Below are 144,179 nucleotides of genomic sequence, written 5' to 3'. Positions count from 1 at the left end.
AAAGTTTGGGGGGGATTCGTCAAGTGGGGGCCGAGATAAAAGGGGGGTCCCAAAACGCGTTTTCCCCATGTTAATTTCCATAGGGCGGTCGATTTCACTTTAAGCCCAAACGGCTGAATGGATTTCAACCAAATTTGGCAAAATTGTAGGGACTGGTAGCCCGATGTGCCTTTGCTATGTCTCAAGATATGTGCTCCAGTGGATTTTGAGCAATTTAAGTTCTAAAAAATAAATATATCTGTAAGCGCGCCCCGGTACGCGCTCCGGGGAGCGCCCCGGGCGCGACACGCGAGGTGCGCACGGAAATCTGATTGGCTCTTGGGTGTCTGTAAACATTCGAAACAGTCTGGAGCGGCCGCCATCTTGTGTCTCGGTAGTATCGAGACACAAGAGGTGGCCAAAACAAAGGGGGAAATGACCATAAGGGGGCAGGGTAGATCCCCCCTGACCAACCAGGTTTGATGTGGGGGCTTAAAAAGGGCCCCGCAGAGCAAAACATTTTCTTTTTTTGTTTGGCGCGGGGGGCGTGCCTGGTACGCACACCGGGGAGCGGACCGGGGAGCGTACCATGAGGAAAAATTAATGATAGAGTTTTTAAAAAATGTAGCCTTTTTTTAGAAATTGGTGGTAGTTCTAAAAAGAACTCTTTTTTTTCTTCTTTTTGTTGTTTTATATTTTCTATATTGTTTTTTTGAACATTTTGTACTTTTTTTGGATTTTCTGAACAGTTTTAGATTTTTTTTGTATTTTTCATGGGGAAAAACGAAAAAACAGGGAATTGAAAATGGCTCAACTGGAGCAAAAAACTAAAAGAAAAGAAAAAATTAGGGTTGATTGGGACATTTATGGTTGTCCCCAGCAAGGACGATGAGCTTTACGCTCTGTTCTCCGTAGGAGATGGTCTTCCCACAATATTTACAGATAAATCTGAAATCTGCAAATCGTGGCTGAATGCACAGCATCGTCTCACTTTCCTCTGGTGCAGACGCAGTGGGTTGTTTCCTTTTTGAGCTGGTTCTTGTTGATCGGGGAGGGTTACTGGCCAGTTCCCTCATTTCTGCAGCAGAATAGTTTATAGGATGTTTGCGCTGCATGTGGCGTATCATTGTGTAGTTCCCAAATGAATATTTTTTATTTGGGTTTCCCCTGGAAAGTTCCATGCCACAAATTTTGCAACTGACCTTGGGTGCATTTACTGTTTTTTCCCCCTCTGGGAGAGTAAAAAACTCCCAAATAATGTGTGGTCTTGGCTCGTATGGGGTATTGTGTTCTTCCAGCCATCTTGAACTCCCCTCCTCCTCCTTCTCCTCTTCCTCTTCCTCTTCTTGAAGACCACCAATGATATCTTGAGGAGGTCCTTTTGGTGGTTGTGGTGGTGGTGCAGATGCACCAGCTGCTGCTACTACTGAAGCCATTATTTTGAGCAAAAAAGTAGAGAGAGCTACAAACAGGTCTTCCTAAGTCAAAGGACAAAGTCAGAATAAGGAAAAAAGGTGGGGTCTTTCATCCTTTTGAAAAAGAAAATTTATTGAACCAATGAAAAGTGTTATTTTCAGATCACATGACCAGGGGCTTCATCATTATGAAACCAAAACTGTTATGAACCAATAAAAATTGTTATTTTCAGGTCACATGACCCGACGCGCTTACGCTACGCGCCCCAGGTCGCGTCACGTAAGCGCGTCGGATGTTTACGTTGTGCGATCGTATTCGCTCGAGTGCTTCCGGGTGCGCTTACGCCGTGCGTATCACGCGGATGCGGCTACGCGATACGTCACGATCATGTTTTCGTTCGCGATATTGGCGCTTACGGCACGCTCCCCGGAGCGCACCCCGGGGCGCTTTTTAAAAGTACGCTTTTCGGGGCGCTCCCCGGGGCGCGCATCGGGAGCGCTCCAAAGCAAAAAATTTTAAAAAATTTAAAAAATAAAAAATTGGGAAAAATTGTAGCGATTGGTAGCCCTATTCTCAAGTGGTTTTTACGAAAATTAACTTTGAAAAAAATATATATTGTGCTACATTGGGCTATATATATGTTAGAGCCAAAATGTAGCCCAAATGTAGCCCAATGTAGCCTAATGTAGCCCAAAGATGGCCACCAGAGACAAATAAAAATGTAGCCCAAATATCAGCCAGATGTAGCCCAACTGTAGCCCAATGACAGAATGTACCAGAGTGTTCTAAACAACTAGAGCGCTAACAGTCTTACTTATAAAGTGAGACTTATAGTTAGGAATTAGCATTAAAAAAAACCTATGAAATTCACTGAAAAAACCATAGTTTTCAGACCAGTTATAGTTAGGAATTAGCATTTAAAAAACCTATGAAATTCACTGAAAAAACCATAGGTTTCACACCAGTTATAGTTAGGAATTAGCATTTAAAAAACCTATGAAATTCACTGAAAAAACCATAGGTTTCACACCAGTTATAGTTAGGAATTAGCATTTAAAAAACCTATTAAATTCACTGAAAAAACCATAGGTTTCACACCAGTTATAGTTAGCTGGAAATTTTACTGACATACAACCATTGAAATTCCATGTTATAGTTAGTTGGACTCACTATAACTTGCGCGTGTAATGCACTACTGATGACGTCACATATTACATCACTCATGACATGGTCAGTGACATCACTCATGACATATATGAAGCCGAAATGCATACGCCCATCTGTGAATAAAGTGGCCTCCATATGTTCCCCTGCTGTGGTCCTTTTCTTTTCGTTGGAGGAGAAGCTTGTGTTATACATTGTGCGCGGATGCCAGATACGCGCTGCTTGGACCCCCGCAACACAAAGTGGATTCAGCCCTGCTGGTTTGTTTGCTCCCGTGAACACTTTTGACTGTCCAGGTGTCTGGAATGGCTGTTTCTCACCACCTCCCAGCCAGGAAGAAAGCAGCGGTGTAGGTGCCATTCGGCTCCTCATTGGGCGAGGTGAATTTCACTGCGCCCCCGTAATTTGGACTCCTGTGTTTCGGCGGTGGTTGTTGCGGTTTTGGGGGCTTGAGGAGGTGACATTCACAGGCAGAGAGCGGCAAATATTCAATCCTGCGGAGCCTGCTTGTCGGAAATCCATCCCCGCCGAACCTGAACTTACCTGGAATCCACACTGCATTCTGGGCAAGGTAGTTCGACTGTGCCTCTACCACGTGCATAGGGGCGGAACCGGCAACAATCACCCAATGGGGTAAAGGCAGGACACTTTCAAACCTCCAGTGTACCGCAGACTTGCTTCATTGCTCCTTCTGTTCACCTGGCGCTGACGAGGCTTACCTGAAGCCGAAATGCATACGCCCATCTGTGAATAAAGTGGCCTCCATATGTTCCCCTGCTGTGGTCCTTTTCTTTTCGTTGGAGGAGAAGCTTGTGTTATACATTGTGCGCGGATGCCAGATACGCGCTGCTTGGACCCCCGCAACACAAAGTGGATTCAGCCCTGCTGGTTTGTTTGCTCCCGTGAACACTTTTGACTGTCCAGGTGTCTGGAATGGCTGTTTCTCACCACCTCCCAGCCAGGAAGAAAGCAGCGGTGTAGGTGCCATTCGGCTCCTCATTGGGCGAGGTGAATTTCACTGCGCCCCCGTAATTTGGACTCCTGTGTTTCGGCGGTGGTTGTTGCGGTTTTGGGGGCTTGAGGAGGTGACATTCACAGGCAGAGAGCGGCAAATATTCAATCCTGCGGAGCCTGCTTGTCGGAAATCCATCCCCGCCGAACCTGAACTTACCTGGAATCCACACTGCATTCTGGGCAAGGTAGTTCGACTGTGCCTCTACCACGTGCATAGGGGCGGAACCGGCAACAATCACCCAATGGGGTAAAGGCAGGACACTTTCAAACCTCCAGTGTACCGCAGACTTGCTTCATTGCTCCTTCTGTTCACCTGGCGCTGACGAGGCTACCTGAAGCCGAAATGCATACGCCCATCTGTGAATAAAGTGGCCTCCATATGTTCCCCTGCTGTGGTCCTTTTCTTTTCGTTGGAGGAGAAGCTTGTGTTATATATATATATATATATATATACATATATATACTAGCATCCCATCCCGACGTTGTCCGGGAGCAATTAGGCTTCAGGGCCCCCGCCCGCCCCGAGGTTGTCCGTGGGTCCCCCGGAGTCTTCCTCCATATATTGCAGTATTATGCCTCTATGTTTACTTTGTATGCTTTTGTAACCTGCACACGTAACTTTTTCCTCCTGTAATGCACCGTTTGGCAAACTTTTGTAATGCTCTGTTTGCTTCCTCTTGCTCACGATGTACGCTTTTGTAACCTGCACACGTAACTTTTTCCTCCTGTGAAGGAACCATTTGGCTCACTTTTGTAATGCTTCGTTTGCTTCCTCTTGCTCACGATTTTCATTTTTGCTTCATTTTTCCGCCGCTCACCGCTCCTAAATAAATAAATAAATAACCTACCTCATCTGCCGCTCACCGCTCCTCTCCGCTGTCCGCAACTCCTCACCGCCTGTCCACCGCTCCTCACCGCCTGTCCAACGCTCCTCCCCGCGCCATGTCCGCCGGTCCTCCACGCGCTCCTGGACGCCGCTCCTCCCCGCGCTCCTCCTTCTTCCAAGGGACTACTTTTTTTTCGGTAAATTTTTTAAACAACGTATATTTATTACGTTTATATAGCCTATGTCCATCTGCACACCCTGACGATTACAACGATGTATTGGGTGTGTGGATTGGCGCTGTGGTTCCCGAGTTTACCCGCCTCAAAGGTTCAAAGTTCTTCCTTTATAATAGTAGTATAGATATATATATATATATATATATATATATATATATATATATATATATATATATATATATATATATATTTATATATATATATATATATATATATATATATTTCTGTAGAAAGAAGCCCTTGAGCTTGAGAGGGCACACGACTCTCACTCACACCTTCCGGCGCTGTATATATATATATACAGTAATCATCATCGCCAGCTCAAGGCAGGAAGTAAGAGTTCATCAGCATATCAAAAGAGACGACATTTTAAGAGGTTCAGGATTCTAAAATTAAAACCTCTTCTCAGTTTTAAGAGAAGAGGACAGTCTGGAATAAAAAACGAATATGGGCAAAATGATCAGGAAGCATGCCCTTTCGAGCTTTACCAATTACTACACCTGTTTCTTAGAAGCCATTATAGGTCCCACTTTAACCTCATTCCCCATTTATCTGTCCACACTGGATGGCCCCTTTAAATATATATGTGAAGAGCATACATTCGTAAGGGTGGTGCATGAGTACTACGCATGAATGATGTATGCAGTTAGTGTGAGTGCATGTTAATGTGTAAGTGAAGCTTGTGGGTAAATACGGTGTGAGTGTGCATGTCTGTGCACTGGTAGGGGCACATGGTTCAGATGTGGCTGTTTCCCATGCTTGAGTTTAACTTTAGTCTGTGGTTGCATGGGAGGGTGGAGTAAGTGTAGCGTGAACTGACTGTGTGAGGGAGTGCCTGTGAGCCATTAGGTGGGCTCGTTGAATGTGTGTATTGTGAGAATGGGAAGTAAATGGGTGGCATGAGCAGGCATGAGCATCATTTATGAGGTGAGACTGTGTGCAAGCAAATTGTGGCTTTGCGGGGGTGTTGATGAGTGAAGCGTGAGTAGGTGAGCAGAGTACACAATCATGTGAAGTGTGTTTTTTCTGTGTGTGTGACAGAGAGAAAGAAAGCAAGATTTGTTTTGGCAAGCCAAGTGTGCGTGTATTTTAACTGAGAGTATATAAGCTGATAGATTTATTATAAGTATTATTATTAATAATATTAGTAGTAGAAGTAGTAGTAGTGGTAATGGTGGTAGTAGTGGCGGTAGTAGTAGTAGCAATATTGATTAGTTTTGAAGGTTGCTAAACGAGGCAAAATGGAACACAAGCTACTTGTGGCCTAAGCAAGGATGGAAAAGCAAACACATGACTCACCTTAGTGAAGGTGTGGAGCCTGAAGAATGTGATGACGCAGCTAATCTTGCATTAAACTTTATCCCATGATTATAGCTCGGTCTTCTCAAAGGAAAGTAGTTATTGACATTTTCCAAGAATCTATTTGCTCTTAAAACAGTTGACCAATAAACTATATGCATGCTAATTCATATGGTGGGGATCTATGGAAGTTATTCTTCGCAGGAAGAAGTATGGTTTAACTATGCACAAGTTGTTATTTCATTCTAAGTGTTTCCATGTTTTAAAGCTTTTTAATTGCATAGAAATTGTTTTTCATTTTTTAATTGACATTCGAGGAAATTTTCGTCAATTTTATATGCAACTAATAGGTTCTACTTGTCACTGTTATAGAAAATGCTGTGTAAATTTTAAAAGACAGGATTCTTTTTTTTAAAAGAGACATCAACTTTATATAACATCAATCTATTCACCTTTTTCCACTTTCTTGGTGAACGTAAGGTAAAAGTATTCTGCCCGCACACCTGACTTCTGCTATCTGATATGGCCGCGGTGCCACGTGGTAGTGAACAGATCACTGTAACAACACACCTGACCCCGCGAAACATAATGAAACCAAACAATACATAATTGCATGTGATGCTGTCCACCTGAAATGGAAAAATCCTAACTAACAAAACGATAAACGGTGCAGTGGAAAACGTGCAATTTGCGAATGACGAGTGGAAAAAACAATATGCATTGTGCCTAAGGCATGGAAACAACGCGTGTATTAATAGGTGAGAGGTGGGAGTTAACGGCCTTGATGCGGTCAGTCATGGGTTTGTGAGAACAAATTCTGGGCGGACAACTCGTCTAACCAATGTGGGTGATCAGGCTTGAAAGGGTCTGCGGAAATAGCTCGGGATAATCTGTGTAGCCCCCCCCCCCCCCCCCCCCCCCATCGACAGAGTGAGCAGGATTGATGTGCGAAGGACACCAAGAGGTTTAAAGTTTGTTAAGGATTTCAAAAAATGCACAGTACCACACTACTGTGCATTTCCCTCACCCAGGAGAATGTGTGTTCGAGGTCTGTGCCAACAGCCGGGAAAGAGGTAGGTCACCCTTAGGCACCACTGAAATGACGCTCCTTGGATGGCAGGTGCCCAGGTGCTCTATCCAGATCTTTGGTTCCAGTAAGGATCAGGACTGGGTCACATCCCCTCTACAAGGAGCTATGGGGTCGTTGGCTAACTGCGCTTAAAGGCCAACCTAGAACTCGATTACATCCATAGCTACCACCTTCCCACCTTTGAAAACGCTTTTGGAAAGAGTGGCTGTGGAACAGCTTTCTGAAATTTTAGATGGTTCTGATTTCTTAGACTTTTGGCAATCTAGTGCATTCACAGCAGCTCTTGTCATACTGAAGAACAAAACAGGAGTCATTTTGGATGAGGGAGATGCTCGTTGGGTTATCCTCTCAGACCTCTCCACAGCTTCTGACATCCCGGACCATACAATCTTGATCCAGAAATTGGAGGAAGTTTGGATCATGGGCATCCTATCAAACTGGTCCACCTCGTTCTTTAAAAATCATTTACATTGTTCTTCTTCGCCCTGATACCTTTCCATTGACAGAACATCAAACCCAAGCGTAGGCTTCCACAAGGTTCATCCCTGTCCTCCATGCTTTCCAAAGTCTATGCAAGACTTCTGACTAAACTGATGGGGTATTTCAGATATTTTGTTCTGCTTTATGCTGATGACACACAGTCTCTCATTTGTCTAGACAATCAAGGCCTAGCCATGACTCGTAAATGAGGTATTGTTTACCCACCATGCAACAGTGACTAACCCATTTCTCCAAATGAATGCCAGCGAGGAAGAGCTAATGGTTGTGGGGTAGCCAGCACAATATGGGACCACATTGGTTTAGCAAAGACAACCTGTGGAATCCAGTGAATACAATAAAATCCGCTGAGTTCCTTTTGGACCAGGAGCTCTCCCTGAAGGCTCAGACAGTCTCACCAGGTCAATTTATGTTTTCACATGCTACAAGTCTTGTAAAATAATATCCTTTTTCCAGGGCCAGTTCTAGGATTTTTGAGGCCCCGGGTAAAGGGAAATGTGAGAGGCCCCTCTAATTTACATAATTGACACCTTCAAAGCTCCGTAAGCTGCTTTGTGCAGACTCTTTCTGGGCCGCAGCTCCCCTCTCTGACACCTACAAGCACCTCTTTCACAGCTCATATCAGGCTGAAGGTGTGAGAATAGCTTGGGGCCTAAGATTTAAAACAGTGCAGACTGTAAAGTTCTGACAATAGGTGTCTCGCAGTGTCCCTCAATAGGCATCCAGGCAGAAGGCCTAAGTGCAGGACAGACCTGCAAAATGTGTCTCCTTTTAACTGGCATAAGATGAAGTTTCCCCCTCCCCTAGGCCTTCCCACACCATCCTGATGAAACAAATATGTTTTTACTATTTCGTTTGTGCATTGTTCTTATGTTAAGTTAGTATTCACTGCACCATTTTATATTTATCCGTCATTTTGAATCATGTTGTCAATTGTGTATTCCCTCCTAGAGAAGCAGGCTGTGGAAAGTTCGATTTCTCCTAGTTTAGGCCTTGCTCTGCTAATGAATACACTGTTTTAATTAACGCACACCTTTCCCATAGATAGAGGCCTTCTCCCACTAGTCTAGCGGTAGGCACAGACAGAACGGCCTTGGCATAGATATAATGTGTGCCCAGCCTCAGAGTCAAAACTCATCCTACTGTATTTCTTTGTTTTAGCTGCACTTGCTAGTAAAATTCCATCATGGGAGGACTTCCTGGGTCAGAAATGTACATAATGTATCTCTATGTTTGCTGAAGCCAGTCGCTCTGCAGCAATCTCAGAAGGGTGGTCAGACTGCTCGAGTGCACCTGAATAAATATACTTGGTTTTTATTCTCTAATGTCTGACCAGCTCTTCATTTTGTATGGAAGGCTGATAGGTGGTCGCAAGTGACCTTGTTGGCCCTAATCGGGTCACTTCCTTCAAAACCTGGGCAGCCCAGGAAGGGGCCCCCCTTCTGTATGCCCAATTGCAAACAGACACCTTACTTAAATGGGATCGGCAGGGGCACAATAGGTTTGGTTATGTGTTACACTGGTGCGGGACCCCTTGCTGGTGGTTTGAGAGCGAGGCCCTGGGCAGCTGCCCATACTGCCCATGCCTACCGCCGTCCCTGCCTTTTTTAAGTCTCGCCTGAGCCAGCGCATGCGCTGCCCTGGTGAGACATTTCATGAGTGGGATTTTAAAAGTCCAAGCACAGCTTTTTCAGTGGCACGAGCGGAGGTATATGACTTTCCTCTCGCTCGACCAAGCGCGCGCCTCACTTCAATGCCCCTCCCCACCACAGAGCGCATCTCGCAGTTTGTTGTAAACTTTCTCTTTACCCATCTTCCTCTTGTTTCTCTTCTTTTTAGCACTCTTGTTTCTGACTTCTCTCTGGTGTATCAGACAGTATGTTTACACTTCTGCGACATGACTAACTGAACATATCACGTTCTTCATAACACCCACACACAGGATGCTTTGTGCAAGGCACAAAGATCCCGAATCAACGTAGCTTTCTGCAAATCTGTCATATCGCGTGACACCTCAAGACCGTTGTTGATTTTTTATTATTTCCACAAAGATTCTTGATTTCCCCAGCTTGCTTTCGATTTTATCGGACTTTGATGCGGTAGTGACTCGTTCCCATTACAATGTCCTTAGCAACGACGCAACATCACGTGACCAGCATCATGCGGTGTTGCGTCCTATTTCTGTGCATAGTAATTTAAACGCCAGTCGCCAGGTCGAAAAGCTGATGGAGATTTGCGGCAGGCAGGCAGACTTTTCGCTTACGAGAGGAATTGCTAAATAATTTAGGCTGCAGTAGCTGAGTTGTATAAGCAGGCGTATCTGTAGTGAGTGGCATTGCTAATCGAGGCCTGGTATGTCGAGCTTTATATATGGGGTTGTACATTATTCTGTGACACAGGTGGGTCTGTGAATCCACGACAATCAAATCAGTACACCGAACCGTAAACTATTTAATTTAAAATCTATGCTATTATTGATTTTGCGTGTGTTGGTGCAGCGAAGGAGTCCACACAACGTGTTTTGGCAACCTCTTTATTCCAAAGGTGCAGAGGCACAGGCATACAGCCTTGCTTCAATTCCCCTCCCCTCCATACCACAGAGCGCGTCTCACAGCTTGTTTTAAACTTTCAGCGCACACGCGTCTTTCTCTTTACCCATCTCCCTTTTGTTTCCCTTCTTTTAGCACTCTTGTTTCTCTTTCTTCTACAGCATGTGTTTTTCGTAGCTGTGCTTCTTTGCCTCACTGTATTTATGCTTTAATGCCACTTTTTGTCATCTGTGCTTCTTTGACTTTTTATGATCTCTGCCTGTCTTATGGACTTTTTGTTCCGAAAACTAATGTTTATGTTGTATTGCCAATTGTTTTGTTGGTTCTGCTTTCTATTGGAGGTGGTGTTTGCAGGCTACAGATAGGGTTGTGCTGCTTAGCTGTGATAGAGAGCTCTTGGTTGCTTCTCTGCTCCCTCCGCACCATAATTCCACATCCCAGCTGGCCTCTCCCAGCCTCTCCTCCCGCATTGCTGAACCTCTGTGCTGTGCTTGTCCTATCCTGCGATCATTCTTCCCTAGAGACAACATAACGCCCCAGACTCGAGAGCCCGGCGCTGCACAGCTCACACCCAAACATGGTGAAGAAAGGACGTGCCGCAGTGATTGCCGGCCTGCTCTTTCTCTGCCTCCTTTGCGCCATAAAGTCCACCAAACGGGAACACAAGGTAATAGAGGGCTGATCACGGGACAACACCGCTCGAGACTGATCCTCCGGTGTCTTATCCATTTGCAGCCTGTATTCATATCCAGCTGCTTCATGCATGCTTCTACCCAGGGTAAGATCCTGAGCTCCAATAACTTCTGCATGCTGCCGCTTTCCCCCTGTATATACCTGCAGCCTCCCGCATGTGGTGCTGTCCCTGTGCACGCTACCTCTTTCAGCCTTCCCAGCAGGCTTATGTTGGCTCCCGGTGCCCATTCATCTCCCACCACGTGTGCCCTATGCATGCTCCACCTGCCATGTGCACCTTTTATTATTATTATTTGCTATGATAATGCACATTGGCAAGAAAAAGCCGAAAGCTGTAGAGCATGGCCAAAAGGCATTGGCAATAGCTCCAGTGGGGAAACCTATTGGCTTTGCCAATGCTTGTTCTTTCACTACACTGGTTGCAAATCACCTAATAATCTTCGTGTGCCGAAATACATGTGTGACGCCTGGTTCTTTGTAAAGAGCTCTAATGCCCTCGGGCCTGGCTCTCGCTATAAAACAAATACTAAAAAAGAAACATTACTGTAATAGGAATTGCCCACAGTAATGCGTTTACCGCCATTGCTAATGTTATTGCTGTTACTGTACTCTGGAATGACTTTTACGACGGGTCATAATATTTTTCCTTCAAAAAAAAACCTGACAAACACCATCATTGTCATTCCAAGCGCTTTTTACGTACAGGGGCTTTTTTTTGTTAGTGCGCTAGGGTATATGGCCCTCTGTTTTCAGGTTAGCCACCATTTCCATTCCATTCTAACTCATCCATCAAAGATGGTGACCCCGCCTTCACTTTCCTTGTTTACTTTCATTTAAGTGCATTTACCACATGTGCTGCTTTTAACCATATAAAAAAGCACTACTGGGTTTGGGCTCCCAACAGTAAGGCCAAGCCACTGACCAATCCAAAACTAAACAATTGCCAATACTGTTCTACTGAACCCTTACTTTTTTCTAATACACATTTGATTTGAAATGAATGTGAATGTGAGATTTATACTTCACTCTGAATTAATCACTTATTTTATTAGTAATTTGCATACATTTGTTGGTTAAATTTCACCAAGTTTGCATCATCAACATCTACAATACAAAAAACACCACATTTAATAAAACATCACACACATTCATATATCCCAATCATTCACACAAACACTTCAACCATTTGAAATCCACATACGCCCAAATATTCCTATATACATTTGAATATACATTTCAATTTGATACAAAAACCATAGCATAAAGTTATTCTTATTTTCCTATATTTGGAGCAAAATTGCTGTTATCAGAAAATCTTATGGCTCAACAAAACACTGGTCTACGCATTTCGAACTCCTATCTGGTGGGGAGTTCTCATCAGGACCCAGAGCTTAAGTAGAGAAAGCCTTGCTCATTTCTAGCCGACGCTCAGCAAGTCCAAAAGCATTCACCCATACTCATATGACTTGTGCTTCTTTCCGAAATCTTATTTGCCGGTCACCGATATTGGCGCTCGGGAGAACCTCCGAGTGCAGTTCGAAATCCTCAATTGATGGGGTCCGCATATGCATTCAAATGGCGCAGTCATTTGAATAGCCCTATTGCATAAACAACGTAATATACTCCCGCGACGAGCGATGAGGTTGGAAATAGCCCCCAATGTCACTTGCCCCCCTCTGGTCTGAGTTCCCACTACCTGGAACCCCGCTCTTTGCAGGTATTATTACTGAACATACCCATGCCCCTTATCGTTTTCCTGCTACACATACCCTTCTAGTTGGTGAACCTTACTTTTGCAAACCACAAATTGCTCAAATTTCCTTTTTTATTTTACAGGAATACGTAACTGGACCAGAACTCATAACACAGTGTGCATTCCTTACTTGCTTTTATTTCTTCAATTTGGCAAGTTCATTATGTAATGGCTTTCGTTTGTACTGTTTAGTAAGTTAGCTGAATAACCAATAAAGAAATATATATATATATTTTAATAAGGTTTTTATGTGGCATGCGTCAGTGGTGTAACGCAAAATGATGGTCCCACCCTTCAGAATTTGACGAGGGGCTGTTGTGTCTCGGAAAATTAACAGATTTTCACAGGCCTCGGCTGAATGGGGCCCTGAAGAGTTGGGGCCCCTTGAATGGTTGCTACACCCCTCTTTCTCTGCAGGGGCTGAGAGGGCCTCCATTACGCCCCTGGCCGGTGTAGGTTGCAGAGTGAAGACGGGAGCCATTGATGTGTGTCTTTGTTTATCAAAGTCGCAAATTGGACTGATCTCGAAGTGACCACTGCAGTACTTCATAAAAAAAGAGCAGCGAGGGAAATGTTGAATGAGGCTTTTTGATTTTCACTCTTCTTGCTTTTCTGAAAAATGTAGGGAAATTGCTCTAATACTAAACAGCTGTAAAGGATTTTGGTGATGTGTATTATGTTTATAAAAAAAATATTTCTGTGCTAGAGGATAGGTGATAATTGGACCGGGGCCGTTCACTGACACCTTGCAGATCATTGCGAGGATTTGTTGAGCATTGGGAAGGCAGTTACAGGTATAAGCTGAAGTTGTCAGACAGACCCCACTAGGAGAAAATGTTAACAGGAGCTCAGCCCAGATCTAACTGCAAGGTGACCGCTCTGTGGAACTCCATAGTAACAGTGTTCCACAATATTGAGGGAAACTGCTTGGCAAGACACAGCACATCTCCTCCTTTGACAAGAAAAACCCAACAACAAAAACAAACGGGAAAAATGAACACCCTTGGAAAGACCTAGAGAAATGTACCACGAAGAAGGCTCCCACATGCACATCGAAGCAGAGCAACAAAGTAACAAAAAGATCTTTCAAAAGAAAACTCTTAACACTCTGGATAGAACCAGGCCATAACACGTTTGCCATCAACAAACAAATGAACATCAGCCGCTAAAAGACAAACATACATACCCAACAACTACCAAGCAGGTTGGGCATACTGACCTGAGACAGAAACAAGATAATACTCAAAAAGTAAAAGCGTTGGAAAAGCCAATAAGTATCGCCTATGCAAGAGCTATTGGCTTTGCCAATGTGTTTTAGTCATGTTGGACACCAGCGTGGCTGCTGTTTAGCATGGCTGAAAGTTAGTGGCGTAGAGGAGATTGGCGTGGCATGCCGTAGAGTAGAATGGCGAAGAGTGGAGTAGAGTTTCGTAGAGTGGAGTGCCATTGGGTGTTGTGTATTGGAGTGTCATAGAGGGAGTTGCGCAGAACAGCATAGAGTGGACTGGTGTACAGTAGAGTGGACTGGTGTAGAGTGCAGTGGCATAGAGTGCTATAGAGTGCAATGGCGTAGAGCACAGCAGCATAGAATTCAGCAACAGACAATGCAGCGTTGTAGAATGCAGTGGTGTAGATTAGAGTGTTGCATAGTAGAATGCAGTGGCGTAGAGTGCATTGTGCAGAGTACAGTGGTACAGAGTAGAGTGGCACAGAGTATAGTGGCCTAGAGTACAGTGGTGAAGAGTAGAGTAGCATGGAGTGCAGTGGCATAGAGTAGTGCAGGGTAGAGTGGCGTAGAGTGGTGTAGATTAGAGTGGCAAAGATTAATGCAAAGTAGAACATAGTGCCACAGAGTGCAGTAGCATGCAGTGGCGTAGAGTGGAGTTCTGCAGAGTGCAGTGGGGTAGAGTGGAGTGATGCAGAGTAGAGTGGCATAGAATGCAGTAGTGCAGAGTAAAGTAGGTTTAGAGTTCAGTGGCGTAGAGTGCAGTGTTGCAGAGTAGAGTGTCATAGAGTGCAGTGGTGTAGAGTAGAGTAGTGTAGAGTACAATGGTGAGGTGGTATAGAGAGCCGTGGCGTAGAGTGAAGTGGCACAGAGTGGAGTGCAGTGATGCAGAATAGAGAGGAGGACGGTTGCGTAGAGCAGAGTGGTGCAGAGTACAGTAGAGTGCAGTGGACTAGAGTGATGTACAGTGGAGTGGCGTTGAGTGGACTGGTATAGAGTGCATGAGCATAGAGTGTTGCAGGGTATAGTGACTTAAAATGTAGTGGCATAGAGTGCAGGTGAATAGAATTCAGCAGCATACAATACAGCATCATAGAATGCAGTGGCACAGATAAGAGTGACGCACAGTAGAGTGCAGAGGGGGGAGAGAGGAGTGGTGCAGAGCAGAATGGCATAAAGTACAGTGGCATAGAGTGCTGTGGCATGGAGTGAAGTGGTGCAGAGTAGAGTAGAGGGGTTTGCAGTATAGTGGCAGAGTGCAGTGGGGTAGAGTGGGGCAGAGTAAAGTGGTGTAGGGTGCAGTGGCGTAGAGTGATGCAGAGTAGAGTAGAGTGGTGAAGAGCAGAGTTGAGTGGCGTAGAGAATAGTGACACAGAGTACAGTGCTGTAGAGTGCATTGGGATAGAGTGCATTAGCATACAGTGCAACATTGCAGAGCAGCGCTGCATAGAGTTCAGTGGCGGGGAGAGCAGTGCTGCAGAGTAAAGTGGCGGGGAGAGCAGTGCTGCAGAGTAAAGTGGCATAGAGGGCAGTGCTATAGAGTGGCGTAGAGTGCAGTGGCATAGACTACAGTGGTGCTGAGTAGAGTGCATTGTGTAGAGTTCAGTGATGTAGAGTGCAGTGGTTTAGAATTGAGTGACCTAGAGTGCGGCGGTATAGAGTGGAGGTGCACAGAGTAGAGTGGCATAGAGTGAAGTGGTGTAGAATAGATTGTTTCACAGTAGAGTGAAGTTGCATTGAGTGATGCTGAGTAGAGTGCAGTGGAGTGGAATGTTGCAGAGTGTAGTGGCATAGAGTGGAGTATGCATGGTGTGATAGCACACTGCCATTACAGACAACATATTTTTGATTGAAATGACGATTACATTTGCACAGACATGCAGTTTTACTGATAAACCCATACCACACACAAACGATAACATGTGTGTTGTGTTGATCTTGCCCAAGGAATACACAGGACGCGATGGCTGTTTGTAAGTACGCTTTATTCTATCATCACTCTGCATGCATGATTACTGACCTCTTGCCCCGAGGTCCTTCCCTGGAATGTTCCTGTCCCTTCCTGTCCCCTCCCCTAACCGGAAGCGGTGTCCGGTGTCCTCTGGCCTCTGCCCTTTTCCTCAGGGTCCTAGTGTCCCTGGCATAGGCATGACATCTCCCCCCTTGTTGCAAACAAAACATTTCGCCGGATGCTGCCTGTGGTCATAGAGAGAGAGAAAGAGAGAGAGAGAGAGAGAGAGAGAGAGAGAGAGAGGAGAGAGAAATAGATGGTGAGAAAAGTCTCCACAGGCCTCCGTCTCTTTACATCTCCTCAATCAGTCTTTTGGTCTTCTTGCTTTCTCTTCTTGGTCGTTGTTCTCTGGTGTCGTCTTGTGCTGCCTCCTCTTGTGTGTCTTCCTTCAGCCCATGTGTCGGCAACTCTTCTTCTTTTGTTTTCAGTTCTCTGAAATGTGAACTATTTCTGGTGATGTGGTATTGTCCTCCTGACACGGTTATCATTGTCCCCTTCACTTCTGTCACTGTCAGTGGGTCTCTTGAGAATGCACTATCTGATTTCCGCAATTGTCTTTGCCGTACTACCACGGTGTCCCCTTCTTTTATTTTTGCGTTTGTCGCGTGCCTTCTCCGATCAGCATATGCCTTCGTTTTTGTTTTCGCTTCTGTGTCTCTCGCAGCTATGTCTCTTTGCTCCACGCTTTCTACCTCTTTCACTTGTGGTAACCTCGTTCTTCTTGATCACCCCAGCACCAGTTCAGCGGGGCACCTTCCTGTGGAGCTGTGAGGAGTGTTTCGATAGTCTCTCAGTACCTTGCATAGTGCTTGTCCAATCGAGATCTGCGTTAACTTGGCTCTCTGTATTGCCTTTTTGATTTTCCCCATGAACCGTTCGGCCATTACATTTGCTTGTAGCCACAGAGGGGTTATTTTTCGATGGTGAATCCCGAGGTATTCCATAAACCTTTTGAATTCCTCGCAAGAAAATGGTGGGCCATTGTCTGTCTTCAGTGTCTGTGGTGAGCCCCATGCTGCGAATATGTCATCCAGGACTGGCAGCGTTGCGTTTGCCGAAGTTGATGCTACTTGTCTCACTATTGGAAACCTGGAGAATTCATCTATTATTACCAACAGGTAATTTCCTGTCTCCAGAGGCCCATAGAAGTCAGCCGCCAGTTCTGTCCACACTGCCTTTGGAAGTGTGGACATTTGCAGTGGCTCCGGCTTTGATGGGGGCCCTGTTACTTGGCAGATGTGGCAGTGCATCACAGTTTCTTCAATCATGTTGTCTAGTCCCGAGATCCACACTTTTTCTCGTAGCATTTTCTTGTTTGCTACTACCCCTCGATGTGACTCATGTGCTAGTTCTACCGTCCTTCTCCTCAATGTTCGGGGCATTACTATTCAGGTGCCTCTCACCACTATTCCATTCTCGCTTTCTGAGAGCTCTTCACTGCTCTTTTTGAACGCCAGCAGTTCTTCTTTTATCACTCCTTCTTCCTAGCTGCTGTTGTTGTTTATGTGCCTCCACCTTTGCTGTTTTGTCACTTTCATCATGGCTTGCATGGTGAGGTCTTGCTTGGTCTCCCGTTCTAGCTCTTCCATAGTTATGGTTGCCGGTGTGTTGTGTTTGAGTGCAAAATGTAAGTATTCCTCTGCCATGGTGGTCGCTTGCGATGCTTGTGGCAGGGGGTGCCTTGATACGTAGTCAGCCGGATTATGTTCCTTACCTGGTTTGTGTATTATTTTGAAATTGTAGTCCATTAGCCGTATCCCCCACCTCTCTATTCTGGGTGGTAATTTTGCATTTGGATTTCCGTATATTGTTATCAGTGCTTGGTGATCTGTTATTATTGTGAATGGTTTTCCGTAGATGAACATGTGATAGTGTTCACATGCCCATACTACCACCAAGCTCTCTTTTTCCGGCTGGGAGTATCCTTTTTCTACGTCCGATGGGCTTTTGCTTCCGTATGCTACTACGTGTCTCGGGGAATCTTATCCTGGTTGGTGTTGTGCCAATATTGCCCATAATCCCACTGAGCTGGCATCTACAGTCAGTTCAGTGCACAGCCTCTGATCATCAAAATACGCTAGGTGATCTATTGCCGTCACAGCGTGTCTGATCTCTTCCAAGGCTTTGCTGCATTCTTCAGTCCATGTGAAACTTTGGCCTTGTTTTGTCAATTCTCTCAAAGGTGTGCTTACAGTGGCAAAGTCTTGAATATATCTTGTACAGTAACTGGAAAGGCAGAGGAATGACGTCACTTCTGCCACATCACTTGGTTTTTTCGCTCTTTCCAGTGTGTTTACTTTGCTGCGATCCGGCCGCATTCCTTTCTTGGAGAAGATGTGGCCAAAGAATACTAATTTGTTCCGCTCCAGCTCACATTTGTCTTCATTCAGTGTCAGACCCGCCTGCTCTAGGTGAGAGCATACCTCTCTCAATTCTTTGTCGTGCTCCTCGTTCGACTTTCCAAACACCAAAATGTCATCGCTGTAGTTTAGGCTATTTTTCACTGGCCTTATTACCTGTCGTATCATCTCCTGAAATATCTCCACAGCAGTTGAGATTCCAAAGCTCAAACGTTTATACCTGAAGAGACCTAGGTGTGTGGAAAACGTTGTGATGCATCGAGACTGAGGATCTAGTTCTAACTGGTGGTATCCCTTGCACAAGTCTAGTTTAGAGAACCTCCTTGTGCCTGTTAGGCAGCTGATCATATCATCAAGATGAGGTCCGGGATGTCTCTCACGTTAAATTGCTTTGTTTGGTATTCTTATGTCGACACAGATTCTTATTTTTGACGTGTCTGTGTTTGGTACTGCCACGATCGATGACACTCAAGGCGGTGGTCCTTCTGCTGGTTCTATTGTGTCTTGCTTGAGCAGTGCTTCAAGCTCCTCTTCTACTTGCGGCGGCAGGTGTACTGGCACTCTCCGATGGTGTTGTGCTATTGGCCTCTCTGTTTCATCAATGTGTAGCGTTATTTGCCGCCCTTTTAACTTCCCTAGTCCTTGCAGTTGCTTTGGGTATTCCTTCAGGATGCTTCTTTTCTCTGACATATTGTATGTCATTTCAAGGAGACCCATCATCTGAGCCGTGATGTTGCTCAGTAGATATGGTGCTGGGATGTCACCCTTCAAATGTGAATTTCTTCTTTTGTCTTTTGATCTTTGCATGTTAGTTCTTCCGTAAATTTTCCCATGTTTGTTACTGGTGTCCGGTACCCCCAGGTGAAAACTTCAACTCGGGACGGCCTCAATGTTGGTTTTATTTTCATTTTTTCGTATTCCGAAACACACATGATGTTACATGTTGCACCGCTGTCCAGGACAAACTTTGCTTTTTGTGATCCTACGCCTATAGTCACAGACTCTGTCTTTTTCATTTGTTTTTGTCTACAAGACAGATTCTTTCTCCTTTATCACCCTCATCAGCTGATTCGGTAGTAACATCCGACATGAGATAGAGTTGTTCGGTCTTTTCCTCATCTTCTTCTTCACCTGACTCTATTGAGGAGCTCCTTGTTCCTGTTTCAACATGTCTGACATGCCTGCTTGTCGACATTCGTGGTCTTCCCGCTCTTCCTCTGTCATTCCTGAAATGCATTCCCTGACACACACTGGCATAGTGGTTTCTCCTATTGCATTTGCTACACGTCTGGCCAAATGCCGAGCACGGGCCTCGATGTGAAAATTCAAGTCGGCACCTGTAGCATGTTACTTCTGGTTGTTTCTTTGGTGTCTGTTAATTTCTTTCTCTTTTCCAGCCGCTCGTGCGGTTGTTGTTTGTCATGCGGTGTGCTTGTTCCACTCATCGTTCTTTTCCTCGCTCCATTTCCTTTGCGTGTGCTGTCTCTCTTGCCTCCGCTCTTGCTAGTGACAGGATATTTTCTAGTGAGGTTGGTTCCTTCAGAATTCTCGCACGGAACTCCTTGTCACGGTAACCCTCAATGATATGCAGTCTGATTCTTGCTCAATATCAAACTTGTCAAATTCACAGTGAGTTACGAGCTTTCGGAGTCTCGTTGTAAAATCATCCAGTGTTTCATCCGGCTGTTGAAAAGCAATCGTGAAGGTGTATCGCTCAAAGTCGACATTTCTCTGTGGGTCAAATTTGCCTGTTAGGCACTTTTTTAGTTTGTCATAGGTGGCAGTCTCCTCTTTTGGCAGTGTCACTAATAGATCTTCACCTCATCACCTACTAAGTTTAGGAATAAGCCTAGTTGTTTGGCTTCAGTCACATCCGCTGCTTACATGTATCTCTCGAAGCACCTGACCCATTTCTCCCATCGAATTCCTACTTGTGGCTCAGATAAGTTGAATGGTAGTAGTCTTCGATATTGTGCACTTTGTCTTTCTGTTTTTGTGCCTGCCATCCTTTCCTTTTATTGGTGCCTCTTTTCCTTGCCTTCTGCTTGTTTATTTCCTCTGTTCTCTTCCTGGCACTCTTTTATTGTCTCCCATTTATTTATGTCTTTCTATCACTTTATTTCTTTATTTGGTCTTTTATTGGCAATTTCCTTGTGTTTCTTCACTTTATTTGCCTTTGCTGGTGCTTGGTTTTTTTTGGTGCTCTTTTTGGCACTTTTCTCGTTTTTTCGTCGTTTCCTGGTTTGAAAATGGTTGCTGCGCTGTTCTCTCTTCCTTTTGGTCAGTTTGCCTGACTTCAAAATGGCCGCCGGTAGTCTCGCGAAACTTCTCGACCAATCGGAGCGCTGCCTGACTTCAAAATGGCCGCCCGATTTTCCTTCGCATTGATTGGCCCTGGCCTCCTGACTTCAAAATGGCCGCAGCCCTTCTTGCAAGATCTCGCGCTTTAATCTGCTCAATGCGCGCGCTCACTTCACTTTTCAGCCTGCTTACCGAAGAGTTGCAGACGCCTCTTTCATTGCTCAACGACGGTCGGGGTGGGCTCCCGCGCCGTTTCTTCATGCACACACGAGACAGGGTGGGCTCCTGGTCTTGATGATGTCGTCGCTCGTCCCTCAACGCGATGCACAGTGGCTCCTCTTTTCTTCAGTCCTGTTGGGCACACGATCGCACGCCTCGTCGCCAGTTGTCTTGGTGCTCTTGCCCAAGGAATACACAGGACGCGATGGCTCTTTGTAAGTACACTTTTTTCTGTTGTCACTCTGCATGCATGATCCCTGACCTCTTGCCCCGAGGTCCTTCCCTGGAATGTTCCTGTCCCTTCCTGTTCCCTCCCCTAACCCGAAGCGGTGTCCGGTGTCCTCTGGCCTCTGCCCTTTTCCTCAGGGTCCTAGTGTCCCTGGCCTGGGCATGACATCTCCCCCCTTGTTGCAACCAAAACATTTCGCCGGATGCTGCCTGTGGTCATAGAGAGAGAGAAAGAGAGAGGGAGAGAGAGAGAGCCAGAGAGAGAGAGAGAGAGAGGGAAAGAGAGAAATAGATGGTGAGAAAAGTCTCCACAGGCCTCCGACTCTTTACATCTCCTCAATCAGTCTTTTGGTCTTCTTGCTTTCTCTTCTTGGTCGTTGTTCTCTGGTGTCGTCTTGTGCTGCCTCCTCTTGTGTGTCTTCCTTCAGCCCATGTGTCGGCAACTCTTCTTCTTTTGTTTTCAGTTCTCTGAAATGCGAACTATTTCTGGTGATGTGGTATTGTCCTGCCGACACGGTTATCATTGTCCCCTTCACTTCTGTCACTGTCAGTGGGTCTCTTGAGAATTCACTATCTGATTTCCGCAATTGTCTTTGCCGTACTACCATGGTGTCCCCTTCTTTTATTTTTGCGTTTGTCGCGTGCCTTCTCCGATCAGCATATGCCTTCATTTTTGTTTTCACTTCTGTGTCTCTCGCAGCTATGTCTCTTTGCTCCACGCTTTCCACCTCTTTCACTTGTGGCAACCTCGTTCTTCTTGATCGCCCCAGCACCAGTTCAGTGGGGCACCTTCCTGTGGAGCTGTGAGGAGTGTTTCGATAGTCTCTCAGTACCTTGCATAGTGCTTGTCCAATCGAGATCTGCGTTAACTTGGCTCTCTGTATTGCCTTTTTTATTGTCCCCATGAACCGTTCGGCCATTACATTTGCTTGTAGCCACAGAGGGGTTATTCTTCGATGGTGAATCCCGAGGTATTCCATAAACCTTTTGAATTCCTCACCAGAAAATGGTGGGCCATTGTCTGTCTTCAGTGTCTGTGGTGAGCCCCATGCTGCGAATATGTCATCCAGGACTGGCAACGTTGCATTTGCCGAAGTTGATGCTACTTGTCTTACTACTGGAAACCTGGAGAATACATCTATTATTACCAACAGGTAATTTCCTGTCTCCAGAGGCCCTAGAAGTCAGACGCCAGTTCTGTCCACACTGCCTTTGGAAGTTTGGACATTTGCAGTGGCTCTGGCTTTGATGGGGGCCCTGTTACTTGGCAGATGTGGCAGTGCATCACAGTTTCTTCGACCATGTTGTCTAGTCCCGAGAACCACACTTTTTCTCGTACCATTTTCTTGTGTGCTACTACCCCTCAATGTGACTCATGTGTTAGTTCTACCGTCCTTCTCCTCAATGTTCGGGGCATTACTATTCTGGTGCCTCTCATCACTATTCCATTCTCGCTTTCTGAGAGCTCTTCACTGATCTTTTTGAACGCCAGCAGTTCTTCTTTTATCACTCCTTCTTCCTAGCTGTTGTTGTTGTTTACGTGCCTCCACCTTTGCTGTTTTGTCACTTTCATTACGGCTTGCATGGTGAGGTCTTGCTTGGTCTCCCGTTCTAGCTCTTCCATAGTTATGGTTGCCGGTGTGTTGTGTTTGAGTGCAAAATGTAAGTATTCCTCTGCCATGGTGGTCGCTTGCGATGCTTGTGGCAGGGGGTGCCTCGATACGTAGTCAGCCGGATTATGTTCCTTACCTGGTTTGTGTATTATTTTGAAATTGTAGTCCATTAGCCGTATCCTCCACCTCTCTATCCTGGGTGGTAATTTTGCATTTGGATTTCCGTATATTGTTATCAGTGCTTGGTGATCTGTTATTATTGTGAATGGTTTTCCGTAGTTGAACATGTGATAGTGTTCACATGCCCATACTACCACCAAGCTCTCTTTTTCCGGCTGGGAGTATCCTTTTCCTACGTCCGATGGGCTTTTGCTTCCGTATGCTACTACGTGTCTTGGGGAGTCTTTTCCTGGTTGGTGTTGTGCCAACATTGCCCATAATCCCACTGAGCTGGCATCTACAATCAGTTCAGTGCACAGCCTCTGATCAAAATACGCTAGGTGATCTACTGCCGTCACAGCGTGTCTGATCTCTTCCAAGGCTTTGCTGCATTCTTCAGTCCATGTGAAACTTTGGCCTTGTTTTGTCAATTCTCTCAAAGGTGTGCCTACAGTGGCAAAGTCTTGAATATATCTTGCACAGTAACTGGAAAGGCAGAGGAAGGACCTCACTTCTGCCACATCACTTGGTTGTTTCGCTCTTTCCAGCGTGCTTACTTTGCTTCGATCCGGCCGTATTCCTTTCTTGGAGAAGATGTGGCCAAAGAATACTAATTTGTTCCGCTCCAGCTCACATTTGTCTTCATTCAGTGTCAGACCCGCCTGCTCTAGGTGAGAGCATACCTCTCTCAATTCTTTGTCGTGCTCCTCGTTCGACTTTCCAAACACCAAAATGTCATTGCTGTAGTTTAGACTATTTTTCACTGGCCTTATTACCTGTCGTATCATCTCCTGAAATATCTCCGCAGCAGACGAGATTCCAAAGCTCAAACGTTTATACCTGAAGAGACGTAGGTGTGTCGAAAACGTTGTGATGCATCGACACTGAGGATCTAGTTCTAACTGGTGGTATCCCTTGCACAAGTCTAGTTTAGAGAACCGCCTTGTGCCTGTTAGGCAGCTGATCATATCATCAAGATGAGGTCCGGGATGTCTCTCACGTTAAATTGCTTTGTTTGGTATTCTTATGTCGACACAGATTCTTATTTTTGACGTGTCTGTGTTTGGTACTGCCACGATCGATGACACTCAAGGCGGTGGTCCTTCTGCTGGTTCTATTGTGTCTTGCTTGAGCAGTGCTTCAAGCTCCTCTTCTACTTGCGGCTGCAGGTGTATTGGCACTCTCCGATGGTGTTGCGCTATTGGCCTCTCTGTTTCATCAATGTGTAGCGTTATTTGCCGCCCTTTTAACTTCCCTAGTCCTTGCAGTTGCTTTGGGTATTCCTTCAGGATGCTTCTTTTCTCTGACGTATTGTCTGTCATTTCAAGGAGAGTGGAGACCCATCATCTGAGCCGTGATGTTGCTCAGTAGATATGGTGCTGGGATGTCACCCTTCAACACGTGAATTTCTTCTTTTGTCTTTTGATCTTTGTATGTTAGTTCTTCCGTAAATTTTCCCATGTTTGTTACTGGTGTCCGGGACCCCCAGGTGAATACTTCAACTCGGGACGGCCTCAATGTTGGTTTTATTTTCATTTTTTCGTATTCCGAAACACACATGATATTACATGTTGCACCGCTGTCCAGGACAAACTTTGCTTTGTGTGATCCTACGCCTATAGTCACAGACTCTGACTTTTTCATTTTGTTTTTGTCTACAAGACAGATTCTTTCTCCTTTTTCACCCTCATCAGCTGATTCGGTAGTAACATCTGACATGAGATAGAGTTGTTCGGTCTTTTCCTCGTCTTCTTCCTCACCTGACTCTATTGAGGAGCTCCTTGTTCCTGTTTCAACATGTCTGACATGCCTGCTTGTCGACATTCTTGGTCTTCCTGCTCTTCCTCTGTCATTCCTGAAATGCATTCCCTGACACACACTGGCATAGTGGTTTCTCCTATTGCATTTCCTACACGTCTGGCCAAATGCCGGGCACGGGCCTCGATGTGGAAATTCAAGTCTGCACCTGTAGCATGTTACTTCTGGTTGTTTCTTTGGTGTCTGTTAATTTCTTTCTCTTTTCCAGCCGCTCGTGCGGTTGTTGTTTGTCATGCGGTGTGCTTGTTCCACTCATCGTTTTTTTCTCGCTCCATTTCCTTTGCGTGTGCTGTCGCTCTTGCCTCCGCTCTTGCTAGTGACAGGATATTTTCTAGTGAGATTGGTTCCTTCAGAATTCTCGCACGGAACTCCGTGTCATGGTAACCCTCAATGATATGCAGTCTGATTCTTGCTCATTATCAAACTTGTCGAATTCACAGTGAGTTACGAGCTTTCGCAGTCTCGTTGCAAAATCATCCAGTGTTTCATCCTGCTGTTGAAAAGCAATTGTGAAGGTGTATCGCTCAAAGTCGACATTTCTCTGCGGGTCAAATTTGTCTGTTAGGCACTTTTTTAGTTTGTCATAGGTGGCAGTCTACTCTTTTGGCAGTGTCACTAATAGATCTTCACCTCATCACCTACTAAGTTTAGGAATAAGCCTAGTTGTTTGGCTTCAGTCACATCCGTTGCTTACATTTATCTCTCGAAGCACCTGACCCATTTCTCCTATCGAATTCCTACTTGTGGCTCAGATAAGTTGAATGGTAGTGGTCTTCGATATTGTGCACTTTGTCTTTCTGTTTTTGTGCCTGCCATCCTTTCCTTTTATTGGTGCCTCTTTGCCTTGCCTTGTGCTTGTTTATTTCCTCTGTGCTCTTTCTGGCACTCTTTTATTGTCTCCTATTTATTTCTGTCTTTCTATCACTAGTTGTCTTTATTTGGTCCTTTATTGGCAAGTTCCTGGTGTTTCTTCACTTTATTTGCCTTTGCTGGTGCTTGTTTTTTTTGGTGCTCTTTTTGGCACTTTTCTCGTTTTTCGTCGTTTCCTGGTTTCAAAATAGCCGCTGCGCTGTTCTCTCTTCCTATTGGTCAGTTTGCCTGACTTCAAAATGGCCACCGGTAGTCTCACGAAACTTCTCGACTAATCGGAGCGCTGCCTGACTTCAAAATGGCCGCCTGATTTTCCTCCGCATTGATTGGCCCTGGCCTCCTGACTTCAAAATGGCCGCCGCCCTTCTCGCGAGATCTTGCGCTTTAATCTGCTCAATGCGCTTGCTCACTCCGCTTTTCAGTCTGCTTACCGAAGAGTTGCAGACGCTTCTTTCATTGCTCAACGACGGTCAGGGTGGGCTCCCGCGCCGTTTCTTCATGCACACACGAGACATGGTGGGCTCCTGGTCTTGATGATGTCGTTGCTCGTCCCTCAACGCGATGCACAGCGGCTCCTCTTTTCTTCAGTCCTGCTGGGCACACGATCGCACGCCTCGTCGCCAGTTGTCTTGGTGCTCTTGCCCAAGGAATACACAGGACGCGATGGCATGACATCGTGATAATGACATCACCTAGTTTTTATGATTTGTTTTGATCATATTAATGTATTTCTTTCCAACATACTTCAGGGTTCACAAAACATGTGTTTCGTTCGTGCTTTCCTAATTCTGATATATTCTGAAATACTTGCACAGTTCCGTTAAATGTTGTTTTGTGCTAGAAAAAAAACCTATCCTACCCTAATTTCCATCAAAAGTGTCACATAAATCTACTCACTTTGAAGTCACAAAAAGAAAAAGAAACACCAAGCTCCCTCAGAAGACTCAGTTTGACATTTGACCTCTGTCTTAGAATGCACTGCAAATGTGACAAGATAAGAACAATATTTACAGGCCTGTTTACTGAAAGGAGCACTGGTGAAAGATGTAAGGATAGGTAGTATGAAACGTCTTTGCTCCCTTGGAGGGACAAATTGAAGCTATTAAGCCTTAAACAAATAAAGCCAGCAAACGGAAAGCCAGATTATGTGGGTTACAAACCATGAAGCCAGTGGTAAGCAACATGTGGAAGGCATTCCCAGTGATTTTTCTGAATATCCTCAAAATATCTTTAGCATACCAGACAGCTGGGCTGTCTGGTAGGCTTCAACCTAAAAATGGAAAAAAAATACAATTAGACTAAATAGAGGAGAAAGGTTCACCCGAGAACCAAACAGATAAGATAAACAATTATTCACAAACAAAATATCAGCCACCATTCGCTCTTGACTCCTCATCCACACAGGGCATAACTCACAATCCTTGACCACTGCAGTGGGTATATAACACCAATTACACAACCAAGTAGGATAGCTTTCAACCATACAATCTTCAAAAATTGAATCAATAGTGTGTTTCCACCTCCCCCACCCCATGCATTGAAATGGAAAGTAGGGTGCCATTCAACCCTCGAGTATATTTCAACTCGGTACACTTTAAAATTGAGAAATATGGTATCTTGTAAACATAATAGCTCAGAAAAAGGTAAACGTCTAATCCTAGTCAAACTGAATACAGGTTGCACATGAACCCTGCAACATTGCAAGCTAAATTTCTCAAATACTTGAAGGAGAAAAGAATAATGTATGATTCTACCCTTGAAACACAAATGTAGGCAGTACCTCGCATATAAAAACATGGGTGGGACCCTTGAAATAGAAAGAAATGGGGTAAAGTGTTTGTCAAATCTGAGGATATGCTGCAAAAGGCTGCTTCCAACTGTGAACTGAAGGGGACCCTTACAACTAGAAACAAGGTAGAATCCACAAAAAATTGAGAAAGTGGCATATTTATTCCCTTGCTACTTGTTCTTGGAACAGAATACATGCAATGACTATGGAAACCATGAGCAGGATAACTTTCAAATCGGAAACAGGATAAACACATTGAAACTGGAAAACAGAATTAATATAAACAATAAACACATAGGAATATTTCACCCCAGGAAGTCAGAAGAACATGAACATCCAGCCTGCGATGCATGAGACTAGAGAAAACTTGTAAAAGACACATCCATCAATGCTAACATACAGCAAATATGGTTTAAATAGGGGTAGGTGGAACTCGTGGGGTTTTACTCTGCAGGGTTCCGTGGAGTTACCCAAACATCCTGCGAACTCCACGGAGTCCCTCGAGTGGCAGAGTTGTGGCATGTCGCAATGTTTGAGCTTACTTTTAGCACCAGGAGCTTGTCCCGTGCTGTAAAATCATTCTGTGTGCCAAAGGGCATTGCTCCTTTTGGCCATGCGAGTAGGTTTTCTACTTGAGCGGCAACTTTCTCACCGTGAGCGGCAATTTTCTCAACCCGAGCGGTAGCGACCTGCTATGACTGCCCACTTTGAGAAATCTCGCTGAGAGGCATTCTAGCGCTTGCTTTTCTAGCTTGTGCTCACTTACTTACTGTTGGGGAGCCATGCGTGCGAAAAATGTCTGCCATATGCATTAGGCAGAGTTTTTCCGAAACTTCGCAGGCAAAACTTCACCAGAGGAGCAGAGTTTACCAGCCACTCCTGGTTGTAACCAGTAAGAAAAAGACATATAACAGCTTGTCAGACTCAGTTCAGAGGGCCATAGGTCAGGTAGGGGTTATTGGGCCTCAACCAAGGTGGTTGAGGTTGTTTGCATCTGATGTCGCGTGGTCCATGCTAATTGGCCAAGTACAACCCTATCTGCACTGGAATTTTAGGGTTGTGAGCACGAGCAGTCACAATTTCTAAGTGAGGTAGTGTAGATGTGTTCATGCTCAGAAATCTGCCAACTGACCCAACAAAGGGAATGTCTAGGCCATTGCAAGAATGTACTCCTATCACATTTGCACTCATTACTACATACTGCAGTCAGTTTTTTCTGAGTGCTGTAGTTGGCAGGCATTGCTCTTACCTCCCTTCTTCTCTGCCTCCCTTTTCAAGGGCTGTCTCTCATGCTTCTGACCTGTGAGGTAACTGGGCCTCATGTAAAGAGGTTCAATGACTGTAGGCGTGTTCGTGCTATACAAAATTGCAAAAAAATACCTTTGCCACTCACACAAACTCCAAGTTAATAGTGAGTTTACTAATGTGGAGACTCCGGGGGTGGAAAACTGCTCACACAAAAACGATAGGCCCATCTTTTTATGTGCGGAGTTCTCCTCTCTGACTTCGGAGTCCCCGCAGTTGTAAACTTACTATTAATTCGGCGAGTGTGAATCGGAAAAAATAGTAAACTTACACATAAGTGTAAATTTACTTTTGGAGTTAGAAGTCAGATAAGCAGAGGGTAAAGTCCAAAACATCTAACTTATCCACAAACCCCTAGCCAGCCACATTCCTAACTACAGGTGGAACTGTAACTCCAACGTTAAACTTCCTGATGTCAAAGATTACCCTCGAGAAACTACAGCCTCTCAGTCTTTTAGAGCTGAGGGAACTGCTTTGTTGGAAACCTGCAGCCTGCAGACCATACACCTCGGGACCACCTGCCTCTGTGCATGGGTAGGTTCACTCTGTTTAGGACAAGCATTACAATGCTCTTCCTTAATGTTTTTGCAGCCTTTTACCTTCGCAGCCTGTTTTATTGCCCGCTTTCTGTATGTACACATGCACTTTAAAAAAAAAAAAATGTATTGCACAAAATTAAAACATAGCACGCGATGTCAATTCACATGTAGTACATTGCAACATGCTATACATTCCGGCACAGAGGTGATAGATAGTGTCCATTGTGATCAAACACATAACTCTTAAATGCACCTTTTTTGAGTCAGCGCACTGTGTGATCACACAGAAATGAGCACTGCACAATTGTTTGTTAAGTTAACAAAGCAAATGTATTGAATTTGAAAGTTTTAAAGCAAAAATTGATACTAGTATAGCGCACTACTCACCCGCAAGGGTCTCAAGGCGCTTGTACGAATACCGCTGTGGATCCCGTCCTGGCTTTCCCTGTGAGGCGTCCACTCCTGGGCACCCACAGGGTGGAGGCCAGGCATCCTTAGCGTTGTGGGGGCCGTTGTGGAGATTAAGCAAGCTATTGCCCAGAGTTGCAGAGTGGGACTCCATGATTCGAGTAGGCACCGAGGCGAGAATTATCAGGTCCGTGGAATTTTGAGGCCAAGACCCGCCGAGGCGGGGAATTGAACCCTGGTCCCGGGCTAGACCTCTGCATCAGGGTCTGGCGCTCTAATCATTGAGCCACATTAGACAAGAGAGCACTAAGAACGAAGAGCATCACGTATAAAAGGCATACATCACAGTGCCTTACAGCATTTACAACCAATGCAGCTATTACACCAATCACTAGTAATTCCACTCAATCAATCAATCAATCAGTGACACTTATAAAGCGCGCTACATACCCGTAGGGTCTCAAGGCGCTGGGGGGGGGTGGGGGGAGCCGCTACTGCTCGAACAGCCAGGTCTTCAGCTTCTTCCTGAAGGAGAGGTGGTCTTGGGTCAGGCGCAGGTCGGTCGGGAGGGAGTTCCAGGTCTTGGCGGCCAGGTAGGAGAAGGACCTTCCTCCTGTAGTCGCTCTTCGGATGCGGGGGACGGCGGCGAGGGCGTGGTTGGCTGATCGGAGGTGGCGTTTGGGAGCGTAGAAGTTGACTCGGCTGTTGAGGTAGCTCGGGCCTTGGTCGTGTAGGGCTTTGTGTGCGTGGGTGAGGAGGCGGAAGGTGATTCTTTTGTTGACGGGGAGCCAGTGAAGGTCTCTCAGATGTCCGGAGATGTGGCTGGTTCGTGGGATGTCGAGGATGAGTCTGGCTGAGGCGTTCTGGATCCGCTGGAGTCTCTTCTGGAGCTTGGCGGTGGTACCGGCGTAGAGGGCGTTGCCGTAGTCCAGTCGGCTGGTGACGAGGGCCTGGGTGACGGTCTTCCTGGTCTCGGTGGGGATCCACCAGAAGATCTTCCGTAGCATGCGTAGGATGTTGAAGCATGCCGAGGAGACGTTGTTGACTTGCCTGGTCATGGAGAGGGAGGAGTCCAGGATGAAGCCCAGGTTGCGTGCATGGTCTGTCGGTTTGGGTGCGGTGCCCAGGGCGGGAGGCCACCAGGAGTCGTCCCAGGCGGAGGGAGAGGAGCCCAGGATGAGGACCTCCGTCTTGTCCGAGTTCAGTTTCAGGCGGCTGGTCGTCATCCACTCGGCTACCTCTTTCATCCCTTCGTGTAGGTTGGCTCTGGCGGCGGCGGGGTCGTTGGTCAGGGAGAGGATCAGCTGGGTGTCGTCGGCGTAGGAGATTATGCTGAGGTTGTGTTTGCGTACGATGGCCGCGAGGGGGCTCATGTAGACGTTGAAGAGGGTGGGGCTCAGAGATGATCCTTGGGGGACGCCGCAGATGACTTCGGTGGCCTCTGACTTGTACGGTGGTAGGCGGACTCTCTGTGTTCTTCCGTCGAGGAAGGAGATGATCCATTCCAGCGCCTTGTCCTGGATTCCGACGTTGCTGAGGCGCCGTACTAGGGTGCGGTGGCAGACCGTGTCGAATGCCGCGGAGAGGTCTAGGAGGATGAGGGCCGCTGTTTCTCCGTTGTCCACCATTTGCCCCAGATCATCTTATGCTTTTGGGGCATCTTCTTGCTTTATAGCAGACTCTTCCTGTTTCGCCCACCAGTCTGTGGACGCGTGCCATGGCACCAGAGAGAGCAGGTCAGCAGAGTTCAAATTGTGCACTATAACCCTCTTTGCTATCATGGTTCCCAAATCAATCAGTGTTCGGTCTCTCCCTATAGCCCTCAACATCTTCCAGGAGCCCCAACAGTTCCACACAATGTGTGGGTTCAATGGTTCTCCAAGCTGCTTGAGAGGGTGGAAAAGATAGTAGGTCGCAGTCACTGGACTATTCCAAACTAGAAAAAACAGGGGGCGGCCAGCAAGGCTCACGGGTGGGGAGTATGGCCACTGGTCAAAAAAAACCCAAAAAGTACCTTGCTGCCGCAGCTGGGTCCTGCGTTTTCTCTCCTGCTCGCCTGTGTTTGACTCCAGGTTGGAAAAGGCAGCAGGCAGCCAGGCTACTGTGACACAGCGCTCAGTCAAGGGCTGGGGGGGGCATATTCTCCATGCGAGAAGAGGGGAGTGTGCATGACTGGTTTGGGCAGCCCAAGAGTGCCGACCAAACAGTCATTGCGCACTCAGGAGTGGGCGAACCACTCCTGCCCTTCTCCGAATGCAGAGCAGCCCCGCACACCCGCAAAAAAAAAAACATAAAATGGTAATAACTAAAAGTTATTACCATTTTATGTTTTTGCTTCTCACACTGACAGAAAGCAGTAGGGCGATGCTCCTCTGCCATAGTGGAGGAGCCGCCACTGAGATGAAAGACATCTCCCTCTTCTGGGCCTCTGAAGCATGTAGGCTTTTTATGAGGATTTTTCAATAAATAGATATGCACACTTGGACTCAGGTGTTTGGTGTCTATATTCTTGCCTTTAGAATAATGAGAGTAATCTGAGGTAAATATGTTCCTTGTGAACCACTGTATCTACATAGAGGTATCATCCATCATAAAGAATGGTGGATCACAATTAAATCTATATAAGCCATCATGAGGGGACTCCCTTCAGGAAAGACAGCCTTTCTGTAAAAGTTGCTTATGTCACCCTGCACTTTACCCAGAATAGCATGATGTTTGATCCCACGCAGGGACTCGAACCTGGTTCCTGAGCTCCAAAGTAGCCAGCTTTGTGCAGGTCGTGACCCCTGCGAAGACAAAGACAGCAGCTATTAGTGAGTTTGTGGCAAAGAGCAGGTTCTGCTCAAGCGGTGGAGTGAGTGTAACACATATTTGGTGACACTATTAATGAACCCCGGGTATGAATCCTACAGTAGAACAAGTGCTCCTGGATTTTTACTGAAACCAGAAATCTTGCTTCCCGGTTCTGTTGAACCCAAATCACTATATGGCGAGTGACTCACAGCAGGCTGGGGCTGTGAGTCACTCGCCATATAGTGATTTGGGTTCAACAGAACCGGGAAGCAAGATTTCTGGTTTCAGTAAAAAAGAGGCAGTCCCTGCCAGCTCCAGGTTTTGTAGATACTTGAACAAAATTATAGTTTGCCCTTCGGGCGCTCCCCCCGCCAGCCCCCTGAGAAACCATTTTGTGGCAATTTGAAGACACCTGGCGCCCTTTTGTGATGGTACCAGTTGCTATAATGTAGCATCTAGGTCGGAGACAGTGAAGCCCATCAAGTGACAGCCGATGTCGTATCTACCTAAAACAAGAGAAACGGAAACGAAAGTCAAGCTGTCTTTTTTGTTTTTGATTGTTTATGTCACTTATAATCCTGTCCTTTCGAAATGTTGGAACACTGGAAATTCTTTCTTCCCACATGAATTTTCACCTGCAATGAAGACATGCCTAGCTTATTTCCTATTTATGTACGTTAAAAAATATTTTTCAATTGACAAATGCTTTTTTCGAAAGAGCTTTTAATTAATGTCAGAAGCCGCAAAAGAAACCACGTGACAATAACAGCACCGACTATTTCCGGCTGTAATTATAATTAGATTAGGGGACGGTTAATGATGTAAAAATAAAACTTGAGCTGCTCGCTGTGCCGCTTTAGAAAAATGACTGCCGAGCATGAATGAAAAAATAGACGGCTCGAATGAAAGAAAGGCCAAAAGAATCAATGAACTATGAGTGCTTGGCACGAGGCGGTGCACAGCAGGGGCTGCGAGCACGAGGCAGGGCAGGAGGGGGGCGGCGGGCGCTGCTGTTCCGAGGAAGAGTAAGTACGGCCTGGGTGAACTGTATTGATGGCCAGATACGGTCAGCGCATTGCCCTAGGGTATGCGTTGTGCCTGGCCGTTGAAAATAGCATCTTTGCTGACTACGGCTGAAGCCTCACTTCTTGTAAATGACTTTTATCATAACAGGATTAAGCGTGACCGCAGCGCTGCTGTCGGCTAAAGTTGCTTTTGTCACTCAATTTCTATTGAGCTTCGGAGCGCGGTAGAGCCCAGTCACCTCGGATCCGCGAATAATTGCATAACGTCGGACAGTTTTTTGCTTCTCATTTGCATATTAATGCGCTTATCTTTCCAATTCACGTTACGGGAATGACTGTTCGATGTGAAATCGCTGGTGTTTTCCCCTGGAGTTAGGGAGATTCTATTTATGCCGAAACCTCCGCATTCCTGGATAACGTGGCGGGAAGGAAGCATCATCCGACCTCCGGTTATTTATTTACTAAACTTAGTCTCTTTAGCCAACAAGCGTTGGCACAGCCAATAGCTCTGGCTTGCTTTTTCGAGTCCTGGCTAAAATGTATTTGGTTTGGGGTCATTTAGAAATCCCTGGTGTCTATTGGGCTTTTTACTCCCCTGGGGTAAAATTGGGGGAAATATCCTGGTGGACAGAAAGACTGGTTTGCCACTTTTGGGGTGGGGGTATGACCCAATGCCTGGGTGGGACTCTAACACATCTTTCTTTTGCCCCAAGTGCAGACTCCCTGGTGTCTAGTGGCCATTCTACCCCTACCTGGGAGTAGATTTAGGGCAACCTCAACAAATTGGGCGAAACTATCTGTCTACAGGGTGCAAAAAGACACTGTTGCCCCTTCTGAGGTGAGAATGGGACTCAATGCCAGGGTTGGACAACTCCATCCTTTTGTTTGCTTTGAGGCCATTTTCAAATCACTGGTGTGTAGTGAGCTTTGTATTCCTCCAGGGGCAACTTGTAGGCAAGCACCTACATTTTTCTCCCGGGGAGGCAGAAAGACTGTTATGCCCTTTTTGGGCTAGGGGTATATCTTCTTTTTTAGGTCTCGCCTGAGAAAGAGCATGCGCTGATCTTCGAGACATTTAATGAGTGGCTTTTAAAAGAGCCACCAGTGGATTTTGCCACAAGCTTGTGCACGTGCACAACTGCCATCTGTGTTTTTATTGCTATAATCAGGCTCCTCTGCATGCACTACCCCCCTCCCTTTCCCCCCTCCCTCCTGATCAGCTTAATTTGTGTCTTCTAGCTATGAATCATGCTCCTCTGCTCGCACTCCCCCTCCCTTCTCCCCCTCATCTTTGTCAGTTTCATTTGTGTCTTCTATCACTGTGAATGCCCCTGCTTCCACCAGGCTCACACACACCACCAGCCGTCGGTGCATGCTTTCAACGGGCACACGCACCACCAGCCATCAGTGCATGCTTTCACCGGGCACACACACTACCAGCCATCAGTGCACGCTTCCAACAGGCACACACATCACCAGCCATCAGTGCACACTTTCACCAGTACACACACTACCAACCATCGGTGCATGTTTCCACCAAGCACACACCACCACCCTTCAGTATAAACTTTCACCAGGCACACACACACCACCAGCCGTAGGTGCACGCATTCACTGGGCACACACACCATTAACTGTCGGTGCATGCTTTCACCAGGCACACACACCACCAGCCGTCAGTGCACGCTTCCACCAGGCACACACACCACCAACCCCCAGTGCACGATTCCACCAGGCACACTCACCACCAGCCGTCAGTGCACGCTTTCACCGGGCACACACACCACCAGCCATCAGTGCACGCTTTCACCAGGCACACACACCACCATCCGTCAGTGCGCGCTTTCACCTGGCACACACACCACCAGCCAACAGTGCAGGCTTCCACCGGGCACACACACCACCAGCCGTCAGTGCACACTTTCACCAGTACACACACTACCAGCCGTCGGTACATGCTTCTACCAGGCACACACCACCAGTCATCAGTGTACGCTTTCACCAGGCACACACACACCACCAGCCGTCGGTGCATGCATTCACTTGGCATACACATCACCAGCTGTCGGTGCACGCTTTCACCAGGCACACACACCACCAGCCATCAGTGCAGGCTTCCACCAGGCACACACACACCACCAGCCATCAGTGCACAATTTCACGGGGCACACAGACCACCAGCCATCAGTGCATGCTTTCACCGGGCACCCACACTACCAGTCTAGAGTGCACGCTTTCACTGGGTACACACACCACCAGCCGTCAGTGCACGCTTCCACCAGGCACACACACCACCAGCCATCAGTGCACGCTTCCACCAGGCACACACACCAACAGCCGTCAGTGCACACTTTCGCCAGGCACACACACTACAAGCCATCACCCACCACCAGCCATCGGTGCATGCTTCCACCAAGCGCACACCACCAGCCATCAGTGCATGCTTTCACCAGGCACACACACCACCAGCCGTCAGTGCACGCTTTCACCGGGCACACACACCACCAGCCATCAGTGCACGCCTCCATCAGGCACACACCACCAGCCGTCAGTGCACTCTTTCACCAGGCACACACACTACCAGCCATCAGTGCACGCTTTCACCAGACACAAAGACACCACCAACCGCCGGTGTGTGCTTTCACCGGGCACACACACCACCAGCCATCAGTGCACGCTTTCACCAGACACACACACCACCAGCCATCAGTGCACGCTTCCACCAGGCACACACACCAACAGCCGTCAGTGCACGCTTTTCACCAGACACCCACATGACCAGCCATCAGTGCACACTTCCACCAGGTACAAACACCACCTGCTGTCAGTGCACGCTTCCACCAGGCACACACACCACCAGCCATCAGTGCACGCTTCCACCGGGCACACACACCACCAGCCGTTGGTGTACGCTTCCACCGGGCACACACACCACCAGCCGTCAGTGCACTCTTCCACCAGGCACACACACCACCAGCCATCAGTGCACGCTTCCACCAGGCACACACACCACCAGCCATCAATGCACACTTTCACCAGGTACACACACTACTAGCCATCACGCACTACCAGCCATCGGTGCATGCTTCCACCAGACGCACACCACCAGCCGTCAGTGTACGCTTTCACCAGGCACATACACACCACCAGCCATCAGTGCACGCTTTCACCAGGCGCACACACCACCAGCCGCTAGTGCATGCTTTCACAGAGCACACACACCACCAGCCGTCAGTGCACGCTTCCACCAGGCACACACACCATCAGCTGTCAGTGCACGCTTCCACCAGGCACACACCCCCAGCCGTCAGTGCACACTTTCACCAGGCACACACACCACCAGCCGTCAGTGCACGCTTTCACCAGGCACACACACCACCAGCCGTCAGTGCAGCAGGCAGGCTCTTTCTCAGAGTTTCTTGGTAAATATGTGTTCAATGCCTGGGAGGGAGTGGGTCGAGTTTCCTTAAACCATGGCAAGTAAGCAGGTGCAGTGCATGAACTCCGGTGTGAGTGAGTCATGCTGCCTGGGGCTCACTTATTCCACACTTGTAAATTGCGCCTGCACCAGGCTTTTTCTCATTTGCAAAGTTCGGTGCATGCGCACAGCTAGGCAGCCCCCACACCCCCGGGCATGACTGCATCCAACAACAATATGGAAACAACATTCAGAGCAATGAAAACAAGTTCATTTGATGCAAAAAACTGTTAACAAAAACCATGTCCAGCTATTGTAGATCTGGCAACTTAGACAAAACAGCAACAAAAAGCAAACAAGCATTGGCATAGCCAATTGGTCTCGCTTTTTGGACCCTATAAGTATTTAGTTATGCAGCAGAATATCCTTGGTGCAACAACACCAACTGTTGCATGGCTAAACACTAATAAGGTCCCAAATGCGAGACCTATTGGCTATGCCAATGCTTGTTTTGCTAGGTATCCCTGGTGTCTAATTGGTTTTCTGCTCCAGGAAGAAGATTGGTAGAAATCTCACAACGAGCCACACTCCAGGAGGCAGAAAGACTGTTGTGCCCTTTTTGGGGTAGGGGCATGACCCTGCACATTGTGGGCTGCCCTCACTTCTTTGGTTTTTTAGGTCTCAGACTGCGATGGCTGCGCAGACATGCGCAGTCTCGCTGGCGAGATTTAATGAGATAGAGAGAACATCACTAGCGAGGTTAAGCCTCGCCCCTCATCTCCATTTGCTGGCCTCCTAAACGGTGGCCAGCCATTGGAGAAGAGGACCCTTTGGGGTAGGGGCATGACCCTGCACATTGTGGGCTGCCCTCACTTCTTTGGTTTTTTAGGTCTCAGACTGCGATGGCTGCGCAGACATGCGCAGTCTCGCTGGCGAGATTTAACGAGATAGAGAGAACATCACAAGCGAGGTTAAGCCTCGCCCCTCTTCTCCATTTGCTGGCCTCCTAAACGGTGGCCAGCCATTGGAGAAGAGGTCCTTGTGACGTTCTTCTTTCTCTCAAAGCCCCGTCCTTTTCAGATTGGGTTCCTTGACTTACTGCTGAAGTAAAAGGTTTCTTATCTTCTTTATGGGTCCAGATGGCCCTATAAAGAAGATAAGGAACCTTTTATCCCAGCAGGAAGTCGGGGAGCCCAGTCTGAAAAGGACGGGGCTTAGAGACAAAAGGCTGGCGAGCGCTTGGTTTTTTTTTGGATTCATTTCACGGCGAAGCAACTACCGCACAGAGGAGTCCCAGCTGAGCGGGAGGATCAGCGACCCAACTGGGGCCCCCGAGCGTCTGGAGCACGTGTTCAGCGTGGCCGAGGGGGAGATGAAGGCCTCTGATACCGGCGCCCCCCAGGAGCGGGAGGTGAGCGTCAGCCTCCAGGACAAGGAGATGTGGGAGGACTTCCAGCAGCGCACCAACGAGATGATCGTCACCAAGATGGGCAGGGGAGAGTTCGAATGAGCGGAGACCCCATCCCGAGACCCCTAGCACTGAGAGACCCGTCCCAAGACCCCTAGCACCGAGAGGACCAGACCGCGGCCCCTAGCACAGAGAGACCCGAAGTATCGTTGTGACACACTCAGACCCTCGTCTCAGGGGGATCCCCCATACATGCCATAGAATGCAAGCATCCGAGGCCCCTGAAGTTGGAGGAGGCTGGCTAGGACCCCCTGAACTTGATAGGGACGCCCCTGAAATGGCAATTAAATAATATAAGGGGAGACCTCATACCAGCGGGTAGAGTCCCACATCTTCCTTTCTAATACTAGGAGCTCTTCACAGATTGAATGGAAGCAACTGATGGGAACCCCCTAATACTCGAGGCACAATGCCCAACACTGTCACGAAACACCTTGCCAAGCCTCCTCCATAACATGAGTCCCCCCGCACCAGAGGCACTCCCTGTGCCCGGGAGAGCCCTTATACAGGGGTCAGCCCCCCTCCAGGGGAGAGGGCCCGTGTACAAGGATGAGCCTTTCAGCTGTGCTTCCTCATGTGCAAGGGAGAGGCTTACCACACGAGCATTTGTTAGCATCTCTTACAAATAACAGAAAGCACTTATTAAAAGCAGCATGGGTAAAGCCTATAGGTCTGGCTTTAATGTGCCAATGCATGTAAATACTGACTTTCATAAATGCTTCTTGCGTGTATTGGATGCATAACTGCTATTTATATGTGTTGCATGCACAAGTACTGTTTATCATATTAATGGAGTGGCCATACTGGTTATGACAAATGCATTTCACCTTTGTAAGATAGTCCCTCATGCATTTCAAAGGAAGCGATTCCTAGAGCGTGGAATGATACACGAAAAAGCTAATGGCAAGCAGTGAAAGGGTGATACTCTTGGTGGAGCCAAAGTCCACCCCCCTAGTACCAGGAAGGGTTAGGGTACACTCAAAGTCACGGACCCTGTAGCACACAGTTGAGACCCCTCACACACACTCCCCCATCCCTCCCAGTACAAGGGAGAGGAATGGATTTCACCCCCTAATACATATATTTTCTGGTAAATTGTTGGGTACACGTGATTTTAGTCTGGTTTGGTGAGGTGTCTGTCGGATTTTGCAGACAGAAACTCACTTCAAAATGTTTACTAGTTTGCAAAATATTGTGTTTTCTGTCACATAGTACCCCTACCAAACTGCATTCCTCTCCATTTCCACTACCCTTCAAGTCCCTCCCGTGTGTCCTGCTTTTAGTATAATGTATTTTATCATTATATGGCGCATGATTGTCGGGAAATCTGAAGCTCAAATATCCCCCCCCCCATCTTATTGACCAACGTACGCTCCAGTAGAGAGGCTTCTCAAACACGGGATCCCTCTAACCAGGGTGGGACCTTAAAACACACTTACTCCCTTCTAGTACCAGAGAGGGATCTTCAAACACGCTGAACCCAAGGCACTCAGACGCAGCCCCTCAAACACACTGATCTCCCCCATCGTGCATTCTGGGATTTGTAGTTCTCATTAGAAGCATGGGTTAAATTCTCAGCAGGCAGAGTGCCACTGGCCAAAACTGTCACGTATGACACTAGGCAAGCTGTCAGCTAAGATTACATGGAATGGGACTGACTGTTTCCAAGCACTGCCGGAGCTTAGTTTCAAGGCACCCCTGACAAGTGCCTGACGAACGAGACACATACAAATCCTTTCCTCAATCATACCAAACTTTCAGACACAAATCGGCCATGTGGCTCAGTTTTGCCCATCGGTACCGGACTGTCAGGGGTTAGTCCGACATGTGACTGATATGAATGGGACACGTCGATACCCCCCCCCCCCGGTTAGACCTACCACTGAATATCGGTGAGATTTGGTAAACTGGGGGCCCACTCTACACGTTCTAGAGGGGGCCGGGCCCCATATTTTCACGTTACACCACTGTACCCTCTCTGACCCAGCCCAGCCAGCCTCTGACATTTCAGCATGAGGAGAGGCTCTGTCCTACCTTTTTACAGTCTTGTAAAGAGCTTCTGAACCGCGACTGATATCATCAAACGCTTAAAGGATCTTCAGAGGCAAGACTGACTGACGTTTGGCTCACTCTGACCATCTCCAGCCTGTCTTGAAATCAAATCTGTGGGCGCACAGTGGATTAACGCGTAGTTCTATCAAATTAGGGGTACAAAAATGTAACCGCAAGCAACCGCCCTGGATGTTGGCAAAATGACCCCTTCTCTTCTAGACCTCATGTATACAAGTACTGCACCGCCACTTCCTTACATTTCCCACAGACTAGTTACATTAAGGCACCACTATTGAACCTCATTGCCAAACAAAATGGAGTTTTTGTAAAATATTCTTCGGACCAAAAATCTGTAATGGAAAGCTCTGGGTCTCGCTGGTTGTGCGGTTGTGCCTTTCAAGCAGCGTTTGGTGCTGCAGGGACAGAGGATTGCTGTACAATAAGACCAGCAGAAAAGGTGCTATGTTTAGGGGTACGGGATCACTGTTGGGGCGACTGGAATGTTTGTGGCGACCCCCATACTTCATTTGCATGCCATCATCACGAAGGGGCACCCAACGCCTGTAGGTCGTTCCCTTTGCCCCCAGCTCTCACTTCTGGTCATTTTTATTAACTTCTACCATGGGAGCGCAGTAGCTGTGTGTGTGGGGGGCTCTGTGTGTGTGGCTCTGTGTGTGTATGTGTGTGCGCGCATGTGGGGGGGGTCTGTGTGTTTGTTTGTGGCATTTGTGAGAGATTAAGCTATTGACATTGTAAATGACAATGCCATTTATGTATCTGTTTTCAAAACCAACACATAAATAAAAATGTTGTCATTTACAATGCCAATAGCTTTAACTTTTGCAAAGGCGAGACCGTTGCATTGCAAATGCTTGTTTCTCTAGTTTCCCTGCTCTCTAGTGGACGTCCTGCTCCCACTGGGAGGCAGATTGGAGGTAATCACCCCCCCCCCGTGCATCAGAAAGACTGATGGTGTTAAAGGTGGTGAGGGGAGCACAGACCTCAGTCCGAGGGGCCACTCCCCTTACAAAAATCGCTGAAGTCTAGGCAGAGCGCCAGGCGCTCACGTTCTACTGTGAATGTCTGCTGCGCTGAAGTGAAAGGGAGATGTTGTTTGAAAGCTGAGTTTCAGCAGAATTCCACGGAAGCACAGAGAACGGTACTGTTTTCTGAACCCCTCTGTGCTCCCAGGGAAACCAGGAAGAGGTTTCCTGGAATCCAGCCAATGACATGATCACTTCATTCACACAATCGCGTCATTGGAAGCAGAGTCACACCACCTTTGGTCGGAGTGTGGGGGGTAACTCGCACAGATCCAGGAAGGTGTGTAAAGGTGGGGGCAACCGAGCTGCACACAGCATCTACTGATCCAGTGGTTGGCCTATGAACATGATCTCCAAATCCATAGTGCTGGACTGGGAGCATCTACTTGAGTTAAAAAACACACATGCTAAAAAATATGCCATTGCTTTCTGTATTGAATGTATCTATGAGACAAATAATTTCACACATGAATTCCGAATTTACTTTGTGAAATGTCAAATTGGTCCTCAACCAGTTTATAAGAGGCAGATTGATATACTAAACAGCCAATAGCATGAGGTGACTGTGTAATAGTCCTGTGGGGCAGAGCCCATTCTATATTAGCTAAATAATTGGTAACAAGCTGACTGTCAAGCGAGACATGCAAAGAGTGAGCCTGATTCACAGAGATTATGCTGTGACTCACTTTTGTAGTACGCCTGGGTAACCACCGGAAATTTAGGAGTAAGACAGACACAATCCTTGTTTATGGCTGTTTTTGATTACAAAGAAAAACGATTCCATGGAATACCATTACAGAAAAACCATTTCACCTAAAGTGTTCAGTGGAAATTAGGGAATGAATTTCATTTACCATTTCATAGAAACTACTTCATAAAATGTCAATTTTTTAAAAATAGGCTTTAGCATGCCTATTTTTTAGGGTGCAAATGAAAGGGGAGCAGGTCTTACTTACAGAAACATTTTTGTTGGAGGTATTTATTTTAGTGCTTTCCTTCAGGGGACATTATTTCAAATGTATAACTTTTACAGTGTCAATCAATTACTTTGGATGCTTTTAGACCGCACACCCTGCACAACCCATAAAATAATATTTCCTTTAACCCCCAAGAACCTTTAAACACCATCTATCCCTGCCACTTAAAAACTCCTCACCACGAGTAAACTACACCCATTCTCAACTCCTAAATCCACCCATCCCTGATCCCTAAATGCCTCCTATACCCATTAACTCCACCCAATTCTGAAACGTAAATCCACTCACACCTAAACTACACCCTTCTCTGCCCCTAAACCACCCATCCACAAACTCAAAACGCTATTTCTACCCCTAAACTCTACGCATCCCGGAATATTAAAACCCCTCACGAACCACAAACTCCGCCCATTCCTGAATCCTAAAAACACATTTCTGAGCCTAAATCTGCCCAGAACCCTTAAAACCTTTCACCACCCATCATTTCCACCCACCCCTGAACCATAGAAAACCCCCCAAAAAACAAAGGAAACACAGAAAAGGTGAAAACAACGCAAGACTTTGCTCTACCTAACCTGACATTGGGTTCTGCACTTTTCAGAAAGATCACTTTTTTTCTCCAAAAGGAAAATGTTTTTACTGGGGAGAAGTGGTGGGAAATGATATTGGAAGCTTTTATGACTACTCACAAAATAACAACTTGTTCTTTAACCCTTTCGATGCTGATGACGAGCTCAGCTCGTCATCACCTACGGGTGTCGTGTGCTGATGACGAGCTGAGCTCGTCATGGTGCCACTAAAATTGCATTTTCCAGCACAGGGGGGGGGGAAACGCCCAGCAGCCATGTGGTTAAATATAGCTGGTATAGGCACCTACACCTCCTTCACCCTTATTTTCCTTCTTGAGTATCACCATCCATGTGTATGCAAGCACTACTCTCACACATAAGATTGCATCGCAACAGAGCCTCTGAAGGCACCAACAGCCAAGACAATTTAGAAGGGATCCAGATGTACAAGAGAACTCACCAGACTGCCAACCAACGCCAGAAGAGCTCATTATGTTCCCACATTAGTTTGGAAAGTTCTTATAGGAGTGCAGCAAGCCCTTGCGGGAGTTCAAAAAGATTCTGCCAGCAGTGCTTAATTTGTAAAAAAAAAAAAATATGTGCCAAGGCCCTCGCCATGAGGCCATTGCATCTCTCACCACCCATTGACCCTGCATCACTACCAATGACAGTACCAAAACAGCTATTAACCATCAGATTCCTACACAATTTACAGTTCAGACTATTTCAGCCTCCAAAGCTATAAGAATTTCATAGACTGCAGGTATTAGTCATTATAAATGTACATAGAATTAATAAATTGTGCTCATCTCTAAATTCAATAAACAGCACCACTATGTGGTAGATTGTAACAAGAGCTGGTATTAACATTTACGTGCCAGTGTCAAGTACCAGAAACACAGGCTCAAATTATGCACTGCTTCTGTGAGAGTGCCACCTCTCGTCAGACACTCATAACCATGTTTGAAATGACAGTAGCCTAGTTTGAATCCTTCTCATCACTCACCCATGCTTCCCAAGTGAATCGCACATGCGCAAAACCAGAAGGCAGCATTGGAGATTTCTCCTGCAGCTACTGATCCATATCAATAGGTCTTTGCAGCAGAGTTTAATTTGTGCCAGCGGTTGCCGGTGGAGGACACTGGCACTCTTTCTGGTGACCGGGACTTGTTTTTCATCCTCAGTCTTAGATCTTGGACAAGAGAGAGAAAGGCAGAATAGAGAGAAATAATGGTGAAGGGAAGATAGGAAAACAGTGACGAAGGAATAATGCAGGGATGGAAAAACCTGTAAGAGTTAGATGAAAAGATGGGAAATTTAGGTGGCAGAAGGAAGAGGATGAGAAGTAGGTAGCCTTGATGTTTGGCAATCCTGGCATTCACCTGCACAACAGCAGGATCAGTGCTTAATTTGTAAAATAATAAGTGCCAGGGACAAGACCAGGATACCACTGCAGCTTGCACCACCCATTGCTCCAGTCATCATGCCAATTACTGTACCAAAACAACTACTAAATAACTCTCCCTTGCAAGTGTGACAGTTTAGACTATTCCAGGTCTCCAAAACTACAGGAATGGCTGGTTATTAGTAATGTTAAATATATATTGTATTTTGTGAGCCTGTCCCTTTCTGCAGGGTCACCACCAAACCTTTTGCCTTCCTCCTCCCCTTTTTGCTGAATTCTTTTTTGTTGGTTTTACTACTCCTGGCACTTAACCACTGCAAACCAGTGTTAAAGTGCATGTGCTCTGTGTTTGAAACATGGTAACATTGGCTTATACACAACTGCCATATTTAATTTACTTATAAGTCCCTAGTAAAGTGCACTATATGTGCCCAGAGCCTGTAAATTAAATGCTACTAGTGGGCCTGTGGCACTGATTCAGCCACCCACTTAAGTAGCCCCTTAAACGTGTCTCAGGCCTGCCATTGCAGAGCCTGAGTGTGCAGTTTTAAACTGCCCTGTTTATCTGGGACGATAACCCACTTGCAGGGCCAAAAGTTCCTTTTATTACATATAAGTCACCTCTAAGGGAGGCCTTAGACAGTCCCAAGAGTATTATTTGTCCCTACTGCAAGGCCTATCTTGCTCATAGGTTACTATTGGGATTACCATATTCCATCTTGTAAATGTAATTTCCAATTGGAACAAGACAGAATTTTCAAGTTTGGCGTCACTAGATTAACAATTTAAAATCACAATTTATGGTGAAGTTGGATTTCAAATTGTAAGTCTGGAAATGTCACTTTAAAAAAGTTGGCATTTTCTTACTTCAACCATTCTGTGCCTCTGCCTCTCTCTGACTACATGTCTGGACTAGATGACAGCTGGGCTTTGTGCATTCTCTCTAGATAGTCACACACAAAGTGGGCTGGGGTGTATTATTCATATTCTGATGGCCATCACCAGACAGATGGGTCTTCCTGGGCTAGATGTGAGGGATGAGATGACCCTTGCACCTGAATAGGGCTGTGACTGTCCCCACACAAAGAGCCGCATAGCCCCCTGTAGTGAGACTGAAGCCTGGGCAGGGAGGGCAGGGATCTTGTGGACTTTAATGACCTCTCTTTTAAGACTCCCCCACTTCAAAGTCACAACTCAGTATAAGTACTGGACCCCTGACACCACCAAGTTCAGTACACTCTGGACCTTAGGAAACTCTATGTAAAGATTGACATACACTTTCCAGCTTCATCTTCTTTATCTTTATTTCATTTCAATTTATCTGACATCCTCAGCAGAGCTCTTATCGCTCTCCAGCTCCTCCGCCTCCCAGCTTGCTCTACATTCCAATCCATGTCATCAGCATCCCATTTCCCATACATCACATGGTTCCATCATCTAAAATTACTACACCCCGTTTGACCTCATTCACCTTGCATGGAATGGAAAATGTACTATCTTACTTATGGACAAAGCCTCCCCTTCTCTGCACTCACATCTTCACACCCTTCCTATTGTTGTAGTACTGCAAATTTTATCTCCTGTGAAACCTTGATTCTCCTTCCCACCTCCAGTAGCAGTCGGTGGTGGGTGTAGCTGTCGGGCGGTGATGTGGGGAGCGGGAGGGGCAGGGTGGGGGGTAGTAATCTATGGATTACCGAGGATTACAGGTAAGTAAACATATAAATAAAACAAATTTTGTTGCACGCACTGCATCCCCAAATGCGTTGTAGTGCACGCAACAAAATTCGTTTTATTTATTTATATGTTTACTTACCTGTAATTCTCCGTCATCCATAGATTACCCTGCCCCTCACCCTACCCACATCACCGCCCGGCAGCTACTCCCACCACCGGCGGCTACTGCCCACCTACTCACGATTCATGCTCACACTCACTTTTCCTTTCAGCTATATGGGGCGTCCTATTATTCCAGGATCCCTTCCTTTCAAGTACAAAAACAGTGACACACCTGTAACCGAATGAGGAGCTGATCTATGCAACCAAATCATTGTCATCAACTCCTTCCTCCATGAAAGCTGATTGGCCAAAAACATCAGGATGTTTTCCATTACCAATCGGTTTACTTTCTCCACTAATAAGTTAGCCTGTGGACGGAACAGAGCCACTCTCTCAGGAACTAGTCCCATTCCTAGAAAGATAATTAGTCACTTCTCTGGACACAAATTGCAGCACATTGTCCAACAGGATGTATGACGTTACAACGCGTTATTTTACAACGCAGACCGTTACATCGCAATTTTTACAACGCAGGATCCATTACAATGCATGCCTTTACAACGCATGTCATTACATAGCAGATACTATTACAACGCATGCCATTACAACGTAAGTATAGGTAAGTATATCTTTTTAAAAAAAATGTAATAAAGGTAATTTTATTAATTTAATTAAATTAATTTAAATATAATTAATTTTAAAAAAGTAAATAATTTAATTTAATTATTGTAATTTAATTAATATAAAATTTGTAATTAAATTAATATATTTAATTTATTTTAATTAATGTAATTTAATTATTTTTGAAATTGTAAATAATATAATTTAATTTTATATAATTAATTTTATTTTATTAAATTAAAAAAAAAATTATTTTAATTTAATTAATGTAATTTAATTAATTTATAAATTGTAAATAATATAATTTAATTTAATAAATTTAAGTAATTTTAAAAACGTAATTAATTTAATTTAATTAATTGAATTTAATTAATTTATTAATTGTAAATAATATAATTAATTTAATTTAATTTAATTAATTTAATTAATTTAATTAATTTAATTAATTTAATTAATTTAAAGTCGAGTTTAAAACAGTGAACCTTAAAAATACCCCTGTACACCAAAACACAAAACCCAGCCCTAAAACCTAAAAATACCCCTGTACCCCAAAAACCAAACCCAGCCCTAAAACCTAAAAATACCCCTGTACCCCAAAAACCAAACCCAGCCCTAAAACCTAAAAATACCCCTGTACCCCAAAAACCAAACCTAGCCCTAAAACCTAAAAATACCCCTGTACCCCAAAAACCAAACCCAGCCCCAAAACCTAAAAATACCCCTCTACCCCAAAAACCAAACCCAGCCCTAAAACCTAAAAATACCCCTGTACCCCAAAACCAAACCTAACCCTAAAACCCATGAATACCCCTGTACCCCAAAAACCAAACCTAGCCCTAAAACCTAAAAATACCCCTGTACCCCAAAATCCAAACCCAGCCCTAAAACCTAAAAATACCCCTGTACCCCAAAAACCAAACCCAGCCCTAAAACCTAAAAATACCCCTGTACCCCAAAAACCAAACCCAGCCCTAAAACCTAAAAATACCCCTGTACCCCAAAAACCAAACCCAGCCCTAAAACCTAAAAATACCCCTGTACCCCAAAAACCAAAACCTAGCCCTAAAACCTAAAAATACCCCTGTACCCCAAAAACCAAACCCAACCCTAAAACCTAAAAATACCCCAACACACCAAAACATATACCCCAGTACCCCAAAATATATTCTCCTACACTCATACTTATTTTTAAAATTACTTAAATAAATATATTTGATTTATAATATTAAAAAACATAAATAAATATATTTATTTATAATTAATAATAATTAAATAAATTAAATAATATGAAATAAAATTTAAAAAAATTATATACTTACCTATACTTACGTTGTAATGGCATGCGTTGTAATAGCATCTGCTATGTAATGTCATGCGTTGTAAAGGCATGCGATGTAATGGAACCAGCGTTGTAAAAGTTGCGTTGTAATAGACTTCCGTTGTAAAAGTTGCGTTGTAACGGTGCAATACCTGTCCAACACAATAGTTTTTGGTACACTTTCATGCATGAAAACTTCCTCCAGAAATCCAGTGACCCCTGCTGTATTCAACTGCTCCATTGTTTTTAACCACAAACCATTTCGTATGACAGTCCACCAATATTAAGATGTACCTATTCCTCAGTCCCAATCTTGACACAGGTCCTAGAAAGTCTATGGGCAACTTTTCCCATGGTCTTTCTGGAAAACCCAGAAAGACAGTCTCACCTTTCTTTTTGTCACTCCATGTACTAAATATCCTTCATGCGCTGTATCAATAATGTGCATTCAAACACCACTTGGGGGAATAAACTGATTTCTCCTAATTAATTTTTCATCAACTATACTCAAATTATCCTTAATTTTAAAATACTCACACACATCTTTTGTTAATTCACTACCATCCTTCCAACAATCAACAGCCCTCAACTTAACAGCCTTCATCACCAAGTCACTCTCCTTTGCAGCATTCCACTCCACCGCTTTTATTGCCACGTGTCCATCTACAACTCCTCCTTGCCTGATACACATTTTCTTCAAAACCTCTTTCACTTCTATTGGCATCCTTGACAAATAATCCGCCACCACATTTTTGCATCCTCTCTTAAATTCCACTTCAAAATTATACTCCATCATTGATAACAACCACAGCAGAATATGTGGTGCTACATTCCCTTTCAATCCTCTTCCTCCTTTGAAAATATAAGTCAACAGTTTGTGGTCAGTCTTTATTTTAACAGGTATTTCACACACATAGAACCTGAAGTGGTTAACACCCGAGCACCAGGCCAACGCCTCTCTTCCAATCACAGAATATGTGTTTTCTATCCCCTGCAGTCTCTTTGATGCAAAACCCACCACATTCTCTTTATCGTCTTTAACCTGCGTTATTACTGCACCAATGCCTATATTACTAGCATCTGTTGTAATATACATTCTTCGTGTAACATCAAAATGTGAACTTGAACAATATTCTCTTTTATCTTCTCAAATGCAAAGTCACATTCTTTACCCCATTTAAACTCTACACCTTTTTTTATTAATCTTCTTAACGGTTCCACCACCTAAGTGAAATTCCTTACAAATTTTGAGCAATACGCCGGAAGTCCAAGGAATGATTTCAATTCTCCTTAGTTCTCGGCCTTGAGCCTTTCTCAATTACTTTCACTATACTTTTTTTTCTTTGATTCCCGCACCATTTATTACACGTCCCAAATAGGTTAACTTTCTCTTACTAATCTGACACACCTCTCTTAATCGTTATTCCATGTTTCTCTGACCTCCTCATGACTTCTTCAATTTGTCATGTTCACTTACACACTCTCCTACAATGAGTATATTGTCCTGAAAACAAAGCACCCGATCCATATCTCCCCAATTTTTTTCATTATTCTTTGAAATACTGCTGAAGTTGAAGCAAGCTCAAAAGGCATGCTTCTATACTGCAAACTCCCCAGTGGAGTGACAAATGATTTTAAGTGTCTGTACTGCACATGTAGATTTACTTGATGATATGCCACTGACATTTCAGTAATCATTTCAGATGTGTTAGGAAGTGGCTGTCTATCGACCCAGATGTTTTTATTTTGATCACGAAGGTCTGTACATAGACAATTCTTTCTTCCTCGTTTTGGGGCTACTACATTTGGCACAAACCATTCAGAGGCTTCAATGGGTTCGATAATTTGTTGTTGCAGACGTTTATCAAATTCCTGCTGCAAAGGCTCCCTCATCATGTCAGGAATGTTTCATGTTTTGTGAATCACTGGTTTTGTTCCCTGTTTCAATATTATTTTATGGAGAAAAAAACCTTCAGCAGGCCCAACTCTTCTGAAAATACTTTCAGATACTTCTCTATCCAACTGACTTGAACGTCTTCATCCACCTCCTCCACTACCACCCTTCTGCCAGCATCCTTTGCATTGAGGTTTATTATTATTCCTGAATATCTCTGGTGACGCCATCCTAGTAAGTCTGAGCCATAATCTGTAATATGCACCCTTCCATGGGAAGCTTTTTCTCTAACTCCGATAGTCATCCAATTGATCCCTAGAATTTCTATTCTCCTTCCAGCATAACCAACAGCTTTTATATCTGGTTTGGACAACTGAGAATCCTCAACCTGTCTCGTTTCGCTCTCATATGTTTCTTTGGATATCAGGGTAAATAAACTTCCTGAGTCCACCAACACTTTTCTGGACATACTATTCAAAACATTTTTACAATGTGGCTTTTCCAACTTGTCAGTACTCTCTAATTTTACTGTCCGCGTTTCTGTCTTCATATTACTCCAGGAATTAATATCCTCTCTGGAATGCTCCAATTCATTCTCAATCATTAAAACTGTCTCCTGGACATTCTTGCAACTACCTTGAATTTGTAGGGCAATTACCTGAATTTTCCTAATATCTTTTTCTTCATTTTTGGTTCTGCACACCTTTGCGAAATGTCCCCTCCTACCACAGTTTCTGCAAATCATATTTCTGTCTGCACACATTGTGCTGGATGCAATATGGCCAGGAGAACCACATCAAAAACATCTCACACCCCTTCCACTGGTACTCCTCTGCCTCACATCACCCTCCACCTCAGAGTTTGGCCCTTCCACTCGCCTCTCATATCACTGTTTTTATCATTACTCTTCAGCAGAGCCCAGCAGGAGCCAGTATTTTGTTCATGGAAGTTCGTCTGCATCACCATTACGAAAGTTTGAAGGAATATACCTTCTGAGCAGACCGGATCGGCTGCCTCCGTCTTTAGCAGACACCGCCTGACGGCCACTATAAACTGACCATGCCACAATCATTCATGATTTAGACTATCGATTTTGACCTATAAAAACCTTCCGTGTTTTTCCTCGTTCACCATCCCGAAATCTGGCTCCTTCATCACATTAATACTTGCACTCGAAGAGTGCCTGATAAATTCATCTACATCGTATATACATTTGGGCTTGCAGCTGGTTTTTCAAAAACGAATAATAGACAAGTCATTTTTATCTACGAATACTATTTCATGCGACCCTACAGGGCTCCATCTCTATTACCCTAAATTGTCACCGGAGCAGAAACCACATTATATCTGAGCGTTCCATCACTACTGTGAATAGTGGACGGCTACCTGATGAAGGCATGTATGCCAAAACGGGCGTTGTAAGACATCTGCTGCACTTCCTAAGTCAACGTTCTCGTCAATCGCATGAGTGATACATATCTGTATACGGTGTATAAAATTATTCACATGTGTTTGATTTTTTTTGGTTTCCAAATGCACTATTACGTCATTGTTCTGATCATTTTTATATATAGAATGTATGTGAATTCAAATAAGTAAAAATAAGCTCAATAAACTATTACGAATAAGAATATATACTAATCTTTATTGTGTACATTGGGCATTTACAGAGGGTCCATCTCATACATGTCTATATTTGAGACATAATTAGGTATTCCTTTTGTTAAATCATCATGTAGTATCTGTCCTAGCTATAACTTCCTTCCACTTGTTACATTCCCTATGTTATAGCTAGTTTATTCATAGGGGTCCCCTGTTTCTTAAACAATTTATCATTACTCTTCTCCATTTCTTGGATGCTTCCAATCTCATTTACACCTTCCTTTTTTATAATTTCCTGTATTATCCATTTTCTTTAACCACAGTGCAGTGTATTCCATTCCTTTAACTACTTGTATAGTCTTCCAAATTAGGGTCTTTGATTAAGAGCTTCTCTTTTATCTTTGCTATTAGTGCACCACACAATTTGATCTCTTATCAGTGACTCTGTTAGTTGTTTGAATCAACAGGACAATGCTAACCCTCTCAATGCTGCCACATATGAAGCAATTTCCTCATCTACTCTTTGTACTCTTGAAAATAATTTATGATGTTCTAGAACCAAATTAGTTTTAGGAGTAAACTGAATATCCAACATCTGCATGGATATATCATAAGCATTATTAGGTTGACAGTCACCCATACCCAAAGAGACTTTTGGAAAAACGTCATAATTTCTTCTTCCTTCAATGACAAATGATGAAGAATGGTCACCCCAATAGCTAAGATGTATGTAATAAATATTTTATTTCCACTGCTTCCATGGTATTGGAAGCTCTCGCGGTGTTGACAAAAAGGGTAGAGATGATGCCATACTTTGATCACCCATTTTCCTGTAAATAAGCTTAACGCAACTGTTAGACCTAACACCCATGGCGTGGTTTTCCCCTATCTTTTTTGCCTCTGCCTCCTGTATTTTTTATGCTATGCTGGATTTCGTTTTTGCTGGTTTAGATGCTTTGGACACTCTGCAACTGCTGATCAGTGCCAGAGTGTAAGTGCTCCTTCTGGAAATTATCATATTGATTGGATGTACCTGATTGGCATATTTGTATCACCACGAAGTCCCTAGTAAGTGCACTGGGTGTGCCAGGGCTGGTGATGACAGATGCTACTACTGGGCCTGCAGCGCTGATTGTGCTACCCACATGAATAGCCCTCAGGCCTGCCACCGCAGTGCCTGTGTGCAGTCAGTGAACTGCCATGTCCTCCTGGTCAGTGTCCCCACTGGCTAGGCCTAACCCTTCCCTTTTTGTGAACATTGGTTACCCCTATGGAAGGCTCAAGGTACCCCCTTGGGCAGGGTGCAGTGAATATGAAAGGTAGAGCATGTACTAGTGCAGAAAACATGATCTGGTAGTGAACAGCAGCCATTTTGTGTGATCACTGCTGCAGGGTTATCTTGCTCCATAGACTAACATGGGGGAGGCTGGTCCTAAAGGCTACCAGCCAATCTTCCCATAGGAACAAGATAGGACATAAGTGAGTGATATCCCTGAACTCAGAATTTAATAACACATCTTTTAGGAAAGGTTGTTTTTAAATTCTGTGTTTGAGAACAGTACTTTTAGAAAGTGGCTGTTCTCTTGTCTGACCTTTCTGTGTGCCTGGACCTGCTTGTGGATTGACTCTCTGGTTTGAGGGTGGCAGGGGCTGGGGAGGCCCCAGGAGGTTGTCTGAGTCAGCCCTAGGCTGAATGACTGCATTTGCAACTAGAGTGGTGGGAGGGGATTTTATTTATTTATTTTGAGAATTTGTAAAGCGCGACTGACACCTTGCAGGCTTCCTGGCGCTGGAAATTACTCTGTTAACGGATAACCGGGAGAACAGTCAGACGGACAATTTATTTGGGGAAGAGCCAGGTCTTGATACGTCTCCTGGGATTGAATAGGGCTGTGCCTGCCTGCCACAATGCTGGCTCCACCTCCTGCTGGGCGGCTGACGACTCTGCCCCTCACTCTGAAAAGAAGGAAGAAGCCAGGAAAACAAAGTACTCAAGCAACACCCAGAACTGGTTTAGACCGGGCTCAGGACCCACTTGCACAAAGACTTCAAAGACTTTTAGGGGTATAAGAGAAGGACCCCTGACAACAGATTTTTAGATTCTACAATCAAGAGGAACCTCTGCTAGAAGAAGAACCACTGGAGAAACTAAGGAAGACTGCCCTTGCTGTGTGCTCTGGGGCTGACCTGTTTTGCTGTTCAAGTGAAGGAGAGAAGAATGGGACTTTTCTGTGTTCTGTGACTCCTGCCTGCTTGACCTCAAGACTTTGCTGTGTGCTGTGTTTCCAAGAATCTCCAAGGGCCTGAGAAGAGCTGGCCTCCTGTTCTGGAACCCAGGGTCAAAAGGTTCCCCAGAAACTACAGAATGCTGTGAAGATCGTGCTTGTTCCCTTCTGGGTGCGTGATTTGAAACTGTTGGCCGTGCAAGAGGATCGGTGTCCTCATCGGCACAGTCTTGCAGCAGACCGGAGGCTCGTTGTGCTCCCCCTTTGTGAGTTATCGTCCAAAAGGTTTTTTGTGACTTCACAAGTGCTCTGCCCGCCTCCTGCACCCTAAAAATCACTGGGCCGCTAATCACCGCCACTGCCCAGGGCCTACATTCATCAAAGGATCGCGCTGTCCCTCGCCGGGGCCGTGGAGAAGGAACCGAAGGATCTGCGTCCTGATTGGCTCGCCAAGAGGAGCCCCCTCAGTAAACACCGAAGCCTGGTTGGCGGCGCCGCGCTAAGATTGGTCCCCGGGCTGCCGCGTCATCGACAAGCCGCGCTGTGAGTGGCTGAAGCGTGAGAGAAGCCTCAGCGTCACGAGAGGCTCGCCTCAGGATCTGCGTACGGATTGGGCGATGCGAGGAGTCGACGTAAGAAGGTGCCGGGGGAGCGTCCGTGTCTAAAGAACCCCCGTCCTCGCCTGGGACTTCGCGTGCATCTCATCGACCCCGGCCTGCCGTCCTCGCATCATCAAGGTATTTAAGCTCCCCGCCGCTCGCTGGACTGTCGAGAGCGGGCGGAGAGCTAGCGGGACCGGCAGAGGCCGAGTGGGGGTCTTTAACTTCAAGTAGACCCTCTGGCGCAAACGCGATAGAAGCGCCTCATTAGCACAGCGCTAGAAACAACATTGAGCCATTCTTTTAAGTTCCACAGCCTACGCGTAATTTTGCTTTGCTAACTGAGACTGAGACTGAGATTAAACTTATAATATCTCCCTAGAGAATAGTGCAACCCTTAAGAAGAGTAAAGAGATTGTGTAACTGCATTGCCTTTGGTGAACTGCCTAAAATTAGATAAAGATATATTTTTAATATATTTACCTGTGTGGTGTCAGTTTGTGGTGTGTCATTAGATTATTGTGTGTGTTAAGTGCAACTACCCTACACATTGCCTTGGGGATAAGCCTGCCTGCTCGTGCCAAGCTACCTAGGGGGTGGGCAGGGGTTATCTACATTGTGTAACTCTTTACCCTGACTAGAAGTAAGGGTCGCTATTTGGCCAAAGGTACTTACCTCTACCAACTAGAGACCCCCAGATCTAACAGCAACAACCTACAATATATATTTAAACAAAAAAATTGAATTTAATAAGTAAACTATAAATTAACATAATAATAAAAATAACAATACTTGAATGTGTGAATCGTGCAATGCTTGTTTTTTCAGTTGCAATGCGTGTATCACGCAATGCTTGTTTCGTCCGTTGAAATGCTTGTTTTTTTCTTTGTACTTAACATACATAAATAGGCTTCCTTCTATTCCTATTATGATGCCTGCAAATGCCTTTCCTTTAATCAAGTTTCTTTCTTTGTTTTTTCCCTCTTCCACTCCTTGTTCCTGTCAGGTTCCGTCACATCGCACTGTAGCTCACACCTGAGGCTATGTAGACAATGAGGTAAGATGTAGACATTTACTGATCATTTTAATAGACAAGTAAGTAAATCTTTATTTGTGTGATTACTTATTAAATTGTCTCCAAATGTATAAAACCATAATTTGAATCTAGGTAAAACCTTTGCATATATAAAACAGAAACATACAAATTGTCCATATTAACTCCCTTAGTTGTGTGCCAGCGTTTGCAGTTCATGTTTTGTTCAGAGCGGTGTTCTAAAAATTGTTAAAAGGGATTATTAAAATTAAGGTGTCTGAAGTTGCAGTGCTGTTGAGAGATAGGGTTGTTGACAGTGTTTGGAACCCTCACTTTATATTCCTGTGTAGGGCGCAGGTGCTTGGAAAAGCAGAGTGCAAGGTCAACAGCTTTATTCCCGCTGTACCCATGAATTAGACCAGGTGGCACTCTAGCTGGATATCTCCTCCTTCAAAGCTTGCTTTCACTTCCTGCCTGCAAGTTCTTATCCCCTTTTTCTTCAGGGATGGTTTCAATATGCGTCTTTGTTCCTTATTTAGTCTCCCACATATGCGTAGTAAGTGAAGCACGTCCTCTTTTGATTCACCACATAATCGAAACTGTATTGTTGACTGTGGTCGTTTCCATGGGGGCAAATGCAGTAATGATGGTAGAATGCCCAGCTGCATATGCAGGTATCGTTCCATTATTGCTCTTGTGAAGCCTGCGCCTAAGTATGGTTGGAGGGAACATGTGGAGTAACTCTGTATTACAAATCAGCTGTGCGCCCTTTTCTTTAGTGCGGGTTTGTCCTCCACAATCATTTTTACTGTTTTATGTACCGGTTCTTTAAAGCTTTTGTGGGACCCATCATTCTCCCAAAGATCTCTAGGGCCATACAGTCCATTGAGTCTTGCTTTCATGTTATAGGTCTTCTCCGCAGAGTGTTCCCACTACTCCCTGATTACACCAGGAAAACCTTGGTGCAGGCCTGTTGGACGTGGCCCTTAAGGCAGGTTCACCCCTAATCTTTTTGCTTTTAATCTGTGATCTATGTGGATGATTTTCTTGTCTGTGTGCACTTTTTCCCTGTGTCCCAGAGTAAAGTGCGTGCATGTAGTTAGGCTGGCCTGCTCTCCCATAGGAATGCATGGGGAATGTCTGTGTCCCTGGTAGTTCCTGATGCGTGGGGAGTGCATGCTCGAATTTGGTATGTGCGAGCTCGGGAGAATGAATGCTTCGCAATGGTGTATGTGGCATGTGTGTGTCGTGTGTAGAAATGCCACTTCTAGGACTTCGCCCCAGAAATGGCCATACTGTATATGGCACAATACGAGGACAGATTTGTCTATAACAACAATCCGTATGCAGCACACATTGGGCAGTGGCTCAGGTACATAGATGACGTTTGGTGCATCTGGAACGGCACACCTGAGTCCCTCGAGGAGTTCCACCAGTGGCTGAACAACCGCAGTCCAGACATAAAATTCAGTCTGGCATATGACTGCAGATCCATGCCGTTCCTGGACGTGGAGATAAAATCTACACCAGAGGGCCTGAAGTCCACACTCTTTCAGAAGAAAACAGACAGGAATAATGCGTTACATTACGCAAGTTTCCACCCTAAAAGCCTGAAGAACAACCTCCCATATGGCCAATACCTTCGGGTAAGACGGAATTGTTCGAGAACAGAAGACTTCACCACCCATGGGGAGGCCCTGACGAACAAGCTGAGGGCACGAGGCTATCCATCAAAACTTCTAAAACAGTCCATGAAGAGAGCAAGATGGACCCCACGGGAACATCTCCTACAAAAAAGAGAAAAATCTACCGTTGAGAGAATGGTCTGCGTCTCTACCTTTGGTCCCCACACCAACCCGGTACAGAAAATAATTCGCAGTAACTGGCACTTAATTGAAGAAATTCTACCTCACATCGGCAAACCTCTGTTTGCTCTAAAAAAAACAGAAGCCTTGGCCAACAGATCTCGTCCACAAGAGGTGTCATAAAAAAAGAATCACATGGTACCCTCTTCAACATGGGCCCGGTCATGGGTCACCGCAAATGTGGCACATGCTCAGTGTGCAACCTGACGACAAAAGGAACCCTCTTCACGGACGGTCAAAAATTCTGGCGCCATAATAATTTCACGAACTGCAAGACCAAGTACGCAGTATATGCTATAACGTGCCCTTGCGGAAAGGTCTACATCGGCAAAACAACCCAGGAGGTGCGCCAACGCATCATCCAGCACAGATCTAGGATAAACAATAAAGTTTTGACTGCGCCCCTGGTATCCCACTTTCTGCGAAAAGAACACTCATCCAATGACCTGAAGTGGACAATCCTAGCAAACATCAAGAATACTCCGGGAGCCGGAGGGGACCCCGATGTCCGCCTCGCTCAGAAAGAGGCCTACCTCATCCTGAGGTTCAACACTGCTATGGTGGGACTGAATGACCTTAATGAACTGAGTAATCTCTAGATAGCGTGCCTGCAGCCGTTGTCTGCTTTTGCTGTTTGTCGCTCATGTGTCTATAAATATTCTCACTCCTAAACGTATTGATGTACCCGCCACCCCCGCCTCCCCTAATATGATCATACAAGGGTCGGATTGCCATAAATACATGACACCTTGGAGTGACAATTTAGTTCACATACAATGCTCCAGCTGCCCAATTCCCGAATCATGTCCATCCTAGTTTCACCATGGCACTTGTGGGCGCCAGGGTTTCAGCGGACCACATGTTTAACCAGACCATCACTAACGCATTACGCGTTAAAACATTGGGACACGCCCTCTACTCACTCGCGTTACAGCGGACTACATGTCCCATCAGACCTTTGCTAACGCATTACGCGTTAAAAAGATCGGGACACGCCCCCAACTCACTAGCGTTGCCAGTTCCTTGCAGCTTGTGTGTCCGACGTGCAGACCGATTGAATCGTCTAAAATGTAAGTCCCGCTCTATCCCGGTGTTTCTAATAGAGAGCCAGTGAACGCCTTCCCGGCCCTTTACTGATCACCGCTCCCCTTTGTCCCCACAGTTTCTGAGCTACAGCGGCGGCTGCCGCTCGAGTTCGTGCACAGTCACGAACGTCTACCCAACAAGGTAGGAGCCTCTTTTACCTTTTGTGGCAGTGACAGCTACATGTGCGAAACTAAACCAGGGCACTTGGAGTTTGGTTACTGATACATAGTGTTGTTTATCTCCCCAGGCATAATCCTCGTAATCTTTGATTTTATGCACATCGGCACCCCATACACTTTTTAGTGTTGTATCCATCAAGGTACGTGTCCACCTTCCTTGATCGTTCGGAGGCCCACGTTTTGTATATGGCAAAGTGACTAATTAGGGTCTATATCATCTTACCCACAGGGAATACCCAAAGGGAGTATCCTGACATTTCAAGTATAAGGTACCTATATGTCTATGTACAGTGCTTCAGTTTCAGTGAGGTGGTAGTCAACATCCTATTGATACCAATCTTTTTAAATTCACAGCAACAACGACCCCCCAATCCTTGTCCTGAGGAGAACCCTCAACTTATTCAATGGGTTCGAAACGCGTCGGCGTCCTGCTCCACCCAGATACTGCAAACACCAGGGCACAATAGGAACATAATTCGCACAAATTCTACACTTCCTCTTAGTTTTGTGTGTTCCTATTCCGTTGCACCATATGTTAAAATTAATACGTATCTAGTGGTGGTGGAAACAAGTAGGCTAGTATTGTATTTCTCTGTCCACTTGTTCATTTTGTATTCAGGATTGGTGCCTCAGCACAACGTTATATTTTGAGGCATAGCACAGTTGTTTTTTTGTAATCACAATTGTCATATGTGTACATTGTAATTTTATGTATTGTTTTTGGTTTCAATGCATTTGTGTACTTCTGTGAATGTGGTGTGCATCCCTTGATGCCAAAAAATCGTTTCAAAAAACTTTTTCATAAAAATACAAGTGATCAATCACAAATGGTTTGTCCGCCTAGCAATTAATTATACTAGGTGTGCATTAGTTTGTATTCATTCAGACTGTCCGGCACTTTCTTTTGTTTGGTTTATAAGAGTGGTCCAAGCCGGTCAGAGACAGGACCCAGCCTTTCTCTCTTCTCTACTTCTAGGACTTGGCATATTAATGTAAAATATGCCTGCCGTGTGATTGGCTGGAGCTGGCTGGTGAGCCTGGCTCCAGGAAGGCTGGATGGGTCTGCCCGGTGGTGAGTGTGAGATTAGCATGTTGATGGCTTGGGAGGAGTGCGCCTGGTCCCTGATGGGCCTGGACTTTCCCCACACAATGCTGGCTCCACCCCCTGTAGTGCGACTGATGTCCCAAGCCCTGCCAGTGAATGAAATGGGTGGTTGAGCTATCAAGGGTACTTCAAAACCAGCTGCGACTGGTTTTCCCCCACCCTGCACCTACAGACAAAGGGTTTTACAGTATAAGAAGGGGCTGTGTCCCCATACAATTTGGTTCTGTTTTGGATCCTTGCCAGAGGGGGTTTCTGCTGCTGCTTGGGCCAGAAGGACCGCCACTTGGCTTGTCTCCCTGCCTGGAGACCCAGTGTGCTGGCTCTGGCCCTGCCTTGCCCCCCTGCCTGCCTCCAGACCCTGCTGGAGCTTTGCTTTGGACCCCTAGTGTTGTGGGAGCTGGATTCTGTCCCCTAGTGCTGGGGAGCACTTTACCTTTGCTCTTGGTGCTTTAAAACGCTTTTACTTTATCTCCGAGCGCTGGGGAGCGCTCTTGGTGCAGCCGGTGCCCACCCGGCATCTGCCCGTTTGGTTTTGCCGATTTTCGGCATAGCGAGTGCCTACCTCGCTTTATATTTATTTAAGGTCGGTGCCCACCCGGCATTGCCCTGTTTTTATTTACTTATTTCGAAGCCGGTGCCCACCCGGCATTGTCCCGTAATCACCGCCACAGCCCGGGGCCGAGAGAGTGCAGCCGCTGACGTCACCCGGAGAGCCGCGCTGTGATTGGTTACAGCTGCCGGAGGCTCGCCGGGTGACTCGCGCTGTGATTGGCTGCAAGGACCGGAGAAGCGGGAAACGGCCTGCCGCGTCCTCGGAGGCTCCCGTGTGAGGAGAGGAGCCCCGCGCTGCTGCTGCCAGGAGACCCGGTGAGTGCTCAGTGGGGAGAGCGAGCAAGGGAAGGGAGGAGGGCGTCGGGGCACATTGTCGGTGCCCGCCCCTCCTCTTCCGTGTGCGGGCCGGGCCTGAGAGAGGCCCAGCTGTGTAAGAGCCCCGAGGCTCTTGGGGCATTGCTTGATTCCTGAGTCCCCCGTGAGGGACTCCAACGACCGCCCTGATTGCAGTTACGAGCCCCGAGGCTCGAGGGGGCAGTTGATTAACGAGCCTGAGAGGCTCGGGGCATTCCCGTTTTTGAGCCCCGAGGCTCTGAGGAGCCAGTTGTTCTTTGAGCCCAGCGAGGCTCCAGCCCACATTGATTTAGAGCCCTGAGAGAGGCTCTTGGGGCATTTCATTGTTTAGAGCGCTGAAGCTCTTAGGTGCCAGTCACCTTTGTTCTTGAGCCTACGTGGCTCCAACGTTGGCTATCTGTGATTCACAACTGTCCAGCACTTAGTGGACAGTTGCTACGTTTAGGCTTGTGGTTTGTGCTGCCTGCGCAGACCCCCTAACATTGAGACTCAGGGCTTTCAGCCCCTTGCGAGGCCAGTTGGCCTGAGGGACAATTCTAGTGTTGTGCTACGTGCACCCTGCGCATTGTAAGTTACTTGCTGATGTATGTGATTCTTGCGCAAATGTTCAACCTGCACCTCTGAATGTGTTTAATGCCTCATGTGCAATTGTTTTTGTCCCATTACCTTTGCTAAAAGTGACCTGCTTAGGTATTTTATGTTTATCCCCTTTGCTAAATGTGACCTGCTTAGAGGATTGTTGATGTCCCATTACCTTTGCTAAAAGTGACCTGCTTAGGTATTTTATGTTTATCTCCTTTGCTAAATGTGGCCTGCTTAGGTGATTGTTTAGGTTTCCTTCCCTTTGCTAAAAGTGACCTGCTTAGGTGATGGTATTCCTTCCTTTGGTCCTGATGATAAGGTCCTAGTTCCCTGCGTGATTTTCCTACAGTGTTTTAGGGTTGCGAAGGAGGTATTTACTCTTTACCAGTGATTACTGGTTGTGTGATACATGTACTATTTTGGTGCTAATCATTATATGTTTATGTGCTAAGTGTATACCTACAAGTATTATTTCTAACAAGTGCCTACCCCTGACAGTGGTCCATGTGGCCCTGTCCTGTACATAATCCCTTGTAAATTCTGCCCGTGCCTGTTGGCACATTGTAAAGTTTGTGTGTTATCAAATGTGTTTTTACTATAATACAAAGGCTATTTTTTATATAACCTTGTGTGGAGTTTCCTTTGTGGTGGGCCTTGGGTGTTGTTGCTGGGGTGCGTGCGCAAATACTTAACTCATACCGCCTCCAAGTTTAGCCTTGCTGCTCGCGCCACGTTACCTAGAGGGTGAGCAGGGGTTATCTTGGCGTGTAACTCCCTTGCCCTGACTTAGGAGTGGTGGTCTCTGACTGAGTTCGGCGCAAGCCCTGGCCAGCCAGGGACCCCGTTTCTAACAAGGCCCTTATTCTTAGTCGGCTTGACTACTGCAACGGACTGTTGGCATCGGCCAGCAATGGAGTATTAGCCAAACTTCAAGTGATACAAAGCACTGCTGCCAGGCTGGTTCTGAATGCCCCCCCCCCCCTAGATCTCCATCCAAACCCCTTTTGGACAAACTTCATTGGCTATCCGTGCGCCAAAGGGTCAAATTTAAGATCTGTTGTGTAATCCACAAGAGCCTTAACGGCATTGGACCTTCATACATGAGGGATACATTTGTACCTTATAATCCTATCCGTTCCCTCAGGTCTAGCAACCAGCTCCTCCTTCGAGTGCCTATTGTGAAGAAGGCAAGACAGGGCGGCAAAGCTCTGTCAGTGGTCGGCTCCCAGATTATGGAACAAGCTCCCTCTTTTTCTCAAGCAATGTCCAGACCATCTGAGCTTTCGGAAAAAGATGAAAACCTTTTTGCTTTAGAACTAGCTCTCTCTATAGGCGACTGTTCTCCTAATCTGTGTTTCTGGTGTTTCTGGGCACGGAGATATTCCTTCGGGAGTTTATTCTAGCGCAATATAAACCCACAAATAAATAAATAAATAGGTAGGTAGTGGCCGTGTTGCCTTTTTTTATCCTAAGCTCGTTCCAAAGGTGCAAGTTCAGGGTCCCTGAGTCTGCTCCCTTCAGTCGATGCCAGTATTTAACGAAGGCTCCCTTGTGTGCTATTTGTTGACTCTGTAGACAGAATTGTAGTCTTATTTGTGCTAGCGAGGTTTATTTGGGTAGATTGAATATTATTCTCTTTGCCCTGGCCACCGTACTGTCCAAAGCAGGCACTCGCTCCCGTAGATGATAGTGAGGAGGAGACTCGCTTTAATTACCTGTAGCAAAGGAGTGAGGCGTGGGCCAGTTATCTTGTGTTTAATATTGTAATGCAACCACAGTTGCAGTCCCTCTTCTTGCCATCGTTATAGTAAATGGGTGTAACCCGAAAAGCCACTGGGACCCGGGTAGCTATAGGTACAGAGAGAGGTGGTCCCAGGATAGATGTAAATATTATAGTCCGAAATTGAAAAGAATGAAAACCATAAACTAAAATAGAAAGTACATTTGTTATTTAATCACAAAGTACTGCATATGAAACGCACAAATCAACATGTTATAGTGCCCTAGGGGAGAGGGGAGGAGGGGAGGAGAAGGGAGTGAGGGTAGACGTGATAAACAATATTGCACAAATAAAATATCTACAGTACAAGTCACAAATACTCCTTTTGCATAAATATTCTGAGACTGGCTAAGGTTGCACCAGGCACATAGAAAAACGTATCATTGGTACTGTATTTAATCAAAATCATGCTTCCAAGTTGGAGAGTCAAATTATTTATAGCCAGGGCAGGAAGCTGATGAGGGATCCAGTTGTCGACGTTTCGACCCCATACATAAGTAGGAATAGGTTGACCCTTACTGGAGGGTCTTCATCAGGACACGGGGGTGGTGGGGGTGGGGGTTGTTGGTGTTGGTAGGGCAGTGAATCTACAGTAAAAAAGGGGTTACGATTAGGGTAGGGCCCTATGAGGGGTCAAGCATAATCGAGAGAATTAATGGTGGAGAGAGAAATAGGAAGCACTCTGTACCTTATGGTTATTTATTAGAGTCTCCCAAACTTTCCAATCTGAAAAGACAATACGTGAGTGTGCTTTAGTAAACAAACATATTTAAACCTCATGTATATGGTTGAAAAACCGTAAGCAGATACTCACGGGGAGAGTAGCCCGGTAGAAGTGCAAATGCCGCTTCACCGGTAATGGGTGCCGTACAGCTAGCCGCACAATGCTAACAGAGGAAAGAGGAGCTGTGTATCATTAACCATGCCACAGCCAGTTTTACCAAAAAGAGCACTATGCTTGCGGTTGCAATTAATCTGAGCGCATGTCATTTAACGAAGCCACAGCCAGTTTACCCAACATGAGCAAAATGCTCACGATTGCATTTAATCTAAGCATGGGGCAGTGGAGGGTGGGGGGAAAGTGCCTCGGGGGGAGGCAGCGGCGATGACATACTTAGATGTCGGCCGAGCGGAGCGTCCCGGTGAAAGAGGGCGCCGCAGCAAGGAAGCTCGCTTTAAATTGAGACACGCATGCACGTCGGTTTCACGCCGAATGCGTGCAACGTATGTGAAGAAAGACTCGCATTGAGTCTAACGCAGGTTGAGAGATGTACAAATGGAATATTCCCAGGCTCTGAGCACTCGCTCTCGTAGATGATGGTGAGGAGGAGACTCGCTTGAATTACCTGTAGCAAAGGAGTGAGGCTTGGGCCAGTTATCTTGTGTTTAATATTTTAATGCAACCACAGTTACAGTCCCTCTTCTTGCCATGGCTGCTTTTCGTTGCGAGAACGTGCATTTACTGTCCAGTATTATGCCCAGGTACATGTACTCTTCAACAGTAACAAGTGGAAGTCCCCCCAATTCCCATCGGTCTCTGTGTGCATTCTTTTTCTGGTTTTGCTCTGGCCATTAACCCCCTCTAAGCTTTAAGGCAAAAAAAGCACAAAGTTGCATGTACAGTTACTTTACTACTGAGCTTTTACAACGAGCAATGACTTGCCTTCTGATCTCCTTTCTTCACGCGTCTCCATTGCACATTGACAAATTCTTAATTTTCCAGGGGTGGAGATGTCGTGTGTGTGTCCGCTGGACAGACGTTTTCCCTTGTCGCCAGTGTAAAGATTGACATATGCTTCCTGCTTCTTCTTCTTTAACTTTATTCAATTTTAATTTATTAGACATCCCCAGATCTCTTATTACTCTCCAGCTCCTCTGTCTCACAATTTCCTCTGCATTCCATCTCATGTCATCGGCTTCCTACATTCCACATTCTAAATCATCTACTGATCACCACACTCTGCCAGGAAGAAGGAATGCTGTGCTGCTAAAAGGTCTGACACTCTACTGGACTCTGCTAGATTTGCTAAACTCCTGCTCTGCTGTGCCTGCACTGCTTCCTACTGACACATTGCCTGGTGGTGAAAAGGACTGGACCTGAATCTCTACATCCCCAGAACCAAGTGACTTCAAGAGGTTGCTGGCCTGCCTCCTGTTCTAAAGTCTCAGGGACATCAAAGACTTCCTTCAACTCTCCTTCAGCTGCTGGACACTGCCAACTGTGAGCCCTGCCCTGCCAAGAGGTCCAATCCAGTCCTGGTGAAGTAATCAGGGTTCCCAAGGCCTACATGCTCCGTAGATAACCCACTTACACTCAAGAACTGTTGGCACGGAAACTGTAAAATTCAAAGAACAAGTTTATTAAGACCCCATGGGGTGGTGGTACACTCATACAGCACCCTTCGGTAATGCAAGAGGTATCACACCGAACATCGGTGTGACCCCGTCTTTTATACAGTTTTCAGGTAATAAAGATAGGCAGCACAAAGCTACAAGACATTATGTACATATATGGTCATGTTTTGGAACATAGCCAGCTCATTGGAGGGGGTACAACTCCGCTGGTCAGTTTGGCGGCACATTCCTGAGGGTGACTGGTCAGTGGAGATTGCGCATGTACGAGCTTGACCAGTACTAAAAATAGCCTGTTGCTGGGCAAACTCAAGTGGTCAGTGGTACGGACAACGGACTAAAGGGCACGCTAGCCACGAGGCCGCTTATGGTCTAAGATGGCCGCCGTAACATTCAAAATGGCGTTTTCATGTATAGCCAAGTTAAGGGGAAAAACGTGTAGTTTCAGCTAATCGCTAACGTGGCCATGCCAATTACGACAGACGACCCTTTTAGCGTTTAGCTGAAGCTACCTCATAGTGAACATAATCAGGATGTTCGTCCTCAATGTCTATTAACATTATTTGCGTCTCTTCTTTATGAAGCATCATTTTATCATGAGCAAGAGCTCGTCTTGATGGTACACAAACTGAGAGGCACATAGAACATAAAGCTGGGCCACATTGGATACATAAGCACACAAAGAACAGTACCCCTACAATGATACATAGAATCGTTAACAGTTTCCAGCCCCAAGCAGTGAGTATTGACCAGAACCATCCTGAAAGTGTCCAAGTTCCATTGTCCGTGTGTATTTCAGCTGCTATTTTATGCAGCTTTGATATGGCATCATAAACAGATGGTGAATTGTCAGGTATGTACACACAGCAACTACTTCCGATAATTCTGCATGCCCCCCCACGGTCAGCTAGAACTACATCCAACACCATCCTATTTTGGAGCGTAACGATCCTAGAAATCTGGAGTTCCTCAGTAATATTCCCAAGTGCAATGGCAGTATCATTTGCTACAGCCTCAACAACACGTGTCAATCGTCTTATTTTCCGACTGTTCAACGCAGCCCCCACAAAGGAAAACAGTCCCAAATTGAAGTCCACATACTGCTGCAAGGCAGTATCAGTCTGGTCGATGTCATCCAGAACAACAGTCCGCTTGACTCTATTCAGGACAAAATCGTGATACAGGACATAGTCATTATGATACATCGGTGGGGCAATGAATACAGGAGGTAGCACAAACGATACATAACACATGCCTAACCATCCCAATGGAAGCTGATGATAACCTTTCGTTCCACAAATGAAATACGTGTTTCGAGATGCTACAAACGAGATGCCATTCGGGCTATCAAAAGTAAGTGTGGTATTGCATTCACTTTTCCCTACCGCAATCGAACCTTTATTTCTTATACACAAATCGGCTTTAGTAGCAATAACATTAATGACATGTGAGCTGGATACATTGATATTTCGTTGATTGCTGTACACACGCGGGGCAGATATGTTATCGGGCCGGTACTCCTCCCATTCAAATCGAGTACCCTCAGCCCGTGGAAACCCATCCTTGTCATGGAAACATATTTTATTCAAACGAAAAAGCACCCCCCCTTTCGTTGGCCATCTCAGAGTAAAGAGGAGGGTGTACCAGGCATTGCAGGATCCATTATGTGAGAACGGGAGTGGAATGAGTGGGGTGCCCCCTTTCTTCTGGTGCCCCGGCAACATCCCACACACCCAGCAATTGGAAGTATTGGTCATATTATGCGTGTGATGGAGAATCTGGATAAAGCTATTGTTCAGATAGGTTTGCCGATGCCGTTCTTCATGGTAGGGTAAGGTAAAGTGAAAATGTTCAGATGGAGCCGGGGTAGTCGGCAGCAAATGTTCACGTGCAGGTACCACAAGTTCAACTACCCAGGCTATGACAGCTATCACCACAATAGTCAAGACAAAGAGGATAGCACCTAATATTCGTTTATCTCGTGATGCAGATGACGCCATAGTTCAGAAAAAAAGTTCTTACAAAGTCTCAAATAGTTCGAATTGTTCGCAAAGTCTCAAATACACATGTGTGTATACCTAAAAAAGAAAAATACGGTGCTGAGCTCCGAGGTAGCCGTTGTTTTCTTCTCCGGGCCAAGACGGGTGTCGCTACACTGGACAGAACTGATCCCCCCCCCCTTGGAATTCCCGGTCTCCGTTTCACAAACCCCAGAGCGGTAACCAACCAGTCACGAAAAAAACCCAAAAATCTTCTTATGGGGGCCGCAAGTTGTAACGCTCTCGTCTGGCAACAGCGTGGTCCGGGAAGGCTCCCTCAACTTCTGCCGACGTCACTGCTGGGCTCTTTTCTTTCTCCAGAATCTCTTTGTAGTCGGTCAGCACAGCAGGATTCACCAGATCAGGAGAGACACGCCGGCAGTGAGTTGAGTGCACCCACCGCTTCCTATTGGTCACTCGTACTGCTGTCCGGGTCGCCAAGAGGACGTGCGCGGGGCCCTTCCACCTCGGCTCCAAACTGCTCGCCCTCTCAAACGACCGAATCATGACATGGTCGCTGGGGCGGAGATCATGGCCTTCTCCAATAGAGTTGTCAGGGAGCGCTTCTCGAACCTGTTGATGAATAGAAAGCAAATCATTTGTTAATCGTGCCAAATAATCATTCATCATTATGCAAGGCACATCATGTATCAATCGCGGCTTGGGCACCCCCCAGATATTCATAGGGCGACCAAACACCACCTCATATGGTGTGAGGCCAGTTCGTGAATGGGGTACTGATCTAAGAGAGAGCAGTGCTAGTGGCAGAGCATCAGGCCACTTCAACGACGTGGAGGCCACAATCTTGGCCAATTTGAGTTTTAACGTAGCATTGTACCGCTCAACCAGACCTGCCGACTGAGGGTGGAACACAGCGTGAAACTTCTGCTGAATCCCTAACCCCTTCAGTACATACTCCACAATCTTCCCAACAAAATGAGGCCCATTATCGCTCCACAGAAATTTGCAAACTCCAAAGCGAGGAAAGAATTCCTTAAGCAACACCTTAGCCGTTGTTAGGGTTGTATTGTCTTTCGTGGGGAAGGCCTCAACCCATTTGCTAAAGGCACATACCACCACTAGGACGTACTTCAGGTTGTTGCAGCGCTCGAGTTGGATATAATCCATTTGGAGTACCTCAAATGGTGCAGAGGGTGGAATGAACCCTCCTTTCGGAGTATGGGTCCCCTTTCCAGGATTGTGCTGTAAACATACCAGGCAGATCTGCACTACTCTCTTGGCAGTGTTAGCAATCTCGGGATGTTCCCAGACTCGTGTTAACAGTCGAGTGATTGCAAGAGCTCCGACATGCGCCAATCCATGTGTCATCTGGACCATCGCCTGCAAGTAAGCTGCAGGCAGTTTCCATTTCTCCATGTCCTTACTTCTCCAACAGCCCTCATCATCTAGTACCCCATCTGCTGCCCATGCCGCTAGTTCTGATTCAGTAGCTGATTTCTGAATATCCAAGATTTCTGCTCTAGCATCGCTCCATCGCTCAGCCTGTGATTGTGTCACATACATGGGGGAGTCAGTCCGAGACATAGCCGTTTGTCTCGCTATACTGTCTGCGAAGGCATTTCCTTGGCCCACTTTATCGGTAATCTTTTTATGGGCGCTACATTTTATTATCGCTACTTTCTTCGGGCAAAGCAACGCGTTTAAAAGATCACGCACCAGTTCTCCATGCATGATATGTACTCCATGAGAAGTCAAAAACCCACGCTCTCTCCAGAGTAGCCCGAAGTCATGTGCTACTCCGAAGGCGTACCGGCTGTCTGTGTATATGTTCACACATAGGCCAGCACTCAATTCGCAGGCTCTTGTTAAAGCTATCAGCTCTGCTGCCTGAGCCGATTTCTGTGGTATTCGTGCTGTTTCTACCACTGTCTTAAGTGTCGTGATCGCATAGGCTGCGGAAGTCGTACCATCTGGCAGCCTCAAACACGATCCATCAACCCACAGTTCCCCATCCACATCTGGAAGTGGCATATCCTGTAAGTCAACACGACCCTTTGTCTGTTCCTCGGTCAGGAAAACACAGTCATGATGTTTTTCTTCCTGACCCTCCTCGACCGGATAGGGCAATAAAGTGGCAGGGTTCAGGGTAGCGCATCTTTTCAGCGTGATATGTGGCGCCAAAAGTGTAAGCTCATATCCTGTTAGCCGTGCACTCGTAAGATATTGGGTCTTTGTTTGATTTAACAGAGCATCTACTGCGTGGGGAACTAACACCAACAGTTTGTGTGATAACACTATTCCCTCACTCTGCCGTATGGCTACTGCTGTTGCTGCCACTTCTCGGAAACACCCAGGCAACCCTCGTGCTACAGGATCAAGAATGGCAGAGAAATACGCACACGGTCTCTGCTTATCCCCGTGTGCTTGCACTAATACTGACAACGCGCACCCATCGTTCTCGTGCACGTACAATGTAAAAAGTTTTGTGTAGTCTGGTGTACCTAACACGGGCGCAGAACAAAGGGCCTGTCTCAACTGTTCAAAAGCGTTCTGACATTCATCTGTCCATTCAAGGGGCATTGGTGTAGCTTTGGACAGCAACGCTAGCAAGGGTTTTATAATGTGCGAAAACCCCATAATCCACTGTCTACAAAAGGACGTTAACCCTATGAAGGCACGTACATCTCTCTGTGTGCGGGGGACTGGTGTGTCTAAAATTGCTTGAATTCGATCAGATGTTAATGCACGCCCCTCCTTAGACAAAAGATGACCGAGGTAGGTCACCTTAGGTCTACAGTATTGGAGCTTTTTCTTCGAAACCTTATGATTGTTCTGTGCCAGAAAAGAAAGCAACGCAATTGTACTTTCTTCACATTGTGCATAAGAGTCAGCAGCAAGCAGAAGGTCATCCACGTACTGGATGAGGACAACGCCAGTCTGTAACTCAAAGGAATCAAGCTGTCTTTTCAAAGCCTGGCTGTAGATACTCGGGCTCTCAGTGTAACCTTGGGGAACACGACAAAATCTATACGATTTATTATTTAACGTGAAGCCAAACAAATATCTGCTATCAGGATGGACAGGGATGGAAAAGTACGCGTTTTTCAAATCTATTACACTAAAGGTCGTGGCCGTTGGTGGCACCAATGTAAGCAAGGTCGTAATGTCGGACACCACCGGGTATTGGGGAATGACAATTTTGTTAATCTCTCTCAAGTCAATAATAAACCGATAGACTTTGTCGTCAGTATCTCTCTTAAGGATCGGAAGAATAGGGCTGTTACAGACATTATAAGGAACCTCCTCCACCACTCCTGCAGTGATCAAATCCTGAACAATGTGTGTCAAAGCAATTTCACCTTCTCTCGAAATCTTATACTGTGGTACTCGTGGTAGAGAGGCCCCCTCCTTAACAGTAATGTGAATAGGTGGAATACGCATCTCTCCCACATCCGTATCTGAGGTCGCACATAACGTATGCGGTAGAGAGGCCAAAGCTGGAATTTCTAATATAGTGCAAAACCTATCTGAGTTGGGATAATTGTCATTCAGGATAACCCGCACTCCCTCAGGAGCGCACCGTATCGTTGCTCGAAAATATTTAAGCAAGTCAATGCCCAGGATATTATCTGGTGTATGGGGCGATAACAAAAATTGACCAAAACTGAAAAACTTGTCAAGACAAAGTGCAAGGGGTTTTGACAATGGGCTAGGGGAGGGTGTGCCATCGAACCCTACACATGTTATCATTTCGCCAGACAGGGGAGCCCTCAGAACCAAGTTTTTTGACAAAGCGCTACGAGTAGCCCCTGTGTCGACTAGAAATTGATCAGTAGAACCCAGAATGCCCGCTGTTACATATGGACCCTGCTGATCTACCGGCACTTCAATTGATTCCTTACCCCATCCTACGCAGTCCTATGCATGCACATAATTCTGGTGCTCCACATTCTCACCCTCCGATATTTGATATTGATTCCGTCTATCAAACGTGTTTCGTTCATCCTGAACACGGCCCCTTTCCTCAACCCTTCCACGATCACCTCCGCCACCTCTCGCTCCCGTATAGCTGCCTCTCGACCTACCGCCTCCTCGACCACGCTGGCTACGCTGCTCACGAAGTACCGGACAATCGTCAGCCCAATGCCCAAACTCTTTACAATATGCACATTGATCCTCCGCTATATCCGTACGACCATAAGACGTATTTCCTCCACCTCGTCTACCTCTATCATTCCCTCTACCCTGTGTACCCCGAACCTGCGCCAACATCACCTTCGTTTTCAATTCTTTCGCCTTCTTATCAACACTTTCTTTAGCCTCCAACTCCTGCCGCTCATAATACTGAGCCATAGTTAACAAAGACGCAGGGGTCGCCGTGGCCCAGGAACTTTCACTCGATTTCAATCGCTTTGCAATCTCCGGTAGGAGATTAGCCACATACTTATCTACGAACAAATGCCAACCCGTATCATCTGTTAAAGATTGACCACTGTAATCATGGAACGCCTCCTCGAAGCGTGTAAAGAAATCTGAAACCGTTTCATCAGGCTTTTGTTTGCACGAGGCTAACATAGTCCAATCAATCTTTTTAGAAGGAACAAGCGTTTTTAATTTAATCAAGATAGCTGCCGGAAGGTCTAAAATCAACTGACAAGGCTTACATGCCGGTTCCCTATCTAAATCGGCAGCATTTATTTCTTTCCATGTCCCCCCAAGTATTGTGTCATCATTATTTTTACGAATTTGTCTCCACATATCAGGTGGGAGAATTAACCCAAAGAACAAATCTATGTCGACAAGAGTCATCACACACGACAAAATGGCCCCTTCTACCCCTTCATAAAACGCCGCCGGATTTTTCCGAAGGTCAGGTAAAGAATTTTTCAATGCCATAACATCTGCTCTATTCCAAGGCGTATACACCCAGTTATATATAAAATATCCCTTCGCATCCTTTGACAATTTATCATCATCTGTACCTTCCCCTTTTGGTGGAACATACAAAGGTGCGGCTTCACGCATAGGCATAACATGCATTGCAGAACTCTTATCTGAACCCCGGAGAGAACACTCCTTAGACCGCCCGTTAGACTCCAGCTCGGACTCCTCTTTCTTTTTCCGCTCCTCCCGCAATCTGGTGGTTTCATCTCGCAGCTGGATCAGTTGCTTGAAAAGGTCATCAACATCTGCAAGATCAAATACACCTTTATCCAAATTCTCACGATGAACTGACACAGCCTTAGATTCTAACGTATCTGAAAAGTGACGATATGCAGTAACAGCTTCATCTGCCAAATTAGCCAAAAAATACAGTAATTCTTTGTCTGTCCATGTACCCCTTTCCTTAACAACATCAGTCTGGGAAACAAAATTCGTATTCACTTTACGAGCCCAACTACGTAAATGTGCGGACCTCTCCGCAGTAAACCTGAGACCAGATACCCCCTTCTTTCCAGGCTTATCCTGCCATTCATCTTCCGAATCTGCAGCTGGAGCCGTAGGCGAAACGTACGGAGGCGGTGACCGATCTAGCAATGAAAAATCATCAATTTCATTATTAAGGACAGGATAAAGCGGTCGGCGAATAGGAAATTGACCAGTCGTTTGCAATTTACGTTCCCGTTCCTCCCTCTCTCTTTTCTCCTGAGCCTCCTTTTCCTCAAGCTGTAAAGCCTTATCCCGAGCAGCCTTGCGCTGCTCTCTGTCCGCCAAGGCAACTTCACGTTTCATTCGCTCACGCACCGCTTTCTCCCACATTCGCACACAATCAAACATGTTTTGTCTAGACCTGCGTTGAAACAAACATTGTTCCACAAACTGCACTTTACGTAAATCGAACGACCCATGTAGAGGCCATTGCAATTCAGGGTCAGATTTAGTGTACTTATGCCACAATTTGCTGTACATTATAGGGGGAAGGCCAAATTTAATGTACATTTCCCGATTTGGTGTTCCTTCTGGAGGAGCTTCTGTGCTTCTGCTAACCTAATTTTGGTACCATTTCCAAGACAGCACATCCCTCGGAGTGTGCTAAAAACAGGCATGTTCAAAAAGTATCACGAAAGCGTGACACCGTATAAAATGGCACTTACAGTACTTCACACAAATGTGCCGCTCAGAGGAAAAAAACAAAGTTAGAGAAACATCTCCACATGCCTGCCTATGTGAAGTGCACTACACATATAGATTCAAAGTTCACAAATTCACAAACGTTAGCTAACTCAAATCAAAATCATAGATCATAGGACTTCGGCAAGCGTCCGAAGACTTCCTTACCGAACACAAATCATAGAACTTCAGTAAGCGTCCGAAGACTACCTTACCGAACACAAATCTTACCCAAAATCTCAAATGTCCAGATTCCAACTGCCAAGGTCTTGTGATCAAATCAGCCAAATGGCACTTTCCCAGCAACGCAGACGATCGAAAACTCAGTCGGAGACCGGCGCCACCTGGAAGGTCAGATCAGAAGGAAAGGAAGAAACACCGTGGGTGCCAAGACTCGGGTCACTCAGTGGCAGCGCGCGTCCATGGCGAGTTTCCAAGCCTTCGTCACGACCTCTCCTTCGGGCATCCGAGTCGCCGATGAGTCCCTTCGTGGTCACCAATTTGAAGTAATCAGGGTTCCCAAGGCCTACATGCTCCGTAGATAACCCACTTACACTCAAGAACTGTTGGCACGGAAACTGTAAAATTCAAAGAACAAGTTTATTAAGACCCCATGGGGTGGTGGTACACCCATACAGCACCCTTCGGTAATGCAAGAGGTATCACACCGAACATCGGTGTGACCCCGTCTTTTATACAGTTTTCAGGTAATAAAGATAGGCGGCACAAAGTTACAAGACATTATGTGCATATATGGTCATGTTTTGGAACATAGCCAGCTCATTGGAGGGGGTACAACTCCGCTGGTCAGTTTGGCGGCACATTCCTGAGGGGTGACTGGTCAGTGGAGATTGCGCATGTACGAGCTTGACCAGTACTAAAAATAGCCTGTTGCTGGGCAAACTCAAGTGGTCAGTGGTACGGACAACGGACTAAAGGGCACGCTAGCCACGAGGCCGCTTATGGTCTAAGATGGCCGCCGTAACATTCAAAATGGCGTTTTCATGTATAGCCAAGTTAAGGGGAAAAACGTGTAGTTTCAGCTAATCGCTAACGCGGCCATGCCAATTACGACACTGGGCCGTCAAAAAGGGTTCTGCAACTGCTTTCTGCCAAAATCCAACCATTGTCTGCTTTGCGCCAGTCAGAACAGATGCATTCACCTTCTACGGAGATGCAGTGCTGATTCAGGTACTCCACTGCATCGACCGCGCGGCTTGACGATGATGCAGCACCTTCATTGTAAGGGGTTCGACAACGGAGTGAGACTCAACTACAAAGTTTGATGACAACGCAGTATCGCCATCGTAAGGGGTTCAACGATGACGTGGGATCTGACTTCGAAGCTTGTCGTTGAGGCAGGTTCTTCAATGTTAGGGGTTTGACAATGACACAGGACCTGAGTACATGACTCGGAACTGACGCTGTTGCTCCTTGGTGCCGACACATCCTCCAGAAAGGTACTGTTTTCAGCGGGGCCTATGTGGCTTCGGTATCTGACTCAAAATCCATCATGATGGGCTTACATTTTCAGTTTTTGCCTGGTCCAGCTCGACCAGTTGTCGCTGGTTGGCGCTTTATCTGCTTTTAAGCACTATATATCCATTTCATCTTTAAAAATTCATTACTCAGGTTCTACTTATTGGATTTTTGTCATTTTGTTTTTGTTTGGTTTATTATATTAAGCGCCATTTTCCAACCTAGAGTGAATTCTTTTTGCTTGTTTTTTTCACTGTTTTGCTGAAAATAGGTGTTACAGAAATACTTAACACTTTGCCTATTATGTTAAGCCTGACTGCACTGTGCCAAGCACAGGTTAATTTTGGGTGTGTATCCGACTTACTTCCCTACTTGGACAGGGTGCATACCTGTGCCAAAAAGAGACCCCATTTCTAACAGTATTCTTAAACAACCATTGCTGTGCCATCTCTAAATTAGATGAGGATCACCACCATGTGGCAGACTGTCATAAGCGCCAGTATTGACAAACAGAAAACAACAGGCTCAAATTAAGCACCGAGGCGCCTAAGAACAACTTTAGCCATCTGCACTTATTTATTTAGTTTTTATGAATTTGGCCCTGCTTTGCAGATGTTTCCACCAAGGGGCAACAGCATAAGAGATCTATGCTTTGGGAAGTCAGCAGGAAACTTCTATATCCGCTGTATCATGAGCCTATCCAGTGAGCAAACTATGCGCAGGCTCGGCCTGAGACTTGCTAGAGTCATAGTGATACTCGATAGAAGCATAGGTAAGACTCCTGTCAAAGTCAAGAATTAGTGCCTTTCTTGCATGGGATCAGGAAGGGAACGTGCAACTATTTGATGGGAGTAACAAGGAAGGGGTTTCTTCAAGGCAAGAAATATTTTGAGGTAGAGAAAAAAAGGCATATCCAAACGCACATTTATGCAAGATCTTCTCCAGCTAATTGCCCACTGATAGAAAATCAGCACCACTTTGCAAAAGCGGCCCAATTGTGGAAATCTATGTAGTAGATCCCCTTGAATATTCGTGATTAATTTTGAATACCGGTACCATAAAACACAGAATCGCGTCCCAGATATAGGAGGGAAATTCCAGGTGAGGAGTTTAAAATATTCATATCAGGCCCTTGGGAAACAGGCATCATGCGATTATGAAATGTGGCTTCTTTTGAAGTGGATTAGAAAAGTATCTAATCAGTTTGATATCAGTCTGAGTCATAGTATTTCATAATTGACTCATGCTACGTCAGTGTGAAATAGTTGTGAAAAGATTACCCAGAAATCTCTACATGCAATATCTCAAATGTCTTCTGGCCAGTACTATGTGAAATTGCTCACTCACTTCCTTGAGATCCAAGAACATTACTCAATTCAAGCGAGTGGCTGTCAAAGGTGAACCTTCCAGGAAAATAAAGCTGAAACAGCAGCAAACTTTATCTACTTTGTCTTGGAGAGCTTTCAACTTATAGTTATAAAGTTATTTGGAGCTGTGAACATAATAATGTAAACAATACAGAACAAATTAATTAAAAACTTTTAGGGTATGGCAGAGGATAGCGAGGAGGGAGTCGTACACTCGAATTCCCATGATGTGCAAAGGTCCAAGTACAATAAGTGCCCGGAAATTTCTCGTCTAAAGTCACAAAATATTAATAAATTCCCGGTAACACAGGTGATTCCTAAGAAATTCAAAAAAGGTGTTTTTCTGGGAAAGTGTTTTTACTTTTGAACATACCAGTGACTATAATCGCAGCATTAACTGAACAGACCATTGGCAAAGGCAATAGATTAGGCTATTTAAAAAAAAAAAGATGTCTTCACTGATGCCAATTTTGCATGCGAGGATGAGTCAAAGGGGGGGTTAATGAATGAATGAACGAGTGAAAGGATGAATGTATGGGTGAAGGATGTGTTGCAGGTGGACGTATGACTGGATAAGTGAATTAATTGCATGGATGATTAAGAGCATCAGTGGATGCGTTGTGATTAAGTACATGGTTGGATGAATGAGTGCGTGACTAGTTGAAACAAAAAGTGGTCAATGGGTGAGTGTATGGGAGGAAGAATAAGTTAAATGATTCATGACTGTACGAATGGTCAAAAACAGGGTGCTGTGGTGGCCCTGGCACTTTTGGTATCAATATGCTGCTCCCCCGCCACTGTTGCTCAATAATTCTTCCATGCACACAGGGGCGCCAGAACTTCCAGTCTTGGTATGAGTGGTTACTTGAGAGGGCAGCCTACCTTTTTATACTGCGTATAGTGATATTTATAAGCCATATTAATGGGATAAGGGAAATACGTCTGCCCAGGATCAAACAATTCACATTAAGTGTAGAGTCTAGACTTCAACATATATCTCTTGCTTTTGAAACACCCAACCTACACTGTAACCCATATGTCCTCTTATGGTACTTCAAGCAGCAATGAGTTTTGACAGCACACACAGTGTTATGTTATGTAGATTTGTATAGCGCATCTTACCACCGGTGATGGGATCCAGGTGCTGGAGCAGGAGCAAAGGCTGGGTGGTGCTTCAGTTTGAACAGCCAGGTCTTCATTTTTTTGCAGAAGTTAAGAAGTGGAGTGGTAGTCCTGAAGAGGAAGTTTTTTCCAGTTTATAGCGGTGATGAATGAGAAATCGCGGCCTCCTATCTCGCTTCTGCTGATGCGGGGGATTGTTGCGAAGGAGAGAGAGAGCTGGAGAGTGGCTGTCTGAAAGGTTGGTAGAGTTAGAGCTGGTCTTTGAGGTAGGTTGGTCCTGGGGGGTGGAGGGCTTTAAAGACGTGGATGAGCAGCTTGAATTTGCAAGCCAGTGTAATTCAGTGAGGTAGGGAGAGTCGTGATATGGGTGTCTCTGGGGACGTCTAGGAAGAATCTGGCAACAGGCGTTTGGATGTTTGGAGTCTTTGTGTGAGTTTGTTGGAGATGCCGATATAGAGTGCGCTGCTGTAGTTGAGTCTGCTGGCAATGAGGGCCTCGGTGACCATGCATCTTGTGTGCCTGGGGGAGCCATTTAAAAATCTTGTGAAGCATTCTGATAATGTGGCAGCAGGATGCGATCACAACATTGACCTGTTTGTTCATCAAGAGTTTATCATTAAGGCTGATGCCTAGGTTTCTGTCGTGGTGTGTGGGTCCCAGGTGGGTGGCCACCAGGAGGAGTCCCATGGGGAGGGAGCTCTTATTTCCCAAGACCAGGATCTCCATTTTGTCTGTGTTTAGTTTGAGGCAGTTCTTGTGCATATAGTTAGCCACATCAGATATGTAAGCAGTGATGTTGGTGAGGGAGAGGATGATCTGAGTGTTATTGGTGTAGGAGACAATTTTGATGTTGTAGTTTTATGATGCAGACAATCGGTGCTATGTAGACATTGAACAGGGTTAGGCTGAGAGAGGAGCCTCGGGGGACTCCACAGATGAGCTTCTTGTGTTCAGAGGTGAAAGTGGAGAGCCTGACGTTGCTGTAGTATCCCATGTTAAGTGCACCATTCCTTCTTAGAATTGTTATTGTACATTCCTGTCCCAACATTCTATCTGTACTAGCTGATCAGATCCTACTGGTGTTATGCTGGAGGTGGTTGTTTAAGCTGTCTCTCAGAATAAACTACTTCTAACTTCTCTGTGGCTTCTTGGAGTAATTACTACATAAATTTGTCGACGAACGGGATTTACAACCCCAGCTTCAAGAGAATAATTTCCAGCTTTAAGGACATTTGTTGGAAAAATTCTGAAAAACTGACAGCGTTCGCCTTTACAGCTAAAAGTTACCAGGTATTTTTTATAATTTCCTCTTGTGTGTAAGATTGCACCAGCGGCTGTCTACTATATTAAGTGCCCTGATTGCACCAGCGGGAGTTTTATTCTACCTATTCCTGTATCGTAATCCTTGGATTTGTTTTAATTGAAGGACCTTCATTGACTGTTTTAAGCTGCCGAGCGCGTTTGGTGGAGTGCGCTTCATTTACTACCCTTCCGTTTTGGTGATCTGTGTAATTTTGCACCGTTTAACATTATTTTGCTGAGTGGCCTCGTCGACCCTTCGCCAGCGCGCGCTGCTTATGCTGTTATTTCCATACGGCATCTTTCAAAAACAAAGGTAAACTTACCAACGCGCGCCTCGCACTGTCCCCGTGTCTTCTCCCCGAACGAAGAAAGGAACACTTCACGCGTCATTCCGACGCCACCACGCATTACGCTACGACGTGTGCGTTTCAGCGGCCATTTTCTTTGTGAATGCTTCACCGTTTCCATGACTACAAAACCACGATCTAATTTTTAAGTATTTCACCATCCTTACCTCATCGTTTTTACTCGTTTTCACTACTTCACAATCTACTCTTCATAAAGACCACGCTATTTACATTTATTTAACGTTTGTCATTTTTTTTTTGTTAAGAAAAAGAAGAGTGAACTTGGAAAACTTTACTGTGGATGTTCCTGCTTTTTATTCTTCACTACAGACAACAGTGACTACTTTTCTTGTTTTGGGTATATTTCCACTAATTCCATTTTGTCATTTATTTTAACTGAAGTACCTTTTTAGCTTATAATGTCTAATAACATTATTTCTCCTGCACACTTTTTACCTACTGCTGGAGATCCAAAGGTAGAATGGGATCTTTGGTACCCTACATTTCTAGCTTATGTTGATGTTATTGAAGAGGATGGCTGTTCTCCCAAAAGGAAGTTAGCATTATTAAAAAACTGTTTAGGTGGTGCAGGACTCAAAGAATTGGAAAATTTACCTCCCATTGAAAATGTTGGTTCTGGTGATCTAAATGTCTTTGAAATAGTCATAAAACAACTTAGCACTAGATTTGGAAGAAAGATCAACATTGTTATGGAAAGATTTAAATTTTATTCTCGAATACAAAAAGATGATGAATCTATAGAAAATTATGTAGCTGCTTTACGCATTTTAGCTGGATCCTGTGCTTTTGAAACTATAAATTTCGAACAGGTCCTTAGAGATCAAATTATTATGCGTACTAAAAGTAAAAAAATTCAAGAACGTCTCTGGATGGGGACTGATTCTTCTCTCAGTGCTGTTTTGAACATTGCAAAGGGCATCGAACAGTCTGAACTATTTGTAAATGAAATTAGAAACCAGGATGTTAAAAGTAAGGTGGTTATTCCTGAAGTTTCTTTGGTGAAAAATGTCAATAATTTTAAGAAAACTTCTGTTCCTTTTAGAAAAGATTTTTCTGGAAGGGAGAATAGATTTCCTATTAGGAAAAGCCAAATTATTTGTTATAGATGTGGGGCAAATGACCACGTAGGCAATTATAGAGGTTGTCCTGCGTGGAACAAAGTTTGTGTCAAGTGTAAAAAATCCGGCCATTTTAGTAAAATGTGTAAGTCTTCTCAAAAAGTAAACTTTTTGTCCTATGAAGAATGTGAGGATGTTGAACAACCTTCCGAAATCAACACCTTGTTATGTGTAAGTGACACAAAATGTGAAGGGTTTCCCTCTGACACCATCACTATTAATGGTAAGGATATTTCTATGCTAATAGATTCCTGTGCTTGGTACACTTTAATTGGCAAAAATGTTTTTGATCGCTACTGGCCTTCTACTAAGTTACTACCACCTGACGTACATCCAGGTGGGTACACTGGTAAGAAGATTGATATGGAAGGTTACATGTGGGCAGACATCAAATTCAAAGACAGGACCATTAAAGGGAAAGTTTATGTTTCATCTAAGGGTGCGTCACTATTATGTTGGCCTCACCAACATGACCTTGGCATTAAGCTTGACCCAAACGCATCACCTCCTGTCTATGTTGTTCCTACTGAAAATGATTTCATCCTCCAGTTGAAGCAAAAATTTTCATCCATTTTTTCAGACAGTTTGGGAACCTTCACAAATTTCAAACACCGCATTATCCTTAAAGATTCAGCTATTCCCATCCGACACAGAGTAAGGAACGTTCCTTTAGCCTACCGTGAAAAATTAAAGGGAATTTTAGCAGACTTAGTTGACAAGAAAATCATTGAGCCAGTGGAATCCTCTCCATGGGTTTCGCCAGTAGTTTTGTCCCTCAAAAGTAACTCCGTCTATGTGTTGACCTTCGTAGTTTAAACAAGGAAATTTGGATTGATAGACACCCTTTGCCCCATATCCATGAACTCATTTCTACTTTATCAGGAGCTACTGTTTTTTCGACTCTAGATCTAACTAGTGTATACCACCAAGTGTTGCTCCATGAAGAGTCAAAGTTTTTGACGACATTCATTACGCCTGAAGGCATGTTCCAGTATTGCCGGATGTCTTTCGGCCTAGCCAGTGCGGCTTCGGTCTTCCAAAGACTAATGAAGACCGTCCTAGAGGGTTGTCTGGGTGCCATCGCCTTTCAAGACGATATCCTTATTTACGGCAAAAGTTATGAAGAACATGATGTCAATTTAGAAAATGTTTTAAAATGTGTCCAAGAGAAAGGTTTAACTTTAAAATTATCAAAATGCAAATTTAGGCAAAGCAAGGTCGAATACCTGGGTCACGAAATATCTTCAGAAGGTATCAAGCCCAAATTCAATCATATACAGAGCATTTTAAAGGCACCAGCACTGTTGAACAAAGAACAACTAGTGTCTTTCCTGGGCTTAACTGAATTTTATAGCAAATTTGTTCAGAGCTATGCTTCAAAGGTACATCCGTTAAGATCTCTGTTAAAGAAAGATGTAAAGTTTGTTTGGGGTCACGAACAACAACTGGCTTTCGATTTAATGAAGCAAGAAGTAGCAAATGCTCCTTTTCTTAAACCATTTAGTCTGGGTAATGAATGCATAGTTTGTGTGGACGCAAGCAATGTAGGTTTGGGTGCTGTTTTAATCCAGAAAGACAAAGGGGATGAATGTGTAGTCTCATATGCTTCTAGGACACTACGTGGTGCTGAATACAACTATTCTACAATAGAAAAAGAACTCTTAGCATGCACCTGGGCCTGTGAACATTTTAGGCAATTCATTTGCGGAACCAGATTCCGTTTAAGAACTGATCATAAGCCCTTGATAAACATGTTGGCAGCTGGTGGTGGTAGAACGTTAACTGCACGTTTAGCCCGTCTTGCAGCAAAATTACAAGAGTTTGAGTGTGTTGTGGAGTATATCCCTGGTCGTCTTAACGTACACGCTGATTGTATGTCCAGGTTACCGTTAATCAACGCTATATGGCGTGAACAGTGTGATTCTGATGTTGTGTTTAACATCGACGATGTTAATGAATGTGCCACCTCTGGTTCTGCTGATGGCATATCCGAGACTGTTTGGAGAGAAGCTATGACTAAGGACACATGTTTATCTGGTGTGGTGGATTACTTGCAACATGGTTGGCCTCAAGAGAGGTATCTTTCTGGTGACATTCTCTCATTTTTAAAAATTCAGGATGAACTTATGTTTGACCAAGGTTTTGTAATTAGAGGTGACAAGATCATTCCTCCTCTTACTCTGAGAGAAAGAATTGTCTCTATGGCACATGAGGGCCACATGGGGATGTCCAGTACCAAGAGACGTATCCGTGAATTTTACTGGTGGCCTGGGATTGATAGGATGGTGGATAAATGGGTTAGTTCCTGCTCCCCGTGTGCCAAAAGCGACAAGACCGTCAAACCTTTATCCACGAGTGTTTCCCCTATCGAATTTGTAGCTTGTCCTTGGAAAAAATTGGGCATTGACATTATTGGTCCTCTATCTTTGTCTCCCAACAAGGAGATATTTGCTTTAGTGCTTATCGGCTATTTTTCTAAGTGGCCTGAACTTAAAGTTGTGGATAAGGTTGGTTCTACACAGGTTATTCAGTTTCTGGATGAAGTCTTTTGCAAGGAAGGAATACCAGCCGAAATTGTATCTGACAATGGGCCACAATTCATCAGTAGGGAATTTGAATCTTTTCTTGGTAGGTGTGGAATTGTGCATAAGAGGGTGTCCAATTATAACCCTCAGGCCAATGGTCAAACGGAACGCTTTAGGGTCATCAAGGAATCCATCCAACTGGCCATTAAGAGTAACCTTGATTGGAAAAAATCCTTACGTGCTACGCTGTTGTCTTACCGAACCTCTCCCAATTCCGTTACAGGTCTGTCCCCTTTTGAAATGCTCAGGGGTAGGAAACCTGGTTCCAAGCTTCTCCCTTGGTGGTTAAAAACCAAACTCCCGTTTGAATCTTCTTTTAATTGTGATGAGGTCAAAGACAGGGTTTTGAAATATCAAGAGAAAATGAAAAACAATTTTTTGTCTTTAAATAGCCAAAGTAGCAAAATCAAAGTTGGCGACTTTGTACGAGTCAAGTTTGGAAGGTCTGTTGGGAACAAATGGAACAAATGGTCCGATCCTTGCAAGGTGATTGAAATCTTCTCTAAAGCTATCCGTGTTGAAGGGGGGAAGGTATGGAATTTCAGGAGAGTGTCTCTATGCAAGAATCCGAGCCTGGAAGATAATAGTCTTTGTCCATCTATCTCTGTACCTGGAAATCCCATTGTTGAAGATGACACTTCTTATTCCTCTATGGTTGACACCTTTTTACCGGAGAGTCCGGTTCCCAATGTTCCTGCATATGTTCCTCTTTCTCAATCTTCCCCGTGTGCTAATGATTGCGATGTTAATAACTCCAATGTTCAAGAAACTGTTCCGGTTTCCCTAAGTTCTTCTCCTAAACACAATATTGTTCCTTGCACAATACAGAGGAAACGTTCTCGTGTCAAGCAATTACCTGTAAAGTTACATGATTACTTATGTTGAATTTCTTCTTCTTGTTTTCTTTTACCTTCATTTTTTTTTGTTGCTTTTTTTTGTTTTTAGGGGGGAAGGTGTGTAGTATCCCATGTTAAGTGCACCATTCCTTCTTAGAATTGTTATTGTACATTCCTGTCCCAACATTCTATCTGTACTAGCTGATCAGATCCTACTGGTGTTATGCTGGAGGTGGTTGTTTAAGCTGTCTCTCAGAATAAACTACTTCTAACTTCTCTGTGGCTTCTTGGAGTAATTACTACAGTTGCGTCCTGTTGGAGAAGAAGGAGGAGATCCAACTAAGGGTGGGCCCTTGGATTCCTGGTTCCTGAATTCTGGTGATGAGGGTTCTATGACAGATGGCGTCACTGCCGAGAGATTGTCGCAGAGAGCTTGAACAGGATGGGAGCGGAGGTTTCTCCTCTGTCCATGATTGACCGGATGATGCCTGTTGCTGCCAGGAGGGCGATTTCTGTGCTGTGGTTGCTGCGGAACCCTGACTAGGTAGAGTCCAGGAGGTGGTGCTGTTCAAGATGGACAGAGAGCTGCTTGTTGAGCTCTTTCTCAAGGACTTTGGCCCGGGAGGGTAGGAGCGAGATGGGCCTGTAGTTGCGGAGACCTTTTGGGTTGGCTGAGGGTTTCTTCAGCAGGGAAGTGGCTCTACGTGTTTCCTGCTGTCTGGAAAGTTTCCACTGAGGATGGAGGAGTTGATGGTGGTGGTGAGCCTAGTGCTGATCAATGTGTTTCCCAGGTTGCACATGCGGTGAGGGCAGGGGTATGAGGGGGACCCTGAGTGGATGGTCTTCATGATTCTGGCAGGTTTATCTGTGATGAGAGGGCTCCAGTTCATTAGGATGTGATTGCTCTTGGTGGCTGTGGGGGATTCCATGATGATGTCTTCTTCGGTGGGTTGAGGTGTGAAGTTGAAGTATATCTTGAGTATTTTGTGGTGAAAGAAGTCCGAAAGTTCATTGCATTGGGTCTGCGAGGAGATGATAATGTTAGTGGCTGCTGCTTGGTTGGTGAATTCCTTAATGCTGTTGAAGAGTTCTTTGTCGGAGTTGGAGCAAGATTCATGCCGGAGCACAAGGGCCACTTTTCTGGCTTCTTTGATATGTGTATGGTATCTAATGAGTGCGGATTTGTAGGTGTCTCTGGAGGTGTTGTCTCAGCTGGTCATCCATCTTCTTTCCAGTTGTTTGCAATAGAGATATGAGTCTCTTAGGTCTTTCATATACAGGCATACTTGAGCATGAGTCCTAGAGTGTTTGATCTTTTTCATGGGGGCCAAAGTGTTTAAGCAGTCTGAGATCCAATAGTTGAAGGTGAATAGGTCGTTCTGAGGATAAGCTGGTTTGATCTGAGGGTGTGGGTCTAGCCTGATTCTAGTATACTGTTTCAGTTGTGGCTGAGGTTGATGGTTGGTTTAGGTTTGTTGGGGTAGGGTGCTTTGATGTAGAAGTGTACAGTGGAGTGGTCTGTCCATGTGAGCAGGGAATGTGTCTGAAGGTAATCTTGTTGCTGACTGTGAAGATAGGGGCAATTGTATATCTGGCAGTGTGAGTTGGGCCTTGTATGAACTGCGTGATCGGGATGTTGGTTGAGTTCCCGGTAGTCAGTGGAGTTGTAGTCGACAGGGTCATCCAGAAGAAAGTTGAGGCCCCCGAGCAGGAGGAAGTAATTGGATCTAATGGTGATGGGAGTGATGAGTTCTGTGAGGTAGTTGCTGAAGGTGGTGTGGTGTTCTGGCAGTCAGTAAGCAAGGGTGTCTGGGATAGTCGTGAAGTGGCTGAGATGCAGTTGGAAGTGTTATGCTATGTTATGTTAAGTCCACTTGTAACGCGCACGGCTACTCGAGAGTGTCCCGGCGCGATGCCTGAGAGGGTACAAGAGGAAATTAACAAACAAAGAGGTGACTCTTAAGTTTCTTTTTGAAGATGGCAGGATTCTGGATGGACCTTAAGGAAAGGGGGAGGGCATTCCAGGCAACACTAGCCTTCACCGTAAAGGAACTGCCGCCCATTCTCTGAAGCCTAAAACGAGGGACCCGGGCAAGGCATTGGGTCGCAGAACGCAAGGCACGAGCCAGGGAATAAGAGGAACACCGCTTCTGAAGGTAGAGAGGCCCAAGGCCAAGGAGAGCACGGTGGGCCAAAACTAAACATTTAAACCTGACCCTGTCAGCCACAGGTAGCCAATGAAGAGATTGAAGAAGAGAAGACACGCTGTTCCATGCCGGTATACCCAAAAGCAATCTTGCAGCCGTATTCTGGATAACCTGAAGCTTTTTGAACAGGTAGCCAGGGGACCCAACAAGGAGAGCATTTGCATAGTCCAGGTGGGAAAGGACAAGAGCACATGTGACAGTTTCTCTAGCCGCTTGAGGGAGCAGCGGGAAAAAGGACCGCAAGTGTAGAGGTAGTACAGGTGATGATGTCTTTGTGGATGATGTGAGTCCTCCTCCAGCTTTGTCGGGAATGTTGTGGTGAACGATCTTGTAGCCAGGTGGATGGCCACTGCGATGGTCAGGGAGGATAACAAGATGAACCAGGTCTCTGTAAGAAGAGGTTGGCCGCGGAGTGAGTGTCATTGAAGTCCTTAACCTTGGTGTCGTGCTTCCAGAGGGATCTGGTGTTGAGGAGCATACAGGCAATGTGGGTGAGATGTGTGCAGAGGGTAGCATGGAGGTGATACTGCAAGGGAAGTGTCAGTGAGTGCATGAGAAATGCCATTCGATGAGGTGCAGAGAGGGAGCAGCGGCTGTGACGTGTCCGGTGTTGAGTGCTGGCAAGTCGGTGGAGGTGTAGCAGTGGTGGCTGGATGGACCAGGGTCCATGGCAGTGGATGTGGTTTGACTTCAACATGTCTTCGGCACGCCAGCAGCATGCCCACTGTGCAGTTGCGCTGTGGCAACCATTAAGTAGGTCCTAGGAGGGGGAGGAGCAAAGGGGTGGGACAGGGAGGGGCAGGAAACTGTTGCGGGAAAAGGCGTAGAGTGGAATAGTGTGGAGTAGCGGGGAGTGCCGTAGAATAGAGTAGTGTGGAGTGGAGTGGCATGGCGTAGAGTGGAATGGCATAAAGTAGAGTGGCAGCAAGTAGAGTGGATTGGTGGAGAGCAGAGTTACATGGAGTGGTGTAGAGGGGCGTGGAGTGGTGTAGAGTGGCATGAAGTGGTGTGGCATAGAGTTGAGTGCTGCAGAGTAGAGTGGCATACAGTGGAGTGGCATGGCACAGAGTACAAAGAGTGGCACTGAGTGGAGTGGCGTAGAGTGCTGTGGAGAAGCATAGTGGAGTGGCACAGAGAAGATTGTTGCAGAGTAGAGTGGCATAGCGTGGAGTGGCATAGTGTGAAGTGGCACAGAGTAGATAGAGTAGCATAGAGTAGAGTGGTGTGGCATTGATTGGAACAGAGTGGAATAGCATTAAGTGAGGTGGCATAAAGCGGAGTGGCGCAGAGTAGAGTGGTGTTCAGTAGAGTGGCATAGAGTGGTATGGAGTGGACTAGTGGAGTCACATAGAGTAGGGTGATGTGGCGTAGCGTAGAGTGGAGTGACGTAAAGGGCCATTGAGTGAAATGGCATAGTGTAGAGTGGAATGGTGAAGAGTGACATGGACTGGCAAGGAGGGGTATAGAGTGGCATAGAGTGGTGTAGAGTGGAGTGGCATACAGTGAAGTGGCATAAAGCGGAGTGGTGTAGAGTAGAGTTGCCATAAAGTGGGATGGCATAGAATGGAGCAGACTGGCATGGAGTGAAGCGTCATAGAGTGGAGTGGAGTGGCAAAGAGTAGTGTAGAGCTGAGTGGCATAGAGTAAAGTGGCATAGAGTAAAGTGGAGCAGCATAGAGCAGAGTGGCGTAGAGGTCCATGGAGTGGCATAGAGTTATGTAGAGTGTTATGTTATGTTATGTTATGTTATCCGGATTTATAGAGCGCACAGATGCCCCAGCGAAGGGGCGTCCTGGCGCTAGTGCAGAACAGAAAACCGGACAAAAGGTGGAAGACACAACACAACAACAGCAGAACTAAGGAGCTACGGGGAAGAGAAAGGTTTTAACAGCCTTCCTAAAAGCAAGGAGCTCATCAATGGCACGAATGTGGACAGGCAAGGAGTTCCATAATTTGGCGGCAAGGACTCGAAAGGAGCGACCGCCAATCCTGGATCTCTTGAAACGAGGGACTATGGCATGCGGTGCAGTGGTGTCGTATGACAAAGAAAGGTGTGGCATGGAGTGGCATAGAGCGCCTTAGAGTGGAGTGGCATAGAGTGGGGTGGCATTGAGAAGAGTGGCACAGAGCAGTAAAATTGTGGGTATAAGCCACTTAAACAAGGAACCAAACTTAAAATCCAACCAAAATGTAGGAGGATTAAAGGGACGAATGGCAGAAGGGCAACGAAAATAGGAGTGCGGCGGCAAGCATCATGAAGATATAAATGTGTTAGTGTGGCATTTATACATTATAATTTCTGAAGACAACCCATGTAAAATTGTATTATATATTACTTGTACAAGTATGACAAAACATGCAGGTGCAGACAAACAATGTCCAAAAATGCATTTGACAACAGAACAAATGGAGAAACCAGCACAAGAACTGGAAATGGAGGAAGTGTCTTAAAACGGGTTCCTCCATCACAGCACAGTCGATGGACACTAATTAAGTTGAAGCAATCTGTGCATGGTCCATTCTTCACAGTAAGAAAAGGAAGTGAATCCTGGTAATCCCATACAATTAGGAGGCAGCAAAGTAAGTAAGTAAGTATTACTTTTACTTTTATTACTTTTATTTGATTTCGTTAAAAATCATTAAAGTATGGAAAAAACACATATTACATAATAATTATCTAAGATAAAAGTCTATAAAATGCAAACAAGTAAAAACATTATCCTATCATAAGCTTTGGTCACAACGACAATTAAAACAAAAATATTATAATCTATACAAATTGTAAAAAGTTCATTGCAGTTCAATATGAAAAGAGCGATATTTGATGTCAGTGCAGAAAGGGAGTGACCAGACAGTCATATACCTTTGCCATGTGGACTATTATGTTTTTTTGTCCAATTCTTTGGCTGCTATTTTCCAAAAGGTGATGGCTCGACATGACAGCTGAATTGGCAGTCCACCAAGGCATTATATCAATGCAGCTCTGCACAACCTCAGTTGATGTTTCCTGAAAATCTCACGGAGGACTGCTTTTCGAGGTTCAAATAGCAAGGGGCAGATGCATAAAAGGTGTAATAACGACTCTTCTCCTTGTTCACGCAGGCGACATTCTTTAGTGGGCCATGTAGACTTCCATTTCGGGGTTAGATCCTTTGTGGGGAATGAACCCCGCCGCAACAGTATCAAATAGTGCTTTTTGTAATGCGAGAAGTGTTCAGACAAGTACGGTTGGGGTTTCAGAAACTAAGATGATTGAATTACTGCCCATGCATGGTTTTTCTTAGCAAAGGCAGATTTGACAATAAATAGCAAAGTTCGTTTAATTGCGCTGTTTACCCTATTTTTGAACCCGAAAGATGATATAGTTGTATGCCATGCCTCTTCGAGATGTAGCTCAACGAGTGATTCTTTTAGGGCTGCAACAATAGAGTTCTTTTGCCTCGCTTTCTTTTCGATTTCTTCCCAACAGAAGTGGGCTAAAGTGTTGTCTTCCGCTTGCCTCATCCGCCAGAAATATTTTACCATCGCCCCTTGTCTGGCAGGTTTCTGATTTTTCAGTCCGTATTCCAGTCGAACTTGTGCCTGAGAGATGTGCAGAGGAATTAAAAACAGACGCTTAAAAAAGCTCGATTGGGCAAGGTTTAAGGCGGCAGCATCTTTTGTATTAATAATTTCCGACCCTTATGATATTGAGGGTAAAAATTTTGCAGCACTTTTCTTAAGCAACTGACCTGTTGGACAACCTTTTAGCTTCTTCTGTAAAATTTTGAAAGCGTAGAGGAGTTGCTTTGCTTTAATGTTCCCTTGGTCCAAGTGTTGCTTAAATTTAAGTGTATGGTCAAGTTGGAACCCTAGGTATTTGTATGAGTCCACCTGAGATATTGATTTTTTTCTCCAGTTTCCAGGTGAATTTCCCCTTTGACCCTATTTTGTGATGACTACTAAAGCATAATACCTTAGTTTTCTTAAGGTTTATTATTAATTGAGCAGAAGTGATATCAGATTCTAGTTGAATCATCGATCGCTGCAGGCCTATTGGTGTGTGTGCTAGGAGAACGATATCATCTGCGTATTGAAGGCTCCTGATTGATGTTTTGCCTAATTTTGGGGGGTCAATTTGCACTTGTTGGAGGTACTTCTCAAGATCGGCTGTGTAGATGTTGAATAAACAGGGGGCCAACACACAACCCTGTTTTAGCCCGTTTAATGTTGGGATCTTGTTTGTTATGGTGCAGCCATCTCCTTTCCTTATCTGCACCCACGTGTTTGAGTAAAGATTGATTATTGCCTCCAAAGGTTTGGGTGGTGCCCCCCAGCTCTGCATTTTGGCCCACAACTTCTTTCTCGGAACCTTGTTGAACGCTGCTTTAGGGTCAATAAAGCAAGCGTACAAGGTTCGAGATTTTGCGTAAGCTTGATTGGCTAGAAGTGTCACAGCAAAAATGTTGGTAAGGGTGCCCATTCCGGACCGAAATCCAGTTTGAGTGTTTGGTATCAGGTTTATGCGATTGACCCAATCCTCTAGATATGCCAAAAGATTTGAAGCATATATCTTGGCCTCCACATCAATCAGTGCAATCATTCTATAGTTCGCAGGGTCTGAACGTGAACCCGTTTTGTATATGGGATTTAAAATGCTTCCTCGCCAAGAATCAGGGAACGAGCCAGTTGCTAACGTGTGCATAAACAATGGGGTTAGAATACCAGTCCAAATGAGGGTCGACTCGTGTCGGAAGAGTGCGTTTGGCAAGCCATTAGGACCTGGTGCTCCCTCAGATCTTAGATTTTTTATAGTTTTAAGAACCTGATCTTGTGTAATCTGTAGCAGATGTTCTGCAGATTCTAACTTTTGTGTTTTGTACGTGGTTTCTAGTTTGGGAACTTCCTGTTTTGTAACACCTAAGAGTGGAATGACGTTGTATGTCAGATCGATATGGTCTCTCCAGGTATATTCCGTTATTTCTGAATTGAAATGCCGGTTCCTGCTATTTGATAACTGGTTTATAACTTCCCAGAACAGCTTAGAGTCTCTCTGCTTGCTGGCATAGAAAAGTTTCACCCAGAGATTTTCACTATAATCATTCCTGGCCACCTTGATGTCTCTTGTTAGCTCTTTTCTTGTTTTTGAAATTAGGGCAAGGATGTCATGAGAGGGTTCTGAGCCTCGGACTCGAAGTTGTCTTGAATATTTGTTTAAGTGTTTTTTTTGTTTCCTTAGGCTATTCGTGAACCAAGCTGCCCCTGCTGGTCTTCCTCGTTTGCGTCCATTACCTTTTCTTGAGAATTCATTATTTAGGTCGTGAGTAAAGGATGCCCAAGCCTTTGGACACAATAGTTCAATTTCGAAGTTCTCAAGAAGAGTAATGCATGTAGCCATGATGTCGTCTATTTTCCCCTTATTCCAGGCAGCAAAAAAGAGTGACAATGAAGCCAAAGAATGGTAAGCAATGGGTAGACTCCAAGTCCTTTATTGTAGACAACAACCCTTACAAGCAAGAGTGTATGCAGCTCATACGTTGTCGCAGGTGAGACTTAAAAATCAAGGTAATGGGGATACAGCAGCTATCAACTACTGTCACAACAATCTGTGTCAGCAGTTGGCAGCTGCTGTGTCTCCCTTACTATTCTCAACTGTAATCTTCCAAACTGGCTGCAAGAAAAAAAGAGATGGTCTGCTTTGAGTCTCGATGCTCACCCTGCAATATGAGGAATCAGAATAGAAGGTCACCAGCCCTGATTAGCAAAGATTCAAACATGGTTTGTCTATTAGGATGATTGCAAATGTAAATGGCACTTTAAACAAATCAATGGCTGAAGATGGCTGACCTACTGCCCAGCTCTATGTTTGCTTTTCTAAGGCCTGATCCAAAATTCGATTTACACTTGCAACAAGAATGGCTGAAGGTAGCTGACTCAAAGCCTCTCTATGCCCATGTGCTTTGTTTCTTCATTCGATTAGCTCTGTGGGGCATTCAAAGATGTCTTCACGCTGGATCTAAATATAGATTTGCCTAGAAAAAACTTCATCTTTTGAATTTCACAGGGATCCCATATGCTGGTGGCCCACCTAGGCTAAAATGATATATTCAGCATCAATTATTGATCTAAGTTGGAATTTGTTCACCTGTGTTTGCATTGTTTAGTATGACGAACTCACAAAGATTGCTAATGTGAATACGTACACAGTGAAAGGACGGTGAGATTAAACATTGTAGGGAGGTGGTTTCATAATTAGGTTCTCAGGATCACTGATAGTGGACGGACTAATTAGAACAAAGCACATTATAAAAAATGATTTCAGATTTTTATTTTACACCGTAATACACAGTTTGGGTCTAGTAGGCTGAGCACTGTGAGGGATAGCCACATAAGTCTTCAAGACTAGAGAGGACGGCTCTCTCTGAGGGCTGGCTTTAACGCTGGAAGGGGAATGTTTAGTTCAAATTTAATTGAGGTTGGTGTCCCAGAGGAGAGATTCTAGTAGTTTGAAAGATCAAGACTTGAAGACAAAATAGTAGTTTAAGTCTGTAAAGTGTGGTGTTGACATTTTAATGTAACAGAAGAAGTATATGGAGAGATAAGCCACTTAGGTGGCCTCTGCAGCATAGAATACAGCAACGAACAGTTACCCTGTGTTCAGAGTCACTTGGATTGGTGGCAGCAGAGATGTGTGGGCGTTTTGCTGCAGAGGAGGAATAGTGTACACTGCAGAGAAAGAAAGGTGTACATGGGCAAAGGGGCAAAGTTAATGAGTGTCATGGGGCGAGAATGACTACTGGGAGAGATCACTGTGGCAATATTTGCACATCATGACCAAGATGTTGATCAGATATTTTATAGCAGGGTTCTTCAAACTGTGGGGCGCGCCCCCCTGGGGGGGCGCGGCACCATCCCAGGGGGGGCGCGCGATCCACTCCGATCTTCCCTTTGTGCCCTTTCCTTTGTCTGGGTGATTCTCCCAGGAGGGGGCCAATTCATGGAGTTGATGGCTTCGGCTGCAGTGCAGGCAAGGATTCTCCTCTGCTAAAAACGAAAGCAAATAAACAGACACGCTTTCAGCTTTAGCAGAGGAGATCCCTTGCCTCCCTCTGCAGCTGAAGGTGAGGTCTGGAGCCGCGTTGTATAAGCTGACGCATCCTACGTCCTTATGCATAACTTCCTGCGCCTGCCACTGCAGAGGCTAGAAAGATTGAAATAAATAAATCTACACAAGGTTTGGAAACCTGGCTTGACAGGGTCCTCTGCAGGTGGGGGCACAGCCCACTTCCGCTTAGCACACAAGCGTTTGAGTTCTAAAAGGGCAGGGCACGTGATGTGCTGAAATGTGATGCAAACAGGACGGGGATCACACGGTTTATGAGGCTGCTCGCAGAGAATAGCTGTGAATGTGTGTCCTTTCTGGGCTCAGCACTGCCGCTGTTGCTGGTTCTCTAGGCACTGATAGGGCCACTGGAATTAAGCAATTGTGCGATAGCTGTGATTTTTGCATAATTGTAGATTACCACATTTGACACAAAATCCATCATCTGCTGCATAATCTGCAGAATTTAACAACAAAAACAAAATATTTTTTCGAGCTCAAACAGTTTAAACGCTACTAGAAAACACAGCAGCCCGTGCTACCCGGCAGTGGAACGCCTGATAGTTACCAGGGTCAGTGACTGATAGTTACCAGGGGTTCAGTGACTGATAATTACCAGGGGTTCAGTGACTGATGGTTACCAGGGGTTCAGTGACTGATAGTTACCAGGGGTTCAGTGACTGATAGTTACCGGGGATCCAGTGACTGATAGTTACCAGGGGTCCCGTGACTGATAGTTACCAGGGGTTCAGTGACTGATAGTTACCAGGGGTCCAGTGACTGATAGTTACATAGTTACCAGGGGTCCAGTGACTGATAGTTACCAGGGGTCCAGTGACTGATGAGTTACCAGGGGTCCAGTGACTGGTAGTTACCAGGGGTTCAGTGACTGATGGTTACCAGGGGTTCAGTGACTGATGGTTACCAGGGGTCCAGTGACTGATAATTACCAGGGGTTCAGTGACTGATAGTTACCAGGGGTTCAGTGACTGATAGTTACCAGGGGTCCAGTGACTGGTAGTTACCAGGGGTTCAGTGACTGATAGTTACCGGGGATCCAGTGACTGATAGTTACCAGGGGTCCCGTGACTGATAGTTACCAGGGGTTCAGTGACTGATAGTTACCAGGGGTTCAGTGACTGATGGTTACCAGGGGTTCAGTGACTGATAGTTACCAGGGGTTCAGTGACTGATAGTTACCGGGGATCCAGTGACTGATAGTTACCAGGGGTCCCGTGACTGATAGTTACCAGGGGTTCAGTGACTGATAGTTACCAGGGGTCCAGTGACTGATAGTTACATAGTTACCAGGGGTCCAGTGACTGATAGTTACCAGGGGTCCAGTGACTGATGAGTTACCAGGGGTCCAGTGACTGGTAGTTACCAGGGGTTCAGTGACTGATAGTTACCGGGGATCCAGTGACTGATAGTTACCAGGGGTCCCGTGACTGATAGTTACCAGGGGTTCAGTGACTGATAGTTACCAGGGGTCCAGTGACTGATAGTTACATAGTTACCAGGGGTCCAGTGACTGATAGTTACCGGGGATCCAGTGACTGATAGTTACCAGGGGTCCCGTGACTGATAGTTACCAGGGGTTCAGTGACTGATAGTTACCAGGGGTCCAGTGACTGATAGTTACATAGTTACCAGGGGTCCAGTGACTGATAGTTACCAGGGGTCCAGTGACTGATGAGTTACCAGGGGTCCAGTGGCTGGTAGTTACCAGGGGTTCAGTGACTGATGGTTACCAGGGGTTCAGTGACTGATGGTTACCAGGGGTCCAGTGACTGATAATTACCAGGGGTTCAGTGACTGATAGTTACCAGGGGTTCAGTGACTGATAGTTACCAGGGGTCCAGTGACTGGTAGTTACCAGGGGTTCAGTGACTGATAGTTACCGGGGATCCAGTGACTGATAGTTACCAGGGGTCCCGTGACTGATAGTTACCAGGGGTTCAGTGACTGATAGTTACCAGGGGTTCAGTGACTGATGGTTACCAGGGGTTCAGTGACTGATAGTTACCAGGGGTTCAGTGACTGATAGTTACCGGGGATCCAGTGACTGATAGTTACCAGGGGTCCCGTGACTGATAGTTACCAGGGGTTCAGTGACTGATAGTTACCAGGGGTCCAGTGACTGATAGTTACATAGTTACCAGGGGTCCAGTGACTGATAGTTACCAGGGGTCCAGTGACTGATAGTTACCGGGGATCCAGTGACTGATAGTTACCAGGGGTCCCGTGACTGATAGTTACCAGGGGTTCAGTGACTGATGGTTACCAGGGGTTCAGTGACTGATAGTTACCAGGGGTTCAGTGACTGATAGTTACCGGGGATCCAGTGACTGATAGTTACCAGGTGTCCCGTGACTGATTGTTACCAGGGGTTCAGTGACTGATAGTTACCAGGGGTTCAGTGACTGATGGTTACCAGGGGTTCAGTGACTGATAGTTACCAGGGGTTCAGTGACTGATAGTTACCGGGGATCCAGTGACTGATAGTTACCAGGGGTCCCGTGACTGATAGTTACCAGGGGTTCAGTGACTGATAGTTACCAGGGGTCCAGTGACTGATAGTTACATAGTTACCAGGGGTCCAGTGACTGATAGTTACCAGGGGTCCAGTGACTGATGAGTTACCAGGGGTCCAGTGACTGGTAGTTACCAGGGGTTCAGTGACTGATGGTTACCAGGGGTTCAGTGACTGATAGTTACCAGGGGTTCAGTGACTGGTATTTACCAGGGGTCCAGTGACTGATAGTTGCCAGGGGTCCAGTGACTGGTAGTTACCAGGGGTCCAGTGACTGGTAGTTACCAGGGGTTCAGTGACTGATGGTTACCAGGGGTTCAGTGGCTGATAGTTACCAGGGGTTCAGTGACTGATAGTTACCAGGGGTTCAGTGACTGGTAGTTACCAGGGGTTCAGTGACTGATGGTTACCAGGGGTTCAGTGACTGATAGTTACCAGGGGTCCAGTGACTGATAGTTACCAGGGGTCCAGTGACTGATAGTTACCGGGGGTCCAGTGACTGATAGTTACCGGGGGTCCAGTGACTGGTAGTTTCCAGGGATCCAGGGGTCCAGTGACTGAAGCTGTCGACTCCATGAATTCGCCCCCTCCTGGGAGAGTTAGCTCTTCCCAGAAGGGAGAGAAGGTTTCCGGAGAGGGTTTGAGGCACGGGCGGGGTGGGCTCTGGCCCAGGGCCCCAGCCTTTCAAGGGGGGTGGGAGTGAGGGGGCGGGAGTCGTTCAGTTATTTTGGGAAGGGAGGGAGAGGTTGCAATCCGGATTTGGGCCATGAATCGGGACAGTGGGCTCTGGTCTGCGGTCATCAACTCATGAGGATCTTTGTGTGGGGCACCGAAGTGTCTGTGTTCAGAGATGTTGGTCTGCAGATTCGAATTTAAATCATCAAATGTGTGAGGGATGTCAGGTGGAGCCGGCCACCAGACGTCCGTTATGTTGCCATGTGGGTGAATAGATGTATGGGTGGAATGGTGGATGTGTGGGTGACATGGTGGATGTATGGGTGGGGGGGTGGATGGATGAGTGAGGGGGTGGATGGATGGGTGAAGGGGTGGATGGATGGTGGGAGAGAGGATGGATGCATGAGTGGAGGGATGGATGGGAGTGGATGGATGTGTGTATGGTTGGAAGGGTAGATGGATGGGTGGAGGGATGGATGGATCAGTGAAATGGTGGATGGATCGATGGGGGGTGGATGGTGGATGGATCGATGGGGGGGTGGATGGTGGACGAGTCGGTGGGTGGATGGATGAGAGAGGTGATGGATTGATTTATGTATTGATGGGTGAAGGGGGTGAATGAATGAATGGATGGCTAGATGAGTGAAGGGGTGGATGTGGGGATGGATGGATGGGTGATTGAGGAGGGTGGATGGACGGGGGGATGGATGGAGGAGTGAAGGGGTGGATGAGAGGTTAATGGATGGATTCATGAGTGGATGGATGAGTGGGTGGATGGGTGAAGGGTGGATGGAGGGATGGGGGCTGGGTGAGAGGAGAATGAGAGAGAGGGGGAGGATGGATGGATGGATGAGTGAGGACATGGATGAATGATTGGCAGAGTGGATGGGCAGGTGTGTGCATGGATGGGTGCGGAGAAGAGCATGGAGATGGATGGGTCAGAGAGTGCATGCATGAGTGGGAGGAGGGTGGAGAGCGGGATGGATGGGTGGGTGGATGGATGAGTGGGGGTTGAGTGGGTGGATGGATGAGTGGGGGGTTGAGTGGGTGGACGGATGAGTGACTGGGTGGATGGATACTTGGGTGGGGGGATGGCTGGATGGGTGAGAGGGTGGGTGGTTGGATGGATGAGGGAGTGGATGGATGGGTGGAAGAGTGGATGGATGAATGGAGGAGTGGATGGATGAGTGGGAGGATAGCTTGGGTGAAGGGGTGAGTGGTTGGATGGATGAGTGGGTGGATGGATGGGTGGAAGAGTGGATGGATTGGTGAGGGGATTGATGGATCATGGATGGATGGGTGAGGGGTGGATTGAGGGATGGATGGGTGAGATTATGGATGGAGGGATGGATGGTGGATGGGTTTGCAAGTGGTTGAAGGGGTTTGGATGTGGATGGGGCACAGATGGAGGGACGGAATGAATGGTGGGGGAGTTGGTGGATGACAAGGTGTACATGATGGATGGGGAGGGTTGTGATGACTTCCTTTGCCTTGGAGGATTGTGTTTTGAGCTGTGTGGTACGCCTCTGTCGTTTCGCCACACCCACTCACAGGCCTGCAGTTTGCTAGGCACTCTTGTTGTGTTGAGCATTGTTTGCCGGATATGGCCCGTGGTGTGCGCGTTGCAGTCGATCATGTGGTGTGCCGGATTCCCGAGGTTTCGGTCGGGTGATGGGGGGGGCCCAACATCTGGGGGAATTCAGCTGGGGGGGCTCAACATGGAAAAGTTTGAATACCTCTGTTTTATAGTATCAAAGAGAGGGTAAGGGTGGTTTGTGTTATAGACACCGAGTAGTTGCAACCAGCCAGAAATAGCGGTGGATTGATGAAGACCTAAAGCTAAATGTTGAACATATATTGTACAGTGAAGTTCTAGGTTAAGTTATAGGGTGTATGTGTCAGGGAGAAAGGAGATCAAGACAGAAATAGAGGCAGGAAACAGAATGTGAAAGATGGAGCAAAGAACAGCCCTCAAATATATTTGAACAACATCCTTGAAACTGTAAGATTGAACAGCTATGGCATATTTGAGCACTCTGGCATAACTGAGCAGCATCCCACAAAAGCATACAGGGTAACGGTGCAAAATTACTTAAGGTCAGGGAAACGTGTATTAATGACAGAAGTATAACAAATAAATTCCTGCTCAAAATCTAATGCGTTTTTAGAGAACTAATCACTCAATGTTCCATACTATGATACATTGAAGTTACAGAAATAACGTTTTTATTTTTTATAGTTGGATATTTTTATTTGTATATTTTATATACCTGAGCAGCATCCAATCAGGGTTGTATAAAGAGCCCAATGTTTCCAACAGCAGTTTGACATATCTGAGGCAGTGCCTTAATATAATTGTCAGTGCCATAGAAATTTGAGGCACTTCAATATCTTTCATGACACATTGAGACATATAATAGCAAACATTTAGATGGTATTTATTTTCTGGTATAGGAAATTTAATATCTCTTGGCATGGGTTTTAAAACTGGTATAACTTGTCCTACCGTAGGGTTCGAGGCTATTTTCCTTGTTGGGTCAAGCCATTTCTGATAGGCACTGCTTCTCCTGTAGCACAGCCAGGCACAGAATTCTTTGTTAGACGCATACATGGCTTGCTGTCTCAGGGACCCATTGCCCATGGGCACACAAGCAGGCCATAGAGTTCTGGAACTCATGTAATTAATTACCCTTGGGCACCCCCTTGAACCAATAACATTTTGTTAACGTATCTGAAGCACCGGCCTATATTATCTGCTGGCTGGACTCATTTTTTGTCCAAGGGTTCTTAGGGGCACGGTGGCAACTGCCCTCAATCCGCCCCTCAAAGAGATATTGTTTTATCCATGGCTGCTTTTAGTTCACAGTCTCTTTGGCAAGAAGAATCCGTGTTCAAGTGCAATTGTGCAACTGTTGACATACTCTGGAAAATTAACCCGTGTGAGGTGAATTCTGTGAAAAGTGCTGGGCTCCCCAGTCCCAAACCTGATCAAAAATCATATTTCGGGTGTAATATTTTCAGGCATTGTGAGTAGGACATAAATCTCAGGTGGTGTGAGAAGTAAGCACTTTTCATATTCTTCAACCCCTAGTGACATTCTGTAACATCCTTCCATTCACTGATCATTATTTTGTTAACTGTGAGTCTGAAAAACAGCCAATGCGAGCTATGTGATTTGACAGGTGTGAGCCTCCGCAGAGTGTACTACTAATATCGACTTCCAAAATAGTGTGGTACAAGAATATCAAGGGACAAAGGGGCTTATTCACAAGCCCATTGCATGGTCAGTGCGTCACTTTTATTGATGCCCCAGCAGAGCAATGGGCTGCCCCATATTTAGAAGTCCATGTAAAGTCACCCTGTGTAACTTTTCATGGCCTTGTAAATATGTTTCCCTTTCAAGCATAACTTTGCATGAAAGGGCGTTCCATGGCTGTTACTCTGGCTGTTCCAACGCAACATCCATGGAACTGGACGAATTCCCAGATTTACAAAATTTTTTTAACCTGGGAATGCGTCAGAATCCTACGCCTCCCCTTTTATTCCTCCTTGTTTTTTCATAGAAATAGGAAAATGCCTTTAATGATTGTTTTTGTGCAGGAAGGTGTCCCTTCCTGCACAAAAACAATCACCCCCCTCAATGCAGGCGCTCTTGCAAAATGACACAAGGGTGTCTGCGCTGGAGCATGGCTGCTGTATGTGCGCCCGCGAGGGGAAGGACAGGAATGCACCATGTCTTGTAGATACAGCGCATTCATGCCTTTTTATTTTGACGCACTGCAGCACAGCATGAAGGACTACTGTGCTGCCATGCGTCAAAATATTGTAAATGAGGCCAAAAATATCAAAAGTTATGTGTATAATGGGAAGTATAGATTTACTGTCCCTAACTCCACACCTACGCACCATGAAGGAATTTATGACGTTACAACGCAAACATTTACAATGCATGCTTTTACTATGCGGTTTTTACATCGTAAATACCATTGCATTGCATGATTTTACAACGCATGCCATTTCAACGCATTTTCTAAAAACTACCATTACAAGGCATTCCATTACAACGCATACTATTACAGCGCATACCATTACAACGCATAATACTTTTAGGGTAACAGTAGGGTAAGTGTTGGATAGTGTGGGGTAAAAATTATTATTCCCACTCCAGTGAGTGCAACAGTAGGGTATGTGTTGGATAGTGTAGGGGTAAAAAATACTATTCCCACTCCAGTGAGTGCAACAGTAGGGTAAGTGTTGGATAGTGTAGGGGTAAAAAATACTATTCCAACTCCAGTGAGTGCAACAGTAGGGAAAGTGTTGTATAGTGTAGGGGTAAAAATTACTATTCCCATCTACCCCAAAACCCATACCAGCCCTAAGACAAAAAAAAACACCACTACTTACCATATAATGCGTTGTAATGGCATTTGTTGTAATGGTATGCATTGTAATAGCATGTGTTGTAGTGACATGCGTTGTAATGCATGCGTTGTAATGGCATGCGATGTAAAGGTAGCTGCGTTGTAACAGCTGCATAGTAAAAGCAGTGCTTTGTAATTGCTGCATTGTAATGGATGTTTCCCCCATGAAGATATATGTACGGCATCTGTACTTTTATGTGGAGATAGGTGTAGAAAATAAACTCAATTTCCTGCTGATATTGTTTTTCCCGACATTTTGTCCCGCGATATTGTGTTTCATCAATATCCTGGGGTCAATATTCATGCTGCACTCCCTCTTTTCATGCGTAGCCCAGTGGCAGATAACGCCTACCGCCTGCACAGTTGTATTTCTAGGACTGTTTTTCACTTAGCTAAGGATTGCGGTGTAGTACATTGCTAGAGATGAAAACATTCCTAGCTGTCGCCTGCTGTTGGGAAATCAGAGCAGACAGACAGGCTGCATACACATGCACTGGAGTCAAGAGCTATTTTGACTTCAGAGTATGTGACTTGCCACCCAGCATCAATTACAGCTGCTCCAAAGGATTAAGCCCTGGCCTAAGACAGGAATGGTGTGTAGTTTCTTATTAGCTCACTGCTTTTCTGGCTAGAATTGCAATACATACTTCATCAGATGGGAAGAGAGACTAGTGTGGGGTCAAAGTATCCCTGGGTGACCCCAACGCCTATTCATGGGGTTCTCGAATGCTAAGAACATTAAATAATGTCAGCACATTAACAAAATATATATACATAAAAAGCAAACATAAAATTGAACATTTTGAATGCCTTTTAAACGTGAAGAAATCTGAAATTCGATGCTACAAATTGAGGCGGTAGGCTTTGCTGGATTCGTAAGAGCACTGCAAGTACAGCAAAAACAGTCTAGAATGGACAGATGGTGACTTCAATTGTAGCGCTGCGATGCCCCAACAAAAAGACACCATGCCTTAGGAGCATGAAAGGCAAAGTGATGTGCTAGAGTCTGACATACTACTTCGTCTTTTAGAAATAAAAACACATTAAGTAAAGCTCTACCCTTCCAATTAAAATTTAGGTTTTTGTATATTTTTTTTGAGGATTAAATCAAATATTTCATCATGTGTGTATTTATTTGATAAATACTTGTTTCTGAAGTGTTCTGTTTTGCTTTGAGGTTCAAATCATATAAATTACTTGGGCCGTGGTCCCAGACATCCAGTAGTGATTCAATGGGGTCCACATAAGTGTAAAGATTACGAACCACTGATTTATAAGGTTAGTGCTGGACATAGCATTGATTAATAGACTATTTCGACAAATACCTATTTTTTAGGTCGAGCCTGGGTAGCGCATGCGCTGCTCTGTGAGGCATGCTGTATTTGAGTATATAGTTGAAGCCCCGCCCACTCTCCACCCATATTTTCCATTGGCTTGTGTCATTGTCCTTCCTAATTGCTGGCCTCTGATTCGTTAATAGGCTTGTTAGTCCCTCCTTAGTACCGCCTTGTCTTCACTTGCAATCTCACATGAGGACTGGCTCTTTTACTTCTGTTGTTACACAGTATGTCTTATTTAGTTTGTGAGCACTCTTTTCTTTAATGAGTTCTCCTTCTGCAGGCACAACATGCTTTCCTGCAGCATTCAGCGTGCCTTGCGCAATTTCACTTTCCAAGCAGCCCGGGACAATGACGGCCGCTTCTTTGAAGTGAAATAAGTCCAGCATTTGCAAGAGTTTGAGCTATTGGCATTGTAAATGACAATGCCTTTTATTTATGTGGTAATTAGCAAAACAGATCAATAAAAGGCACTGTCATTTGCAATGCCAATAGATTAAACTCTCGCAAATGCGAGACCTATTGCATTGCAAATGCTTGTTGAAAAGTGTTCTCACTGACTGTCTGTGTTTACTTACCACAGTGTTATGCTTTGGCTAAATGTATATAGCAGTATTCATTTTGTGGTATGCACTATCTGTTTAGCCGATATTCTTAATTTATCATTAGTAGGAGTACTTTTGTCTGTGTTAAAGTTATTAGTAATTGTAGCAATTAGTCAAATAGTAATTTTAATATAATCTTTGTAGGCCCTTGAATAAAGACAGGGTTACAAATGTCTAAGTAGGAGACCATGATGTATATCACAATTGTTGTCCTTTTCTTTCACCTCCCAAAAAAGGTGTAATTTGCAGTGGCGGCTACTCCCTTATGGCAGATGAACATCGCCCCGCTGCCTTAGCAAGCAGTTAAAAACATTAAAATGATGATAAAGCAGTTTTATTATTATTTTATTTTACATGACGGAGCCGGAGCCGAGTCTTGAGGGCGGGCCATCCTCTGACAGGAGCAGTAGGAGTGGTGAGATCAGGGAACTGCAAGTGCGCATGACGGTTTGGCTGCTGAGATAGGACGGCCAAACCGTCACGCACACTTAATATCTCCAGGCTATAGCCTATAGCATTGAGAATAAGCAGGCACAGGCTCCCAGTCCATCTGGGAGCATAAAACCAGCCAGCTCTGTCCAATACCAGCGCTGCTCTCATGCTGGGTAATAGTATTACCAGCATGCGATCAGTGTCTGGATTGGCACAGGAGAATCTGAGAGCCTATGATCCGGAGCAGAAGAGTACTGAGGTGGCGAGGCGGCAGGTACGCTTTCTTTTTAATTTATTTTTTATTGTCCCCCTCGCTGCCCCACACTTTTCCTTACTGGCAGCCACCACTGGTAATTTGGGCAGGGCTTTGATACAAAAGTTACAAGTCTTAGTTTATTATTAAGATAGGAATCTAACAGCACCATGACTGATTTCACTTTTTGGGACATGGTTTGAAATTTGTCATCTACCATCATACATTCATACTTTAATTTTCACACTATCATCCTGTAACCGACATAGAAAAGTTCAGTATTTTCCTAAATTAGTGGCAGGGAATTGTTTGCCTTCTAATTTTGTGAAAAGATGATATTTTCATTAAGTTTCAGTGCATCCTGTTTCAATCACTATTGTTACAAAGTGGAATGATTACCACTCATCTGCATATATGCGAAACCCTCATGCCACTCATGAGTAGCATATTGTGTAGTGGTTTCACACAAATGGTGGCTACGACGAGGAGCAGTGGGCATCTGTGAGAACCTCTACAAATCACCTCCAAGAGAGGACATAATTTCCCCACACTTAACCAGAGAAATCTAATCTTTATAAAAGGAAGCAAACCAATGTGGCGAGTCTATGCTGACCACAGTCAAGGTGCTCAGCCCTTCGAGCAGAATTTTATGGTCTATAGAGTCAAAAGTTGCAGAGAGATCTGATAACCCTAAGATTTCTACCTTGCCTTGGTCTGCCACCTTCCAAATCCCCCATAAGATAATATGGCTACATTGGACTTGGGATCCGGAAGGTAAGGAACTGCTCCATCATCTATTTCCAGGCGTGGGGCTCCTGCAAAAGCTAATCCATAGCGGTACAGGTAGGCAAACACTTGATGAGCCTGTAAGCGTCAAGGTTCTGAGAAAGTGTAGGACTTTGCTGTCTCTGAATCAGTGAAAGAGATGCCCTCCAGATATCTGTGATTACACAGCACTCTTTCATCAGTCCATCTCCCGAAATGGGTGAACAATGGAAACAGGCTCCATTTCCAAGCCCTTTCTAGCTCTAGCTTACACCCAATTTAGACCACTCTTAAAATGGAGTCGAGCTGCACTTGTGACCTAATCTGTTTCATTTTGCTGTGTCATTTGTCATTGGTGGTCTCCAGTCATGTTAATCTCATAACTTGGAAGAGGACAGATTCATCATGGATGGGTGCCAACTTTAAGATACCAACTGCCCTTCTGGCTAGTTCATGGCCCATGCATACCTTTTCATGTTGCAACCAAGAACTAAGCTCAAGGGGTTGATGCATTCATTGAAGGGATCAGTGTGTTACCTGAAGGTCATATGTTGGAGTGCTGGTGAGGCTGTTCATCCGTTCAAGGGTGACAGGATGAGTAGCTTGGAATTTTCAAAAATTAATACCTGTTATCAGCAGAGGCACAACTAGAGCCAAATTTCGGGGGGGGGGGCTAAGAAAGAATTTCGGGGGGGGCTGGAACTTTAATCAGTAGGCAGAGTGGAGCTGCAGGGGCTCTTAGAAAGGGTGAAACAACTGCAAGGCCTCATTAACATTCAAATGGTGAAACGTTTGTGTGCGGCTCTGTGTGTGCCCGGGATCTGTCTCATCCCGGGCTGCCACACACAATGGGGGGGCTGAAGCCCGGTAAGTATAATGGGTGTTACGCGCCTGGTTATCAGTAGCTACAGATCAGGGAAAAGGTAAAGTGTGCTATTGAGATACAATGATTATTATTTGAATTCTCTTCTCAAAGATGGTGGCAGGGATATCCAGTGTAGAAAGGCTTTTCTCATTATAATTTATATAACCCTTCTCTGGATGAATACTCTGGCCACCACTGTGTAATCTTTTTAAAGACTTAGGACCTGATTACGAGTTTGGCAGTGTAGGAATGGGGGCAGCACCCTACCGCCCTGCTCCCACACAGCCAAGCTCGTCTGCTGACTGCCCTCCAGATTACGAGTTTCTTCATGTTCTGGCGGGCGGTCCCTTGGTGGTCTGGTAGCCTCACCACCAGCATATTGCTGGGCCAGACCACTGCGCCACTACCGAGGGATCGTGGATCCCCGGCAGTTGCCGTGATCCCATGGCGGTTCGACTGACATAGTCATAATGCGGCAATCGGATCGCCGGTGTGCACCACCACCACTCCACCATCGCGGGTTTGGCGGTAAACGGATTGGCAAATTCAGAATCTAGCCCTCAGGGCCTTTTTCAGGGTTTGACAGGTGGCTCGTCGTACCTGAAGGTCCCCCGGCACCCTGATGGACGAGTTTGGCAAGTGGTGCACCATCCCTGAAGGTGGTGGAAATTATTACCTCTGCTACTCTGATGGGCTACCACCTTCGGGTGACCAACCGTCCTTAAATTTCATGGACCGTCCGTTATTTTAGTATGCTGTCCACAAGGCATCCGTAATTTGGTGTCCCAAAATTACGGACGCCTTGCAGACATCATACTAAAATTTAAATAGGAAATTTCAATTAAGGAATGCTGTTTCCCTGCGAGAGGCCCCATGAGTTTAAGATTTCACTCGCGCCTCTCGCACTTATCTTTTATACTGAAGAGGCTGCCTGCAGCAGCCCCTCCCAGACCTCACACAGACTGTGGAGTGGCCCATTGTCATTCTGAGACTGCAGCTGATTAGCACTTATAGAATGACAATGGGACCAATTGTAGTGACAGCATGTGGTGTGCCTCCTCCTGCATTGGACTAGGGCAAAGCAGTCTGCTTTTGTCTTGGCGCCATGCTGGAGAAAATAAAAATAAAATAACAGCGTTTTCACTGTACATTTAAAAGTCAGAATTTACCATATAAATACAAAACTACTATTTAATGTTTGTTACATTAGCACAAATCTTGATTGCAGTAAGGACCTGGTGTCACTTTGCAAAGCTGCTCACATACTGAAAAACTGTGGAGTGCACAAATGTCTCAACCTTACATAAACTTATTTTGACTTGTATTTATGTTGGTTGTTTATTTACTTACTTATATATTATTGTGCCACCTCCTCCGATATGTCTGTAAAACGTATGTTTTGTCCAAAATTTTTGTTCTTCATTTTGACCTTCTGTCCTGAATTTTTCTCCTGAGTTTTGATCCTTTGTCCTGAATTTTTACACTGACCGTCCTGAATTTGCACCCATGTCAGTTGGTCACCCTATACCAGCTGCCATATATAGGGATCTCTGCCGGCCTTGTGAAGAGCTCTGTGTCTTCAAAGCAGCTACTGCCATGGCAGCTCAGCTGAAGGCACTAAAAGAGCGCTGAGTGGCTGCCTTGTTTTATGTGGCTGCACAGCAAACTTTTAGGTTTTACAGAAACAGGCAAAAAACTAAGACCCTGTCCAGGGCCGGACTGGCCATAGCGGGCACCGAGCATTTCCCGTGTGGGCTGCCAGGGTGGGGGCCGGTTTTGGCTGCCTGGAGGGCCGTTTCTGTTACAGGGGCCGTTTTTGCAGCATAGCTTTAATTTCGGAGCCCTGTAAAAAATCAGCCAAAACCGGCCCTGTCAACAGCTCGGCCGCACCCCCAACCCCCAGGGGGCCTGGCAGAGCACTTTGCCGTTAACGGTCTTACGTATTTTTTCACTAACAGCCCTGAGTCTGTTGGGCAGTTCAGTGGCATAACATAGGCCCCCACAGCCCAGTACTCTTTATTTATTTATGCGATTTTCTATAGCGCAAACTTTACCCGAAGGTGTCAGAGAGCTTTACATAAGAACAACTTGCAAAACATAAGGATTTAGGATTACATGCGTTACAAAGAGGATACATACGGAAAAAATTGCAAATGTACAAGATGTAAAGTCACACAAGGAGGAGATACAAGTGGATATACTCTAAGAGTCACATATGAATGGTAGATAGTATAAAGGTCTACTGCATATACTAGTGATTAGAGTTATCTCTATGTACATAAGGAAGGGATACGAGTGGATATACTCTAAGAGTCACATAGAAATGGAAGAGAGCGCAACGGTCTACTGCATATACTAGTGATTAGAGTTATCTCTATATACATAGGGAAGTGATATGGGTGGATGTACTGTAAGGGTCACATAGGAATGGTAGAGTACAAAGGTCTACTGCATATACTAGTGATTAGAGTTATCCCTATATACATATATATACACACATAGTTGATTTCCTCAGGCAGAGATCCCTGAGGGATCCCCCAAGCTCCAGGGCCCCTCAGCACAGTAACCTGACCCGAGAGCTCCTGATTAAGTCCAGAGGGGGGCCCCTCCATTTACTTTGCAGGGGGTGGGGGGGCTCAAGTTTCGTTACGCCACTGGGGCAGTTGGTACAGGGCCTTCACTGGCAGAGATTGCAGTCGGTAAAAAACATAATGGTTCACAAGACTCTTGAATAGAGCCGTCAGTTGGGCAGACAGGGTATCTGCCTGCCTTGTTCCGTGAACGTCAAAATCTAAAAGAAGCTGCTGGTGAAACACTTTAATGACATTCTAAAATGCGTCCAGACTCCCTAGAAAATGACACCATGTTCATGGTTCACTGACACTTTTCTCGCGTGTATGCTTTGTTGCACAATGTCAAAAATGGGCATAGGAAGGCAACGGTATTGTAAATTAAACGGGTGAGAGGCAAACATCATGTTCTAAGCAGGCTCAGCGCCGTTCCCGTGGGAGTGTATAATATAGTGTCCCGGCGTCTTTACAGGAATTTTTTTAAAGTTAGGAGTGTGGGCCGGATGACACTGAACAGTCGGACAATCTCTAAAGACATCTTTAAACAGACCCCTACAGACATCTTTAAACAGACCCCCCCGCCCCCAACACCACCACCACCTTTGCGTAGAAGCTAGCTTACTGAATACATACAAGTATGTATGTTGAATCATGGAAAACAGTTTGGAAACAGGAAATTCGTTTACTGTTTTTTTTCCAGCTCACGCGTTCTTCGCCCTCTGTTGTAAGAAAACAGCATTCAATTACTGCGGACTCAGTGGCTTATGGCATTTCATTAATGCGGTTGAGTGATGTCACTTGTGCCGACGCAGCTGGTACAGTAGATAAACAGAGGAAAGAGAGTGAATACAAAACTCAACTTTCCACCCTTACTTTTCTAAAAGCCCCACACAGAAGCGTTTGTGGTGGAAAGCCTTATTTTAGGCCTTGCCCCCGTTTGGGTTAGAATTCAGATTTTCTGCTCTACGCTTAACTTTATGAGAGAGGAAGTTATAAAATGATGTGCATTAAATGTGGAAATTGTTCTCCTTTTTTGGAGGTTAATAGTTAGTTGGGGCGAGGTGCCATGCCAGGCAGAGCGCTCCTGTTTGCTAGTTTTCGAGCATGGGAGGCAAAATATTCAAGAATTTGCGGATTCTGAACAGTGGCACAACGCAAAAGGATGAGGTCTCGCTGCAAAACGTGAAGAGGGGACCCTCAGTATTCTGGATATCACAGATATTCCTTGGCTTTGGGCTGAATGGGGCCCCAGAAGCTAAGGAGGCCTGCACTATGCCCTTGTTTATGAATGCCATGAATTTAGTGGTGATAGTGTAGTTCGAAAACAGTTACTGTTAATGTTATGGGGTATTTATAAAGCACCGGGGCTACTCCAGGGAGTTTCCCGGCAATAACAAGTCCCCCTTGAAAGAAAAACAGTGTGCAATCTCATCCTAACAAAGTCCCCATTACTGATGGAACAGCCAGGTCTTAAGTTGGCGCCTAAAACTGAGGTGCTCTTGTTCTTGTCTGAGTGAAAGAGACAGACCATTCCATAGTCTTCCAGCTTCCACATGGAAACAACGTCCCCCCTTCCTAGCCTGGATGAATTTAGGCTCCGATAACAAATGTTGGGTCGATGACCTCAAAGTCCTGGTTGGGGTATAGGGTATAATGTTATTTCTGATGTACTGAGCCCCGCTGCTATGGACGCCTTAAAGGCCAACAAAAGGGACTTAAAATGAACCCTATTTTTCACTGAGAGCCAGTGCAGAGCTTTTAAATTAGCCATCATATGAGTCCTGGGCCCAACCAGGGAAACAGCTCTAGCGGACGCATTTTGAACTACCTGTAGGCGGCCCAATAGATATTTTGGGATGCCCAGGTATAGCACATTTGCATAATTGAGCCTTGACAAGATCAAGGCTTGGACCACAGTTTTCCTGTGGGACAAGGGGTGCAGCGGTAAACACATGCCGGCCACAGATCGGACCTGCGACTTCATGGAAAGATCCGAGTCAAGCAAGACTCCAAGATTTTCCACGGTGGTAACTGGATTAGAAGGTGGAGGCTGATCCTGGGGCCACCAATTTCGCCATTCGTCATCCGGAGTATGTCCGAAGCAGATTATTTCAGTTTTGGCGGAATTGCATGACAGTTGATTTTGTCAGAACCAATCAAACACTTTAGTCAGGCATAAATTGATTGAATTATCATTAAACAGCCCGTCCTTCTTGCAAGTGAACAACAGTTGGGTGTCATCGGCATAAGTTATAACTTTTGCCCCATGTTGTTCAGCTAGGGGTGCCAGCTGTGCCATATCAATATTAAATAAAGTTGGACTCAAAACTGAGCCTTGAGGCACTCCAACATTCAGCGGTGGAATATCTGCAGAGAAAGGGGGGGACCAGACAGATTGCTGACGGCCTTCAAGAAAGGAAGAAAAACACCAGAAAACCGTGCCCCCAATGCCACATTCACTGAGCCTCTTTAAGAGTCGTCCGTAGGGCACGTTATCAAAAGCCACCAAGAGGTCCAGCAGAATCAATACTGCCATACCTCCTCTATCAAGGGTGGCTTTGATAGTTTCAGTGACTTCCAATAGGGCAGTTTCTGTACTATAATTTGCTCTAAGCCCCGATTGACTGGGATGAAGAGCGTTAGTACCTCAATGAAGTCTGTAATAACCACATTCACATACTTCTCCAACGCCTTGGCGAAAAAAGGGAACAGTGTTATGGGCCTATAGATGCTTACCACTGCTGGGTCAGCTGAGGGTTTCTTTAAAAGAGGAAACATTTTACTCTGTTTCCACCTCGCTGGGACCTTTCCTTCTAACAAGGACAGATTCACGAGCTGATTAACTGCTGGATTCAGTACCTCGGCGACAGATGCCACTATTTTAGCAGGACATGGATATGAAGGCGAACCGGATTTAAGCGCCTTCATGATGGTAAGTGATATATCCAAGGAGATAGGCGGGAAGTCCAAAAGTAATTCATACAGAGAGTGACCTTTAGGATCTGGCACATCGTCCTGACTCATTCAGGTAGGATTGTCAAATGAATCCTGAATGGACTTAATTTTGTCAAAGAAAAATTTTGCAACCTGATTTGTCCATTCAAGGGTGGGAGTGAAAAGGCTCTGAGTGACCTTGGGGATGCAAAGTCTTTGACAATTTTAAAGAGTTCTCTACTACTGTTCCTGGCTTGTTCAATTTTAGTGGCCAGAAAGCTTTTTTTCTCATCCGGAACTTTAGCATAGTGCGCTTTAAGTGCCTGTTTGTAGGTGTTTTTACTTATTGGATCAAAATTGCTTCTCCATAGGCGCTCAAGTCATTTACACACACTTTTACTTTTTCTTAAGGCCTCAGCGAACCAAGGAGCCGAAGTTCTTCCCTGTACGCACTACGCATCTTAGGAGGGGCTAAATGCAGAGACCAATTCTGAAGCCAGCCTTCCAGAGCGTGTGCCACATCTTCTAAGGAGCCTTTCACAGGGATATGGTGGTGGTTCAGTATTTCTGCCAAAGAGTCAGACGTAATCAGCTTAAAAGATCTATATTCTTTGTACATTGGGACTGTGCCCTTCTCAATTCTTTTTTTAGCCTAAACGTGAGCAGAAAAGGGTCGGACCATACAATAGGGAGGGGATTATCTAAATCAATGTTGTATGTTGAAAAGATCTGGTCCAAAATGTGACCCTTTTCATGCGTGGGAGACACCACAAAAGGAGTCAGGCTAAACATGTTCAAAGATTCACTGATATTGGCAGCCTGTATCTCCCCCAGTGCAGGATTAAAAGTTTAATCATGATGTTCTCCTGAGAAATAGTGAATTCTGAATTTCGAGGTTTCATTCCATAGTAAGTCCACATTCTCCCCCAGAGTTTCACTCAGAGATTTCGGTCACTTTCAAACAACCACGGCCCGTGGGGGTAAGAGCCGAGGGGTGGTGGGGATGGAGGGGAGGGTGTATTTAGACAGACGACAAACAAGGGAAAATTATTTATTTATTTAATTTTGCCTCGTTGTCATCTGTTGAATCCCCCCCACCCCAATGCCGCCCAACCGCTCTTACCTGCACAGGCCGCGGCTGCTTTCAGGTGCCGGAATATGACGATTAAACTAACTAGATCTTTGATAAATCTGCAGACCTAGTAACTCCAATGGGGATGGCAACCAGAACTTCCGCTCCTATTGCAAAAAAAATTGAGGATTTGAGCCCATGAAACTTTGCTAGGGGTGAAAAGAGAAACAGTTACAGATAAACTATGTTGTGTTACATCAATGAATGTCCCTGTAAAGGGTTCACAAACAACATACCAGTGAAACAGATACAGAGTCCATTATCCTGGGGAGTGATTCTCAACACCCAATCAGATCAGAGAAGGAAAGACTGTAGGATTCTCAAGAGTTCATTTGGGTCTTCTGATTAGGGATTCTTGTTAGAGCGAAAGTTGACATTTAAAGAGAAACCCATCAGTTAAGGATGCTGTGATGACCAGGTTAGGACAAATCTGCCACCCAATAATAATTCATTGGAAATAGATTGTTTCTTTCTGTTTGTAAAACACTGAAGATGACCATGGCCATTAGTGTCTTGATTATTGCATACAATAGAGTCCTCAAAGTACCACGACCTCACAACTTAAACTTTAAAGCTACAATGAACTCCACTGCAGGGAACATGTTGATAGCATCTGCACTGTTAGGGTAGAATGCAGTAAAAAGCTCTCTTCATACAGCAGATTCATCATTTATTTATTCAAATTTGTTTTAGCCCGGGGAGACTAAGTGATTTGCACAAGATCACGGGATGGTGAGCAGAGGATGGAACCAGTTCCAAATGGGTAGTTCTGGCTGTTAGGCCCTATCCATGCCCCATTCTTAGGAACATGTAAGAAAGATTTTAAACTTGTCTTTATGGATTACTCACGGTAGGAGATAGTGAGTACAGCTTTGAAGACAAGACTGATGTGAGACAGGATTGTGTAAAGTCAGTGTTACTCATCAACCTGGTCATCAATTGGGTGATGGAACGCACAACAGAAGACCAAGCCAGAAGCACCAGCTGGATCCTACTCTGTACACTGGAGGACAGTTGACTACGCGGATGGCCAATCCTTGCTCTCTCACACACAACAGCATATGCACGAAAAGACGTCTTGCCTCAAAATCTATGCACAGCAAGTAGGATTGAAGATCAACACAGAGAAATCAAAAATCATGCCACCCAACATCCCAAATCCCTCACCAATCAAGATGGATGTAGAGGCCCTACCCATTACTGAAGAGTTCACCTACATAGGCAGTAATGTCAGACCTGATGGAGCGGCAGGCAGTAGACATCAAGAGCAGACTGAACAAGTCTAGCAATGTCTTCAGTATGTGGGGGTAATCTCAGTATAGCACCAACACCAAGCTGGTTCTTTACTAGAGCTCTTTTCTGTCCACACTCTTCTATGGATCAGAATGCTGGCAAGTGACAAAGATGCCACCAGCCTTCCATATCAGTAACCTCAACAGATTGTTGTGCATTTTCTGACCGTGGACTATCCCCAACCAGGAACTGCTTACCAGATGCAAGCAAGAGAGCATGGACACCATTATTATGATAAAAAGAAGGATAAGACACATCATTAGAAGAGAACAAGACTCCATCACAAGAGCAGCTCTCCACCGCACCCCAGAAGCAAACGGAAAAGAGGCCAAAGAACTCCTGGAGACCCACAGAAACTTGCCCAAGACAGACAGAAGTGGAGGACTTTCGTTGCTGCCCTACATGCCCGTTGGCATAATGGGCAGGAACTAAGTTAGTTTTGAATTTCAGAGAGCGTATTGCCAGTATTATAATGGCTGCTTTGTCAAGGTTGACCTGGAACATCTGAGGATTACATGTCATAAGTCAGACAGCATTTCTTCACTTGTCTTAAGGTTCAAATTAGTGTTCCACAGAGAAAATATTCTGTAGCTGGTAAAATCTGATTGTATGTTTCTCATGGTGTTTTAGAAGTTGGAAGCATTGTTGTTGTTAAGAAGGTTGGTTTTTAGCTAGGCAATAGGCTTCTGGGTGATCAAACATTGAAGTGGTAACTATACTTACCTTTAAGGAACTAAAAGAATGAATTATTTATCTTGCCTCTGAACGTTAGGTCTAGGAATGAGAGAAGCACCATTCATAGCATGGTTTCCTTATTTACAATTCCCACTCCAGTGAGTGCAACAGTAGGGAAAGTGTTGAAAAGCGGAGGAGTAAACATTACTATTTCCACTCCAGTGAGTGCAACAGTAGGGAAAGTGTTGGATAGCAGAGGGATAAACATTGCAATTCACACTCCTGTGAGTGCAACAATAGGGGAATTGTTATATAGCTGAGGGGAAAAATTACTATTCCCACTCCAATGAGTGCAACAGTAGGGAAAGTGTTGGATAGAGGAGGGGTAAAAATTACTATTCCCTTTTCAGTCAGTGCATCGATAGGGTAAGTGTTGGATAGCAGAGGGGTAAAATGTACTATTCCCACACCAGGCAGTTCAAAATTAAAAACAAACAAATATCATCAACAAAATAGAAATATTTTGCTAAAAATAAAAATATATTTTAAAAAGGCATATAATGTTAAATACGTATCACAAATACCTACAAATAATATATTAAATCAGAAAATGCAAGCAAATAAATCTTTTTTTGTGAAAATATTTATTAACAAAATCATGAATTATTACATAAATTTAGTCTATTTACTTCCTACACACAACTCACAACCCACAACGTAAATAAAAAAAATGTATTTGCATAATTAACATAATTATCAATTAAACAAATATTTTTAATTAAAAAACATAAAATGTAATTAACTTCCCACCCTTTACACCTATAATCCCCACAACCCAAATCTAAAATTAAACTGTAAAAAAATTAATTACACAAATAAAAAACGTTTTCAATTGAATAACTAATAGTATTTAACAACTAATTATAAAGTAAGAAAACTTAATTTACTCTTCACCCCCATAAACCCAAATTCCACATAAAAACGAATTAAACTATTACACTAATTAATTATCTAATAATTAATATTAATTATAAACTAATCATTAGATAATAAAAAATGTATTACTTCCCACCCATTACCCCTAAAAATCCCCCAAGCTGCACCTAAAATGAATTATACAATAACTATAATTAATTATCAATTAATTAATATCAATTAACAAAAAATATTAATAATTAAAAATAAATTACTTCCCACCCTTCACTCCTATAAACCCCACAACCTGCACCTAAAATTAATTACACAATTACCATAATTAATTGTCAATTAATTAATTAATATTAATTAACAACTAATTATTAATGAATTCAAAATAAATTACTTCCCACCCTTTACCCCTATAAACCCCACAACCTGCACCTAAAATGAATTACACAAGTGCTATAATTAATTGTCAATTAATTAATTAATATAACTTAACAACTAATTATTAAATATTTAAAAATAAATTACTTCCCACCTTTAACCCCTATAAATCCCACAACCCGTACCTAAAATTTACAAAAAAAAATGTAAAACACAATTAACATTATAAAATCTCAATTAAAAAAATATTATTAAATATTTTCATGAATTTATTATAATTAAATTACTTCCCACCCTATTCCCCTATGAACCCACAACCCACTATGGAACTAGAAAACACAAAATGTAATTAACGCCATACCCTCGGCGGCAAGTCCGCCGGGGTGCGGGCGTTCTATTAAGTGGGCGGGGCTGCGACGGCGGTTGGCCGTTTGCAGCACTGGGGAGGGAGTGCGCCGACGGGAGCACAGAAGGGGTTAAAATAAAATTAATAACTACTAAAAATGTAACACATATATTAAAAACATAAACAATACTTATACAAAAAATACATCACATACATTTAAAATATATACTAAAATACATAATACTTCTTATAAAATCGATATTTTAAACAACTGTATTTATGCAAACGATATTAATGACTTCTATATTTTTTAAAACGATATTCCTTACCTTAAAGTCGATATTCTTGACCACGATATTCTTGCTGTAGATATTTCTGTGTCACGATATTTAAAACCCAATATTAGTATTTGTCGACATATCAAACTTGATATTTTGACTGAATACCCTGCCTCTTCTTTGAAAGTGACTTGTTGTCCAGTGAAGACAAAGACCCCTCAAGCTCCCTGTTTGGTAGCAGGTGAGAAATGAGGTATTCAAGAGGCTATCTACACCTCTAGGGCGGGGTAGCTGGCCTGTACAACTGAGGATGGCTTGTGCCATCTTGAAAAGTCCCAAAAATAGTGGATTCTGGGTAATTTGCTGACAAACAGCCCCCGGATATGGCATCCTCAGGTGCGTATTAGCCACAGGACTAGCAGCCCGTTGGGCGCCTAAGTCGAACACCTCGGAACACCCCCTAAACCAGGATTTAAGGGGCGCCCCTGACACCAGAATTTCAGATCTGCTCTGAAGAAAAGGGACAAAGAAGAGACATGTCTCTGCAAAAGACAGAACTCCACGAAGAAAAGGTGTGAAGCCTGTGGCATGCCCCCTGCATCTGTTAGACTATGACTTGTCCCGTTCAAAAAGGAAAGTGAACTCCTCTGCAACCGAAAGACTTCATCAGGACTCCCTGGGACTAGAGGGTCTAGTCCCCTACAGTCGGCAACTACAAATTGCACGTATAAGAGTCAGAGAAGGACTGTCTGCCAGGCTCAATCAAAGACCAGTCCAAAAGTAACTGGCCAGTGCCTTCTGGGAAAGCCTAGTCCTGAACCTCGCCGAGTATCAGCCCTCTACAGCATTCCCAGGACTTCTGGAAGAAGATTTGCTTCATCACTGCATTTGCTGTGGCCAAGGCTTGTTGGTGGGCAGGCTGACTACTAAACTGTTTTACTCAACACTCCAAGTAGAGGGAAACATTCTGCATCATCAACCTTCAACTTCTGTGGTGCAGTTTTCAAGCACTTGCATCCCAAACCTGTTTGTGTTGGCACGTCTGGTAAAGTCTGCCCCTGCAACTCCTGTTCAGCACCACATATAGCCAGGTACACCTCTGCATCCAGGATGCCTGAGCTGGACAGAGCTAGTTTGCCTGGTGATTCCTGGTCCTAGGTCCCTCCAAGCTTCAATGAATCAGCGATTTGTAGAGCGCTGCTTATCACCCGTGAGGGTATCTAAGCATTGGTGGGGGGTACTGCTGGGAGTGGTCAGTCGAGCATTCTGGTTTTTAGGCCATCTCTGAACTTCTGCAATGTGGGCGCAGTCTGTGGTAGAATGGGAGGCCATTCCAGGTCTTGGCAGCAATGTGGGAGAAGGTCTGGCTGCTGCTTATGCTTTTGTGGAAGTGGGGCTCATGGGCAAGGGAGAGTGAGGCGGAGCATATTTCTCTGCCGAGTTGGTGGAAGTTCCGTCAGTGGTTGAGGTAGGCTGGTCCTTTGTTGTGCAGGGCCTGGTAGGCGTGGGTCAACAGTTTGAACAAGCACCTTTTTTGGACTGCGAGACAGTGGAGCGCTTTGAGGTGAGGGTGATATGGGTTCTGCTCTCGAGGTTGAGGATGAGCCTGGCTGCCGCCTTTTGGATGGTTTGCAATCTGCCCAGTAGTTTTGAGGTGATGCCCACGTAGAGGGAGTTTCCATAGTCCAGGCAGCTGGTAATGAGAGCTTGGGTGATGGTGCATCTGGCGCTGATATGGATCCATTTGAATATTTTCTGGAGCTTGCAGAGGGTGAGGAAACAGGCTTAGGAGACATCGTTTATCTGCTTCTTCATGAGGAGCTTGTTGTCGAGTATGATGCTGAGGTTTCTGGCGAGGTCTGTGGAAGTAGGCGAGGGGCCCAGTTCCACTGGCCACCAGGAGTCGTCTCATGGGAAGGTATTGCTCCCGAAGATGAGTACCTCTGTTTTGTCTGTGTTGAGTCTGAGGCATTTGTTTTGCATCCAGCTGGCAACGCTGGTCATGCAACTGTGGAAATTGGTTTTGGTGTTAGTGGGGTTTGAGGATACAGAGAGGATGAGCTGAGTTTCATCAGTGTATGATTTGATGTTCATACGATGGGATTTGAATTGCATGGCCTGGGGGGCCATGGATGCGTTGAACTGGGTTGGACTCAGTGAGGACCCTTGAGGAACAACGCAGAGGATGTTATTTGAGCCCGAGGTGTAAGGCAGGAGGCGGACACTCTGGGTTCTTCTGGTGAGGAAGGAAGCAAATCATTTCCTTGGATCCCCATCTGGTGGAGTCCATGTAGGAGGGTGTAGTGTGACACAGTGTCGAAGGCTGCGGAGAGGTCGAGGAGGATCAGGACTGCAGTCTGCCCCTGTCTAGGAGAGATCGGATGTCATCTGTGGCTGCAAATGGGGCGGTTTCTGGGCTGTGATTGGGATGTATCCAAGAGGTTGTTGATCTCTAGGTGTTGGAGAGTTGGCTAATTATTGCTTTTTGTCGGAAAGAGAGCAGGGTGATGGGCTGGTAGTTCTGGAGTTCTTCTGCGTGTTTCCATCCGTCTGGAAAGGAGGCAGACGTGATGGATAAGTTGAGGATTGTGGTGAGTTCCTTACTGATGTAGTTGCTCCCCAGATTGAACATATGGTGGGGTGAGGGGTCTCTGGGTGCTCCTGAGTGGATGGAGTTCATGATGGTGGTGGTGGTTTGTGTGGTTAGTTAATCCCACATAGTGATTGTAGTGTTTGAAGTGGAGTCGCTGATGTTGAGGCGTTCATCAAAGTTGTCGCTGGGTGGTTGCAGGTCGAAGTGTTCATAGATAATGGTGATTGTATTGTAGAAGAAGTCTGTGAAAGTGTTGCAGAGGATTCCTGGAAGGGGGTTACAGTGTTCTCAATTGCTAACGGGGTTGGTGAACTCTTTGATGGTGCTGAAGAGTTTGTTGCTACTGAAGAACTGAAATCTTCATTCTCAGGGAATACTTACTAATAGAAAAAAGGACTTGGCACAGAAGCTGAAATATGAAAAAGACATCTTTATTAAACTTATAAGTGAGGCCACGTCACACAGAAGCCGTAGCAACTGAATGAGGTAGTCTGAGGAATACAGAAAACAGAGGCCTTATATATGCTCAGTGTTACAAAACTCAGCATAAAAGTAAGGGGCAGTCCTTGCTTTTGCAAGCCCATAATCAATCATTGAACAAACTCAACATTCTTCTTTAGACAAGCCGGACAAACCCATAATAAGAAGGACCACAACCCATATCGTAAATAGACCATAAAAGAAGAAACAGAAACAGATAGAAGTAGGATAAGGCATGTTTGTGTGTAGTAAAACCTTATGATGTCCTGTGCTCTGATCCTTAATCTTGATCGGCTAAAGGGCAGGAACTGGTTTGGCAAGGTCGGCTTCAGGCAACAGGGTCAGTTCACTCAGGTCAAACAGGAGTCAGCACAAACTCAAGCTAAGGTGTACGTGTCCTAAAGACTTGTTCAGCCGCAGTCATAGGCCTATGTGAGGGCAACCACAAAATGGCTACCATGCACAAAATGGAACCCAAGGGTTCTGAATTCACAGAACCTCACTATGGTTGGAGCTAGCTTCGAGGTGGGTGGCTAAGGCATCCTTATTGGTGTTTTTCAGGCATATGTGATATTTATTGACAGCTGCTTTGAATTTGGCTCAGTCGCTGGGTGTTTTGTTGGTGCTCCACATTCTTTCTAGATATTTGCAATTCTACTTGGAGGCTTTTAGTTCAGGAGTGAACCACCTTTATGTTTGGAGGGTCTGCCTTGTATTGCGGGTTTGAGTAGTGTGACTATGTCGGCGCATTCGGTGATCCAGGTGTTGAAATTTTGGATGCCCAAATTGAGGTCGGCGGTGGTGTCTGGGGGGGAGGTGTTGAGGGTGTTGGTTCATGGATTTTCTATCACCTGGTTCAGCTTAACCTTGAAGGGGATCCCATGAACTCAACTTGCAAGTGATGGAGTGTCGCAAGTGTGTTTGTTGACAGCTCCTGCGGTTCCCCATTCAGCCCCTAGGACAGCCAAGTCACCTCTGCACCTGGACTCCCTAGAAAAGGTAAACTTGTTCTCACTGTTGAGGCTTGGTCTGTGGAGTCGCAAGACCTTAACTCCAAGTGGGTTCGATGGAACTCCCCCTGGAAGTGACCGGGTGTCACTTTGTGTTTTCTTCATCGACCACAATGGTAACTTTTGACAGCTCTGCAAAAGTATTGATTTTCTTAACACTTTAAAATCGATACCTCAGGTTATGTGCCTTGTATTGATTTCATTTTGGTGTCTAAATTTATATAAAAATAAGCTCCATTTTAATAAATTGTTGTTGCATTTCTTTGAAGTTGTGTCAATAACTTTTTTTATCATTTTTTTATGCAGTCCAAAAAATCAATTTTCTGTTGAAAAAAAATGACCCCGGACCTGTCAAACTTTATCCAGATGGTCAGTAATGGTGAATTTTAATGTTTAATCTTTTGACTATGAATAACTATTGCATGTGAATTATAATTTTTGGAACTAAAATAAGTATGTTTAAGGTCGTTTTCTTGCCAGAAAATGGTCAAAATAGAAACTTCTGAGTAGGAGGAAAAGTCTGTTGGTGCTTTGAAAGGCTTAACACTCTTTCCTCTCAGTAAGCCTGACTGCTCTTTGCCACTCTACCAGGACTGAGCTAAGTATTACTAGTATGAATCCGAAGTTCACTTTTGGGTACTGTGTTAATATTACATGCTAAGGCTCTCCAGCCATACCACATTATATTTCCACCTTGTTACGTTGGTGGCAGCAGTGGGATCTAAAACTTGTGTTTCGCAGTCCCACCTGGCCATAAGTAGATTTTTAAGTACACAAGAAATTCTCAAATTGTCTTTAGACAAACTAATGCTTTTTTTAGATTTTTCTAAAATCAAGTTTAATTAGAGTTGCTAGAATCCTGTGTAGATCCCCATTCTAATAGCACAAGGAAAAATTAAAAGTACCATAGAATGTTAGGTTTTAAAAGTTAGTGTAACGTTTAATAAGATCCCACACTTTCTGATAAAGGTAGAGAACAACGGAGAGTGGTCAAAATCTCGATCTGTCCATTATCCCAGCTCTCATGATGAATGATCTTAGAGCTTTGTACAAGATATGGGCATTGGCTTTAGAGCTACAGTCAAAAGGGAGGACCTTGAGAGCAATAAGATAGGGAAAAGCACTCCTCCACTGAGTATCCTGAGGTGAACGAGGAAGATCTCTTAGCCAAACTGACAATGGGGAAGGCAGTGAAGATCAAGGCTCTGCATCTTCCCCAGAAACCCTACTACAGTGGGAAGTGGCAGAAGTGACTTTAGCCCCCCGCCCCCACTGACCAAATGGTGGGAACTCTTGAGGGGAAGCTTGCCAGTAAAGAAATTTTTACCATTGTTAAAGAGTTTATCTCTCCCAAATCTAGCATAGTTCAGCATAAGTTCTCCGAACCTTGGGTAAAGGAGCTGGCCATCTTCTTCAATACTAAAATCAAATTGATTCAAGAATCTTTTCCACCAGTTGCCCCTAATGCATCATTGCATGACTCCAATCTGACGTCTTTACCTCCTGATTCCTGCCCCATTCTATCGGAGTTTCCTCCTTTATTGGAATCTAATTCTCTGGATCTTTTACTCAGGATTAAATCTGGCTCTCCGCTTGACCCGTGTCCGGCGAGCTTTTTAGCCAGGAATGCCAAGACTTTGAATTCCTTAATTTCCCCTGTTTTGAACCTTTCTTTGTCCTGCGGCATGGTTCCACCAGCCTGGAAGAAGGCTATGGTCGTCCCCCTTCTAAAAAAACCAGGCCTTGATCCAGAGATACATGCTAACTATAGGCCCATATCTCTCCTGCCCAGTTTGGCTAAGATCGTCGAGACAATGTATATGACCTAGTGTATGAGATCACTAGGACTCTGACATGCACTACAAACAAACAATGTTTTACCTTTTGACCATTCAAATTTATTTATATCAATATCTTGAAACCAAAAATTATATCACATTTCTGTATTGTGCATTAATACATTTTTTCAAGCAAAAATCAATGCCATAGTTCATAACAAATAATGTCAATTAGTATCAAAAACAACAGTGTGTCATCAACCCATGTGAGAAAAAAATGAAAAAAACCCAATGCATTTCGGGGCATATATTGCCCCTTCGTCAGGGGTCTAGAAGAAAAAGAGAGATACAAACAAGGAGTACGTTATTCAATTATTCTGCATAGCTCATAGTCATTTATCCTATACATGCGTTTTGTTATCATGGCTTACCTATAAAACACAAGTTGATGTATAACCTGTGAACAGGTTTACTTAACCAATATTTTCATTTTCTGTAAAAACAAACCACGAAGCGTCATGCTTAATTGTGTATTTTTAAGGGATGCGTATTATCCTACTGCTTTAAGCTAAAGGTTGTTACCTGTAGTTATAGAAAAAATCGCATCTGAAAAACAAGGGGATAAAACAATCTTAGCTGCTTGCCAAGCGAATATCTCTAATTGAATTGATCGTTACAGAAAAATAGTAGTAAAGGCTCACCTGTGCCTTACATGGGTTTCACGGATATAACGGGGACCTATTACAAAATAAACGGCTTTAATTAATAACCTGAAACCTATTCAAATCCTAACTGTTTGGGTAATACAAAAGCGCCCGTTTACCTGCGAGCCTAGTGGAGTGAACGTCGGTCTCGCCGAGGTGTCCGTTCACGATGCTAAAACAAAGAGACGACGGCTGTTAAAACTACCTTTCCGTCTGAACAAAATATTTCGTACTCTAACGGGAGATCCATATGTTCGGCTTACCTTAAACTAATCTGCGTTCTGCATGAAACAAGGTGCTCGCCATCTCCTTCACCAAACGAGGACCGTGGTGGGTGTGATGGTCCTATGCCTGTTTTTACTAGCGTGTTGTGATTAAAGGACAGCGACGACGGACTAGTCACACGTTGCTTTATGCTTTTTTTCAATGGACTTGATAAACTTTATTTGCCTTGCATATTATGCAGGACGAATCAAGGTGGTTATTTACTTGCACGAAAAACGGCGAGAAAATGCATTTGTATAACCCGAATTCTGAGACTTTAAACCTTCATCACGCTGAAAGTGTTCAGCTCGTAAAAAATCGCATGTTGATAACAGGCACGGAGTCTTTAATTATGTATCATTTTTCTTCGTCTCTCTGACAAATAATTTAACTCGAAATAATATAATTTGCCACTTGAATAACCATGACAATGAAATATTCCTTCTTACCTTCGCGTGCAATTGCGTGCATTTTTCATAAACTGCATATGACTCTGGGGTGTCAATGAGAGTTTTTTATGACGCTTCTAGACGATGATCACTATTGTTCGGGCATGAATCAGCCCAAAGCTCCTAAAGTAAAAAATGCTAATATTTGAGAATTCAAAAGCCATTGTTTTGTAAAATAAATGCCTAAATTCAAACAGGAAAGAAAAGATTTCTATCTTACTTACAATTTGTACATATTTTCAGTGATCAAAAAACAGCAACATCTAGGTAGATCATTAAACTAGTACTGTAAATATTCCTGCCTATATACAATCTACAACAGTCATTCCAAATAGATTTCCAAACATGAATACCTAGATTCCCATCTCACTAACGTTTATAAATAGTTAGGCCAAAACCCTTGAGGGTGTATGTGCGCATGAACTTAGTGTATGGATCCCTAGTGAGAGTCGTGAATGTTTTACAAGAAACATGACATTTCTAATTTATCATTTAATCCGAATGGAATCATCGTCTGCAATTTCCGAATCCAATAAGTTTCTCTTTGAAGTAGTATTTTTGCATTATCCATTCCAAGCCTCTGTGGCACTAGTTCTATGACTTGAAAACGGACTTGGGCTATGTTGTGGTTTTTCTCTATCCAGTGCTGTGCCAAAGGGGATGTTAAGTTCTTATTGCGTATACGGCTCTTGTGTTCGGAAAGTCTGATTTTCAGTTTCCTGTCGGTCTTCCCAACGTCATCAAAAGCTTGAATCTTGCAGATCCAAGGATTCAGTTCACGCATAATATCAGTAGCACAGCATTACCATTCTTGGATGTGTTAGTTGAAATTAAAGATGAATCCATTCATACAAAATTGTTTAAAAAGCAAACAGACAAAAATACTGCATTACTATACAGCAGTTTTCACCCAGCAAATTTGATAAACAATTTACCAGCATTGCAATTCATGAGGATTAAGCGTATATCGTCTGATACAGAACAGTGTGACAAAAGTCTCAATGAGCAGAAACAAAGATATCTTGACAGAGGATACCCTAAGAAATTGCTAGAAGCGCATCTAGAAAAAATCAAAACTATTTCGAGAGCTGATCTCCTCACTAAAGCACCAAAAACTTCCAACACTAGAATGGTCTTTGTGTCCAAGTATTCGACCGCATCTAGAGATATAAAAAGAACAATATTAAAGAGATGGGAGATTTTGTTGGCAGAAAAAGATTTTGGCGAACGACCGCTGTTCGCATACAAGAGAGCTCAAAATCTCAAAGAGTTGCTTTGTAAATCTACACCATTACAGCAAGAACAAACTTTCAAAGGCACCATGAAGTGCTACAATTGCAAGAATTGCAACAATGTAATTACTGGGAACACAGTACAACATCCGCGCACTGGAGAAAAAATAACATTGAGACACACCACGAACTGTGACTCGGAACATGTTGTCTACTCAATAAAGTGCCCGTGTGGCCTCTTATACATTGGCAAGACCGACAGGAAACTGAAAATCAGACTTTCCGAACACAAGAGCCGTATACGCAATAAGAACTTAACATCCCCTTTGGCACAGCACTGGATAGAGAAAAACCACAACATAGCCCAAGTCCGTTTTCAAGTCATAGAACTAGTGCCACAGAGGCTTGGAATGGATAATGCAAAAATACTACTTCAAAGAGAAACTTATTGGATTCGGAAATTGCAGACGATGATTCCATTCGGATTAAATGATAAATTAGAAATGTCATGTTTCTTGTAAAACATTCACGACTCTCACTAGGGATCCATACACTAAGTTCATGCGCACATACACCCTCAAGGGTTTTGGCCTAACTATTTATAAACGTTAGTGAGATGGGAATCTAGGTATTCATGTTTGGAAATCTATTTGGAATGACTGTTGTAGATTGTATATAGGCAGGGTTATTTACAGTACTAGTTTAATGATCTACCTAGATGTTGCTGTTTTTTGATCACTGAAAATATGTACAAATTGTAAGTAAGATAGAAATCTTTTCTTTCCTGTTTGAATTTAGGCATTTATTTTACAAAACAATGGCTTTTGAATTCTCAAATATTAGCATTTTTTACTTTAGGAGCTTTGGGCTGATTCATGCCCGAACAATAGTGATCATCGTCTAGAAGCGTCAGAAAAAACTCTCATTGACACCCCAGAGTCATATGCAGTTTATGAAAAATGCACGCAATTGCACGCGAAGGTAAATAGGAATATTTCATTGTCATGGTTATTCAAGTGGCAAATTATATTATTTCAAGTTAAATTATTTGTCAGAGAGACGAAGAAAAATGATACATAATTAAAGACTCCGTGCCTGTTATCAACATGCGATTTTTTACGAGCTGAACACTTTCAGCGTGATGAAGGTTTAAAGTCTCAGAATTCGGGTTATACAAATGCATTTTCTCGCCGTTTTTCGTGCAAGTAAATAACCACCTTGATTCGTCCTGCATAATATGCAAGGCAAATAAAGTTTATCAAGTCCATTGAAAAAAAGCATAAAGCAACGTGTGACTAGTCCGTCGTCGCTGTCCTTTAATCACAACACGCTAGTAAAAACAGGCATAGGACCATCACACCCACCACGGTCCTCGTTTGGTGAAGGAGATGGCGAGCACCTTGTTTCATGCAGAACGCAGATTAGTTTAAGGTAAGCCGAACATATGGATCTCCCGTTAGAGTACGAAATATTTTGTTCAGACGGAAAGGTAGTTTTAACAGCCGTTGTCTCTTTGTTTTAGCATCGTGAACGGACACCTCGGCGAGACCGACGTTCACTCCACTAGGCTCGCAGGTAAACGGGCGCTTTTGTATTACCCAAACAGTTAGGATTTGAATAGGTTTCAGGTTATTAATTAAAGCCGTTTATTTTGTAATAGGTCCCCGTTATATCCGTGAAACCCATGTAAGGCACAGGTGAGCCTTTACTACTATTTTTCTGTAACGATCAATTCAATTAGAGATATTCGCTTGGTAAGCAGCTAAGATTGTTTTATCCCCTTGTTTTTCAGATGCGATTTTTTCTATAACTACAGGTAACAACCTTTAGCTTAAAGCAGTAGGATAATACGCATCCCTTAAAAATACACAATTAAGCATGACGCTTCGTGGTTTGTTTTTACAGAAAATGAAAATATTGGTTAAGTAAACCTGTTCACAGGTTATACATCAACTTGTGTTTTATAGGTAAGCCATGATAACAAAACGCATGTATAGGATAAATGACTATGAGCTATGCAGAATAATTGAATAACGTACTCCTTGTTTGTATCTCTCTTTTTCTTCTAGACCCCTGACGAAGGGGCAATATATGCCCCGAAATGCATTGTTTTTTTTTCGTTTTTTTCTCACATGGGTTGATGACACACTGTTGTTTTTGATACTAATTGACATTATTTGTTATGAACTATGGCATTGATTTTTGCTTGAAAAAATGTATTAATGCACAATACAGAAATGTGATATAATTTTTGGTTTCAAGATATTGATATAAATAAATTTGAATGGTCAAAAGGTAAAACATTGTTTGTTTGTAGTGCATGTCAGAGTCCTAGTGATCTCATACACTAGGCCATATACATTGTTTCTTGAGTGGGCAGGCACTGATCTGACACAGCACACGTACCGTAATAACATTTTGTTAATCCTGAAAAACCTGAGTGCAGCACCCTTCCTCATTCATATAAGATCGTCGAGAAGCACGTTCACTCTGTGCTTTCTTCCTTCCTTGAAGACGATGGGTTACTCCACTCTACCCAATCTGGCTTCCGCTCCAACTTGAGCACTGAGACCGCTCTTTTGGAAGTTAACGAAGCCATTAAGGAAGTTCTCGACGCAGGTGGAAGAGCAATGCTGGTGATGTTGGATCTGTCGGCGGCCTTCGACACCGTCCCGCATGAGGCCCTCTTGAGAAGACTTCACGAGATCGGTCTCAGAGGGACGGTGTTGAGCTGGCTGAGATCTTACCTAGCGGGTCGTCGACAAGTGGTCTGGGCCCCCCCGTACTCCGCCGAGGTGCCGCCTATGGATGTCGGAGTCCCACAAGTGTCGGTGCTGAGCCCGACCCTTTTTAACATCTTCATGACTCCTTTGCCGGTACTGGCGGAGTCAATGGGTGCCCAGATCATATCATACGCTGACGACACCCAGCTCCTCTTCACCTGCAAGAATGGCATGGAGTTCGACGTGGAGAGCATCCGTGGATGCCTTGGGGCTGTCTTCAACTGGTTTCAGGGAGGCAGCCTCAAGTGCAACCCTGATAAATCTGAGGTGCTCTTCTTCGGCTGTCAGGCAGAACCACCCTGGCAGGAATGGTGGCCGGGGTGCATGTCCCCCCCTTCCTCCTCCTCTTTGGTCGCTAAAAACCTCGGGGTCAAAATTGACAACACCCTTGCCTTGAAAACACAGATCACAGGTCTCACGGGTACCTGTTTTGGTCTGTTAAAAATGATGCGTTAATTCCTTCCTATGCTCCCTTTAGCCCACAGGAAGCTGACAGTACAAGCTCTGATTTGTTCCAGGCTTGACTATTCAAATATCCTCTACCTGGGTTTGCCGGATTATCTCTTGCACAAACTCCAGGTTGTACAAAATTCTGCGGCAAGAGCCATCTTCGGCCTACCCCGGCAAGCCAGATCATCTGAGTTGCTTTCCTCCCTGCACTGGCTTCCGATCAAGAAGCGAATCACATTCAAAGCTCTTACACTGGCCCATAAGGCACTCCATCTGGTAGGGGCCTCCTACATTCAGAAACGGATTTCTTTCTTCAAGCCCACCAGATCTCTCCGGTCGGAAAATCTTGGCCTGGCAATGGTGCCTCCCATTAAGAAAGTCAGAATAGGTGGACGTTCCTTTAAATATCTCGCCCCCAAATTATGGAACTCCCTTCCCATTGATCTCCGCCGCATTCCCAATCTGTTTGCCTTTAGAAAGGCCTTGAAAACTTGGCTTTTTAATCAGTAATTTTGCTATGTTTCTGTTGTCCTTCTCCTTTTTTTCAGTAATGGGTCAGAAAGCGCCGGGACACTCCTTGGAGTAGCCGTGCGCTATATAAGTCACCCATTAACATTAACATAACATTAACATTGCCCAAATCACCCTGGAACAGAGAAAGCTTTAACTTCATGAGAAGAGACTAGTCCTTGACATAAGAAGGGTTAAATTGGGCCTAGTTCCCCAAGGTGGCGGCAGCCAAATCAGGAAAGAGAGGAGTCTTTTGACCCCAAGTTCCTCAAAGGGATTGTTACCAAGTGTAGTGATGGAGACAACATTGATAAATGGTTTGCAGCTTTTGAAAGGGCTTGCAAAATGAGGAAAGTAGGTCGCCAACACCGGGGTTTTGGGGAGTTATTCTCAGTAATGGGCAGATATAGACTTCTGACCCTTAACGAGGATGTGGCTGAGTCCTATCAACACATGAAGGAGACTCTCATAGAAGGGTTTGGACTCACCACAAGGGGGAGTACAGAATCAAGTTTTGGGAAAACAATAAAGGCCAAAACCAAACTTGGTAGGCTTCGTTGACTCCTCAGTCAAGGCACTGGAGGGCTGGATTAAAGTTAACTGGGTGGACACTTATGATGGGCTGTATAATCTGTTGATGAAAGAGCACGTTCTTGTTAATTGTTCCACAGAGCTATTGTGAAAGCATCTAGAAGATTCTGAATTGTCCTCTCCTAGTGAGAGAGCTGGGGAGAAAGGCAAGTAAATGGGTCAGATCAAGGGTGTCCTAGAAAAAGATAATGGCGGGAGTGACCCCAAGAAGGATGCTCATAATTCCCACAAGGGGAAGGAGGTGAGCACTGAAAAAGATAAAAATGAGTTCTCTAAAGGCCCCCAAAAGAGTTCGCAGGAGGTTGGGACCTAGGACTCTTCCCAGTCCAGAGGAAAGGGATATCAAGGTAAAAACTGTGATCCCAAGAAGGCTAGGACGTACTTTGAGGCAATCATCCAGGGCACCAAAAGCATGATGCAATATGCACAAAGATGCCCCCCACTGGTGGACAGTCCAAGGGATTAGCTAGTATTGTGATGGAAGTGGAATTGTACTCTTGAGTGGCCAGAGGATACACCAAGGCTACTTTAGTTTCCCTGAGGGTTGACATTGAAGCCTTGGCAGTTCTACGTCCATGCTTGGAAAGGTGCAGACAAAGGCCAAGAAACAATGGGACTGAAGTAGATGTTCTGAGGGATACAGGAGCCAGTGTCACCATGGTGGCAGCCAGACTGGTTTCCCCAGAGCACGATCCCTGGTGTTAGTTACCAGATTACCAATGCTGCTAATGAGACTAAGTTTCTTCCAATGGCTTTGATGAATTTAGAGTGGGGAGAAGTTACTGGCCAAAAGAAGGTGGTTGTGTCTACTACCATACCAGTGGTGTGTCTGTTAGGCAATTAAATGGATACTTCTGCATGGGCAGAAGTAGAGATGAGGGCTCATGCAGAGATGCTGGGTCTCCCTGAGTGTGTGTGTATGACAACTACGGCACAGGCTGCACGTCAAGGAATTCAAAAGGAATTGGAGCTTGAAACTATGGCCCATAACTTTGTTGTGTCACTCCTGTGCGACCTGTCCAGCCAGTGAGAAGACAGGCATACAACCAAAGGCTCCCTTAATACCACTGCCGGTGGTTGGGACTCGCTTTGAGAGGGTAGGGATCAACATGGTTCCCTTGACCCTTCTACTGCATCTGGAAACACATTTATTCTAGTGGTAGTGGACCATGTCACTAGATATCCAGAGGCAATTCCCTTCAGGACTGCAACTACTCCGGCATGTGGCAAAGGCCCTCCTTGGTATCTTCACCTGGTTGGATTTCCTAAGGAGGTGGTCAGTGACAGAGGAACAAATTTCAGGTCTGCATACCTAAAATCTATGTGGGATGAATGTGATGTAAGTTACAAATGTACAACCCCCTATCACCCCCAGACTAATTGCTTGGTGGAAAGATTCAACAAGACCATTAAGGGCATTATAATGGGTCTCCCCGAGAAACTCAGAAGGAGATGGGATGTTCTGCTTCCATGACTCTTGTTTACATACAGAAAGCTGCCTCAGAAGGGCATTGGCTTATCCCCTTTGAACTTCTCATTGGCCAGCCTGTAAGGGGTCCTCTAACTTTGGTGTGGAAAGGATGAGAGAAGACTCTCAAACAACCCAAACAAGACTATGTACTGGGCCTGCGTTTACATATGGCTAAGCACATGAAGAATGTCACATTCGGAAATTCTCTTACCAAATTGAGTGCACTCAGATGGTTCCAAATTTCAGTTCATGAAGGTTCTGGTCTGTCCGAGGTAAGGGTGACTCTTTCAGGTAGCCACACTGCCACTGACTATGTAATACCAGAGCAGACCGAGCCTCCCAGAAGGAGTCCTAAGAGGAAAAGCCTGAAGGGAAGAAACCTCCTACTGCAGGTGGAGACTGCAGGAAGAGAAAGTAGACTATAGTAGATAACTAGATGTGAAGACAGAAACTACCAGCAAGGAAGACTCAAACCAGAAGATAGGAAGCTCCAGGTGAGGACAAAGGCACTAATGAAATCCAAATAGGAACAGAAAGCGCCAGCAGGAGCAAAAATACGTAAATCAGGAGCGAAGACGCACTAACAAGAGCGTGAACACACCAGCAGGAGCAGGGAGTGTTGCAATGCAAAGTAATGAGAGATTCAGCCGCTTATATCCCCACTGAGACAAAGTGATGTGACAGGAAATGAGCACTCACCATTTTGGATAGGGAAATTGTAGTTAAATAGATAGACAAAGTCACCATCTGAGAATGGCATAACAAAACCTCTTACAAGGTATTCTAGGAGTAAGGCTGTGTAATCATGGGAGAAATACAAGCAGGAAGGTGGCTCATATGCAGAAGAATGTCTACTGAAATGTTTGTTCAGTGCAACTCCCAGGCTTAAGATGAGAAATACTGTCCTCAAAACTGGGTATAATACAGGGGGCCACTGACCCAACATGGGAACCACGACATACGTGGGATACTACAGGCACAGATGCGGACTGCCGCAAAGATAAGCAGCGTGCCCAAAAGGAGAAAGGCATTGCAGGCCGGACCGCGGTACAGATGAGAGAGTCGTGGGGCAAACCCGAGACACTCTAACTGCCTAAGAGGCAATGTGAAGCATTATGGGCTGAACTGTTGCCAGCGGTGGTGAGAACGCTGCGGGTTGCACATCGGCTCACTGCATAACCGAAGAAGGAAGGCAGGAACTTACAGGCCACCCAGCCAGGAACATGTCAAGTACTGGTCAGCTCTGGTTGCATACAAACCAGGTCAGTTGGTGTGGGTGTTGGAGCCTGTGGCTCCGAGGGTCCTCAGGACAAATGGACTGGACCCTACCCCATTTTTGAGAAGAGAGGGGAGGTTACCTATCTGGTAGACCTATGCACCCCTAGAGGTCCTCACAGAGTACTCCATGTAAATTGCCTTAAGCCACACCAAGATAGGGCTGACCTGACCATGCGGATGGTCACCAGTGCAGGACAAAAGAGCGGGGGTGGCAGAACCATATGTCAGTTTCTGGGCCAGCCCAGTGCTACTGGTACCCAAAACTCACTCTCAGGCAATACAAAGAGGGTAAAATCACAATTACGTGAGTAGATATATGCAAAGTGATCTACCCATTTCTTAGCTGGTATAGATTGTCTTATGTTTGGTGTTGCTACCTCATTAAAAAGTAACTGATTCACAATTTTCCGGAAAGCTGAACTATCCCTATCATTATAGGCCTCCTTTAAATCTTCCAACGCTGTTTTCTTCAGATAGCCCTTCCGATTCCCACGTGCCTGCACATAAATTCTTCTGGCCTCCTTTACAGCTAATGTGGACCTTGGCCTTTGTTTGAGGACCACCTTTAAATCATTGTAAGCCCTCGAACAGGCCTTGTTGAACCATTTAGGGTCACAGTTGCTAGTAGGCTGGAATAAATATTCAGAAAGTCCCCTTTGCACATGTGATATGATCTCTACACTAGACACTTTACATATAACTTTTATCTGTCCTAAATTGGCTGCTTTGCAGCATAAGTATGCATGTCCTCTTCTTACGCCCTTGAATTTTAAGCAAGACCAGCTTTATTGTACCTGCAATGTTTAGATAATTTGAATGTTTGCTGGTTTTTATCTTGTTTTTTTACAGGGGCGTTTAACCCCATGCATGCGGGTGAATTTTCACGCTGTGCGGGTGATTTGAATAGTGAGCGGGACTTGGACGGCCCCTGGCCGTCCTCCGCACATGCCCACCGTGACGCATGATGGCCGGGGGCCGTCCCGAGCATGCAAGAGGTGAATACTTATTTATAAAATTGTACTGATATGACTGATTATGTTTTTATTGCTGTTACAAATTCATTTTATTGTTCTTTTATGAATGCTGTTGCAAATCTAATAAAGATGTCTTGTCTTGTCTTGTCAGAGGGTTGAATGCAGTGCACACCCCATACCAAGGGCAGATGAGCTTATTGATAAGTTAGGAGCAGCCACATTTCTAAGTACTTTTGATTTCACATAAGAGTACTGGTAAATTGGTCAGACCCAAGGAGCCAAGGAGATATCTGCATTCTCCACCCCAGAGAGACACTATCAATTTAAAGAGATGCCTTTTGTACTAAAGAATGCACCTGCTACTTTTCAAAGGTTGGTTAATTGAGTTCTGTCGGGTCTGGATGACTTTAGTGCAGCATATCTGGAACCTATTGCTGTCTTTAGTTCCATCTGGGAGGATCACCTGTTCCACCTGAAATACATCTTGCAGGCCCTGCCAAAAGGCAGGTCTCACAATCAAGGCCAGTAGGAGCCAGATTGGGCACAGTTTTGTAATCTACTTCAGCCACCTTGAATTAAACTTTGGGTGCTAATTGGAGTTATGCAAGCGCTCAAGAAGTATCACACCCTTTGTTCCAAACGCAACAACAGACTCTAAGGGTGCTTCAAAGTTATAGGAGGAAAACACCCAACTCCTCTCTGCGTAATCAAATGATTAGGCACAAACGGATTTCACATGAATTGAAGCACTCCACATGTAATAGCCCAAATTCAGCTTTAATCCATATAAAAAGACATCCAGAGAATCTCCCATGCAGATTATCTTCTTTTATTCTTAAAGTTCAGATCCAATCCCAACCAACGCGTTTCGCCGAGGTTATTTAACACCTCTCGGCTTCGTCAGGGCTTATCTTCAGTTCAAAACTGCCTCAAATTCCTTATCGGGGTGCTTGAACGTATTAATCTCTGCACTTAGTATAGCTGAGGGAACAGTATCCACGAATTTGTGACCTCTGCGCTTGAACTATGTGCTCCAAAAATGAACTCCACTCGTCTTGTATCCAAATATGCAATCCTCCTTATCTTCCAACTTCTTCATCCACTGCCGAAAAGTAATCCGTTCATTCCGCTGCCCTCATTTGATCTGCACCCCTTTTCTCGCTCCTCTCGGCGTCCCGTGTACAGGCAGCCACCTTGTTGGTGGAGGCCAAGTGAGACCTCTCCAAGCCAAGACCCAGATTATTCTGTACTGGGAGCCTCCCAAGACCCAAAATCAGATCAGCGAATTCCTTGGACTGACTGGATATTATAGTAGGTTTGTGAATGGATATGGTACCATTGTGGTCCCTCTCACTGAGGTTCCCTCAAAGAAGCAGCCAAAGGAGGTAATTTGAACCAAAGGTTGCAAAACGCCTTTGACACCCTGAAAGCAGCCATGAACTTAGTACCAGTCTTAAAAGCACCAGACTATGGGAAACAGTTAATTGTTCAAACAGACGGGGCAGTGTTGTCACAAATCAATGATGAGGTTCAAGAACAGCCAGTAGCCTACATTAGCACACAACTCCTCCCTAGAGAGAGAGCAGCATTGGAGTGCCATTGAGAGGGAAGCCTTTGCAGTGGTTTGGTCCATGAAGAAGCTGAGGCCCGGTCTGTTTGGGACTCACTTCAGGGTTCAAACTTACCACAGGCCTTTAAGGTGGTTAATGCAGATAAGGGGACACACCTCAAACTGTTGAGGTAGTCCATTTCCCTACAGGGGATGGACTTTGAAGTAGTGGAACACAGACTAGGGACTGACCATGCCAATGCAGATGGCCTTTACAGGTTCTGCCACATAAACAATGAGAACTACTGAGATGGAGGTTAGTGCTCATCACCTTTCATCAGGGAAGGGGTCATGTAGGAATGTGCCCTTTTTGGATGGTCAGCCCCAACTATTTGCTCTGGATGCTGTGGTACTAGACCTGAAAGTGCACTGGGACCTGCTAACCAGGCTCCAGGGCCAGTGCTCTTTCCCTTAAAGGTAATGTGATTTAGTGCACCCAATTGGAAAGATGCTTTAACCCCTCCCCCTTGTAAGTCCCTCTTATATGGTACCCGGGCAAAGGTGTTAAAGGCTTCACCAGGGTTGCAGTACTGTTTGTGCCACTCTGAGTGACCCTAATAAAAGTCATGTCTGCCATCGCAGCCTGCACAAGAAGCTTCCCTGCTCGAGATCGACCCTGCACACGCCATTGTGACAGGCTCACCTCTCTGCCTTAATATAAGTAAGCCACCCCTAAGGTAGGCCTCCACCAGCCCAAGCAGCAGGATGCAATATATTAATGGTGTGAACATGTATGTGCAAGCATACACGTCCCTACAGTGACCTTTCCGTTAAAGATTACTGTAAATGAACGGCAGTCCATAGGTTTACATGGACTGGCTACCGGGCGATCCCAAGTTAGCCAACTCCATTATGGTACCACAGGTCAAGTCAAGTCAATAAACTTTATTCGGTTGTGCGAATTGACAACCATAAAAGCATTTACACTACAGTTAAAAAGAACACATTTATACAGTAAGAATAAAATACAGTTGTAATATAAGCAAAGAGAAGACAAATATACAACAAGCATTCAAAATATTTTGCGAAGTCCATTATAAAAAAGAGGTAATAGCAATTCATATATTGTTTTTATCCTTCCATACTATTTCTAAATTTTACTGCCAATTTTAAAAAACTACATATATACAAGATGTATTCACAACTTAGTAGCTGTAGAAAGTGCAGTGCAGGACGATATTGTATAAAATTTAGTTTTTCCAGACAGGGTTTTAAATATAGATTCCTCGGTACAGCATAAAAGGGACAAAAAAAAAGAAAGTGTGCCAGGTCTTGCGGAGACATATCGTCGCAGCCGCAAGCCGGCAACACTTGTCCACGATGAGATCCCCTTGGTACAGCCAGCAAAAAATGAAACAGGTTAAGCCTGAATCTGATCAGCAAAAAACGGTCATAACTGGACAATTGCCAGGATAAATAGGGTTCCATGAGCAAGGTGCTTTTTACTAGTACATGATTACGAACACTTTCTTTTTTTAGCTCATGTGATTCCCTATCTTGGATTCTAAAATCGATAAAAGCTTTCTTGACCGTTATAACATCCTGTTTAGTGATCGATTCAGGGGATAAAAAGAGTTCAGGGCGACCTAAATCAACAAAGCACTTATAAAGATACTTTAACCAGGGAACCTTCATCCTGTTGTCCCATGTGAGTGATTCTCTTAAAATAAGCTGGGTGAGTGGAATGTTATCATTTAACCAACAATTCATCCAGCATAACATGGGATTAACAGCAATCTTGTCACTTACGAAGGAAACCCCCAGTTCCTCGTGCACAGAGAAGTTGGCCGTCCCCCTAGGAACCCTTAATACTAGTTTCAAAAAATAATTTTCAACAGTCTGTAGGGGATCCGGAGGAACATAACCCCAAATTTCACTGCCGTAGCACGCTGTGGAAACACTTTTTGCTTGGTAAAGTTGGAGTAAGGCGGCAACTGGACTATTACCCACTTTCCTAGAAAAGTCCATTATTGCCGCGTTTACCCTAGTAACCTCTCCCTTCTTTTTTTCAATCACGGGTCCCCAATTTTATTGACTGTCAAAGAGGACCCCGAGATAGGAAAATGTATGTGTAGTAGGAATACGTACTCCATTTACATTTAGGCAGTTTACTTTTTTATTTCCCTGTCCGACCTTCATTATATAAGATTTGGAGTTATTAATACTTAATTCTCTTGAGGTCATAAAAGAATGGAAGGAGTCTAGTAAGATTTGAAGTCCGTTTGCTGTTCTTGATAGGAGAACTGCGTCGTCCGCATATAAAAGGACTGGCAGCCCCCTACGGCCAATATACGGATAATCCGTATTGGTGCTTAAAAGATGCTCTTCCAGATCATTTATATATAAATTAAAAAGGAAAGGGGCCAGGATGCAGCCTTGTCGGACACCACGATGCACCCCAAAGTCTTTGGTCACATTTAGGTCTTGGGTGAATCTGACATTTGCATTGGTGTCCGAGTGCATATCATCTAGCAAATCGACTAGGTTTGGATCCACGCCCATTTTTAGCATGGCGTCCCAGAGCTTCCCCCGACTCACGCAATCGAAAGCCGAGAAAAGATCCATGAACGCCATATGGATCGTTCCTCTTCGAGCCTTAGTATACTTCGCAATAATGAGGTATAAGTTTAAACATTGTGAAATCGTAGAATGTCCAGGCCTGAATCCATACTGGATTGAAGATATTATATTATTTTCTTCTGACCATCTGACCAATCTATTCAATATTACTCCTCCCACAACTTTAACCACGGAGTTTATTAAAGATATTGGTCGATAGCAGGCAGGGCTACTACGGTCTCCTTTCTTAAAAATAGGCACGATAGTGGATACCCCCCATGATTTTGGGCATCCACATAACACAGCAGCATTGAGTACAGCTGTAAGGACCGGTGCCCAGAGTGTTATACAAGATTTGAAGAGATCAGGGGGGAGACCGTCAGGTCCTGGGGCCTTGTTGTTTGATAGGCCTTCTATGCCCTTTATTACCTCATCAATTGTGAAGAACAAGGATTTTTCTCCGATTTCTTTTGGACTAGAATGTACCTGGGATCCGTTACCTTTAAAAATGGAACTGAAGTGGTTAATCCAAGCTTCTTCTGGGATATTGGTGCCCATACTTGAAATACTGGGGTGATCAAATAAGGGCTTATTAATGATCTCCCAGAACTTTGAGCTATTTTTTAGTATCTCTGGATCTAGTAAGGACTCCCAAACGCTTTTCTTGACAGCACGTTTGCGAATGGCAAGAGACTTTTTGTACTCCGCCCGCAACACCCTGATGGTTGATGGGTCTCTTGGTTTTGTTTTTAATGCTTTCTTAAGCTCGCGACTGGCCTTCGAACAGTTGCTGTCAAACCATTTCGGGTTATTGGATGGGTTAGCTATCCTCTTAGCAGGTAATGTTAAAAATGACTCCACCTTTTTAGCAATCTCATTAAAAGACGTCAAAATTTGTAATGGTGCTGAAGCAGTAGATGTGCATATTATCAGATCATGATGGCATACATTGTTAATAGAAGAATAAAATTGTTTACAGTCCACCATTGACCACTTTAAGCGTCGCTTACCATTAATGCATTTAGTAGTACCGCAATCCTCTCGAGGGTTATGTTTTTCGAGTAAATTCACACCCATAGTAATACATATAGGATTATGATCGCTGTAAATGCTTAAAATAATCGAGAAGTCCCCAACAAAATTAACAAATTCTGCCGATAAAAGAATATGGTCTATATATGACCCTGTTGCGTGACCTTTAAAAGTAGGGGTTGAAAATACAGTTTGTTCCTCAACTATTGACATAGCAGTGAAAAGGTTATATTCATTCATTAAGTCATTTAAACATGAACCCCTCCGCGAGTGATCAAAGTGAATTCCTTCCAGGTTGTTACATCCCAATTGACCGACAGGGCTCAGGCTAGGGTTCCCACATAAATGAGTGTTGAAATCACCCGCTATTATCTTAAGGCGGGGAAGGGAATCATCTTTAGCCCTTAGGAATTCACGCAATGACTCGATATTGCAATCACCGGACTGACTCACTGCATTATAGAAATTGATCAGAACAAAACTTGTACTACCCCTCTTAAATTCGACAACCTGAATATTGTTATTGCCAGAGTGATGTTCAGTTTTAAGGCATACAAGTGACAAGTTAACAAAAATAGCCAAACCCCCTTTAGCTCTACCACTAGGTGAAGGAACTGCCGAAATTATAAAACTCTCATAACCGTCAATATGTATATTTTTCCCCACTGCCCAGGTTTCTTGGAGGCATATAACGGGGTAATCTTTGACAAAAGATAACCAATCTATATTAAACAATTTATCCTGCAGTCCAGCTATGTTCCAGGATAATAGCCCCTCCTTATATTTAATTGGTTCGTGTTGTGTTATAGCCATATTTTCACGTACAATTTGAGTGATAGGTGTTAAGCCTGTACAGCAGCGTACCCGATCTGTCCCAGGATTAGCCGAAGTACAAACTAGAGTAGAGGCTGGGTTTATATCAGTGGGAAAACCTGATATATCAGTTTGATTCATACCACCCGAACCCCCATCCTTAATACCTTGCGGTTCTAACACTTGAAGAATATCTCCTAAGTCTGTATCTTCTGACAATCGGTCGTTGGGGAGGAGGTTAGAAGGTGTGTCAGGTAGTCATTCCACCCCATCCAGTCCCCCCTCATCTGAGAAGATGCCATACCTATTGGAGATGGGGATGTTAAAGTGATTATTAAAATGGGTAGGGTAGTATTGATCTGGAGGGGGTGGCCGTATTGGACGTTCCCTTCTATCCTGACTATACCCCCAGTTATTAGTTGGTACCTCGAAACCCCAGCCATTAGGTGTTGCTGGCCATATAGGCCTGGTAATATTATGAGTAGGCTTAGGATAGGTCATGCTCCGCTGTTTTTTGCCGAAAAATTCTAGGGTGAGAGGAATGATGGTACCTCTTCTGCGCTGTGGCGGCAAAATATTTGGCAGGATGTTTGGTAAAACTGCAGAATTGGCAAAATTTATAATAATGCAATCACCCTTGAATTTTTTGGGGTTTTGTCCTATCCATGGGACCCTTCTGGCTGACTTAATGTCACCAGCTAGCTGTTGTTTCCCCCACGGGGCCAACTGCATGTTGCCTGATAACCAGTGCAGGGCCTTACTTGTTAATGTCGGGGGGGATTCTGATTGGTCTGGGGCTAGTGGAGGGACATTAGCCAATACCAGCACTAATGGAGCCGCATCTTCCAGAAACTGTACAGTGACTTCTTCTGTACTAGGAGCAGGTATTACAGGCGGAATTGGGGGTAATGTATCTCCTGGCAATAAATGATGTGTCACTGTAGTTGAGGACTGTTCCTGTAAATTTGCGTGTATAGTGTTTGGAGTAGTGCCTCCCTCAGATGAAGGAAAAAAAGCCTCTTTTACGGGTAGAACTAGGCTGGTAACTGTGTCTGATATATTAGACACAGCTTCTGCTAACTTTTTTTGATCTGCACCTAATTTTTTTATATCTGCAGTTAGCTTGTCCAGTTTGGTCACTACTGGTTTAATTAAGATTTTAAGTTTAGTGTCAATTAGATCAGCTAACCTTGATAATAACTCCTCATCCATGTTATACTTCTCGGGTTCTTCTACTTTCCCCCTGCTTTTATCCCTACTTCTCACGGGTGACGCAGCCCTCTTCTTCCCTAAATGAACTCCACCACGGTATAATTGAGTTTTTCTACATTTTCTGATGGCACGTGGCGCATGATCTTGAACTGGGGGATCAACTTCATTATTTGGCTGCTCACTCTCCTGCACAATTTGATCTTGATCTTGATCAGTGTCAACTACCAGACATTCCGAGTCTTCAGCCCGAGCTATGTCTTGTCCCTGTGTTGTATGAGTACTCAGGTTTGAAATGCCATGTTCTAAAGTATCGGAGTCTAAAACTGCACCTCCCTCGACCTGAGAAGGTATATCAATCCAGGGTGAGTCAGGTGAAGGACTTAGGGGAGATAAGTTAGGGGACAGGCTAAGACCTAAAGATTCGCGCCTCTCATTGTTAATCTTTGAGACTACTTGTATCATATAGTTTTCTATAGAGTTACCTCCCGCCGCTAAATTCTTTTTAGGCATTTTTCTTAAACTAGTAATAAAAACCAAATAACAACAATGTTATAATGAATGACGGTATATCCAAGATGTAAAACAAGTATGAATAGTCTTACTGCAAACCAAACAAATCGAAGACAGTAAGGGCAGAGTGGCGTGTCCAGTCCAGTCTCAGCCTGTCTCGGACTGTCTAAGACTGTCCGCCCTTTGTCCGGGCTTCGTCCGGCGTCCCGCACACGCGTCCCGCTATGCGTCACTAGCACGTTTTTATAGGAGGAGCAGGGGCGGGAAGAGACTCCAGGTGCGCTGCGTTGCTCCTGCGCGGAACCCTGGGTCTCGCAGTCCCGGCCCCTGGTGTAGCCTGCCTTTCACTCTCCTCGATGTGGACACAAAGCACCTCAGAACACTTCACTGCTGGCGAACGATCAGGGTCAGGAACAAAGTCACAGGCTCTGCACTCAGCTGCGAGCGGCCCCCGCGAAGCGGGGGCCGCGAGCTGTTTTAAAGGCACTGACCAGGCAAGACAAACAGGGAGGAGCAGGGGCGGGAAGAGACTCCAGGTGCGCTGCGTTGCTCCTGCGCGGAACCCTGGGTCTCGCAGTCCCGGCCCCTGGTGTAGCCTGCCTTTCACTCTCCTCGATGTGGACACAAAGCACCTCAGCACACTTCATTGCTGGCGAACGATCAGGGTCAGGAACAAAGTCACAGGCTCTGCACTCAGCTGCGAGCGGCACCCGCGAAGTTGGGGCCGCGAGCTGTTTTAAAGGCACTGACCAGGCAAGACAAACAGGGAGGAGCAGGGGCGGGAAGAGACTCCAGGTGCGCTGCGTTGCTCCTGCGCGGAACCCTGGGTCTCGCAGTCCCGGCCCCTGGTGTAGCCTGCCTTTCACTCTCCTCGATGTGGACACAAAGCACCTCAGCACACTTCACTGCTGGCGAACGATCAGGGTCAGGAACAAAGTCACAGGCTCTGCACTCAGCTGCGAGCGGCACCCGCGAAGCGGGGGCCGCGAGCTGTTTTAAAGGCACTGACCAGGCAAGACAAACAGGGAGGAGCAGGGGCGGGAAGAGACTCCAGGTGCGCTGCGTTGCTCCTGCGCGGAACCCTGGGTCTTGCAGTCCCGGCCCCTGGTGTAGCCTGCCTTTCACTCTCCTCGATGTGGACACAAAGCACCTCAGCACACTTCACTGCTGGCGAACGATCAGGGTCAGGAACAAAGTCACAGGCTCTGCACTCAGCTGCGAGCGGCGCCCGCGAAGCGGGGGCCGCGAGCTGTTTTAAAGGCACTGACCAGGCAAGACAAACAGGGAGGAGCAGGGGCGGGAAGAGACTCTAGGTGCGCTGCGTTGCTCCTGCGCGGAACCCTGGGTCTCGCAGTCCCGGCCCCTGGTGTAGCCTGCCTTTCACTCTCCTCGATGTGGACACAAAGCACCTCAGCACACTTCACTGCTGGCGAACGATCAGGGTCAGGAACAAAGTCACAGGCTCTGCACTCAGCTGCGAGCGGCGCCCGCGAAGCGGGGGCCGCGAGCTGTTTTAAAGGCACTGACCAGGCAAGACAAACAGGGAGGAGCAGGGGCGGGAAGAGACTCCAGGTGCGCTGCGTTGCTCCTGCGCGGAACCCTGGGTCTTGCAGTCCCGGCCCCTGGTGTAGCCTGCCTTTCACTCTCCTCAATGTGGACACAAAGCACCTCAGCACACTTCACTGCTGGCGAACGATCAGGGTCAGGAACAAAGTCACAGGCTCTGCACTCAGCTGCGAGCGGCTCCCGCGAAGCGGGGGCCGCGAGCTGTTTTAAAGGCACTGACCAGGCAAGACAAACAGGGAGGAGCAGGGGCGGGAAGAGACTCCAGGTGCGCTGCGTTGCTCCTGCGCGGAACCCTGGGTCTCGCAGTCCCGGCCCCTGGTGTAGCCTGCCTTTCACTCTCCTCGATGTGGACACAAAGCACCTCAGCACACTTCACTGCTGGCGAACGATCAGGGTCAGGAACAAAGTCACAGGCTCTGCACTCAGCTGCGAGCGGCGCCCGCGAAGCGGGGGCCGCGAGCTGTTTTAAAGGCACTGACCAGGCAAGACAAACAGGGAGGAGCAGGGGCGGGAAGAGACTCCAGGTGCGCTGCGTTGCTCCTGCGCGGAACCCTGGGTCTCGCAGTCCCGGCCCCTGGTGTAGCCTGCCTTTCACTCTCCTCGATGTGGACACAAAGCACCTCAGCACACTTCACTGCTGGCGAACGATCAGGGTCAGGAACAAAGTCACAGGCTCTGCACTCAGCTGCGAGCGGCACCCCACAGAGTTCAGTTGTGTTTGGTATCAAACACCATGCTTTTTCACCCCAACACCATGCTAGTGTCAAGGGTGCGCTGCCATGTGCCCAGGTGGCATCCTTAGATGTTACCCCAAGTTGCCTCAGTCTCCCTGTATTTTGGCAGACTTTCCAAGCTAGTTGCTACCAAGACAGAAGTCTGCCCTCCTGCTGGGGAGTGCTATCACTCCCTGAGGGTGGAGACAAAAGGCCTGGGCAGGAAGGAGGTCACACCTCTGCCATCCCAGGATGGGTAGTGAAAGACACATCAGGGTGGTGAGCCTCAAAGGCTACACTGCCTCTGATATGTGACTTGTCTCCCAGTGGAGACAAAGATCACCTTTCCCCTGGCACTCGTGTTTGTGAGCAGGCTGTAAAGTCGGAATTCAGAGGGTGTACAGCCCCTAAAGCCTAGCCACACCTCTAGGGCAGGTTACCAGACCCAAAAATAGTGGGTTCTGGCTAGTTTGGTGACACACACCCACCCGGATGGGTTCACCTCAGGTGCAGATTAGGCACAGGACTAGTAGCTCATAAGCTACCTAACCCTCACACCCCTTAAATCCAGGATTTAAGGGGCACCCCTAACACCAGACCTGCTCTAAAGGACAAAGAAGAGACCTGTGTCTGCAAAAGGCAGGACTCCACAAAGAGAAGGCGCAAAGCTATGCACCTCTTGAAGCCTCTCTGCACCTGGTGAACATCTCTGCAACTGGAAGACTTCACCAGGACTCCCTAGGACAATTAGTCTAAGTCCCCTGCAATCAGCAGGCACAAATTGCACTTCCATGATCCAAAGAAGGACTGTACGCTGGGCTGCAAGAGGACCAGTTCAAAAGTAGCCAGCCAGGTGCCGTCTGGGAAGTGAGGTCCTGAACCTCATGAGCCTCAGCCATCTACAGTTTTCCCACCACTTCTGATTTTGTGTCATTGCTGCATTTGCCGTGGCCAAGGTTTGTTAGTGGCCTGGCTGACTACTGACTGCTTTACTCGAAGCTCCAAGAAGTGGGAAACATCCTGCACAGTGAACCCTCAGCTTCTGTGGCACAGTTGCAGGACGCAGCACTGTTCGCACAGGCGAGAGCCCTTTTGTACGGGGTTTGAAAATGGACCCTGGAATCGCACATGCTCGTGCGTGTGCTTTTTTATTTTGGGTTCCACTATTGGGCTTTGTTTGTGTGCTTTTTTTAAACAGAGCACGCAATAGGCCAAAGGCGGGCGCATTGCTCCGCCCATGGCCTATTGGTGTGTGTTACGCACACTAAAGCCGCTTTCAATTATCATGCCCAGACACAGGCGCAAAAATTTGAAAACAGATGGCTCGCAGTGGAGCGCGCGCACCACTCGGGGGCATGTTTTTTCTTTTTACAAAGCGATCGCTTTCGTGATCACTTTCAGTGCCGCTTGTTTTTCTTGTTATATTTCTCCCAAATTGTATGCAAGAAAAGTGCATTACAAAAACTCTCTTATAAGTTACAGCGCTAAGAGTTTTATAGCCTCGGCTTCAAGATGTCAAACAGTGAAAAAAAAGCTGTACCCTAAGAAACCCCCTGGTCTTGGCACCGAATCAAACCCCAACACCTCAGCATCAGGAAGAGCAGCCAGAGCATTGCTAATAGAATCAGACCCCCCAGGTAAACCAATTAAAATCCAGGGTGTGCAGCGGGAACTCTGAACGGGTGTAAAATGCAACCGAGCAGCGCCTTGGACTGCGGAAGCTACCGGCGCTGACGTTACATAAACTGAATATGAAAGCTGGGACATGCCTGCCAGTCCGGGCCAGGCGTCAAACCCACCCTGACAGCTCAACAGCGGGCGCTGCATGCCAACGAGAGCAGGGTCCGGATGAAGTAACGCTGCGTACGCATCAGTAACAATCTATTAACATTTGGAAAGTACAGAAACCGCCTCCTCGCTGAATAGATACACAGAGGCCCCGAGCTCGCTTTCATTTAATCTTCATGAAATAAAAGTCAGTTAATTCTTTAATCAAGGGTGAGCGACACTCAAAGGCAGCGAAGAAGTCCTGCATTTTTCCTAGTGGTCGATTTGACACCATCCAGCTTGCGCACCTCATCCGTGTGACATGTAGCGCTTCGGGCACTTCCCGCAGCTCCTTCATCTAAGCGCCTCCCTTGTCTTGACCCTTCACTGTAGTGCCCCATGCCCAGTCCCTGTTCTGACACATTATCAAGAACAAGGGACTGGGAACATCAACCAGTCCTGGCTTTTTGGTGCTAGTAAAGCACGGCTCCTGCTTTTATGTAAAGGGGAGGGCCGATATTGCAGCACCAGTGACAAAACCGGCCACCCACTGTCACAAAACTGACCCCCACCCCTCCGGCCCACCTGGGAAATGCCCGATGCCCGCTATGGCCAGTCTGGCCCTTACAAGAACTGCCCCAACCCTCCTAAATCATGCCAGGGCAACATAGCTCGTTTATAAAGACACGATTCTAATACAAATGTGGCAAATTGAAAACACTTTACAAAGGGTACTGAAAACTTTTTGGGGCAATGTTGCAGACCCATAATCTAATCCCATATGGACCAGCTTTTCTG

This window comes from Lissotriton vulgaris, chromosome 10, assembly GCF_964263255.1.
Source record: "Lissotriton vulgaris chromosome 10, aLisVul1.2, whole genome shotgun sequence".
NCBI classification, from domain to species: Eukaryota; Metazoa; Chordata; class Amphibia; order Caudata; family Salamandridae; genus Lissotriton; species Lissotriton vulgaris.
The sequence above is the reverse complement of the archived record's forward strand: the minus strand, read 5'-3'. Positions refer to the sequence as shown.